At 39.8% G+C, this 127452-nt stretch overlaps 4 protein-coding genes across 34 annotated transcripts; 3 read left to right on the top strand and 1 right to left on the bottom strand.

Annotated features, from left to right (window-relative positions):
* Nucleotides 1-22641: 22641 nt before the first annotated feature.
* TRIM5 (tripartite motif containing 5) lies at nucleotides 22642-69337 on the bottom strand. 30 transcript variants are annotated; one of them, XM_063641196.1, is made up of 12 exons: nucleotides 67457-69337; nucleotides 66715-66851; nucleotides 61011-61099; nucleotides 54761-54852; nucleotides 51318-51607; nucleotides 50210-50690; nucleotides 49525-49620; nucleotides 48670-48900; nucleotides 40317-40339; nucleotides 38307-38407; nucleotides 37982-38008; nucleotides 35970-37715 (listed from the first exon to the last, which is right to left on the bottom strand). In XM_063641196.1, exons 6-12 carry the CDS (start codon nucleotides 50627-50629, stop codon nucleotides 37129-37131), a joined length of 1485 nt encoding a protein of 494 aa, XP_063497266.1. In that variant the 5' UTR covers nucleotides 50630-50690; nucleotides 51318-51607; nucleotides 54761-54852; nucleotides 61011-61099; nucleotides 66715-66851; nucleotides 67457-69337; the 3' UTR covers nucleotides 35970-37128. The 30 variants fall into 30 exon arrangements, with proteins under 30 accessions (XP_063497278.1, XP_055138659.1, XP_063497266.1 ...); XM_063641204.1 differs by lacking the exon at nucleotides 51318-51607; XM_063641199.1 differs by lacking the exon at nucleotides 54761-54852 and having other exon boundaries at nucleotides 67500-69337.
* On the top strand, nucleotides 66143-87213 carry TRIM22 (tripartite motif containing 22). 2 transcript variants are annotated; one of them, XM_055282665.2, is made up of 9 exons: nucleotides 66143-66260; nucleotides 66329-66455; nucleotides 72693-73181; nucleotides 73774-73869; nucleotides 74844-75074; nucleotides 82622-82644; nucleotides 84610-84710; nucleotides 85014-85040; nucleotides 85486-87213. In XM_055282665.2, the coding sequence occupies exons 3-9, from the start codon at nucleotides 72759-72761 to the stop codon at nucleotides 86079-86081; spliced, it is 1497 nt and encodes a 498-aa protein (XP_055138640.1). In that variant the 5' UTR covers nucleotides 66143-66260; nucleotides 66329-66455; nucleotides 72693-72758; the 3' UTR covers nucleotides 86082-87213. The 2 variants fall into 2 exon arrangements, with proteins under 2 accessions (XP_055138640.1, XP_063497259.1); XM_063641189.1 differs by lacking the exon at nucleotides 85014-85040 and having other exon boundaries at nucleotides 66186-66260.
* An 11433-nt stretch (nucleotides 87214-98646) lies between these two features.
* On the top strand, nucleotides 98647-99627 carry LOC129484519 (olfactory receptor 52H1-like). Its single transcript, XM_055282697.2, has one exon. The coding sequence runs from the start codon at nucleotides 98647-98649 to the stop codon at nucleotides 99586-99588; it is 942 nt and encodes a 313-aa protein (XP_055138672.1). The 3' UTR covers nucleotides 99589-99627.
* A 21910-nt stretch (nucleotides 99628-121537) lies between these two features.
* On the top strand, nucleotides 121538-122518 carry LOC129485275 (olfactory receptor 52K1-like). The gene has a single exon (XM_055284656.1). It carries the CDS (start codon nucleotides 121538-121540, stop codon nucleotides 122516-122518), a length of 981 nt encoding a protein of 326 aa, XP_055140631.1.
* The last annotated feature ends 4934 nt before the right edge of the window (nucleotides 122519-127452 follow it).

Raw genomic sequence — 127452 nt, 5'->3', positions numbered from 1 at the left:
TGATTATATTTGGCAAAAAAAATTTAAGTTAGTACAACAATAAAAAAGTGTGATAGGCTGGGCACCTTGGCTCATGCCGGTAATTCCAGCCAGCACTTTGGGATCCCAGCCAGCACTATGGGAGGCCGAGACGAGAGGATCACACGAGGTCAGGAGTTCAAGACCAGCCTGGCCAAAATTGCAAAGCCCTGTCTCTACTAAAAATACAAAAATTAGCTGGACATGGTGGCGAGCCCCTGTAATCCCAGCTACTTGGGAGGCTGAGGCATGAGAATTGCTTGAACCTGGGAGGCGGAGGTTGCAGTGAGCCAAGATTGCACCACTGCACTCCAGCCTGGGCAACAAGAGCAAAACTCTGTCTCAAAAAAAAAAAAAAGTGTGAAAAAAGTGGTTTGTTATATAGATCACCAAAAATTATGAAACATTGTCATACAATTCAATGCTAGGTCTTAAATCTCTGTAAAATGAATAGGTTAAAATTAACAATCTTACAATCAGGAAGAAGCAGAAAATTCTGTAGAACCACAATAATAAAATGATGTAAAAATTATAAAATTATATGTGTTCAAGTACATAGAATGAGAGTACTTTTGAAGGTCTAATGTTTTGGGTCAGTTCTACAATCAGGAAGAAAAAAAGACAGCCCTACCTTTCCTTCTTCAGAAGAGAGTGGGGACAGAGGACACTTGATGAGGGTCAAGTCTAGGAAAAGCTTCACTTTTGCTCATTGTATGTTGATTCTCTAGATACATTCCCACCTGTTATTTGCCCTGATGATGAGACTTTTACCCAGATGTGACAACTGCGCTCTTCATCAAATCTAGTCTTCCGGAAAAAAAAAAAAAAAAAAAAAAAAAAAATATATATATATATATATATATATATAACATGTATATTAATATGTGTATGTATAATATATGTGTAATTTATAATTATATAAATAATACATATATACATATGTATAATACATATAAATAGATTATATATGTATAATACATATAAATGTATACATTTTAATATACATGTATATTATATAAATATACACACACACACACACACACACACACACACACACACACACATATACATATCCCCAAATACACCAACCACCCTTATGTTTCTTCCCAGAATTCCAACCAGAGGCACAGCTTATCTGGAAATATCATCTTACCACAGTAGCACTGGATGTCTGTCCACTCTGAAATGATAAAAATTCATATTGACTATATGCAAAGGAGGCAGCACTGATGTCAATTTTTTTCTCCAGAACAGAGGAAGAGGAGGGGACTGTTAGGGCAATGAATTTGCGAATAATAGCATGAAACGGTCTCTTGGCTATTCTCCATCAAATATAACCACATCATCAGCACACAATGTCCATCCTCCCTTATCTCTTCCATCTGTGCCTAGAAAGTGCTCTCTTCCCTGTCTAGCACCTGCCACCACTAGACTACTGCAGATCTAGTTGTTCTAGCTCTTCTCCATCTTTACACACTTGAAGCATTCCTCTTAGATGAGAAGCTCAACACACTTCCCTTTATTCTTTGGGAAACGTTTTTAGCTTAAGTCAAATTCTTACCGCTAGGAATGAAAAAAAATTGACTCCCAAACCTCTGACTTTGTAACCCTTGGACACCACTGATTTCCTATCATTTCACCCCATTAATGTTCTTGAACTCTGTTCCCTGAGAAGGGAGAGGGCAGACTATTGACCCTAGAACCAGACAAAATGTACTCATGTCCACTTTCTCCCTTACTCTCTGTATGACCATGGGATGGTCTTAACCTCTCAGAAGCACAGTTTCTTCCTTCCAAAATGAAATACTTAATCTCTCCCTCTCTACCTTCTTGAGCTCATAGGACATGAAGAAATAATGGATTTTAAAACAAACAAACAAAAAAACTTTGGTGCCTTAACAAAACGATTTAATGTGTGGAAACATCATTGCTATGGATGTGGGTTACCAGAAAGATGGTTAGACAGTGAGGTTGCAGAACCTGGCTCCTGGGTGTTTGAGACATATCAGGAGAGGAATCCTGTCTGGAGAGGCCTAAGACCTTCAAAGCCTATTTCCACTAGAGAAGTGCTCAGATAATATCTGAGGTTCCACATTTTTTGAGGAAAATTACCAATACGTGGCAAAGGGGATTTTATGAATACCAAACTAATAGTGGTCTGAATTTTGTGTGTTTAGAAAAGCTCTATATTGTCAAGTAGGTGTACAATTTTAGACACAAAGATGTCACCTTTTCATACTCTTCTAAAGTATCTGACTGAGATGAATCAATTGTTTATACCAAGAAAAAAATTATTCCAGAAATGCATATCTTTTTTCAAATCTAAAGAACCACAAGGAAGGATCTGTTCTCTTCTATACCCACAAGAAAAATATAAATATATAGGAGTTGTCTCAATGAAAACTTTGGGGTGCTTGGCAGACAAAGAAGATGTAATTCTGTTATAGCAAATGAGACATCATTTTTTTGAGACAATGTCTCACTCTGTTACCCAAGCTGGAGTTCAGTGGTGCGATCTTGGCTCACTGCAACCTCCACCTCCTGGGTTCCAGCAATTCTCCTGCCTCAGCCTCCTGAGTAGCTAGGACTACAGGCACACGCCACCATGCCTGGCTAATTTTTGTATTTTTAGTAGAGAGGGGATTTCACTATGTTGGCCAGGCTGGTTTTGAACTCCTGACCTCGTGATCCACCCGCCTTGGCCTCCCAAAGTGCTAAGATTATAGGCATGAACCACCACGCCCAGCTGAGATACCTATTAAATACAAAACCAGAGCTAGGTGGAGGTAATGCAACGGTGATGTCACAGGGGTCTGATACTGCAACACCTTATCCCTAATACCACTATTGATCCACACACTCTGTGACTCTCCACCACCCAAATTTTATACCATAGAATGCGATTTATTCTCAATAGTTTTAGAACACCCAAACCCTGAATTGTGACCAGAAATTTACAATAATATTATATCTAAATTTCCTGTCCTGGGAGATGTTTTATTCTGATTGAACCCCGGGCAATTCTAATGGCTACACATCTTTTCTCACAACACAAAAGGACAATCTCTGTTCTCCCACACATACCACTTTATGATGCCATCCACATTCTAGGAAGAAGAAAGAAAACATAAATTAAGAAATAACAGCTTCGGGGCCGGGTGCGGTGGCTTACACCTATAATCCCAGCACTTTTGGAGGCCAAGGCAGGTGGATCACGAGGTCAGGAGATCGAGACCATCCTGGCTAACACGGTGAAACCCCATCTCTACTAAAAATACAAAAAATTAGCCGGGCGTGGTGGCGGGTGCCTGTAATCCCAGCTACTCGGTTGGCTGAGGCGGGAGAATGGCATGAACCTGGGAGGTGGAGGTTGCAGTGAGCCGAGATCGCGCCACTGCACTCCAGCCTGGGTGACAGAGCGAGATTCCGTCTCAAAAAAATAAATAAATTAAATAAAATAAATAACAGCTTCTCCTCACATACAAGGCTTCATCACATTTCCCCCAGTCCCTGAGGTGCTGAGAATGGAGATAGGCCCAGTGTGAAAGACAAAAAAAATAAGCATAAGACCCAGAGCAATCATTCCAGTAGAGTCATGTGAGGCTGTCAATTTCTCTAAAAAGTAGAAACAGCTTTCATCCTTGTGGAAGAGGGTTTTGGTATCTGCAGATGGGACGTGTTTATAAGGAAAAGAAGAGACCTACAATTATTTTTCTCCAAACATGTATGACTCCCCATGAAATGATTTAAAATGTTAAATAATTTGTGTTTCTTTGGTTTATTCAACAAATTTGCAAAATTATTTGTCAGATATTATGCCAGGATTCAAAGAATCAAAAATAAATAAAAAGTTGTCCTCAAGAAGTTTACATGGCTTTTGCTGAGAGTATAAGCAAACAAGTATACTAAACAAGTATAGGTGTTTATTTCTCAAGCCCCTCTCTTCATTTTAGATATAAACTGTAACTGACCTCATTCATTTCCTTAAGATCAACATATACATACCTGTACTTGATTTCTGACTCTCTATTTTTACTCAGTTTTCACTTAAATGCAGTTTAATATATTCAGTAGTGAAGGAGCCACAAGGACCAGCAATTCAGGATGTCTATTATGTAACACCAACCACACTGTTTTCTTATACCAGATTATCTAGAAAATGTTACCAATATCTATTCATAGTACACCCTCTTCCACTAACCATTCCATATTCTCTTCACTCTCAGCAAGCACCTCGAGTGATAGCGATTTTTACCTGATGGAGTGACCCAGACTTTCATTTCTGAAGGGGCTTGGCCATTCGTCATCTTGCCTGAGCTGAGTTGTTGTCTTTTTTTATTGACTTTAATCACAGGGCACAATAATACTAAGAGATACCCTAAGGGATCTCCAGACATACATTTTCTTAACCTACATTGGGGAGTAATTGTTCTAAGTGTCCTTGATAGTCAGGATTAATCATCCTAGCAAGCACAGTAATTCCTGCCTTTGCCTGTGGGTTCAGAGGCATGAGCACCCAAAGTGGCTGGGTGGCTGTCTTAACTTCTAGTTCAATGAAATCATTGTCATGTCTACCGGTGAAAGCATTCTTCCTTTTGGAACTAAGATGGCTAAGGCAGCAGAGCATAATGTTGCAGAAGTAGAAGGCAAAATTTGCTAGTGGAGCACTAGGAATAGTAGCGAGTGGTATCTCTCCCCTATCCACCTCTTGATTTATAGTCCCACGAATCCTAGTCATGGGAAAAATAACACCATATATTGGACACTGATTTAGAGGATATGTGGCCTCCTAAAGAACTTTGCTTCAATCCGGGAAGATATTGCCACTTAACTGGTGCTTTTAGTTTGTCTTCTAAGGGCTACTTTTCTATCAAGCCAGCTGCTCAGGATGATGGGGAGTTCAGTAAATTCCATAAACATGGGCCCTTTGCTACACTTTATTTCCTATGAAGTGAGTTCCTTGATTGGAATCAATGCTGTGTGGAATACCATGGTGGTAAATGAGGCATTCTGTAAGTCTGAGGATGGTAGTTCTTGGAGAAATGTTGTGTGTATGTAAGGCAAATCTGTATCCAGAGTAAATGTCTATTCCAGTGAGGAGAAAATGCTGACTTTTCCATGATGGAAGCAGTATGTAGTCAATGTGCAACTAGGTAGCTTTCCAATTCCCTCACCATCTATTCAAACCATTGGCCATTGCCCATGATTCAATATATAATCATACATCTGGCTATTTCTCTTTCTAAGCAATATGAACAATTGGTTGCACTACTTTTTAAAGTTCTGCCTATTGGGAGGGCTTTCCTTCACGGGGTACTTCAGGGATATCCCAGAAAAAAGTTTTAGTGCTGTAGCTGTCTCCTCCAGGTGATGCCTTCATATCATACAGAACCACCTGTAAACTGGATCTGAGTTTTTTCTTTCTTCATCAACTGATTGTAGATAACTTTCCATGAGGCCATAGCTGCAGGCTGGGTGAGAGTAGATAGTGTAGCAGAAGTGAAAACCATGCACATTTGAGCCACTTCTTTGTGTGACTTGTATTTTGTTTTAGGGCCTGCTTATGGCCAATCATGTAGATAACACTTCCATTTTTTGTTGGAGTGCTGCTGTGCACATCCAAATTTGTTGTTTGATGGATCAGTTAATACCTAGTTCATGATGGCCAGGTAGGGTCATATAGTAACTTCGTGGTCCATAGTTCAGTGTTCAGTCTCCACCAAGGCTCAATAGAAAGCCAAAAGCTGTTTCTTGAAAAAGATAGTAGGTATCTACAGAACATAGCACCTATAGGGTCCTGCCAAATACTCCAAAATCTTCCTTATCTGCCACTGACCTTTCAAGCACCATTGTATTGGCTTGATCATATGGTCCCAGTGGCAGAGCAGATTTAGCAACGCCTGTATCAACTGCAGAGCATTATCTTATTCCAGCTTCCACTCAAATCTTACTCTTTTCAAGTAACTTAGTAAATGGACTGGAGTGACACCTGAAAATGAGGAACATGTTGCCTCCAAAATCCAAAGAGGCTCACTAGGTCTTGTGCCTCCTTTTTGGTTGTAGGCATGGCCAGATGCAACAATTTCCTTTTCACTTTAAGAGGGATCTTTCCATACACCTCACACCACTGGATCCCTGGAAATTTCACCGAGAAGATCCCTGCAGGTTTTTAAAAATTTTATTTTAGGTTCAGGGGTACATGTGCAGATTTGTTATATAAGTAAACTGTGTGTTTTTGGGATTTGATGTACAGATTATTTCATCACCTGAGTAATAAGCATAGTACCCAGCAGGTAGTTTTTCAATTCTTACCCTCCTCCAAACCTCCACCCTCAAGTAGGCCCCGATGTCTGTTGTTCCCTTCTTTGTATCCATATCTACTCAATGTTTTGCTTCCACTTATAAGTAAGAACATCCAGCATTCCATGGTATATAGGTACCACATTTCCTTTATCTAGTCTATCATTGATGGCCATTTAGGTTGTTTCCATGTATTTGTTATTGTGAATGGTGCTGTGATGAATGTACATGTGCATGCGTCTTTATGGTAGAACGATTTACATTCCTTTGTGTATATACCCAGTAATGGGATTTTTGGGTCTAATGGTAATTATGCTTTGAGTACTTTGAGAAATTGCCAAACTGCTTTCCACAGTAGCTGAACTAATTTACATGCCCACCAGTAGTGTGTAAGCATTCTCTTTTCTCTGCAACCTCACCAGCATCTATTATTTGTTGACTTTTTAATAATAGCCACTTAGACTGGTGGGAGATGGTGTCTCATTATAGTTTTGATATTCATTTCTTTAATGACTAGTGATGTTGAGCATTTTTTCACTTGCTTGTTGGCCACGTGTATGTCTTTTTTTGAGAAGTGTCTGTTCATGTTCTGTGCCCACATTTTAATGGGGTTGTGTTTTCTGCTTGTAAATTTATTGAGGTTACTTATAGAACCTATATATTAACCATTTGTCAGGTGGATCATTTACAGATATTTTCTCCCATTTTGTAGGTTGTCTATTTTCTCTGTTTTTTTTTTTTCTTTTGCTGTGCAGAGGCTTTTTAGTTTAATTAGATCCCATTTGTCAACATCTGTTTTTGTTGCAATTACTTTTCGAGTCTTTGTCATGAAATGTTTGCCAGGGCCTGTGTCCAGAACGGCATTACCTAGGTAATCTTCCAGGGTTTTTATAAGTTTTAGGGTTTATATTTAATTCTTTAATCCATCTTGAGTTGACTTTTGTACATGATATAAGGAAGGGGTCCAATTTCAATCTTCTGCATATGGCAAGCTAGGTATCTCAGCCCGTTCATTGAATAGGGGGTCCTTTTTCCATTTCTTGCTTTTGTCAACTTGGTTTAAGATCAGATGGTTGCAGGCTTGTAGCATTATTTCTGGGCTCTGTATTCTGTTCCATCAGTCTATATGTCTGCTTTTAAACCAGTACCATGCTGTTTTGGTTACTGTAGCTTTGTAGTATGGTTTGAAGTCAGGTAATTGATGCCTCCAGCTTTGTTCTTTTTGCATTCTAATTCCTTGGCTATTTGGGTTCTTTTTTTTTATTTCATATGAATTTTAGAATAGTTTTTTTCTAGTCCTGTGAAGAATGTCCTTGGTAATTTGATAGGAATAGCACTGAATTTGTAAAGTGCTTTGGGTAGTATGGCCATTTTACTAATATTGATTCTTCCAATCCATGAGCATGGAATGTTTTTCTATTTGTTTATGTTAATCTCTGATTTTTTTTTTTTGAAGCAGAGTCTCACTCTGTCACCCAAGCTGGAGTGCAGTGGCATGATCTCAGCTCACTGCAAGCTCCAGCCTCCCGGCTTCATGCCATTCTCCTGCCTCAGCCTCCCAAGTAGCTGGGACTACAGGCGCCTGCCACCACACCTGGCTAATTTTTTGTATTTTTAGTAGAGACGAGATTTCACCGTGTTAGCCAGGATGATCTCGATCTCCTGACCTCATGATCCACCTGCCTCGGTCTCCCAAAGCGCTGGGATTACAGGTGTGAGCCACTGTGCCCGGGCATCTCTGATTTCTTTGAGCAGTGTTTTTAAATTCTCATTGTAGAGATCTTTCATCTCCCTGCGTAACTGTATTCCTAGGTATTTTCTTCTTTTTGTGGCTATTGTGAATGGGATTGCATTCCTGATTTGGCTTTCAGCTTGGATGTTGTTGGTGTATAGGAATGATTTTTGTACATTGATTTTGTATCCCGAGACTTTCTTTAGTTGTTTGTCAAATTAAAGAGCTTTGGACAGAGACTATGTGGTTTTCTAGATATGGAATTCTATCATCTGTGAAAAGAGATAAATCGATTGACTTCCTCTCTTCTATTTGGATGCCTTTTATTTCTTTCTCTTACCTGATTTGTCTGGCTAAGACTTCCAATACTATGTTGAACTTGAACAGGGACGGTGAGAAAGGGTATCCATGTCTTGTACCCATTTTCAAGAGAAATGCTTCCACTTTTTGCCCATTCAGGATGATGCTGGCTGTGGGTTTGTCATGACTGGCTTTTATTATTTTAAAGTGTGTTCCTTCAATGCCTAGCTTGTTGAGGGCATTTTACATGAAGGGATGTTGAATTTTATTAAAAGCCTTTTCTGCATCTATTGAGATTATTATGTGGATTTTATCTTTGGTTTTGTGTGGTGAATCACATTTATTGATTTGCATATATTGAACCAATCTTGCATCCAAGGGATAAAGCCTACTTGATCGTGGTGGATTAGCTTTTGGATGTGCTGCTGGATTCAGTTTGCAGTATTTTGTTGATGATTTTTGCATTTATATTCATCAGGGATATTGGCCTGAAGTTTTCGTGTGTGTGTGTGTGTGTGTGTGTGTGTGTGTGTGTCTGCCAGGTTCGAGTATCAGGATGATGTTTACCTCACAGAATGAGTTAGGGACGAGTCCTTCCTCAGTTTTTCACAATGATTGCAGTAGGAATGGTACGAGCTCTTCCTTATATATCTGGTAGAATTCTGCTGTGAATCCATCTTGTCCTGGGATTTTTCTGGTTTATAGGCCTTTTATTATTAATTCAATGTCAGAACTCATTGTTGGTCTGCTCAGGGATTCAATTTCATCCTGGTCCAATCTTGGGGGGTTGTGTGTTTCAATGAGTTTATCCATTTCTTCTGAGTTTTCTAGCTTGTGTGCATAGAAGTGTTCATATTAGTCCCTGAGTGTTTTTAAATTTTACTGTGATGGTCCGTGGTAATATCCCCTTTGTCATTTCTGATTGTATTTATTCAGATCTTCTCTTTTTTTTCCTTTATTATTCTAGCTAGTGGTTTATATATCTTACTAATTATTTCGAAAACCCAACTCCTGGATTTGTTGATCTTTTGTACAGTTTTTCACATCTCAATTTCCTTTAGTTCAGCTCTGATTTTGGTTATTTCTTGTCTTCTGCTACCTTTGGGGTAGGTGTGCTCTTGTTTCTCTAATTCCTCTAGTTGTGAGATTAGGCTATTAATTTGAGATCTTTCTAACTCTTCGATGTGGGCATTTAGTGCTATAAATGTCCCTTTTGACAATACCTTTGCTGTGTCCCAGAGATTCTGGTATGGTATATCATTGGTCTCATTAGTTTCAAAGAATTTCTTGATTTCTGCCTTAATTTCATTATTTACCCAAAAGTTACTCAGGAGCAGGTTGTCTAATTTTTATGTAATTATACAGTTTTGAGTAAATTTCTTAGTATTGGTTTCTATTTTTATTGTGCTGTAGTCTTAGAGTATGGTTGGTATGATTTCATTTTTTTAATTTGCTAAGGATTGTTTTATGTCTGATTATATGGTCAATTTTAGAGTATATGCCATGTGCAGATGAAAATAATGTATTTTCTATTGTCTTTGGGTGGAGTGTGCTGTAGATGCCTATTAGGTCCATTTGGTCACGTGTTGAGCTCAGGTCCTGGATATCTTTGCTAGTTTTCCATCTTGGTAATCTGTCTAATATGTCAGTGGGGTGTTGAAGTCTCCCACTATTATTGTATGGTTATCTAAGTCTCTTTGTAGGTCTCTAAGAATTTTCTTTATTAATCTGGGTGCCCCTGTGTTGTGTGGGTATATATTTAGGATAGTTAGGTTTTCTTGTTGAATTGAGCTTTTTACTATTATGTAATGCCCTTCTTTGTCTTTTTTGATATTTGTTCTTTAAAGTCTGTTTTGTCTGAAATTAGAATAGCAAGCCCTGCTTTCTTCTGGGCTTGTGTGTGTGTGTGTGTGTGTGTGTGTGTGTGTATTTTTGTTGTTGTTGTTTGTTTGCTTGCTTGGTAGATTTTTCTCTGTCCCTTTACTTTGAGCCTATAAGTATTGTTGTGTGGGAGATTGGTCTCTTGAAGACAGCATACCATTGGCTGTTGCTTCTTTATTCAACTTGTCACTTTGTGCCTTTTAATTGGACATTTAGCCCATTTACATTCAAGGTTAGCATTGCTACATTTGGATTTGATCCTTTCATCATGCTGTTAGCTGCTTATTATGCAGACTTTGTGTGGTTGCTTTATAGTGTCATTGGTCTGTGTACTGAAGTGTGTTTTTGTATTGGCTGGTAATAGTCTTTCCTTTCCATGTTTAGCACTCCCTTTAGGATCTCTTGTAAGACAGGTCTGGTGGTAATGAAATCACTTAGCATTTGCTTGTCTAAAAAAGATTGTATTTCTGCTTCACTTATGAAACTTAGTTTGACTGGATATGAAATTCTTAGTTGGAAATTCTTTTATTTATTTATAAATGCTGAATATAGGCCCCTATTCTATTCTGGCTTGTAGGGTTTCTGCTGATGGGTTAACTGTTACCCTTAACTGGATTCCTTTTGTAAGTGAACCTTCTCTCTAGCTGCCTTTAACTTTTCTTTCTTCTCAACCTTGGAAAATCTGATGACTATGTGTCTTGGAGATGGTCTTGTGTAGTATTCCACAGGAGTTCTCTGTATTTCGTTAATTCGAATGTTGGCCTGTCTAATGAGGTTGGGGAAGTTTTCATGAACAATACCTTGAAATATATTTTTTTCAACTTGCTTGCTTTCTCTCCCTATCTTTTGAGGATGCCAGTGAGTCAGATTTTTGTCTCTTTACATGATCCCATATTTTTCAGAGGTTTTTGTTCATTCTGTACTGTTTTTCTTTATTTTGTCTGCCTGAGTTATTTCAGAGAGTAGGTCTTCGAGCTCTGAGCTTCTTTCCTCAGCTTGGTTTACTCTGCTGTTAATACTTGCAATTGTATTCTCAAATTCTTGAAGTGAGTTTTTCACCTTTATCTGCTCAGTTTGGTTCTTTCCTAAAATGGCCATTTTATCTTTCATCTCCTGTGTCACTTTATTGCATTGCTTAGAATCCTTGGATTAGGTTTCATCTATCTCCTTAATGTCAATGATCTTCATTTCTATCCATAACCTATATCTGGCCTTGCCATCTGAAAGCAAACTGCTTATGGTGATCTTTACTATCAGATATGTGAAAATAAGCATTTGCCAGTTTAACAGTGCCTATCAAGTACCAGGGGATGTGTTAATTTGCTCAAGCAATCATAGCACATCTGGTATAAAAGCTGCAATTAAATCCATCACCTGGCTAAGCTTACAATATTCCCATTATTATCCAACATGCAATGGTCTTTTGCAGAGGACAAAAAGCCAAGTTAAATGGGGATATGATGGGAGTCACCACCTCTGGTTGCTCTAGGTCCTTGATTGTGGCACTAATATCTCTGCAATCTCTTCAGAAATATGGTATGGGTTTTTGCTTACTATTTTTCTAGGTAGAGGCAGTTCTAGTGGCTTCTACCTCTTCTACCACAATAGCTCTCACTCCATGGTTCAGAGAACTAATGTGAAAATTCTGCCACTTGCTGAATACATCTATTCCAATTTTGCATTCTGGGGACTGGGGACATTATCATAGAATGGGTTTGGGACTCACTGGACCCCTGGTTGAGGTGAAACTGTTCTAAAACTTTGTTGTTTACTTGACCACCATAAGTTCCTAGTCTGTTTGGTGGGCCACAGTGACATTTTGGGTCTCCTGGAATTAGTATCAGTTCAGAACCAGAGTCTAATAAACCCCAAAAGGTTTATTTAATTTTTTTTCCCAATGCACAGTGACTCTAGTGAAAATTCATTGTTCCCTTTGGGGAAGGCTGAGAGAAAGATTAACAGTGTAAATTTTTGGCAATGTAGTGGGGTTCTTCCTCAGGAGGACTGAAACTTTTCTTCATTAGGGAAGCTCTGAGTCTGGAAACTGGCTCAAATTTGGAAATTGATTGAGAGCCTATGATACTCCGTTTTTATAATTCAAGCTGAATTTTTGTTCAGATGACCTGGAACTCTTCTGCTTTTCCAGATGATGTAATAGATTTGGATGGTGTTCCCAAGTTGGTAGAGTTCCCCAATTATTCTGATTGCTGCTTTGACTTTACTGTCCATTACGGTTACCATGCCCAGCTTGCCTTAATGTTTAATTGCCACCATTTAACCCCTGAACCTCAGGATCCAATTACCTCTATTGCATCTAGTTTTCCCAGTTCAGTGTCAGGAAGTTTCCACTGTAATTTCTGACCTACAGTGAAGAGCAATCACAGAGCTGGGGCTCCCTTCACAGTAGTGGTAAAAGATGTGTCGTCTTAATCTACCCAGGGTATATGACCAGGTCTTGAATAATAAATCTACTCTAATATTCAATATCCCTAAGATTTTGAATTCTTTACAGTATACCAGCTTTTCAAGTTTCTTGGCAAATGGACTGGATTGGCATTTCATCTTTATTTAGTGGAGGACATCCTTTGGTCTATGTTTCAGCCAATCAGCCAAACTGTTTAAGTCCTTTTTAAACCCCTGAGCTGACATACTAAATCTGTTCTTTCAACCATTATCTCACAACCTTAATATCTGTTTCTATACATAATTCCCTAGATTTCTGTTTATGCAAGTTGGAAAAAGCATGTGATTATAATGGAGTGTAACATACCTCCTCACAGATCACACTTCGTACCTCACCTTTGGCACTTTCTGTGACTTGAGTCTAGTTACAGGTGTAAAAGCAAAGAGGAGTGTTGAGCATCGATTCTTAGGAGAATTGGCTGTGTCTTACAAGGCAACTACTTCAGGGAAGACCATTAGAGTTTCCTCAGGAAAAGCAAGCTTAATCTTCTGAGATGGGGGTGGGGGGGTGGAGCGGCTTCTTATACTGGCAAGGAAGACACCATAATTTAGGGGTTCAATGTTCCTAGCTTTAATAGGACCTTTTCATATGTCACCATTCTGAGTTGCATGTTCTTATTCCTTTCCAATCAGTGCCTTCATTTAAACAGCAGATACCCTGCAAGGTTGGAAATTCCATTTGTGTTGTAATTTAGCCACTCACAGAATAAGATTGTGGGTTTTGCTTTTAGCAGTCTCATCTACAGTAGATAAGGTTCTCTTCAAAGCAGATATAGTAATTTTTGCATCATTTATGTAGCCGCTGAACAGGCATTTGGAATCCCCGAGTGCTTCCTTTTATTTCTCCACATTGCCTAGTAACGTTAGGAAAAACCATCCAATGTCATTATACTTGCTAGTTTGACAAGATGTCCAAAGGTATAATATGTGGTTGCCTAGAATTTTGCCTCCTATAAATATTTGATTTAAAGTATCTAGTGGTGATATTTTGCATGTCTACTGCTACTTTATGCCAAGAACTATCAGTGCTTTCTTTACAGGGGAAAAAAAAAGAACATACTGAGGTATGACTGATATACAAAAACTTACATATATCCAACATATACAACCTGATGAGTTTGAACATAAGTACATACTTATGAAATCGTCACCACAACTAATGCCATAAACATATTTATCACCACCAAAAGTTTCTCTTTCTCTCTCCACCCCCCCTTCTCTCTCTTTACTTATAGGAACACTTTTATTTATTTTATTATTATTATTATTTTGAGACAGAGTTTCGCTCTTGTTGCCCAGGCTGGAGTGCAATGGCATGATCTCGGCTGACAGCAACCTCCACCTCCCGGGTTCAAGCAATTCTCCTGCCTCATCCTCTCGAGTAGCTGGGATTACAGGATATGCCACCATGCCTGGCTAATTTTGTATTTTTAGTAGAGATGCGGTTTCTTCATGTTGGTCAGGCTGGTCTTGAACTCCCAACCTCAGGTGATCCACCCGCCTAGGCCTCCCAAAGTGCTGGGATTACAGGTGTAAGCCACTGTGCCCGGCTTCTTATAGGAATACTTAACATAAGGTGTACCCTCTTAGCAAATTGTTAGGTATGCAATATAGTCAGTGCTCTCTTTAATACTGGAACTAGAATTATTAATGTCATTAAACCTAATCATATTTAAAAACAAATTTAAGAAACCCCTGAACCAATTCAGAAAACTCATTCTTAAGATTCGGGTTTATCTAGAGCCACTCTTGGTACCAAAATCTAAATTAGTCAGCATTCTCCAGAGAAACAGAGCCAATAGGGTGTGTGTGTGTGTGTGTGTGTGTGTGTGTGTGTGTGTGTGTGTGTGTGAGAGAGAGAGATTTATTTTAAGACATTGGCTCACACAATTGTGGAGGCTGGCAAAAAAAAAATTTTTAAAGTAAATCTGCAGTCAGCAGGCTGAAGATCATGGGAAGAATTGATGTTGCAGCTCAAGTTTAAAAGCACTCTGGAAGCAGAAATCTCTTTTTCAAAGGATCTATGTCTTTTTTCCCTTCAAGGCCTTCAGCTGATTGGATGAAGCCCAACTACAGTATGGAGAGTAATCTGCTTCACTCAAAGTCTACTGGTTTAAATGTTGATCTCATCTAAAAAAATCACTTTTACAGCAATATTTAGACATTCTGACCAAATATCTGAGCACAGTGGCCTAGTCAATTTGACACATAGAATTAACCATCACAGATGCTAAGTGTTTTCAGTTGTTTCTGAGAATATTGGAAACTTAATTAAAAAGCTCCTATTATTTTCATGTAATGGGGTAAAAACCCCTTCATAGTAGTTAAATGAATGCTAATTGTATTGCTCCTAAACATGCTATTATGCTGAGTAATCATCAAACTTATACTCTCTTAGAGTATTCTTATTGAATATGAGACATGAGCCCATTTTGGGTATTAAATATGTTGTAGGAAAGCTGAAGTAAACTGATGATGTGTTAAAAGTAGTGTCTGTTACTTAGGTGTTCTAAGAAGCCTCAAGTCTTCCTGTTTATCAAACAACTCGTTACATTGGTCTTATTTAGAACAAAAATATATTAGTTTTCTTCACTGACAGATAGAGTGGTGCTGCAGCTATGGGACTTGGAATGGAAAATTCTCAAGGCTATGTTGGTTTAATTGGCTCTAATAGCAGTTTCTTCCCTTCCCTGAGCCTGCCCCTTTTTCTGTGAGTCTCACTCTTAAATTACTACTAGTTAGGGTCACAAGTAGAGGCAAAGGGAGCAGCATGTGGTCTTCTAAAAAACCAGGCCAAATATTTCAGATTTGGGTAGTTATCCCAGCCCCTTCCTTTCTCCAAATTGTTGTCTCCTTTCACACATGGAACACTTGCTCTTTAATGCAATTTAAAAGGAAATAAAATATACTAAAATAAATTATTATAGAAAGATAATTTAACATAAATGTGATAATTTTACACAAATTTTAGTAAAAGCACAAGCAACTAATAAAATTATGAGTGAAATCTGGTTCATTAGTAATCAATGAAAAAAATTATTAAAGTTATACCATTCTATGCTAATACTCTTTAGAATCTCAATATAATAGATAATTTTGCGAATATAAAAATATCTCAGTATCAGGAAGAAGCTGAAAACTTTGTGGAACCATAACAATGAAAGGATGTAGAAAATAATAAAATTATTATTGCCTATAAATGCATAGGGCAATGATATATTTGACAACCCATCCTCTGGATTACTTATATAATCAGGGACAAATTAGAGAACATTTCTGACTGCTCCGCTTCAGGAGAGAGAGAAAAAAGAGGAGACTTGATGATCTCAAAGCCAGAGGGAAACCGCCTTTGCAAAATTATAACTGAGGAAATTATGACAGTGAAATAAATCAGACCTAACCGACTCTATGTTGCTTCTAACCCTTGTTCATACTGTCAGGCCTCTGAGCCCAAGCCAAGTCATCGCATCCCTTGTGACTTGCACGTATACGCCCAGCTGGCCTGAAGTAACTGAAGAATCACAAAAGAAGTGAATATGCCCTGCCCCACCTTAACTGATGATATTCCACCACAAAAGAAGTGTAAATGGCCAGTCCTTGCCTTAAGTGATGACATTACCTTGTGAAAGTCCTTTTCCTGGCTCATCCTGGCTCAAAAAGCACCCCCACTGAGCACCTTGCAACCCCCACTCCTGCCCTCCAGAGAACAAACCCCCTTTGACTGTAATTTTCCTACCCAAATCCTATAAAACGGCCCCACCCTTATCTCCCTTCGCTGACTCTCTTTTCCGACTCAGCCCACCTGCACCCAGGTGAAATAAACAGCCATGTTGCTCACACAAAGCCTGTTTGGTGCAAAGAAAAGATAAATATTTGAGGTGACGAATATGCTAATTACCCTGATTTTATCATTACACATTGTATACATGTATTAAAATATCACTGTATCTCTTGAATATTTAAAATTCTATTTGTCAAGTAAAAAGAAAAGAAAAAGTTAAAGAAATAAAAATGAACTGGCCGGGCGCGGTGGCTCACTCTTGTAATCCCAGCACGTTGGGAGGCCGAGGCAGGCGGATCATGAGGTCAAGAGATCGAGACCATCCTGGCTAACATCCTTTCTAAAGTTAGTTCACCTTACACCCAGGTATGTTTCATGCGCGTCTTTTCTTTGCATTAAGAACATTAAAAATCCTTTCTTTGTCTGGGTGCAGCGGCTCTTGCCTGTAATCCCAGCACTTTGGGAGGCCGAGGCAGGCGGATCACAAGGTCAGGAGTTTGAAAACAGCCTGGCCAATATGGTGACACCTCGTCTCTACTAAAAATACAAAAATTAGCCGGGCGTGGTGGTGGGCGCCTGTAGTCCCAGCTACTCGGGAGGCTGAGGCAGGAGAATTGGTTGAACCCAGGAGGCGGAGGCTGCAGTGAGCTGAGATCCTGCCACTGCACTTTAGACTGGGGGACAGAACAAGATTTCGTCTCAAAAAAAAAAAAAACCTTTTCTTCTAGCTTTTTGAAAACATGTAACAAATTATAGTTAACTGTATTCACCCTACAGGGATGCAGAACACCAGAACTCATTCCCCCTATCTATCTCCCCATCCTCCCCTCCCCCTACATTTCCTACCCTCTAATATCCACAATTCTACTCTCTACTTCTATAAGATCAGTATTTTTTTAACTTTCACATATGACTGAGAATATGTAATATTTATCTTTCAATGCCTGACTTATTTCACTTAACATAATATACCCCAGGCTCATCAATGTTGCCAGAAATGGAGACTGTGGCTGACAGGACACAGGACTAGATTGCAGCTCCCACTTGGATGGACCAAGCTGCATGTGGAGTCTCACGTCATGAACTTTTGCTCCAGAGCGACTGCAGGAATACATAAGGAAAGCCAAGAGAATTCATAGACCCTTTGAAGGAAGCGGATTGCTCCGCAAGACCCGGGAGACACCCCAAATACTGTGAGGCCCAAAGTGTGGAAGTGGGAAAGGGAGACTACGGAGAAGATTCTGACCTTACTTGGAGCTGAGGCAATTTAGAGAGCCACGCGAAATACCGGGGAAGAGGAAGCAGTGGGAAAAGCCCTGTGGGCTTGCTGGGCCCCCCAGTAAGCAATTTCTGCCTTGCCTCACAGGGGTCCTTTAGGAGGGCTGCCAGAGGCACTGGGAAAAGGCCACAGGGAGAAGGAAACCTCCAGCTGAACTTTGTATCAATTTGAAACCATTGAGAAATCTAGCCAGAACTCGGGGAAAGGCATGAATCTGGAGTGCAGACTCCACAGGAGGGGGAAGAACTAAAGCCGTACTTGCTTTTGCAGCAGCGTTGCCAGAAATGACAGGATTTTATACTCTTTTATGGCAAGAGTAATCAATTTTATATATATATATATATAACATTTTTAACCATTTATCTGTTGATGAACATTTAGATTGATTCTGTATCTTAGCTATTGCGACTTGTGCAGCAATAAACATGGTGGTCCAAGTAATATTTTAATATACTGATTTTTCTTTACATTGGAAAACTACCCAGTAGTGAGATTGTTGGATTATATAGTAGTTCTATTTTTAGTTTTTTGAGAAACATCCACACTGTTTTCTATAATGACTGTAATAATCTATATTCCCATCAACAGTGTGGTGTTTCCTTTCTTCCACATCCTCACCAGCATTTGTATTTTGATAATATCTAATCTAACTAGGGTGAGATAATATCTCATTGTGGTTTTTGACAGAGCAGAAGCATCACCATCTTGGACAAGACCCTCATTCTAGAGTTCACTTTAATAAAAAAACCACCTAAATCCAAAGGGCATCAGCCTAATAGCTAAGGTCAGCATAACCGTAAACAACAAATAACATCTCCAACCAGAAACATTCCAAACTCCTCCCCGACCAGAGACATGCTAGCCCTGAGATAAACCCCCACTCCGGCCAGGGAAGATGCTAGACCCAAGATAACCCCGCTCGGGGCCAGAAAGATGTCTGCCCCAAGATAACCTCCCCTCCTCCCAGGGAGATTCCAACCCGCCCCCCACCCCCATAAACTTCTCCACACACATAAACATTCCAAGCTTCTCATAAGCCCCCTCACCCTAAAACCAATACATGCCCTTAGTCTGTAAGAGAAAGCGCTCGTGACGGAAATTGGCCAAGAGCACCTCTCGGGTTTTACGTAAAGAAAACCTGTATTTAACCGCCAGCCATGTCTTGTGTTTCTTTCCTCTTTCTTCAACTCTTACAGTTTTAATCTGGCATCTGCCTGATGATTAGTGATGTTAAGCATTTTTCATATATTTGTTGGCCATTTGTATGTCTTTTTTTGAGAAATGCTTATTCGGATTCCTTGCAGATTATTATTTTTTTTTGCTGTAGAATTGTTTTAGTTTCTTTTCTATTTGAGATATTAGTTCCTTGTTGAATGCAGAATTGGTAAATATTCTCTCCCGTTCTACACATTATCTTCTCACTCTGTTGATTGTTTCTTTTCCCGTACAGAAGCTTTCTTTCTTTCTTTTTTTTTTTTTTTTTTTGAGATGGAGTCTCGCTCTCTCTCCCAGTCTGGAGTGCAGTGGTGTGATCTCGGCTCACTGCAAGCTCCGCCTCCTGGGTTCACGCCATTCTCCTGCCTCAGCCTCCCGAGTAGCTGGGACTACAGGCACCCGCCACCTCGCCCGGCTAATTTTTTGTATTTTTAGTAGAGACGGGGTTTCACTGTGTTAGCCAGGATGGTCTCGATCTCCTGACCTCGTGATCTGCCCGCCTCGGCCTCCCAAAGTGCTGGGATTACAGGCGTGAGCCACCGCGCCTGGCCCCTGTACAGAAGCTTTCTAATTTAATACAGTCTCCTATATATATTTTTTTATTTGTTTGTTTTTGTTTTGGGGGGGTTATGTTGCCTGTGCTTTTAAAGTCTCAGCCATAAAAGCTTTGCTTAGTCCAATGTCCTAAAATGTTTCCACTTATATTTTCTTCTAGTTGTTTTATAGTTTCAGGTCTTATGTTAAGTCTTTAATTCATTTTGGGTTTTTTTTTAATATAGTGACAGATATGGCTCTACTTTTATTCTTTTGCATGTGGATATTCAATTTTCCCAATACCATTTATTAAAGAGCATGTCCTTTTCCCAATGTATGTTATTAGTGCCTTTGAGGAAAATCAGTTGGCTGTAAATATGTGGATTTACTTCTCAGTTCTATATTTTGCTCCATTGGTAAATGTAGCTGATTTGATGCCAGTACCTTGCTGTTTTTGGTTACTCTAGCCTTGTATTATACTTTGAAGTCAGGCAGTATAATGCCTCCATCTTGTTCTTTTTGCTCAGTATTAACTTTGGCTATTCAGGGAATTTTGTGGCTCCAAACAAATTTTAAGATTGTTTTTTCTATTTATGCGGAAAATGTTATCAGTATTTTGATAGGGATTGCATTGAGTCTGTAGATTGCTGTGGGCAGTACGGTCATTTCAACAGTATTAATTGTTCCTATTCATGAGCATGTGATGTCATTCCATTTGTGTGTTCTTCAATTTATTTATTCATCAGTGTTTTGTAGTTTGCATCGTAGAGCTCTTTCACCTCTTTGATTAAATTTATTCCTAGATATTTTATTTATATTTTTGTAGCTATTGTTAATGAAATTGCTTTATTTCTTTTTCAGCTAGTTCACTAATAGTGTATAAAAATACTACTGATTTTTATACATTTATTTTGCATTCTGCAACCTTACTAAATTTACGTACCAGCGCTAAAAGTTTTGGATTGAAATTTTCATGATTTTCTGTACGTGAGATCATGTCATCTGCAAAGAGGAACAATTTGACTTCCACTTTCTTGATTTGAATTCCTTTTAATTCTTTCTCTTGCCAGTTTCTCTGGGTAGGACGACTTCCAGTACTATGTTGAATAAGACTAGTTAAGTGGACAATCTTGCCTTATTTTAGTTCTTAGATAAAAGGCTTTGAGTTTTTCTGTATTCAGTGTAATGTTAGCTGTGAGTTTCTTATACACAGCCTTTACTGTGTTGAGGTATGGTTAATCTATTTCTAATTTGTTGAGAGTACTTTTTTAAATCATTAATTGATGTTAATTTTATCAAGTGCTTTTTCTGCATCTAGTGAAATGATCATATGGTTTTTGTCTTTCATTAATTTGTGGTGATGTATCACATTTATTGATTTACTTATGTTGAGCCATCTTTGCATCCCTGAGGTAAATCCCAACTAATATTGTTGTTTTATCTTTTTGCTGTATCATTTGATTTGGTTGGCTAGTATTTTGTGGAGAATGTTTACATCCATGTTCATCAGATATATTGGCCTGTAGTTTCCTTTTGTTTTTTGTTTTGTCTTTATCTGATTTGGGTATCAGTGTAATTTTTGCCTTGTAGAATGAATCAGGAATTTCCTCTTGTTTTGTTTTTTTGTATTATTTAGGATGAATTGATGTTAGTTTTTCTTTAAAGTTTGGTAGAATTCATCAGGAAGGCCATACAGTGCTGAGCTATTCTTTATCAAAAGGCTTTTTATTATTGACTCAATCACATTTCTTGTTATTGGCCTGTTAAGGATTTATGTTTCTTCCATATTCAATCTTGATTTTTGTATGTGTCCAGGAATTTATCTGTATTCTTTAAATTTTCCAATTTGGTGGTTTATAGTTGCACAAAGTAGTAATGATCTTTTGTATTTCTGTAGTATCAGCTGTGATGTTTCTTTTTTCATTTCTAATTGTATTTATGTAAAGAGTCATTTCTTGTTTATTCTTGGTTAGTGTAGCTAGCCAAGATAAATCCCAACTGTTATTATTACATTATCTTCTTGATGTGTTGTTTGATTTGGTTTGCTAGTATTTTTTGTTTAGTGCAGTGTGAAATTTATCTTTTCAAGAACTTTTTATATCATCGATCCTTTCTATTTTTTGTCTATATTTTGTTTAGTTATGGCCTGATTTTTATTCTTTTTTCTCCTAATTTTGGGATTTTTTTTTTACTTTTATAATTCTTTGAGGAGCATCATTAGTCTTTTTATATAAAATAATCCTATGTTTCTGAGGTAAGCATTTATTGCTATAAATTTCTATCTTAGCACTGCTTTTGGTGTATCCCTAGTTCTCTGGGTGTTGTGTTTCCATTCTCGTTTGTTTCAAAAAGTGTTTTTATTTCTTCATTGACTCAGTGGGGGTTCAGGAGCCATGTTGTTTAATTTTATGTACTTGTACCCTTTCCAAAGTTCTATGGTTATTGATTTCTCATCTTATTCCACTGTGACCTGAAAAGATAGTTGATATTCTTTCAATTTAAAAAAATTTATTGAGACTTCTTTTGTGGGCTAATATGTGGTCTGTCTTGGAGAATGTTTCATGTACTGACGAGAACATGTGTATTCTCTGGCTGTTGGATGGAATGTTCTTTCGATATCTGTTAGTTCCATTTTTTCTATAGTGCAGATTAAGTAGAAAGTTTCTGTGTTAATTTTCTGTCTAGATAATTTATCTGATATTGAAGATGAGGTGTTGAAGTCCTCAACTACTACTATATTGGATTCTATCTCACTCTGTCACTCTAATAATAATTGCTTTATATATCTGGTGTTGGTCATATATATATATATATTTATAATTGTTATATCCTCTTGTTGAATCAATTCCTTTATCATTATATAATAAGCTTCTTTTTTATGTTTACTGATGTAAAGTCTTTTTTTGCTTGGTATAAGTACTCTTACAAGCTTTTGGTTTCCATTTGCATAAAATGTTTCTTTCCATCCCTTCACTTTATATTTATTTGTGTCTTTATGGGTGAATTGAATTTCTTGTAGGCAGCATATGATTGGGATTGTTTTCTTTTTTGGTCCATTCAGTCAATCTATATCTTTTGTTGTTGTTGTTGTTATTTAGTTTTTATTTCATAATCATAAACTTAACTCAACTCGCAATCCAGCTAGGCATGGAAAGGAACGAGGACAATATGGAACCCAACGGGAACTGCAGGGAGAGCACAAAGATTCTAGGATACTGCGAGCAAATAGGGTGGAGGGGTGCTCTCCTGAGCTACAGAAGGAATGGTCTGGTGGCTAAGATAAAACACAAGTCAAACTTATTAGAGTTGTCCACAGTCAGCAGTGGTGATCTTCTTGCTGGTCTTGCCATTCCTGGTCTTAAAGTGCTCTATGGCCTCCACAGTATTCATGCCTTCTTTTGCCTTGCCAAAGACCACATGCTTGCCATCCAACCACTCAGTCTTGGCAGTGCAGGTGAAAAACTGGGAACCATTTGTGTTGGGTCCAGCATTTGCCATGGACAAGATGCCAGGACCTGTATGCTTTAGGATGAAATTCTCATCATCAAATTTCTCCCCATAGATGGACTTGCCGCCAGTGCCATTATGGCGTGTGAAGTCACTACCCTGACACATAAACCCTGGAATAATTCTGTGAAAGCAGGAACCCTTATAACCAAATCCTTTCTCTCCAGTGCTCAGAGCACAGAATTTTTCTGCTGTCTTTGGAACCTTGTCTGCAAACAGCTCAAAGGAGACGTGGCCCAAGAGCTCACTGTTGACGGTGATGTCGAAGAACACAGTGGGGTTGACCATGGCTAATAATAGTACAGGGCTCCCGGCGGCGGCAGCGTCTGTAAAAAAGGCAATCTATATCTATTAATTAAGGAATTTAAACCATTTATCCTTAAGTGTTTTTGGTAGGAGAGGACTTACTCCTGCCATTTTTTAAATCGTTTTGTGATCAATTTGTATATTTTTTGTTTTCTTCCCTTTTTATTGCTCACTTTTATGGCTTTGTGGTTTTTGCAGTGATAATTTTTTATTCTTTTTGTTTCCTGATTTGTATCAGCACTACCAGCGAGTTTTATACTTTCTTTTATGACAGTAGACATTGTTCTGCTTCCACCTGTAGGACTCCTTAAGCACTTTTTTTTTTTTTGAGACAGAGTCTTACTCTGTCACCCAGGCTGGAGTGCAGTGGCAGGATCTCGGCTTACCGCAACTTCTGCCTCCTGGATTCAAGCAATTCTCGTGTCTCAGCCCCCTGAGTAGCTGGGATTACAGGTGCACGCCATAACGCCTGGCTAATTTTCGTATTTTTAGTAGAGAGAGGATTTCACCATTTTGGCCAGGCTGGTCTCGAACTCTTGGCCTCAGGTGATCTACTAGCCTCGGCCTCCCAAAGTGCTGGGATTACAGACGTGAGCCACCGGGCCCGGCCAAGCATTTCTGATAGTGCTGATTTAGTGGTAATAAATTCCCTCAGTTTTTGCTTATCCAGAAAAAATTTTATTTCTCTTTCATTTTTGAAGGATAGATTTGCTGGGTATAGTATGTTTTTTGTTACTGTTACAGTTTTTTTTAGTCCATTGAATATATAGTTTTTTTTTTTTTTTTTTTTTTTGGTCCATTGAATGTATCATCCCATTCTTGCCTGCCCTGTAATGTTTCTACAGAGAAATCTGTTGTTATTCTGATGAGGATTCCCTTATATGTGACTATAAACTTTTCTCTTGGTGTTTTTAGAATTCCCTCTTTGACTTTTGATAGTTTGAATCTAATGTGCCTTGAAGAAGACTTTTTGGGTTGAACATATGTGTTAGTCCTTGGGCTTCCTATATCTGGATGTCTATATCTGTTGCAAGACTTGGGAATTTTTCAGCAATTATTTCATTAAATAGATTTTCCTTGCTTTCTCTCATCTATCCTCCTTCTGGAATTTCCAAAATGGCAAACTGTTTTTTCTGTGTTTTTTTTTTCTTTCTTTCTTTTTTTTGAGATGGAGTCTTGCTGTGTCACCCAGGCTGGAGTGCAGTGGAGTGATCTCGACTCATTGCAACCTCTGCCTCCCGGATTCAAGCGATTCTCCTGCCTCAGCCTCCTGAGTGGCTGGGATTACAAGTGCGCACCACCATGCCCGAATAATTTTTGTATTTTTAGTAGAGATGGGGTTTTTACCATGTTGGTCAGGCTGGTCTCAAACTCCTGACATCGTGATCCACCTGCCTCGGCCTCCCAAAGTGCAGGGATTACAGGTGTGAGCCACTACGCCTGGCTGAAACTGTTTTATTTAATACAGTTCCATATGTCCTGTAGCCTTTCTTTATTTTTAGTATCTTTTTTGTTTTTGTCATGTGAGTAAATTACTGTAAAAGACCTGTGTCAATTCATAAATTATTTCTTCTGCTTGATTTAGTCTATTGTGAATGCTCTAGAGTGTATTCTTTTTTATTTCATTCCTTGAGTTCTTCAGTTCTAAGATTTCTGTTTGGCTGTTTTTATGGTGTCTGTCTCTTTGTTGAATTTCTCATTCAGATCATGAATTGTTTTCCTGATTTCTTTTTATTGCTTACCTGTATTGTCTTGCATCTCACTGAGTTTCCATAAAATCATTATTTTGAATAATTTTTCAGGCATTTCATAGATATTTTTTCCTTGAAACCTTTTATTGAAGAATCGTGTTCCTTTGGAGGTGTCATGTTTTCTTACATTTTTGTTTCTTTTGTTCTTACATTGATATCTACACATCTGGTTAATAGTCATTTCTTCCAGTTTTACAGATTAATTTTCATAGAAAAATACTTTTTTCTTCAGATAACTCTATAGTTTTGATTGAGTAGGGTGCTGAGCCTTTGACTGGATAGGCACAGTGGTATAGTGTTCATGTAATTTATTTGGCTGTATTCAACATCAGTAGAGCCTGCAAATTTCTCAATTGCTTAGGCTGTGGTTGTTAGTGGAGGCTATGGTAAGGCTTTGCTGGGGATGTCAGGCAGGATGTCCCTTGTGACCTTGGGTAGCACGTGTGAGTACCAGTGGTGGTGCCAGGGGCCAGGCATGCTAGTCTTCGAATACCTGGGCAGCATACATGGGAGCTGGTGGTGGCAGACAGGGGTGAGTGTGGGTTTGTACCAATGACTTTTGACTATTTCTAGTTTCAAACACTATGCGGCACAGGAAAAATGTGCTTAGGGTGTTGTGTTGTGTTATAGATAGATTAACCACATGCATTGAGGTAAGTATCCAGATAAACTTCAGGAACAAAATGGAGATGTGAAAAATTGTAGGTTAAAACTTGTCAGAAAGGATTACCTAAAGTTAATAATGCCACAAAAATAGCAGAATTTCATTATGTGCCACAGCATTTATGTTGACTGCAATATAAGAAATGGCCTTTTTCTGGCCGGGCACGGTAGCTCATGCCTGTAATCCCAGCACTTTGGAAGGCTGAGGCGGGTGGATCACCTGAGGTCAGGAGTTCAAGATCAGCCTGGCTAACATGGTGAAACCTGGTCTCAACTAAAAATACAAAAAAAATTATCTGGGCGTGGTGGCAGGAACCTGTAATCCAGCTACTTCGGGAGGCTGAGGCAGGAGAATCGCTTCAACCTGGGAGGTGGAGGTTGCAGTGAGCCGAGATCACACCATTGCACTCCAGCTTGGGCAACAAAAGCGAAACTCTGTCTAAAAAAAAAAAAAGAAATGGCCTTTTTTTGCCTTTAGGAAACGTACCATTGGTTGTAGAGCTGCGTGGGAACAATATTCAATGATAGTAGTATGTGATAAATAAAGAAAAAGACTTCTTGCCTCCCAGAATAATATTTATCTACAATTTAAATAATTATCATTTAATTTGAGAAACATGATGAATTTATTGTTTGTTAGAGCAAACTTCACTTAACCAAGAAACTGAAATTGTTATATGGATCATTATACCAATATGATTTTAAGTTCCTCCAAATAGAAATAAGTAGGTAAAAAGGATTTTATACGCTAGGATTAGTTTATTAGTCTATGGGTAACAAAAGATGCCAAAATATGTATTATTTCAGTAAGAAACATTCATTTCTTGGTCATCCTACATGAATAGCATTGATTAAGGTGTGAAGATTGCCATGCTCCTCAGCGTCAGTAAGGAACCAACGTTATGGAGGCTTCTTCAGTTTTTGGTGGCGTCATCTGTCATATGCAGTCAAAAAAAGAATAAGGTAGATAATAGGGCACAAAAGTATGTGCAGGACATATAAAATCATTCAGTGCTACATGTTAATTAATTGTGTAAAAATGAACAAACTTCCATTGGTCTATATATCTACAGAACAAAGGCCTCAGAAATAATGCCACACATCTACAACCATCTGATCTTTGACAAACCTGACAAAAGCAATGGAGAAAGGATTCTCTCTTTAATAAATGGTGTTGGGAAAACTGGCTAGCCATATGCAGAAAACTGAAACTGGACCCCTTCCTTACACCTTATACAAAAATTAACTCAAGATGGATTAAAGACTTAAACGTAAGACCTAAAACCATAAAAATCCTAGAAGAAAGCCTAGGCAATACCATTCAGGACATAGGCATGGGCAAAGACTTCATGACTAAAACACCAAAAGCAATGGCAACAAAAGCCAAAACTGACAAATGGGATCTAATTAAACAAAAGAGTTTCTGCACAGCAAAAGAAACTATCATCAGAGTGAACAGGCAACCTACAGAATGAGAACATTTTTGCAATCTATCCGTCTGACAAAAGGCTAATATCCAGAATCTACAAAAAACTTACACAAATTTACAAGAAAAAAACAAACAACCCCATCAAAAAGTGAGTGAAAGATATGAACAGACACTTTTTTTTTTTTTTTTTTTTGAGACAGAGTTTTGCTCTTGTTGCCCATGCTGGAGTGCAGTGGTGTGATCTTGGCTTATTGCAACCTCCACCTCCCAGGTTCAAGCAATTCTTCCTGCCTCAGCCTTCCAAGTAGCTGGGATTACAGGCATGCACCACCATGCCCGGCTAGTTTTGTATTTTTAGTAGAGATGGAGTTTCTCCATGTTGGTCAGGCTGGTCTCCAACTTCCAACCTCAGGTGATCCGCCCACCTCGGCCTCCCAAAGTACTGGGATTATAGGCGTGAGCCACCATGCCAGGCCATGAACAGGCACTTCTTAAAAGAAGACATTTATGCGGCCAACAAACATTTGAAAAAAAAGCTCATCATCACTGGTCACTAGAGAAATGCAAATCAAAACCACAATGAGATACCATCTCACTCCATTTAGAATGGCGATCATTAAAAAGTCAGGAAACAACAGATGCTGGAGAAGGTGTGGAGAAGTAGGAACACTTTTACACTGTAGGTGGGAGTATAAGTTGGTTTCACCATTGTGGAAGTCAGTGTGGCGATTCCTCAGGTATCTAGAACCAGAAATACCATTTGACCCAGTAATCCCATTACTGGGTATATACTCAAAGGATTAGAAATCATTCTACTACAAAGACACATGCACACATATGTTTATTGCAGCACTATTCACAATAGCAAAGATTTGGAACCAACCCAAATGCCTATCAATGATAGACTGGATAAAGAAAATGTGGCACATATACCTCATGGAATACTATGCAGCTACAAAAAAGGATGAGTTCATGTCCTTTGCAGGGACATGGATGAAGCTGGAAACCATCATTCTGAGCAAACTAACACAGGAACAGAAAACCAAACACTGCATGTTCTCACTTATAAGTGGGAGTTGAACAATGAGAACACATGGACACAGAGAGGGGAACATCACACACCAGGGCCTTCGATGGGTGGGGGACTAGGGAAGGGATAGCATTAGGATAAATACCTAATTTAGATGACAAGTTAATGGGTGCAGCAAACCACCATGGCACGTGTATACCTGTGTAACAAACCTGCACGTTCTACACATGTATCCCAGAACTTAAAGTGTATATATATATAATATTTATATATATAATGCATTTATATATTATATTATAATATATAAAATATTATAAAAATATAATATATAAATTATATTTTATAATTTTTATTTTATAATATAAGTAAATATATAAAATATAAATATATTATATTTTATAATTTATAATATAAAATATTATATAAATATCATATAAAATATTATGTAATATATATTATATATAAAATAAAATATAATATTTTTATTTATAACATATAATATATAATATAATATTTATATTATTATATACAATAAATATATATTATATAATATAAAAATATTATATTATGTATATTATATTATATTATATTATATTATAATATAATATTATAATATAATATAATATTATATTATATTATATTACATTATATTCCGGAATAGCTGGGACTACAGGCCTGCACCACCATGCTCGGCAAATTTTTGTATTTTTAGTAGAGATGGGGTTTCACCATGTTGGCCAGGCTGGTCTCTAACTCCTGACCTCAAGTGATCTGAGAGCTTCGGCCTCCCAAAGTGCTGGGATTACAGGCCTGAGCCACCATGTCTGGCAAAATCCTTTTATTTATAAAAATAAGTTTATTTTTCCCATTCAGAGTGACAGCTGCTAATTATACGAGAGGGGTGCAGGGAAGTGCTGAAAAGAGAAAGGCACAGTCCCTGACAAAGGTTCCACCCCGGGGCCTGGGCCCACAGACTTAGGCGAGGACAGGAATTTCTGGTTTTGTGCCCAAATGTTGCATTTTCCAAGATCACCCTGGCCTGCCATGCCTCCATCCTGTGCTTATAGCGGGAAGAGACACAAGCAACTGGATGTCAAGAGTGGCAAATTGGTAGAAGAACACACCAACAGGCACCAGCACATGCTGGAAGGCCAGCGACCGATGGAATGATGCAGAGATTGGTCAGGGCTGTCGTAGGAGAGCCTGGCTGCTGGGCCCCCCAACTCCAGGGAAATCCACCTTCCTACTCCATCTCCCTTCTGGCCTCTTCATCCACCTCGCTGAGAGCTACTACCACTCGATAAAAAACTTTGCCCTCATTCTCTAAGCCCACGTGTGATCCAATTTTTCTGATACATTAAGGCAAGAACCTGGGATACAGAAAGCCCTGTGTCCTTGCAATAAGGCAGAGGTTCTAAGCAGATAAACACAAGCCACCTGCAGGCAGCAAAGAGGAAACTCCTCCAATACTGTTATATTTTTCTAAGTGTCTATTACCCTGAATATTCTGACTGATTTTGTCACTTTCTAGTGACTTCAGGTTTACTTGATTTTCACATTTTGTCCAAGGTTTCTAATGTTGATCTATGGGTGAGGACATGCAGTTTTGTTAGAAAGAGTACAATGTGTGCATGTGTCTTTATAGTAGCATGATTTATAATCCTTTGGGCACATACCCAGTAATGGGATCGCTGGGTCAAATGTGGCACTATACACCATGGAATACTATGCAGCTACAAAAATGGATAAGTTCATGTCCTTTGCAGGGACATGGATGAAGCTGGAAACCATCATTCTCAGCAAACTATCACAAGGACAGAAAACCAAACACCGCATGTTCTCACTTGTAGGTGGGAACTGAACAATGAGAACACTTGGACACGGCAGGGAACATCACACACTGAGGCCTGTGGTAGGGTGGGGGTCTGGGGGAGGGATAGCATTAGGAGAAATAACTAATGTAAATGACGAATTAATGGGTGCACCAAACCAACACGGCACGGGTATACATAGGTAACAAACCTACACATTGTGCACATGTACCCTAGAACTTAAAGTATAAAAAAAAAAGAGTACAGTGTAACACACGTCCACGGGGCCCACAGGAGCTGTCAACACTCACCCCTAGAGGCTGCTGTGGGGTTGGAGCCCCACAACCTGCCCGTCTGTATTCTCCCCTAGAGGTTTGAGCAGCGGGGCACTGAAGCGAGCCATTCCCCGTCGCACGCCCTGCCAGGGGGACAAGGGAACTTTTCTCATTTCACTAATAACTCATTTTGTCAGCCCAAATTTGCAGAGCTTTGTAACTGAGTGTCTTCCCCATCAGATTGCATTTCAAGATGCTAGGTGCCAAGTTGTTCTGGGTCATTATTCTACATGCTTAGAGCTTAGGTATAAGATAACTTCAACTAATAATTATAGAATTGCATGGAAATTCTAAGTACTCAGGTAGAGCACTGTATATTCAAAGCTGTAGAATGTATAACTGTAATTCATATTCTTTTAATTCAAATATTCTTGCTGTAGTAAACTGCACTAAGAATAAAACTGTAGTGACCGAGTGCCTAGATGGTACAGACCATAGAACATACTGAAACATTACCATCCCCAGGGTTTATTGTTTTGTAAGCTCCTGTTCTGGATTCTGTGTAATTCTCTGAAGCCTTTTTTTTTTTTTTTTAGGTAGTTAATTTGATTGAAATTAAATTCTTAATTTTTCCCTGCTACATACAGCAGCTGAAATCTTTTTGTAGTTCCTATAGCCTATTTTGGGCTGCTTCACATCTGTCTCAAACATGTAGAGACTTGATCAGAGTTTATACAATTTGGTATTTATTCCTCTATATCTCTTCTTTACAGGTACTCTACCATCATTTTCTAGTTGCTATGGCAGGCACAAATCATTCTTCTTTTTTTTTTTTGAAACTTAGTCTCGCTCTGTCGCCCAGGCTGAAGTGCAGTGGCGAGATCTCGGCTCACTGCAACCTCCGCCTCCTGGGTTCAAGTGATTCTCCCGCCTCAGCCTTCTGAGTAGCTCGGACTACAGGTGCCTGCCACCACGCCCAGGTAATTTTTGTGTTTTTAGTAGAGACAGGGTTTCACCATATTGGCCTGGCTGGTCTTGAAATCCTGACCTTGTGATCTGCCCACCTCAGCCTCCCAAAGTGCTGGGATTACGAGTGTAAGCCACTGCATCCGGCTCATTCTTGTTTTTCAAAGCAACAAGTATGTATATTGTTAACTGAGTTTTTAGTGTTCTACCCAGTAACAATTGAGGTCTGCCTTTAAGTGAAAAGCCACAGAACAGGAAACTCCCCCAATACTGTTGTCTTTTTCTAAGTGTCTATTACCCTGAATATTCTGATTGCTTGTCACTTTCTAGTGCCTTCAGGTTTACTTGATTTTTACATTTTGTCCAAGGTTTCTAATGTTGGATCTGTGGGTGAGGGCATGCAGTTTTATTAGAATATATACCTTCATTAATGGAAATAGAACCTCAGTTTTGCTCACTCTAGACAATCTTTAACTATATGTTAAATTGCTCGATTTTATGCTTTCTTTCTCTACCAAACTGCTGGATTTTTTTTTCAGTGTGGTTGTAACGTTTTACACTGCCACATAATTCAGAAAGAAAATAATGGTGGTGTTGGAGTATGGTGGTTAATACAAAGATATTATTAAGATGAGATATATGTTTAGGCATATTATGAGATTTAATTTATGTATCTTATTGATACTGAAGAGGATCAAGGAGCGCAGAACATAATTGTTGCCATGTGACAAGTATAGCATCAAGTAGAAGTATTGGTTGCAATGTCCAAAGGAAAAAACCAAAAAGATCTCTTTTCCAAAGAACTCTCCTCTGCCCGATGCTTATTCCATCCCATCCCTCCAACACATCCTATAAACGTTCTTTTACTTTTCTCTCCCTTTGAATCTTAGAATTGGCTCTTCATCAGGGCACCTTCTCTTTAGCCCCTGAGAACTCTCATTCTGCTTCTTTGTATTATCTTTGTCCTCCCACTGGTTTCTGCTTAAGGCCTGCTCCCATTCTTTACTTAGTGTCCTGTAGAACAGTCTTCAAGCAATCCCTGTTTTTTACAACCTCTTTTCTCTGTGCTTCTCCCCAGATTGTACCAAAATTCTAGCCAGATATGCCTAATTAATGGCCCAGCATAGACCTGAGGTCTCAGAATATTAGACGACATAATTGTTACTCAGAGGTTCAGAAGTGATGGTGAGAGGTGACAGCGTGCTGGCAGTCCTCACGGCCCTAGCTCGCTCTCAGCGCCTCCTCTGCCTGGGCTCCCACTTCAGCAGCACCTGAGGAGCCCTTCAGCCCACCACTGCACTGTGGGAGCCCCTTTCTGGGCTGGCCAAGGCTCCCTCAGCTTGCAGGGAGGTGTGGAGGGAGAGGCGTGAGCAGGAACCGGGGCTGCGCGCGGCGCTTGCGTGCCAGCTAGAGTTCTGGGTGGGCGTGGGCTTGGCGGGCCCCGCACTCACACAGAGCAGCCGGCCAGCCCTGCCGGCCCCGGGCAATGAGGGGCTTAGCACCCAGGCCAGCAGCTGCAGAGGGTGTACTGGGTCCCCCAGCAGTGCCAGCCCACCGGCGCTGCGCTCAATTTCTCACTGGGCCTTAGTTGCCTTCCTGCGGGGCAGGGCTCGGGACCTGCAGCCCGCCATGCCTGAGCCTCCCACCCCCTCCGTGGGCTCCTGCGCAGCCCAAGCCTCCCCGACGAGCGCCACCCCCTGCTCCACGGTGCCCAGTCCCATCGACGACCCAAGGGCTGAGGAGTGCGAGCACACGGCGCGGGACTGGCGGGCAGCTCCACCTGCAGCCCCAGTGCAGGATCCACTGGGTGAAGCCAGCTGGGCTCCTGAGTCTGGTGGAGATGTGGAGAACCTTTATGTCTAGCTCAGGGATTGTAAATACACCAATCAGCACCCTGTGTCTAGCTCAGGCGCTGTGAATGCACCAATCGACACTCTGTATCTAGCTACTCTGGTGGGGCCTTGGAGAACCTTTATGTCTAGCTAAGGGATTGTAAATACACCAGTCGGCACTCTGTATCTAGCTCAAGGTTTGTAAACACACCAATCAGCACCCTGTGTCTAGCTCAGGGTTTGTGAATGCACCAGTCGACACTCTGTATCTAGCTACTCTGGTGGGGCCTTGGAGAACCTTTGTGTCCACACTCTGTATCTAGTTAATCTAGTGGGGACATGGAGAACCTTTGTGTCTAGCTCAGGGATCCTAAACGCACCAGTCAGCGCCCTGTCAAAACAGACCACTCGGCTCTACCAATCAGCAGGACGTGGGTGGGGCCAGATAAGAGAATAAAAGCAGGCTGCCGGAGCCAGCAGTGGCAACCGCTTGGGTCCCCTTCCACACCGTGGAAACTTTGTTCTTTCGCTCTTTGCAATGAGTCTTGCTACTGCTCACTTTGGTTCAATGCTGCTTTAAGAGCTGTAACACTCACCGCAAAGGTCTGCAGCTTCACTCCTGAAGCCAGCGAGACCACGAGCCCACCGGGAGGAACGAACAACTCCAGACGCTCTGCCTTAAGAGCTGTAACACTCACCATGAAGGTCTGCAGCTTCACTCCTGAAGCCAGCGAGACAACGAGCCCACTGGGAGGAACAAACAACTCCAGACGCTCTGCCTTAAGAGCTGTAACACTCACTGCGAAGGTCTGCAGCTTCACTCCTGAAGCCAGCGAGACAACGAGCCCACGGGGAGGAACGAACAACTCCAGACCCGCTGCCTTAAGAGCTGTAACACTCACTGCGAGGGTCCGCGGCTTCATTCTTGAAGTCAGTGAGACCAAGAACCCACCAATTCCGGACACAATGGGGAGGGAACATCCTAGAACTGATATGTAGGCAGAGAGAAAATCCACAGTTGATGCCCATTAGCCTTTTTGAGCACAGGTTGCCTTCTTCAGCCTTTTACTGAGAAGACGGAGTATAGCTCAGAGCAATTCGTAAGCTTCATATTCTTTTCAGCTGAGAGATTCATTACTAGGGCCAGGAGCATCTGTTTAAAAAAATCCTTTAGTATGCAGATCTTTTCTGTTGTATTGTATATACAAATTCAGGTCTTTATTGTTGTGTAACTGGGTACTTCATCCTGAGCTGTGGGACTTGGCTTTCCAGGAACTGAAAAGGCATTAATGTCCCTGGAGAGTCACTTGTCAATAATTCAAGCTAGTCCAGACTGTTCCCAGTGAGTGAAAGCCTCAATCTTCATAGCATTGGGTGACAGGAAAGCAGAGGTAAAAGGGAAAATTTATAGCATCAACCTCCTTGGTTTCCCTGGATGGTGCTGAGGTAGAGGTGTGTACACACACATACACAGTTACTGAAAATATTCCCCTTGGAATCCCTTCGCTGACTAAAGTTACCACAGAGATAGAGAACTTAAAATTTCTGTTACCAAGCAGGGTCAAGAACAGAGACTATTTGATGAAGCAGCCCATTAAACAAACAACTTCAGCTCAAAACTTGGGGAAAGAGTTGGAAATAGAAATGCCAATAGACATAGGGATCCTACCATGCCCTTCATAAACATCCGCTGCAAAAATAATTCTCACTGAACAAGGAGAACAAGTATTTTTTTGTCATTTATGAAAATTGCCATGCCTTTGTTACCTTAATGAAAAGAGTGAGGCTAACCTGGGCTCACAATTCACTTAGCGATACCATTGTTGAGAAATGCCACATGTACTTCTGACTTTATCTGCATCACTGTGCAAAATACATTTTTACTACTTGGCGAACAGGAAAAATTTACAGTGAAATTAGAGTACTCAGAAATACTTAAAACAACTTAAGACTAGGCAGCTATGAAATTAAAAACAAATTTTTTTCCCATTTATAAACACTTATTTTAAAACTTTCTACAAGAAAAATCTGTTTTTAATTTAGTTATATTTCTTAAAACGAAGGGAGAAAGATAATTTTGAAAATAAACTATTACATATTGTCAAAAATTATTGCTTTCAGTCACAGTGAGAGGGAACCAAAAATTAATAGACACCATAATGAGGCCGGGCATGGTGGCTCACACCTATAATCCTGGCACTTTGGGAGGTAAAGTGGGCAGATCACTTGAGCCAGGGGTTCGGGACCAGCCTGGGCAACATAGTGAAACCCCGTCTCTACCAAAAATACAAAAAATAACCTGGGCGTGGTGGTGCGTGCCTATAGTCCCAGCTACTCAGGAGACTGAGATGGGAGGATGAACTCTGGAGGTGGAGGTTGCAGTGAGCCGAGATCGTGCCATTGCACTCCAGCTTGGGTGACAGAGACAAACCCTGTCTCCAAACAAACAAAAAACCTAACGCCATAATAGATTACCACTTACGTGCTAGAAATGAGTGAAGTTATTTAAAAAACTCTTTAACTTTTAAAAAACTACATCAGCTAATTTTATTATAATTTTTTATAATTAATAAACTGATTCCCACATAATTCAGTTTGTTTGATAAAGACTAATATGTAGCAACACTAGAATTACAATAAAATCCTAAATATATGTGTGTATTATATATAGAAGGCAGAATTGAAGTCATTTGTAGTATCTGAGATCTAAAAAATGAGAATTTAGTAAATCCAATCCTAGTTTCCCTGAAGGCACAACCTGTTCCATGAGACATTAACAGAGTTTATGTTTTTCAGTAATTTGTGAACAAACACTTATTAGATCGAGACACTTAGATAGATGCTTCATACTTCGGGAATTTATTTTCTCACAATGATCCAAAGTATTAGACGAAGGTTTTTTGTTTTATTTTGCTTTTAATTGACAAATAATAAATGTACATATTTATGTGGTACAGTGTGATGTTTTGATACATGTATACGTTGTGTAATAACCAAACCAGGATAATTAGCATATCCATCACCTCAAATATGTGTCATTTCTTTGTGTTGAGAACTTTCAAAATCCTGTCTTCTAGCTACTTCAAAATATATGCAATAGGTTATTGTTAACTCTAGTCACCCTACTATGCAATAAAACATTAGCACTTATTTAATGTGAAGTTTTTAATACAAAAATTATTTTAAGAAAATAAGCACAGGCTGGGCACGGTGGCTCATGCCTGTAATCCCAGCACTTTGGGAGGCCGAGGCAGGTGGATCACCTGAGGTCAGGAGTTCTAGAGGAGCCTAACCAACATGGGGAAACCCCGTCTCTACTAAAAATACAAATTTAGCCGGGGGTGGTGGTGGGCGCCTGTAATCCCAGCTACTTGGAAGGCTGAGGCAGGAGAATTGCTTGAATCTGAGAGGTGGAGGTTGCAGTGAGCCGAGATCGTGCCATTGCACTCCAGCCTGGGGAACAAGAGCAAAACTCCATCTCAAAAATAAAATAAAATAAAATAAGCACAGCCATTTAAGTATGTTATTCACAGTTACACTGCTAGTATATGGAGAGACAGGAGTTGAACTCAGATCCTCTAGATACAAAACCTCTACACTTAAGAGTATACCATTTATGATATTTTCTCTTTAACTCACAAGGGCATCGAGGGTAAACTGACACAGGGCTAAGGACTCATTCATTGGTGAGCAACTATCACATGATGATATAGAAAGGCTGTTGAAAAACTTCATCTTCTTAGTGTCAGAGGCAATTGGGTGATAAATATTTGGCGGAAGTAATACCTAAATAGTGGTCTCATTTTATGAGGTATAGGTCAGTTTTCCTTAGGAGTATGGAAAATGATGAAAAAAATTGCTATCAAATGTCAATAAAATATTGGGGAGAATATGGCACAAGGCAATTACATTTTACTGATGAGTGAAGGATGTTCAAATAGAAAGAAGGGAGACAGCAAGGAAAAGATGGTTAAAATGATGCAAATGAGTTCAGGTGTATGAGATGCACCTGGACAAGAGGTGCTGTACAGAAGGGGCTGAGTGTGTAAGAAGGTTCAAGAGCTTGGTGAGCACAGAGTCATGGGGACTGTACATTTTCTAGGATTTAAATATGGAAATACAGGCTGAGAAAAAGAACAGTGAGAAAACTTATAGATGAGAAATCCATGGTCTGTGATATTGAAGAATGAGACAGTGCAAGCCTCATAGTCTAGGAAAACTCCAACACGATCAGGACAAATATTCACAGAGAGGGGCACAATGAAAGGAGCAGAAGGAGTATGGATGGAACCATCCTGGAAAGCATTACATTTAACTCCTTCCTCTAACCCTATAACCCAGTAGCCATATTTAGGTTGATAATTTTCATTTTGTTCAATATTATACATTGCATCAGGTTGCAAGCCAGCACATACCCCCAGGATCCAAGCACTTTTCTTGGACACGTCTACCTCCCAGTAATGTTTCCCTGATGTGATACTTTGAGAGCCCAGGATGCCAGTACAATAATTGAAATTCACAAATGTCTGAGATATTGTCCCTTGTGCCTCAAATATTATCTGTGGTTCCGGAGAGCTCACTTGTCTCATATCTTCAGAAATGACAGCATATGAAATGTTGTTTGGAGCCACTGTCACATCAACTGTAGAAAAATTAACAGGTCAGCTAAGGAATATAATGTAACTTTATTTGTGATATGAGAGAAATCTTGATAAAGACTTGAGAGAAAACTGGGAGGAACCTTGTTTAGAAGTTATAAGGAGGGGTAAGTTATGTGTGTTGGAAGGAGAATCATAAATCTTAAAACGTGAGACCTAATAGAGAACATAAAATCTAAAAGATAAAGGTAATAATAATGATAAGCTGATAAGCCGCTGGGTGGCTTATGATAATGTGACTTCTCCTTACCCCAGTAGCGTCGGACATCTCTCAGCTCTGAAATGATAAAAATGCACAATATTGAATACAAACAAAGGAGTCAGCACTGAAATTCATTTTCTCTCCAGATTAGGGAAAGAGTAGGTATGCCCTATGGTAGGGCAGTAAATTGCTGAATGACGAGATGAAACAGCCACCTAGCCATTTCCCATTAAATACAATCCCATCAGCAGCAGACAATATCCATCCTCCCCTATCCCCTCTATCCATATTTGGAAACTGCACCCTCTTCCCTATTTAGCACCCTGACACCACTTGAATTCCGTAAGCCTGTTGTTGATCTAGCTCTCCTCACCTCTCAACACTTCTAGCATTACTTTCAGATCAGCAGCTCGAAACACTCTCCTTCGATTTTTTGGAAAAGTTTCTGGCTTCTTCAAGGTCACGTTCTTCATCCTAAGAATTAAAAAAAAAAAAAAAAATACTTCCAAACCTTTGACCTTGTGTCCCTGGAACACCCCTGACTTCCTATCATTTCAGCCCATTGATGCACTTGAACTCTCTTCTTGGGGATCCTGAGAAGGGAGAGTGCAAACTCTTGACCCTGGAGGCAAACAAAATGTTCTCATGTTTGCCTTCCCACTCACTTTCTGTGAGAATGTGGGAAGATCTCAACCTCTCAGAAGCACAGTTTCTTCCTTCTAAAATGAAATAATTAACCTCTCCCTGTCTACATTCTTTTTTTTTTTTTTTTTTTTTGAGACGGAGTCTCGCTCTGTCGCCCAGGCTGGAGTGCAGTGGCGCAGTCTCGGCTCACTGCAAGCTCCGCCTCCCAGGTTCACGCCATTCTCCTGCCTCAGCGTCTCCGAGTAGCTGGGACTACAGGCGCCCGCCACCACGCCCGGCTAATTTTTTGTATTTTTAGTAGAGACGGGGTTTCACTGTGGTCTCAATCTCCTGACCTCGTGATCTGCCCGCCTTGGCCTCCCAAAGTGCTGGGATTACAAGCGTGAGCCACCACGCCCGGCCGCCTGTCTACATTCTTAAACTCATAGGACATAAAAAAAAAAAAAAGGATTTTAAAACAAAACAAAACTTTGGTGCCTTACAAAAGAAACCCTAACATTTAATGGGTGGAAACCATCGCTATGTATGTGGAGTTCCCAGGGAGATGATTAGAAAGTGAGGTTGCAGAACCTGGCTCCTGGGTGTTTGAGACATATCAAGAGAGGAATCCTGTTTGGAGAGGCCTAAGACCTTCAAAGCTATTCCCAGCAGGGAGGTACTCAGATAACATCTAAGGTTTCAGATTTCTGGGAAAAATTACAAACACTTGGCAAATGAGAAATTATGTGCACTAAACTATTACTGGCCTGAATTTCATGTGGTTAGAAAGAACTTGATACCACCACGTAGGTGTGCGAGGTGTGTGATTTTAGACACAAGAATAGCACCTTTTTATGCTCCTCTAAAGAACGCAACTGAGGTGGATCAATTCTTTGTACCATGACCACATATAATCCAGAATATTATTTTGAAATATTATTCCGGAAATAAACATTTGATTTTGGAAATCTAAATATAAATGAAGAGGAACTGGTCTTTTTCCAGGAGGAAAATATAAACATGTGGGAATTGTCCCAATGGACAATTCGGGGTATATGAGAGAAAAAGAAAATATGGCCCATCCAAAATAAATCAAGTACCTATTAAATACAGAAACAGAACTAGATGTAGGTAATAAAATGGTGATGGCACAGGGGTCCGACACTGCAACACCTTATCCCTGAAACCACTACTGACCCACACTCTGAGTCTCCACCACCCAAATTTTCTACCATAGAATCTGGTCTATTCCTTTTTTTTTTTTTAATTTTATTTAATTTTATTGATTTTTCTAAGACAGAGTCTCACTTTGTCGCCCAGACTGGAGTGCAGCGGCACGGTCTCAGCTCACTGCAACCTCTGCCTCCCAGATTCAAGCAATTCTCATGCCTCAGCCTCCTGAATAGCTGGGATTACAGGCATGTGCCACCACGCCCCCCCTAATTTTTGTATTTTTTTTGATAGAGACAGGGTTTTGCCATGTTGGCCAGGCTGGTCTCAAACTCCTCATCTTCCTGACTCAGCGTCCCAAAGTGCTGGGATTATAGGCTTGAGCCACCACACCTGGCCAAATCTGGTCTATTCTTAATAGTTATAGAACATTCGAATGCTGATTTATGACCAGAAATTTATGATAAAACAATACAGAAATTTTTCTGCCCTGGGAGATGTTTTATTCTAATTAAACCCAGGACAATTCTAATGGCTATAAATCTCTCCTCACTGCACAAAAGGACCATCTCTGTCCTCCCACACATACCTTTTTATGACGCCATCCACACCCTAGGAAAAAGAGAGAAAACATCAATTAAGAAAGAAAGAGTCTCTCTTCACTTATAAAGCTTCATCACATTTCCCCCAGTTCTTAATGTGCTGAGAATGGAGATGGTGACAGTGTGAAAGACAAAAAAGCAAAGATAAGGCCGGGTGTGGTGGCTCAAGCCTGTAATCCCAGCACTTTGGGAGGCCGAGGCGGGCGGATCACAAGGTCAGGGGATCGAGACCATCTTGGCTAACATGGTGAAACCCCGTCTCTACTAAAAATATAAAAACTTAGCCGGGCGTGGTGGTGGGCGCCTGTAGTCCCAGCTACTCAGAGAGGCTGAGGCAGGAGAATAGCATGAACCCAGGAGGCAGAGCTTGCAGTGAGCCGAGATCATGCCACTGCACTCCAGCCTGGGTGACAGAGCAAGACTCCGTCTCAAAAAAAAAAAAAAAAAAAAAAAAGCAAAGATAAGACTCAAGAGGCAATCATCCCAGAAGACTCATGTGAGATTTCCAGGTTCCCTTAAAAGTAGAAATAGCTTTCATCCTTGTGGAAGAGGCTTCTGGTTTCTGCAGATGGGACATGTTTAGAAGGAAAAGAAGTGACTGACAATTTGTTTTTCTCCAAACGTATATGGCTCTCCATGAAATGATTTAAATAATTAGTGCTTCTTTGATTTATTAAACAGATGTACAGCCTAGGCAACATAGCATGACCCCATCTCTAGAAAAAAAAAAAAAAAAATTAGCCAAGCATGGTGGCATGAGCCTGTAGTTCCAACTACTTGGGAAGCTGAGGTGGGAGAATTTGAGCCCAGAAGTTTGACTGAGGCTGCATTGAGCTAGGATCACACTACTGCACTCCAGTCTGGGTTGCAGAGTAAGACCCCATTTCTAAACAAAAACAAAATCACAAAAATAAGCAACAAAACATATATATAAACTTATTCTCCAGGCATTATGTCACATTTTGAAGAATCAAATATGAATGAATAATAGTGCTCAAGATGTTTACGTGGCTTTTGCTGAGGGTATAAGCAAACAAGTGTACTAAACAAGTATAGATATTTTTCTTTTTTTTTTAAGAAGGAGTCTCATTTTGTTGCCCAGGCTGGAGTGCAGTGGCGTGATCTCGGGTCACTGCCACCTCCGCCTCCCGGGTTCAAGCCATTCTCCTGCCTCAACCTCCTGAGTAGCTGGGATTACTGGCGCCCACCACAATGCCCAGCTATTTTTTGTATTTTTAGTAGAAATGGGGTTTCACCATGTTGGTCAGGCTGGTCTTGAACTCCTGACCTCAAGTTATCCACCTGCCTCGGCCTCCCAAAGTGCTGAGATTACAGGCATGAGCCACGACACCCGGCCTATGTACTTAAGGTTGCTCTCTTTTCATTTTAGACATTAACTGTAACTGACTTCACTCACTTCCTTAAGTTTGACACACATATGTGCAACTGATTTCCAATTCTCTACTTTTACCCAAGTTTGTCACTTAAATGCAGTTTAATGTATTCAGTAGTGAAGGAGCAACAAGGACCAACAACTAAGAATTTTTATTATGTAACACCAACCATACTGTCTTCTCTCTTATACCACATTGTCCATAATATTACTAATATCTACTCAGTCGTTGTCCTAAAAACATTTACTCTGAACTCTAGTCTCTAACAGGACAGTTTGGTCTACGTTCTTTTTTTTTTTTTTTTGATACGGGGTTTCACTCGTTTCCCAGGCTGGAGTGCAGTGGTGCAATCTCGGCTCACTGCAACCTCCACCTCCGGGGTTCAAGCAATTCTCCTGCCTCAGCCTCCCGAGTAGCTGGGATTACAGGTGTGTGCCACCACGCCCGGCTAATTTTTGTATTTTTAGTAGAGACAGGGTTTCTCCATGTTGGTCGGTCTGGTCTCGAACTCCCAACCTCAGGCGATCCTCCTGCCTCAGACTCCCAAAGTGCTGGGATCACAGGCATGAGCCATTGCACCCGGCTAGTTTACATTCTTAATGGTTTTAGGTAATCTACTCTTCTTTATCACCACAAATATTGTTTTGTTTTAGCAGATATGTACCAATGCAATGTCTTTGGTCTCCTTTATGCCAGACATAATTTTTCCACATAGTTTTTTTTCAAGAACAAAGCCAATAGCTGGATCTACACATACAATCAAATAGTTTTGCTTTTTGTATTAATACTTTTATGTTGTATGTAACATAAACCAAATAAAACTGGAGTAAGTAGTGAAAAAGATTTTGGAAAGGGTAATTACAACTTCAGTCACAGCTGAATTTTGAAACTCAAACCTTGTCATCAAGATCTGGTCTATGGGCCAGGCACAGTGACTCCTGCCTGTGATCTCAGCACTTTGGGAGGCTAAGGTGAGCAGATCACTTGAGGTCAGGAGTTCAAGACCAGCCTGGCCAATCTGGTGAAATTCCGTCTCTTCAAAACATACGCATGCCTATAATCCCAGCTACTCAGGAGGCTGAGGCACAAGAATTGTTTGAACCCAGGAGGCGGAGGTTGCAGTTATCTGAGATCACGCCACTGCACTCCAGCCTGGGCAACAGAGTGAGACTTCATCTGAAAACAAAAAACAAAAATGTGATCAATGTCCCTCTCCAAATTCTACCTATTCCTCTACATTGAGTTTATTCTCTGTACACGAAGGAAATGTAACTCTCCTGATATAAACCCCAGTAGAAAGGAGCTTCTAAGTTTTAACATAAAAAACTTTTATGCTTGCATGGCATTTGTCTGTGTTGGATCAGATGCCCATCTTTTTTTTTTTTTTTTTTTTGAGATGGAGTCTCGCTCTGTCACCCAGGCTGGGGTGCAGTGGCGCAATCTCGGCTCACTGCAAGCTCTGCCTCCTGGGTTCACGCCATTCTCCTGTTTCAGCCTCCCGAGTAGCTGGGACTACAGGCTCCCGCCACCATGCCCAGCTAATTTTTTTTTTTTTTTTTGTATTTTTAGTAGAGATGGTGTTTCATCGTGTTAGCCAGGATGGTCTCAATCTCCTGACCTCGTGATCCACCCGCCTCGGCCTCCCAAAGTGCTAGGATTACAGGCATGAGCCACTGCGCCCAGCCCAGATGCCCATCTTAAAAGCACTACTGCACTGTGGCTGGAAACAACAGGAATTACATATATTAACTTAACTAGGAGTAAGTTATATGCAACCCTGGCCATGCTAAAGACACACAGGTATGGAAAGGATAGGTGTAACAACATGTCAGTGAGTAAATTGTGGCAGATTTTTAAACAGCCTTAACTTTGAATTAATTTGGGCAATCTCACTTACCCAAGCATAGATTCACCAGGAGACGACAGAAGGCACAGTACCTTGAGGGGATTGAACATAACTTCTATTCGAGATTAGAGGCAAACCAAAGATACATGGACACACATGGCAAAGCTAGGATGCCACACTTAAAAATTATATTTTAGCTTTCTTTAAACACAGCAGAGACATTAGCAACCACGGGGAAGTAACTAAATGAAGATACAGAAACAGTTCTTGCTGGGTAGAGACTAGAGGATGGGAATTCTCAGAAACAACAAAGTAACAAAAATGTATGTTTTGGCCAGCTGCAGTGGCTCATTCCTGTAATCCCAGGACTTTGGGAGGCTGAGGCAAGTGGATTGAGACCAGCCTAGGCAACATGGTGAAATCCCATCTCTACAAAAAATACAAAAATTAGGTGAGCATGGTAGTGCAGAGCTGTAGTCCCAGCTACTCTGGGGGCTGAGGTGAGGGGATTGCTTGAGTTCAGGATGTCGAGGCTATAGTGAGTCAAGATCGCACCATTACATACTAGCATGGGCGACAGAGTGAGACTCCATCTAAAATATATATATATATATATGTTATTTACAAAAGAAATGTGTACACATACAAAGAAAACAAGATAGAATACCACAGCTCAGGGGGATTAAAACACACACACACACACACACAAAACCCCCAAAACAATAAATAGAAAATATCCTCAAGTGACCCCAGATGTTGGAGCTAGAAGATAAAGACTTCAAAGCAACTATTGCAAATAGGTTAAAAAACTAAGGAGAACTATGCTTAAAGAATTGAAGTATAAAAACAATGACTCAAAAAATAGATATGCTCGAGAGATAGAAATGATAAGGAAATAAAAATTCTGAAAATTTTAAGTAAAATAACAATAATGAAATATTCGCTAAAAGTGCTCCACAGCACACAAAAAGATCATTGAACCTGAAAAGCTGAATCAATAAAAATTTTCTAATTTAAAGAACAGAGGGAAAAAAGACTTAAGAAATAAAAAGAGCATGTCAGATGTCACAATGTAGCAATGTACATGTAATAGGTCTTCCAGAAGGAAAGAAGAGAGGAAAAGGTGTTTAAAACCTGTTTTAAGACCTATTACATGTATGTTGCTACATTTTCAAGTAGAAAAAAATAATTGGGGAAAAATTGTTTACATTCTATAAAAATTAATATTTCATCTATGTTAATATATAAATCTATGTTCAATGAACCCTAAGTTAAATAACTAATATGAGACCCACATATCATAGAAAAACTTCCAAAGGCTATAATCAAAGCAAAGAAAAAATTAAAGCAGCAAGAGAAAAATTAATCATTATATAAGGAATGCTTTCAACATGATTAATAGCTGACTTCTCATCTGAAATAGTAGATGAGAGAAAAGACTAGACTGACTTATTGAAAGCACTAAAAGAAACTGTCAACTCCAAACGCCACATAAAGCAAAAATTTTCTTCAAATATGAAGAAAAAAATATTCTCAGATGAAGACTGAGAGAATTTGTTGCTGGAAGATGGAGAAAAAATGTTTTTTCCTTTCTCTTTTTGAGACAGAGTCTGACTCTCTTGCCCAGGCTGGAGTGCAGTGGTGCCATCTCGACTCACTGTAACCTCTGCCTCCCAGGTTCAAGCGATTCTCCTGCCTCAGTTTCTCAAGTAGGTGGGATTACAGGCACGTGCCACCATGCCCAGCTAATTTTTATGAGATATATGACAAAATGATAACCAAAGATGAAGAAAATGAAGCGATATTGAAGGGAATTTTCTGTATTTTACTGGAATTAAGTTACTATTAATCAGAAGGTGGCTGTGATAGGACAAGATGCATACTGTAATCATTAGAGCAAGCACTAGGAAGAGTACTAATGTCATACAGCTGGAAAAGAGAAAAACTAAAAATCTACATTGGAAAATATTTATTTAACACAGAAGAAGCCAGTTAAGGATGCAGAAAATAACAACATCAAAAAAGACAGGAGAAATATAGAAAACAAATAGCAAAATGGTAAATTTAAGTGAAACCCTATCAATAATTGCATTAAATGTTATAATGAAAACCCAAATGAAAAGTCAGAGACTGTCAGACAGACTGGGTAAAGAAGAAGATGCAGTTATCACTACCTATAGGAGAGCATATATTAGATTCAAAGCATAAATAAACCCAAAGTAGAAATAAAAATATATATACTATGCAAGCAGTAACCATAAGACAACTCAAGTAGATATATTAATATTAGACCAAAGATACTTTAAGGCAAGAAATGCTATGTGAGAATAACAGGAATATTTCATAATGATAAAAAGGTTCAATATGTCAAGAAGAAATAACAATATTAGTGTATCTTCACCTAACAACAGAGCTTCAAAATACTGAAAACAATATATAAAGAATTAAGAAAAGGAAAACAGACAACTCAATAACAACTGGTGAAGATTTCAATAATTTACTCTCAGTAATTAATAGAAAAGCTAGAATAAAAACCATAAAGGATATAGAAGACAACACTATCAGTTAGCTTGACCTAATGGACATCTTTAGATTATTTCACCAAATGAATGCAGAATACATATTCTTTTCAAATGCATATAAAATATTTTCCTGCTCATGTAGTGTTCCATACCATAAGACAAGTTTCAATACATTAACAAATGATAAAACAAGTTATCAGATTACCAAGGAATGGGATTTGAAATCCACAGCAGAAGAAACATTTAAAAAATTCTTAAATGCTTTAAAATTAAACACTACTTTTCTGAATAACCCAAGAGTAAACCAAAAAACCACAAAGAAAATTACAAAATACATTGAGCCGAATGAAAACTCAAAAATTAAAATGTATGAAATACAGTTAAAGCAATTCATTTATTAAACACTGTATCAGAAAAAAAGAAGATTTTACAGTATCTAAGATTTCACCTTAAGAAATTAGAAAAGGAACAACAAAAAACTCAATGAAAAAGATGAAATAATAAAGATCAGGGCAGAAACGATACAGAAAGGTTAAAAAAAGATAAAATCAATGTAGCAAAAAGCCTTTTTAACTTCGTAAAAGTTGACAAAATTGACCAAATATAACTAAAAGGACAAAAAAAGAGAGAGAAAACAAATCACCAAAATCAGGAATAAAAGAGGAGACATAAGTGTGTGTGCTGTAGATAGAAATGAAAGGAATTGCAGATGGATGTCAGCAAAATAGTATCATAGGAGTCTCTAGCAGTTGTCTCCCCCAAAAAACAATTTAAACAACCATCCAAGAACTAAAACACCTCAACAGAACTAAGAAATAGGGTGGGAGCTTACAGCATCTGGGTATAGCACGGAAAGAAGAAAAAGACTCATGGAAGAATGTAGGAAGGACAGTTTTACATTTTCCCTTTCACCCTCTTACAACTCCAGGCAGCATAGCATGTGAGAGGTACCCTCCACAAGGAGGAAGAGGGGAAAATGAGCACCAAACGTTACCTCAGACCCTAACACTGGGCTCAACCTAGTAAAACTCAGCCTGGCAGGTCTGAAGGCACCAGACTCCAGACCGGTATCTATGGATAAGCCTCCAGGCCGTATCTCACAGCCTAGGCTTTAGATCTGTGCAGTGGACTCAGTCTACGGGCCATCTAAATGCCAGGTTGCCCTCAGTGGTAGGACCATTCTCAGTTGTGTTGGAACAACTGGATAGCCATATGCAGAAGACTATCTCACACCATGGAGGACTTTAAGTAAAGCAAGTCAGGAACAGAAAGACGAACACTGTATAATATCACTTAGTATGTAGATGTAAAAAATTGTTGAGCTCCAGGCTGGGCGCGGTGGCTCACGCTTGTAATCCCAGCACTTTGGGAGGCCGAGGCGGGCGGATCACGAGGTCAGGAGATCGAGACCATGGTGAAACCCCGTCTCTACTAAAAATACAAAAAATTAGCCGGGCGTGGTGGCGGGCGCCTGTAGTCCCAGCTACTCAGAGAGGCTGAGGCAGGAGAATGGCGTGAACTCGGGAGGCGGAGCTTGCAGTGAGCCGGGATTGCGCCACTGCACTCCAGCCTGGGCGACAGAGCGAGACTCCATCTCAAAAAAAAAAAAAAAAAAAATTGTTGAGCTCATAAAAGTAGAGAGTGGAAGAGGGGGTTCCAGGAGCTGGGGTGCAGGGAGAGTTGAGGCCGATATTGGTAAAAGGATACCAACTTCAGAATGAAAAGATGACTATCTTTAAGAGATCTATTGCACAATGTGGCAATTATAGTTAACAATGTATTGTATTCTTGAAAATTGGGATGAGGGCAGTTTTTTTTTTTTTGAGATGGAGTCTCGCACTGTTGCCCAGGCTGGAGTGCAGTGGCGCAATCTTGGCTCACTGCAAGCTCCGCCTCCTGGGTTCACACTATTCTCCTGCCTCAGCCTCCCAAGTAGCTGGGATTACAGGCGCCCACCACCACGCCAGGCTAATTTTTTGTATTTTTAGTAGAGACGGGGTTTCACCGTGTTAGCCAGGATTGTCTCAATCTCTTGACCTCATGATCGGCCTGCCTGGGCCTCCCAAAATGCTGGGATTACAGGCGTGAGCCACCATACCCGGCCTTTACTAGTGAATTCTATTGGGCATATAAAGAAGAAATGATAGCAGTTATTTAATTTTTTTCAGAAAATTAAAAAAGAGGAAAAAGTCTCAATTAATTCCATGAAGGAAAAAAATAAAAAGCATCTTGTATTTTGACGTGTATTTGTTTGCCAGTGGCTAAGCTGAGCAATGAAAAGCTGCACTGATAAGTCTCAACACTAGAATACAGAGCACAGGAACCTATCAAACATGACTAGAGCTAATTGATCATCTCTACTATGCCAAATTTTTCTACTGCTCTGGATAAATTAATAAAAATGGGATTATCTCTTGCTACTTCTACATTCAATTATTCCTATAACTTCAGCAATTGATTCAGAAAAGTGGTCCTGCAGAGAACATTGTTAATATTAGAAAGAGCACAGCAACACAGAAAAGGAAATAGCCTTCACTTTTCTTTAATCTCAGTGCTCAGGCTTCTTTCCACTTTTTACCTGAAGCAGCTCCATCACTGACCCCTGCAGCCGATGCTCCAGATCTGAGATGAGCTCTCTCACGGACTGGGTCTGCTGCACCATCTCAATTTCAGACCTCATAAGCCTTTTCAGAACGTCTTTCTCCTCCTTCTCCAGGTTTTGCAGCTCATTGCTCTCCACCCAGTCCAGGATGTGTCTCAGTTGCTCAAAATCTGCCAAGATGTTGGTTTTGTCATACTGTATTTGAGTCTTCAGAGATAAGAAAAGAGAAAGGGGCACTTAGTCTACCAGGCAGAGGCTGTTAGCCAGAAAAAGAGCTGTTTCTTTTGGAGAGTTCTCACAAGGAGGGGACATAGTAGCAGGAGAGTAGGTCTTAGGAAAGCTGATTTGTCCTATTTCTTTTCCTTCATGACATTTTAAAACAATGACCTTGAGGTTCATCCTGCATCAAAATGGGTTACCTGGATGTAGCTTACCTTTCACACAGCTATGCAGGACACTCTTTCCTGCCTGTATTACTTCTCAGCCCAAGTTCAAACTCCCTGCCAAAAGTTGAACACTGAGGACAGGATCATGAGCCATTGCCAAATGTCTTCTCCAAGTAGTCACGGACTCAAAAAGTAGCACAAAAATAGAATGCAGGATTCACTAGCTATCCTCACCAGAGAGATCCTTCAAGTAAATAGCTCCCTACTGTGTTCAATGTGACATATTCACTCCCCACCCACCACACCCCATCAGGGAAAGGATGAAGAGGACTAATCAAATGACTTCTGGACTTATCAAGTGTCAGGGAATAAAGAGGAAGAAAGCTCCTTCCCATGGTCCTGCCCAGATTTCTAGCTAACTCCTTCGGGAACCACATCCTCTTGCCTTCCAGGAAGCTTTCTCTTCTCTGATGTCAGCTTCCAACTCTTCAGCTTCCTGCTGCTTCTGCCTCAGCATCTGCAGAGCTGCCTGGAGCTTCATCTGTGAGAAAGGAATCACACCATAGTCAAGCTATGAGGTTTCCCAGCACCTAGATAGAGTATAAACATGAAATAAATCAGGTTGATCTCAGAAGAAACAAATTTGCAGAAACTGTGAGAATGGCAATGAGAATCCATGACTTGGAAGAAAACTTACATTGGTGAATGTGCTCCCTACATCTCAGGTAATAGACCTCCCCACCTCCTCACCATGAGTAAACTGATTCTTTTTGTCCTAGAAGAAAAAACCGATCCTGCAGCAAGGAAAGAACTTACATCTCAACCCACTCATTACTCTCCTGCTGAAAGGGGTAATCAGAGCTTTTCTTGGACACCAAATCTCTACCCATCTAACCCAAGGTACAAAATATTTACTCCTGGCCAGGAATATATACTCTAGGATTATTCTCCTGTAATTGGGTGAAATGCAAAAAAATGTCCTTAAAGCCTCAGAAGTTAAGCATAGCATGAAAAAAATAATCCCAGGCCTCAGGTCTATCATGACAAGGCAATTAATGTCAAAGGCAAAGTGAAAATTTTCCATCTGGTCCCATTTTCTGCCCTCTCTTCCCTCCATCCCAGTCTCTTACTTGGTACTCCTGGGCAACCTCCTCCGTGAGGAATGTGTGGTGACCACGGTGCTCCTGAGACCGCTCACAAAGCCAGCAAATGACCTTCCTGTCCTCCTGACAGAAGAGTAGAAGTTTCTCTCCGTGGCGTGCACAGTGATCAACCTTCTGCCCCTCCTCTGGGCTCAACTTGACCTCCCTGAGCTTCTCCACTATGTTGGCTACATGCCGATTAGGCCGTATGTTCTTATGCTGGTAACTGATCCGGCACACAGGGCAGCTTCTCTCTCCTTCGTCTGGCATGGACGTTTTGTGGTTTGCAGTGAGGCATGCTTGGCAGAAGCTGTGGCCGCAGTCCAGACTCAGGGGTTGTGTCAGGAGTTCCAGGCAGATGGGGCAGGTCACCTTCTCCTTTACATTAACCAGGATTCCAGAAGCCATAGTAGCTACTCCACTGCTCCTGCCTGTCCTGGCTGCTGAGGTTCCTCTTGTTCACAGATCCCTGCATGATTGGGAAGGTTAAAATGGGACTAAGTAAGAAAGGTAGAAATAGAAAGGATATTTATTGTGCATAATTAGAAAATGGGCAGGATGAAAATAATTAAAGACAAAAAAAACGGGGAGAAATAAGAAAAGGTGTTTGGTTACCTGGTAATAAGGGCTTTTCATAATCACCTTAAATACTTTACTCCCAGTTCATGTCATATGACAAATTCTGTTCTTATCTGTGCATTGGTTATCATTTTTCTTTACTTTCAATGAATAGAAAACAGACTGAGGTCTTTTCTACCAAGATCTTTGTGTGACCCATCATCTCTCCTGGCTTTTCTTTCCCATGCCAAAACACATCCTCGATATTAAAATCACCAAACCATTTATGCCTCAGGGCTTTCACATTTGCTCTTCTCTCAGCATGAAGTGTTTCTCTGATGTTAGTATGATTTTATTAAATTCTCTCCTTACATGTTATATTATCAAAAATACCTGCTCTGACTACCTTATGTGCAGTGTAACAAATCTCACCACTCACTGTACATTTGCAATGATTGCTCTTATTATCAGCAGAGTGAATGACTGTTTCATCAAATGTATAAATAGACATAGTAAGTGATTTACAAAATTTATTTACCTTCAATATGGTGACCTGAGATGACCCCGTATTCAGGGTCCTCTTTCACTGGCCTCTTTGCTACTCTTTTGGTTAATCAATGACAAATGGAGATAATGGCATATATCCAATTAATACTCAGAGCAACTGGGGTGTGGAAGTAGAGGAATCCACAACAGCTGGGAGGTTCTGGGGAGTCTCATCCTGAAAGTTTGCCGAGGACATTTATTGGAGCCTGAAGGTACAGACATGGTGTAGAGAGTGATGATAGAGAAATACTCAGTGGATCACACATGTTGGAGACTTGAAAACTAGAAACACAGAGGAAACGGATATCAGTCTTGACAGAGAAGTCTCAAAATATTAGGTGAGATGATTTTGTTCCCGGACCAAACGGAGGGTCGGCTGCTTCTTCTCACGGCCCAATAACGAGATGCAGATTTACTGGGAAAAAAGGGAGTTTTTATTTCTGCGTACAGGGAGAAAGCCTGGAAAATATCGCCAGATCAACTCAAAATTACAAAGTTTTCCAGAGCTTATATACCTTCTAAGCTATATGTCTACATATAGGTGTGCATTCATCTAAAAACATAAGTGGTTAACTTCTAATCTATAACTAAGGTCTGAGTTTTAAAGACCTTCCTCTGGCGCCTCAGTAAATCTACGTAATCTAGATGGGTCCAGGTGCTGGGGTAATTACCCTTACCTTGTCTCTCCTGCTAAATCATTAAGGTTTGGGGAGTTCCTTCAGACCCCCATAAAACTTGTTTAATCCTAAACAGGTCCTAATCGATTCCTTTGTTATCTTGACATGCTTCAAGGCCCAGGAAAGGCCTGGGCAAAACTCTCGGTGGGCTTCGGTTACATTCCAGCCTTTGTATAAGGGCACTGGCTCTATCAGCTTTTAATATTTTTTTTTCTTTTTTTTTGAGATGGAGTCTCGCTCTGTTGCCCAGGCTGGAGTGCAATGGTGCAATCTCGGCTCACTGCAACCTCCGCCTCCCAGGTTCAAGTGACTCCTCTGCCTCAGTCTCCCGAGCAGCTGAGACCACAGGCACGCACCACCACACCTGGCTAATTTTTGTGTTTTTTTTGGTAGAGATGGGGTTTCACCATATTGGCCAGGCTGGTCTCGAACTCCTGACCTTGTGATCCACCTGCCTCGGCCTCCCAAAGTGCTGGGATTACAGGCATGAGCCTGGCTTCAGCTTTTAATATTTAACTTAACCAGCTGGGTGTGGTGGCTCATGCTTATAATCCTAGCACTTTGGGAGGCCAAGGCAGGCAGATCACCCGAGGCAGGGAGTTCAAGACCAGCCTGGCCAACATGGTGAAATTCTGTCTCTACTAAAAATACAAAAATTAGCTGGGCTTGATGACAGGTGCCTGTAATCCCAGCTACTTGGGTGGCTGAGGCAGGAGAATCGCTTCAACCTGGGAGGTGGGGGTTGCAATGAGCCGAGATCACATCACTACATTCCAGCCTGGGCAACAGAGCAAGGCTCTGTCTGAAAAAAAAATAAAAAATATAAAAAAAAAGTAACTAACAGTTAGTGCTGAAACAGTTGTCATGGAGGCCTGCGTTAGTGAAACTTGGCCTGCCACAATTTGACAAATTATTGTTGAAGACTGATTATATGCTAGCAACGGGACCAAAATCAAGACAAAGATCAACATGGTGTTTAATCTACTATAAACTTGGCGTTCACCTAAAAACTTAGAGTAAACTAAATGATCAGCCATATATATACGAAATAGCAGATGTGATGAATACTACTAGACAGGTAAGTGCTCTCGGGAAGTCAAATAATGAAGCAAACCAAGGGTTATCCAAGAATTACTAATTGAAAACATAAAGGTTTAACTGAAGCGTGATATGAGAAAATGCAGTATGAGAATAGGGCACATGTATCAGTAGAAGAAGTTACATACATGAATAACTTGTTCATGGAAGATGCAACATCTAAGCGTTTTAAGTTGCCAGTTTCCTATTGTGCACAGACCTATTATGGTGCCTACTGTGCACAGACTTGTTAGACTTTTAGTATTACAGGGACCAGAAAATGTGACACATCCCAAATGACATAACATCAGGGAATTCTTTCTTAAGAGAGGAAAAATTAGGCTGGGCACAGTGGCTCACACCTGTAATCCCACCATTTTGGGAGGCTGAGGCGGGCAGATCACCTGAGGTCGGGAGTTCAAGACCAGCCTGACCAACACAGAGAAACCCCGCCTCTACTATAAATACAAAATTAGCCAGGCGTGGTGGCACATGCCTGTAATCCCAGCTACTGGGGAGGCTGAGGCAGGAGAATCGCTTGAACCCGGGAGGCGGAGGTTGCGTGAGCTGAGATTGCACCATTGCACTCCAGCCTGGGCAACAAGAGTGAAACTCCGTCTCTAAAGAAAAAACAAGGGCGAGGAAAAATTATTAGTGTCAACCGTCCATTAAAGTTATCATTCTCAATCAGCAGAAGAAAGTGAGGACACAATTAACGTTGAGCATGGGTTGCGAAAGGTTAGACAGATCTAGTGTGCAAGTGGGAAGATCAGTTAGGATATAGGAGAGAGCTGTTGACAGCTTGCAGGACAAGGTGATGGAGGAAATGGAGAGCAAATGAGAGTGAGAGAGAAATCGAGATAAAAGGAACAGTACTGAGAACTAGACTACACATGTGGGACCAAGGGTTAATATCAGGCTTGAGCTCTTTTCTCCTGTAAAGATGATACTGGCTTATCCTTCTAGTATTCTTTTCTTCTAGGAAATTTATTGGGTTACAATAGAGTGAAATGTCAGCTGTCTTGCTAGCCTACATGAGGCTGTTATTGATAATAATATATTCTGTAATAGAAATATATAGTAAGAGTACAATAATATATTGAGAGTAAATATATTCTGATATATAAAGCACATTTGGACTAGGAAGGCTGTATATAGATCTTAAATTCCAGTTGGTAGGAACAGACCTCATTTTCCACCACAAAACCAGATATGTCCCTTTTGAGTCCCTGAGAACTGTTCTCATGAGCTTTCACAAGATAATCAGTCCTTTGGGGTACTAGCCTTATCTAACCTACAGCAGTTTCACACACATCCAGCCAGTTTCATCTCTTAAAAAACTCAGATGATAGAGATAATACCTCCTGTACTACCCTAGGGACTCTCACTGAGAACTCATCTGAGGAAGCTGTGCCACATGGTTCTTCTGTCCTGCATACCCTGGCTGAACTACACGAACCTGGCTAGTTTAGGGCTGTTATGTCCCACAAGGGAAATGGCAAACCAGATTGGAAACTGCTGCTGGTGTTCAGTCAGGGAAGTATCACAGAGTGGTGGCTCAGAGATGTTGACTGATAGACCTGGGTTCAGTAACGACCCTGTGGCCTCAATCTAGGATCAAGGGCTGTCAGGAGTTCCAAGTAAATGGAGCTGTAAAGCTAAAAACAAAGTAAGAGAAGACCTTAATAGATACTGATGTGTTGCTGGCTGTCAAGGGTTCATGGTAAAACAAAGATCTTCACTGTGAGACAGCTGATGAGTCTTTCCCTTGCTCTGAAAAAGGAAAAGAAATGTTATAAAGGCTATATGGAGATAAATTCAGACCTACACTCCTCCCATCATCTGTGAAGGCCATAAAGAACAAGGCTGAATGAAGGTGGGATGGAGGCGCAATCCATCCAGTGGTACAGATACTGAAAATGGGCCAAGGGCATATAGTGTTATGCTTCAGGGACGTTGGCCTGTATCAGGCTCTGATAAATAGCAAGATCAAAGGTTTAAATCATATGATAATGTCTAGCCTTGTTTATGACTCAAGTTGTGATCCAAACATGAGAGTGAGGACTCCATTTATCTTTTATTCCATTAAAAATTGCACTAGCACTGAGATGCATCAAGAGCCTACGGGAGGGAGGAACGGAGACTGCCTTCTGCCATGCGGCTGTGAGAATTATGTTTCATGTGAGATTACAAGGATCCAATGTCAAAGTAACTGATGCCATAACAGACATAGAAAGAGGAATATGCAGACGAACCAGAATTTCCACACATGCGGCTAACCCCACCACTACCTCAGCAGTGACCCGAGGGCCGCACAGCAGTCAGGGAGGTTGAGACGGGAACACGATTATCTGCCTGGTATCTCTCAGGTCAGCTACCTGCCATACACGTCAGGTGATTGCACCTTACACATGGACCTTTTCCTGACATCTGAGATCATGAGAATGCAAACCCAACATGTCCTAGAGGTGACAGCTAAAGACAAGCAACAAAGACATTATAAGACAATAATAAGTTTTTGTAAAATCCAAGCAATATGCATTATAGACAGAATTTTCTTCTCCTGTGACCGGGGTAAAACTTTCTCTAAGCATAATATAGCTGCAAATTACTGATGTTATATGGGTAGGCATCACCTTTCATACATAGGTGGGGAAAATGAAATTGTACTGAGATTCATTTGCTAAGCAATATCATCTAATACTGTTACAGGAGTTATTAAGAAATTGTTTTAGGCATATAGAGAGGGAAAGGGGTGCTTGGGAAGTTTTCATTTGTTTTAAAGCAGCTCCAGAAACATTTCTTGTCTAGCAGAAAAGCCCCGGCTCTTAGAGCTGGGCCAGCAAGCTTTAATATGCAAATACTGGCCATTAGAAACTGGGTCCAACCCAAACATGGTGATTCCCACCATCTTCTTCCTTGCCCCAACATGTGCCTGGCAATATGGCTGCCACCAGATATCCCCGCATGTGTAAAACATTGTGGTGCCCTGTATTTGCATACTGAAAGGCTAGGGTGAGAGGGCTAGTTTTTTCACGAGCCACGTGAATGACATACCTGGTCAAACCAATCCCCTGAGCCCTATGCAAATCAGACACCACCTCCTCCAGCCTCCTCCTATAAGCAGCCACTTTTCCACTGCACATGAGGTTTTTCTCTTTGTCAGATCCCCCCTTCCCCTGTCTCTCTATGGGGGAGCTGTTTTTTCTTTCTTTCTTCCTTCCTTCCTTCCTTCCATTCCTTCCTTCCTTCTTGCCTATTAAACTTTTCGCTCCTTAAAACCACTCCACGTGTGTCCGTGTCATTAATCCTATTGGCGCAAGACCAAAAACCTGGTGTTCCTACAGTCAGAGCCGTATCCATAGTACTGTGTAGGAAACACAGAAACTCAGCATAGCCTATACACTCAGTAAACAAGCAACACAGAATACTTCTGGGATCAAATTTGTGAGGGTTTTTCCCAAAATAGAAGGAAGCTTTCTTTCAGCCACAAACACCAACGGGGTGTCTTCTAATTCCATTCTGACATTATACCTGGAGATAGCATCAGATTTCACAGGCTGAAGGCTTGGTCCCACAGACTGCCCCCCCAACTTCTGATGCCAATTGCAAGCCTCAGGTTGTTTTACCTGTGCTTCTGACTAACTGGCTATAAATCAGGGTTCTCCTCTTTATATATACTGGTTTATTATGAAGGACATCACAAAGTATACAGATGGATGCATAGGCTGACGCATGAGAGAAGGGGCATGGAGCTTCCCTGCCCTCAGCAAGCACACTAGGCTTCAGAAACCGCCAAGTGTTCCGCTCTTTGGAACCTCATTGAACCCTGTCCTTTTAGGTTTTCATGGAGGCATCATTACATTAATATAATTGATTAAATCACTGGCTACCAGTACGACTTAACCTTTAGCCTCTCTCTTCTCCCCAGAGGTTGGTGGGTGGAGCTGAAAGTCCCAACCCTCATTTCCTGCGTTAGTCTTTCTGGAGAGGACCCCCATTTCCAGAAGCTACTAGGGGCTGCCAGCCATCAACTGATTAATTATCATACAAAAAGACACTTACCACTTTGCAGATTCAAGAATTTTAGGAGATGTATGCTAGGAAACAGTGATGAAAACCAAATGTATTTCACAATACCACAACCATTTAATGGTATACTCCCCATCATACCAGCAAAATAAAAAAAAAAAGGAGATTATTGAATTAATTCTAAAAATCTTGAAATACATAGTGTGAAAGGAAAATAACAATCTGGGGCCCCAAACTCACTATGTCAAAGGGAATACTAAAGCTTGGGAATTGGGCCACGCAAAACTGCCTTCCATAATATTTTGTTCCTAAATAGATAGCTGCAAAGATAGAAGGCCACATACCTCCCAGGTGGCTTCCCTCACAATTTGCTCACAAGGAAATTTCTTGTGGGCCCCAAGGTCTTTACTCTGAAACAGATCTGTTGAATTTCACCCTGACAATGTCAATTAGCAAGCTTATCTTCACTAGTATGGGACAAAGACAGAGGATAAATCATCCCTCAGCTCACCTGAGACAAATGGATGTTTGACTGTTTCTGCTACTCTGTTTATCTTGTGTAAAAATGCAGATTCACTGAGTGGGAGACAGTGCATAACTGATTACTCCTCCAAGCCCTCCTTTAACATGTAAATTATGGATTCAGCCATCGCTAGCTAAAGCCTCAAAAGAATGTAACCTTTTGCTTCTTTTATCGACTCTCCTCCATTTTTTTCTTTTCTCTTTAAATACTGAACTCCTCAAACCCTCTTTGGAAAAAGCATGAATCACAGATGATGTTCCTGTGATTTTGTGTTCCGTTTTCCTAGGCATGTCCTCAACCCTGGCAAAATAAACATCCAAATTGATTGAGGCCCCCCTCCATTTGTTTATTTGGTTTACAACGCCATGAGAAAGATACTCTGTATGAGTTCAGAAGATGGGTGCCAAGCACTGATTTATCACCAGAAGCAGGGACAAGAAATATGAAGCACAGGTGAAATCTCCAAAAATCAACCTTGAGGCAGTAAGATTTGGTCAGATGAAGGGAAGTTGGGTTGAGAAAAGAGTTTTGCCTGGAGACTTCCATATAAGCTTGAACTAGCTTAAGTGCAGCAGCTATACCTTCCATGGGAAGGACATTTGGGATTGAATACAGAGGCTCCCCATGAGAGAGACTCCCTCTCTCACGTGTCTCAGGATCCTGTTATCACACCACTTCTGACATCTGATATCATTATCAACCAAGTGTCGATGAAAAGAGTCAAACTCTGTAAAATATTTTAAAGAGATTTATTCTGTGCCAAATATGAGTGACGATGCCCTATGACAGAGCCCTCAGGAGATCCTAAGAACATGTGTCCAAGGTTGTTGGGGCGTAGCTGGGTTTCATATATTTTAAGGAGACAAGAGACTTCAATCAAATACATTTAAGAAAGACTCTGGTTGACGATTGTCTTTATCTAAAGACCTGGGATCAAAAGAAAGGAAATGTTTAGGTTCAGATAAGCAACTGTGGAGACCAAAGTTCCTATTGTGCAGATGCAGCCTTCGGGTAGCAGGCTTCAGAGAGAATAGATTGAAATGTTTCTTACCAGACTTAGAATCTATGTTGAAGTTCATGCTGGAGAATGAGTCATGTCTGACCCCCACTTCCTGTCATGGCCTGAATCAGTCTTTCAGGTTACATTTTAAGAGCAGCCTGGCTGAGGAGAAAGTCCATTCAGGTGGCTGAGGGCCACAGAATTTTATTTTTGGTTTACACAAGTACTCATTTTGTTTATTAAAAGTTAGAAAAGGTGCCGCCTCTGGGTATTCTTTCCACATGCTTCTCCTGCTCTTCATATCTCACGACTAAGCTCTGCTTTTGGGGGACAGATACGGCCCAAGGAGAGGGAGGAGCAAGGTTAATGATTTTTAAGAAAATCCAGTAGTTCCCTGAGTCTGGACTTGGTGCCCTAGTAGAGGCAAACAGATGCTGTCACCAGGGAAGCCCTGATGAAATAACTGGGAAAGTTATTTTTCTTAACGTTTTTATTTATTCCCTTTATTTATAGACAAAGTTGCTTAAAGAAGCCAGACTGCCCAGCATGGTCCAGATCTTGACCCCTGACCAGATCCAAGGGGGAAGTTAGACCTCCAAACCAGCGTATAAACTGGAACTGACAATCCCTAATTGCCTTTAGATCATTAACATATCACTAGAGTGTTAAATTACCCCACCTCGACACCAAACAAGAAAATCTCCACCATTTTGTGTGCCTGGGTTGTATTGAGAGGTGACAGCGTGCTGGCAGCCCTTGCAGCCCTCACTCGCTCTGGGCGCCTCCTCTGCCTGGGCTCCCACTTTGGCGGCACTTGAGGAGCCCTTCAGCCCACCGCTGCACTGTGGGAACCCCTTTCTGGGCTGGCCGAGGCCGGAGTTGGCTCCCTCAGCTTGCAGGGAGGTGTGGAGGGAGAGGCGAGAGCGGGAACCGGAGCTGCGCGCAGCGCTTGCGGGCCAGCTGGAGTTCTGGGTGGGCCTGGGCTTGGTGGGCCTCGCACTCGGAGTGGCCGGCCAACCCCCGGGCAGTGAGGGGCTTAGCACCTGGGCCAGCAGCTGTTGTGCTCAATTACTCGCCAGGCCTTAGCTGCCTCCCGTTGGGGCAGGGGTCGGGACCTGCAGCCGGCCATGCCTGAGCCTCCCCCCTTCCATGGGCTCCTGTACCGCCCCAGCCTCCCAGACGAGCGCCGCCCCCTGCTCCAGGGTGCCCAGTCCCATTGACCACCCAAGGGCTGAGGAGTGCAGGCACATGGCGCGAGACTGGCAGGCAGCTCCACCTGCGGCCCTGGTGCAGGATCCACTGGGTGAAGCCAGTGGGGCTCCTGAGTCTGGGGGGGACTTGCAGAACCTTTATGTCTAGCTAAGGGATTGTAAATGCACCAATCAGCACCCTGTGTCTAGCTCAGGGTTTGGGAACGTGCCAATCGACAATCTGTATCTAGCTACTCTGGTGGGGACTTGGAGAACCTTTAAGTCTAGCTAAGGAATTGTAAATACAACAATCGAGCTAGATGTCTGTATCTAGCTCAAGGTTTGTAAACACACCAATCAGCACCCTGTGTCTAGCTCAGGGTTTGTGAATGCAACAATCGACACTCTGTTTCTAGCTAGTCTGGTGGGGAGGTGGAGAATCTTTGTGTCTACACTCTGTATCTAGCTAATCTAGTGGGGACATGGAGAACTTTTGTGTCTAGCTCAGGGATTATAAATGCACCAATCAGCGCCCTGTCAAAACAGACCACTCGGCTCTCTGTAAAATGGACCAATCAGCAGGATGTGGGTGGGGCCAGATAAGAGAATAAAAGTAGGCTGCCGGAGCCAGCAGTGGCAACCTGCTCCAGTCCCCTTTCGCACTGTGGAAGCTTTGTTCTTTTGCTCTTTGTAATAAATCTTGCTACTGCTCACTCTTTGGGTGCACACTGCCTTTATGAGCTGTAACACTCACTGTGAAGGTCTGCAGCTTCACTCCTGAGCCAGCCAGACCGTGAACCCACCAGAAAGAAGAAACTCTGAACACATCCGAACATCAGAAGGAACAAACTCCGGACACGCCACCTTCAAGAACTGTAACACCGCAAGGGTCCGCGGCTTCATTCTTGAAGTCAGTGAGACCAAGAATCCACCAATTCCGGACACAGTATGAAGACATGTGTTTATAAACAGAAGTGGCACAACGGGAGTTCCACCCTGTAGGCTAACACTCCTTTCTCTCCCCATACACAGTTCTTTTAAAGCCAATGCTTTCCACTGTTTTGGGGGAGGGGGCTTTAGAGAAGGAGCTCTCTTATTCTCCATTCCTAGCAAGAAATAAAACCTGCTTGCCTTTTTTCCCATTATCTTTGTAACCAATATGAACTAGGGAAAGAAATCCGTTTACCAGTGACAATGACAGGACTACAGAGCTGGACAGCTGTCACACCATCAAGGCTGATGTCACAGAGACCGGCCAAGGTGATGAGAACTGACCTGTAGATTTACGCAGAAACACTACATTAGTACACTAATAGGCATTAAATCATTAGGATTCCAAGGCCCCTGTCTTTGCCCTTGTTAGGAGAAGATACTGAAAGAGAGAATTCTGGCTCTCTACAGCAAACTTCAATTAAAAATTATAGAATAGGGAGGGGATGGGGAGAGAGTCAGCATGGAAAAATAACCAGCCTTCCAGGAAACAAAGCCCTTCACTTTAAAGCTCTCCCTTCTTTCAAATCTGCCTGCCCGCCAGGGGGCTCTGTTCCCCTCAGTCAGCTCTGGCAGCAGGAAGTCTGTGAACTGTGTCTTTTCCCCATCCCCGCACAGCTTTTCAGATAAGTTAAACTCACCAAGGTAAATTCAGTTTTCTCCCAAAGACTTCCTACTTCTGCCCTCCACAAAATCACTCAATACACCTTCAGACACCAGTGCAGAAGCAGTGATTCTGGGGAGAAGAGTGAAGGCAGGCCAGGGAAGACATGGTTAGGATTCACTCACAAATCCACGGGCCTGATCTGCACACAGGAATTTTCCTAGAGGAACTGCGGGAAATTCTTGCTCACACCCAGGGCAGGAAAGTGAAAGAGAAACTATGGGCCAATGGCATTTCTCCACGTAGGGCCTGGTGAGTCCCGCCCTCTGAATGAATCAGCCGGCTGTGTAGCTGTGCTGTTCACAGGAGGAGCCATGGGAACTAGAGGCATTCCCACTCAATCTCCCTTTTCTCTTGAGTCTCAGGATCTTGTTATCATGCCACTTCTTCTGACATAGTTTCAGATTAACCCAGCCAAGTATTAAAAATTAGAAAAGGTGCCCTTTTTCGAAATTCTTCCAGTGTGCTCCTCTTGCTCCTGATCTCACAAGCTGAGTTCTGCTTCTGGGTGACAGATATGGCCCAAAGAGAAGGAAGAACAAAGTTAATGATTTTTAGAGAATTGCAGTAGATTTCTGGTCTGGACTTAAAAATCTTATAGGACCTATGAACAGAAAAGGAGCTGCAGGTAGGAGAGATGTCATATTATTGAGACTCTGAAACCCAGAGAGGACAGGATGCTAGAAATTTTTCTGGAGAGGGCCAGGCGCGGTGGCTCATGCCTGTAATCCCAGCACTTTGGGAGGCCGAGGCGGGTGGATCATGACGTCAGGAGATTGAGACCATCCTGGCTAACACGGTGAAAACCCATCTCTACTAAAATAAAATAAAATAAAAAATTAGCCGGGCGTGGTGGCGGGCACCTGTGGTCCCAGCTATTCGGGAGGCTGAGGCAGCAAAATGGCGTGAACCCTGGAGGCGGAGCTTGCAGTGAGCAGAGATCGCGCCACTGCACTTCAGCCTGGGCGACAGAGCGAGACTCCGTCTCAAAAAAAGAAAAAGAAAAAGAAATTTATCTGGAGAGCGATAAAGAAATACCACGTTATTGGCCGGGCGCGGTGGCTCACGCTTGTAATCCCAGCACTTTGGGAGGCCGAGGTGGGTGGATCACGAGGTCAGGAGATGGAGACCACAGTGAAACCCCGTCTCTACTAAAAATACAAAAAATTAGCCGGGCGTGGTGGCGGGTGCCTGTAGCCCCAGCTAGTAGGAGAGGCTGAGGCAGGAGACTGGCGTGCACCCGGGAGGTGGAGCTTGCAGTGAGCCGAGATCGCGCCACTGCACTCCAGCCTGGGTGACAGAGCGAGACTCCGTCTCAAAAAAAAAAGAAATACCACATTATTACAGTGATAGAAGTTCAACTATTAACTTTCAAAGAACTCTCCAACTTCCTGCTGTTGTCTTTTCCAAAGTATCTATTGCATCCCTGAGCAGGGCCAGGCCTTCCTCTCTCTTCTCTTCTGGTTACTATGCAAAACTTGTCCAAAAGGCTGAACTGTGGTCCATGTACCATAGCCTCCCTTCTAAGCTTTCCCTTACTGGGACATCTCAGGAAGTCCACACTGGAACTAGAATCACTGGTAGAGAGGAGTATTTAGTTTGAAAATGAAAATGCCTAAGGAGAAGGCAATGGGGAGCACTGCAGTGGGCAGCCTGTTATCACTTAATCCCGTCATCAGTAACCCCATACCCCCTCCACACTATACCCCCGCAGCTTTAAGTTTCATGAAATCAGGTAGGGGGCTTTTGCATTTCGTTCTTTATTGTCTCAGATTTACTAGAATATGGCGTATATAAGGAGTAATATTTAAATAGATATGAAGATATATAGCTATTAATCTAATTTTAATTGAATTGAATATCTTGATGTCACATTTCTGTTCTATTCTTGCTGTAAAGATAACTGCTGTGTCACATAGTTTAATTTAAATATTCTTCTGGCATTAGCAATAATTGTGTGGCAGTAATAATTATAGTAATAATTATAATTAGTATTATTAATAATTGCAATCAATTAATCACAATTAATTATTATAATTAATATTACTAATTATTAACTAGTAATAATTATGTGGTATTAGTAATTATTACATAATGATTACAGTTGCAGTGGCTCACCCCTGTAATCCTAGCACTTTGGGAGGCCAAGGCGGGTGGATCGCTTGAGGTCAGGAGTTTGAGACCAGCCTGACCAACATGGTGAAACCTCATCTCTACGAAAAATACAAAAATTAGCCAGGTGTAATGGCAGACGCCTGTTATCCCAGCTACTCAGGAGGCTGAGGAAGGAGAATTGCGTGAACCCGGGAGGTGGAGGTTGAAGTGAGCCGAGATCGTGCCACTACACTCCAGCCTGGGCAATAGAGTGAGACTCTGTCTCAGAAAAAAAAAAAAAAAAAGAGGTAATAATTATGTAAAATTTTTAACGAATTTTAAACGATTTTTAAAAATATCCTCTCTGTTTTCTTCCTAAGTATTATTCAGACTCTAACCATATTTACTCTTATTTTGCTCCTTTTCTTGAAGAGAAAAAATGTTAAATATCCATGGACCCAAAGGTGGAGATATTTCATTTGATTCCTCTTCAAGCAGGAAAGCAGGATACATAAGGTTTACAGAGAAAACACAGAGATCCAACAATAATTTATTTTTTCTACAATTTAGAACATAGGTTAGAATATGGAGCCTGCCAACATGCTCAACTCTGGTGACAAATTGTGTGTGGTGCATTCAGGTTTTCTATTGGCCCAGGTTTTCTGGTATCTTGTCAGGACCTAATATTCCTACTGCTTTCTCTCAGCTGCAATTAATACTTCATGAGCTAAATCAGACTAGGATGAAAGGTCACTTCAGATGTTCAAAGGCAGAGGAGAATAAAAGGATGGCTATGAGATCTATGGAAGTGCTGAGAAGGGAAGAAATAATAGAGAGAGAACAGGTCTCTGGATAAATGAGTTCATTCACTTTGTCCATTGTGGTTGACACTCGGACTCCACTCTGTGCACTCCAAAAAAACCACATTCACTCACTGAGCCCTGACTCCCCTGCAAATGTCAACAAGATATTCTATTCAAACATGGAATATACCTAAAATTACATCTCTTGCTTATTTATCTGCAAGAAGAAATAAGAAAATTTCATGCCTGTCTTAGTCAAGGTTCATCATAGCAATAGAACCACTAAACTATGAATTTATTTGGAAAGAGACTTGAGAAATGTCTCAGGTGATTTTGGAGACTTGCAAATCCAAAGTCTGCAGGGTGGGCCAAGAGGCTGTGGATCCAAGAAGGAGTCAATGTTATAGCTCAAGCCTGAAGTTTGCCTGCTGGTAATATTCCCTCTTCTCGGGGAGAAGTCAGTTTTTTCTTCTATTCAGGCTTTCAACTGATTGAATAAGGTCCTCATAGATATAAGTGAGTAGGAAAGAATTTATAGCCAGGATTATCTTATTATTCTGTGAGCAACAAATGATACCAAAATATCTATTATTTAAATAATAAACATAGATTTCTCAGTCATCCTACATGTGTATGATTGATTAAAGTATGAAGATGGCCATGCTCCATAGTGTCAGCCAGGGATACATGTTATGGAAGCTCCATGAGTTGCCTTTTTTTCCTTTGTGTGTGTGTGTGTGTGTGTGTGTGTGTGTTGTGTGGTGTTTTTTTTTGTAGAGACAGGGTCTTACTATGTCACCCAGGCTGGAGTGCTATGGTGCAATGACACAATCTTGGCTCAATGCAACCTCCACCTCCTGGGCTCAAGCCATCCTCCCATCTCAGTTTCCCGAGTAGCTGGGACTACAGGTGCACATCACCACACCCAGCTATTTTTTTTTTTTTTTAATTTTTCTTAGAGATGGGATTTCATCATGTTGCCCAGGCTGGTGTTGAAGTCCTGGGCTCAAGTGATCCACCCATCTGGGCCTCCCAGAGTGCTGGGATTACAAGCATGAGACACGACAGGCCTCCATCAGTTTTTGATGGCATTATCTGGCACATGCAGTTAAATAAGAATACGGTAGGCAACAGGACACAGAAGTATGTGCATGACATGTAACATGTTTCAGTACTACTTTTTAATTGATTGTGTAAAAATGACCAAACTTTTCTTAGAGAAGCAGGGAAAAGTGGAAAAATTATGAAGGCATGAGAGTAACTCAATGAGTGATTATAATTAAACAGCATCATCTATTAACTTCCATGTTCTCACCTGCCTCAGTGGCTGGGTATCGTGACACTGACACAGTTTTACCTCTATTATTCTCTGGAATCCATCCTCATCTGGTCTGTCTGGATTAGGAGCACAAAGTGATAATTAATTGATGGACTCTTAAGATTTAATGACATTTTGAGAACATTTTTTCAATGGGCTCACACTAAAGATCCTTTTATTGATAAAAAATAATTTTATTTTTACCATTCACAATGTCAGCTGCTAATACTCATCTTGTCAGCCCAAATTTGTAGAACTTTATAACTGAGTATCTTCCTCATCAGACTGCATTTCAAGAAGCTAGGTCCCAAGTCTCTGGATCTTTATTTTCCTTGCTTAGGTCTTAAATATAAGATAAATTCGACTAATAATTATAGGACTGCATTGGAATTCTAAGTATTCAGGCAAGCTGTAGAACGTATAACTGTAATTCACATTCTTTTTATTCAAATATTCTTGTTTGAGTAAACCACACTAAGAATAAGGAAGTAGTGACTGAGTGCCTTGCCAGTACAGCAGATGCTAGAACATACTGCAGCATTACTATTCCCCAGGGTTTATTGTTATGTAAGTTCTTGTTCAGCTTCCTTTGTTTTCTTTCACTTCTGAGAACTTAACTTTCGTTTCTCACTCAGCTCCTGTGGGGAAACTCATTTGTGGAGACCAGCCCTCTGGCTTGGTGAGTGAATCTGTTCTACACCGACTCCTGCCCTGCCCTCACTGTTCTCCCCTGATACAAGACTCCTCTGCTTTGGACTGAAGGTGAGTGGAGCAATTTGTGGGAACATAGAATGGGAGGCTTTGAGAAGAATAGATTGACTGTGTCTGGGTGAGTTTAATTTGTAGTACTGAAGCTGCTCTGCATAAACAAAAAGAGGCAGCTTGTGAACTGTCTTTTGAGATGGCAGAGGAAGAAAGGATTGAGTCTGGGAGAGGGGTAACCTTTAAAGAAGAGAGGTTTGCAAAAGCAAAAAGCCTTGTTTGTTTCCTAGAGGGATCATTCATTTCTTCAATCTAGTACCTCCATCACCTTCCTTGTTGGAAATAAAGCTCAGAATCTTAAGGGAGACGAGCACTCAAACAAAGGATTTCTCAGCAAAGCAATTTTACTTCTGCGCAGAGGGGTGCTTCTCCTTGGCCGGTCACCACGAGAGCACACTAGAACAAAGGAGGAAGAAAGTTTTTATTCCTGACGCAAATCCAACCCCTGTGCCCTTTCCCCATTGGCTGGAGTCGGCCACACAATCTAAACTAGACCCAGTTGGCTAAACATTTTAACTTTCTTTAGATAAGGTGGGCACGTGAGGGAGAGAGGGGAGATGGGGAAGGGGTGTCTGCGAGGAGCTAGAGAACTAATCTTCTTCCAAAATAAGGAAAGGAATGTGAGTTGGTACTGATAACGCCTGGTACTGTGGCATGTCTGGGCATGTAGCAAAAGCAGAAAGGAAAGAAAAGAGAAGAAAAGTGAAGTGGTGGGGGGGCACCATGAATTAAAGAATAAAGGATTGATCAGGCTATTTGAAGAGAAACCTTATTGTATCCCACATTCCTATTCTGTCATTTTGATTTTTCCATTTTGCCAACGCAGATCAGAATATTCTTTTATTCAGAGGCAGCAAATTCCTTCCTCCTTTCTCCCGAAAAAGCCTGTGCAATGAAGCTTTGTTTTCACTTTTCATAAAGCAACCTCATGATGAGGTTCAGCAGGGATGAGAGCCCTTATCCGGATCTGGGTATGAGGTGAAGGAGTCTTAGGTACTCACTCTTCAGAAGTAAGGCCCTTTTGAAGCGTATCCTTTTACTTGCCTTCTGGTAACTCTCTGGATGCTGTCCATAGCTTTCCTGATAAATTAGCAAATTAGCAGCCCTCTGGTTAGTCCGACGAGAGAGGCCGCAGGACGGGCAGACTGCTGCTCATCTCTGCGGCTCCACTTTGGTCTCTTGTCTCTGAAGGTCCAGTCACAGGGAACTTGTTCTTCTGAGTGCCCACAGCTTACTCTTCCTTTGTAGCAGGACGAGCCGCAGAAAAATCTCCTCAGACACTGAGTTAAAGAAGGAAGGGGGTTTATTCGGCCGGGGGCATAGGCAGACTCCTGTCTCAAGAGCTGAGCTCCTCGAGTGAGCAATTCCTGTCCCTTTTAAGGGCTCACAACTCTAAGGGGATCCACGTGAGAGGGTCGTGATCGATTGAGCAAGCAGGGGGTACGTGACTGGGGGCTGCATGCACCGGTCATTAGATCGGAACAAAACAGGATAGGGATTTTCACAGTGCTTTTCTATACAATGTCTGGAATCTACAGATAACATAACTGATTAGGTCAGGGTGGATCTTTAACTACCAGGCCCAGGGTGTGGCACCGGGCTGTCTGCTTGTGGATTTCATTTCTGCTTTTTAGTTTTTACTTTTTCTTTCTTTGGAGGCAGAAATTGGGCATAAGACGATATGAGGGGTGGCCTCCTCCCTTAACTTCTGTAGTACCCAATGAACCTCTGGTATCCACTCCTGCTTTAGAAGTTGCTATTATTCTAGGTACACCTTTTCATCATGAGTTACCTCAACTCCCTACTCAATTTTCCCTTGCACAGAATTAAGGCAAGGAGTTGGTAATTTCTCCTGAGTCTTATCTTGATCTTATCTCGATCTTATCTCTGCCTATGTCACCCATATTCTGATGTGTCCTTTTCTTTGTTTCACTTTTCAGAGGTCCAGGTAACTGTCTCCTTATGTGTCTGTATCGTACATCTTGTCAAGGTCCGTATCTAGTACTTATTAATTGTCAAGTCTAGTACAGGACCCAATAAATAAAACTGTACTTTTAATTTTTGAAAAATATTTTTGACTAAATTCACAAAACAAAAGCATACAGGTATAGTAAAAAACAAAAACAAAAAAACTATCTATTCGATATATAATCAACATTGAATACCAGTAAGAGATTATACTCTGGACTAGGAAAAAGGAGGTAAACACGCAGTCAAAAAAAGGAAGTAAACCAGCAGTTTTAATGTAGCAAAAAGGTAGCAGTTACTACAGGATAAATGTAAAACCAATAAAACAAAAGCAACAAACTAAAAGGGATGCAATAGGATATGGTATCTGTAGTGCTCTTGTCAAGGGCTTTGCAACTTTAAATAGATTTCAGATTAGGTCTCACTGTGAGAAAATGACTGAGCAGTCTTCAATAAAATGATGGATTTAAGAACTGATGAACTAACTGTGAGAGAAAGAGATGAGACTGGGGTAGCTTTATGAAATTTGTCCTCTGTTATAAAATGACTTATCTGAAACATATTGACCAGAGAGTTAGAACTCTTGGAAAAAGGGTCATTAATGTGGGGAAAGCTAAACCCTGGACATTTTAATGGGTCATTGAAAAAGGAACTCTGAGTTTAGACAAATAAGAAGTGGTAACAATGTTTCTGAGTTCTCCAGGTTTCTGCATGCCAAGAACAGTAGTTCCTGACCCAAGGAACAGGGGAAATTTAAAAGATGTTGGCTAGGCCAGGTACCTGGTAGCTTGTGCCAATGCCTAGCCCCAAATCCCAGCACTTTGGGAAGCCAAGACTGGAGGATTGCTTGAGCTCAGGAGTTTGAGACCAGCCTGGGCAACGCAGTGAGACCTTGTCTCAAAAAAAAAAAAAAAAAAAAAGATATTGGTGGCTAAACCCCTTATAGTTTTTCTCCTTATTGTGTAGCCACTGTAATTTAATTTAATCTCTTTTTTTTTTTTTTTTTTTTTGACGGAGTCTTGCTCTGTCGCCAGGCTGGAGTGCAGTGGTGTGATCTCAGCTCACTGCAACCTCCGCCTCCTGGGTTGAAGTGATTCTCCTGCCTCAGCCTCCCGAGTAGCGAGGACTACAGGCAACTGCCGTCACACCTGGCTAATGTTTGTATTTCTTTTTTTTTTTTTTTTAGTAGATACGAGATCTCACCATATTGGCCAGGCTGGCCTCAAACTCCTGACCTTAGGTAATCCGCCCGCCTTGGCCTCCCAAAGTGCTGGGATTACAGGCTTGAGCCACAGCGCCTGGCCATCTTTTTTTTTTTTATCTAAATTGTACAGATAAAGAAAGCTTCTGTGCAGGTAATCAGAGTATTCTGAAATAAGGAAGCTATGGACCTAGTTAGCCTTCACTGTGTCATAAAAACTCCTACATTCGCACCACCTTCAAAGGGGAGCATGCATTTTGTTTATGTGTCTGTCTGTCTACCTGTCTTAGGTCGGAAGGCTTTCAATGGGGCTACATTTCTTCAATGTTAGAATAAAGAATGAATAGGCTGGGCGCGGTGGCTCACGCCAGTAATCCCAGCACTTTGGGAGGCCGAGGCGGGCGGATCATGAGGTCAGGAGATCCAGACCATCCTGGCTAACACAGTGAAACCCCGTCTCTACTAAAAAGATACAAAAAAATCAGCCTGGCCTGGTGGCGGGCACCTGTAGTCCCAGCTACTCGGGAGGCTGAGGCAGGAGAATGGCGTGAACCCGGGAGGCGGAGCTTGCAAGGGAGCCGAGATCGCACCACTGCACTCCAGCCTGGGTGACAGAGTGAGACTCCGTCTCAAAAAAAAAAAAAAAAAAAAAAAAGAATAAATCAAGAAAAATAAGCAATTATATTAGTTTTCTAGAGCTGTCATAGAAAAAGTACCAAAAGTGGTTGGCTTAAATAGCAGAAATATATTGCCTTACAATTCTGGAGGCTAGTTATCCAAGATAAAATGTGTTGGCAGGGCTGGTTCCTTCTGAAGGCTGTGAAGGAGGCATCTGCTCCATGCCTCTCTTCTAGCTTCTAATAGTTTCCTGGAAACCTTTAGCATTCCTTAGCTTATAGGTGCATCACCCCGATCTCTGCTTTCTTCTTCACCCTGGCATATTCCTTGTGTGTAAATGTCCCTTTTTGATAAGGACACAGTCATGTTGGATAAGGGTCTACCCTAATGAGCACATGGTAACTAAATAGTATTTAAATATACTAGTTTCAAATAAGAGCACATTCACACATTAGGATTTCAACATCATTTGGGGAGAAACAGGACAGACTTTATCTCTCTGTTACATATTCCCAATATACTTGGCCTCCTTTATGGATTGAGACTTTTTTCCCATGACCAACAGATGTTTCTTTGAAATGTATATTCATTGAGTCTATGTCATGTGTGTGATCCTATAACTATTTTAGCCTCTTTTCCTCTTCCCTAAAGATATACATCTTTAGGTTCCTATCACCATCCTTGCCGTATGTCCAGGCCAAGGTGAAATTTCAACATTTAAAACCACAGCATGCCCCAGAACTACATAGCTGGTCTGGATCTCTCCATTTCTATACTCCCCAGAGCACTGGGTATCAGTATAGCTCTTGTAGCCTTTACCTTTGTTGTCTGTTTAAATCTGCTGTAGTGGAGAGAATTCTGAAGGAGGAACTTGGGGACAATACATTCACTCTTACTCTACCTATTAGACTAGAATGAGTGATCTTTGTAAGTCACTTGATTCTACTGACACACCTGAAGAAAGGGAGTATTTTTATTTCTCAAGGGTTTTGTATGAAGAATAAAGACGTCAAAATGATTTCTAAATTGTAACTGCTTACAAAATTGTTCATGATGAAATTATTTTCCTATTATGGTGGTGGTGGTGGTGGTGGTGGTGTGTGGGTGTGTGTGTATGTCTTTTGGGACGGAGTGTGAGGTCATGGGAGGACTTGCTATGGGTAGATGTGTTAGGATGTAAACACTTCTTCACTGGAAACCATAATTGTGGTCCCAAAGCTCAGCTATTGGGAAACTGCTAATTGATGGTAAGAAAAGATGAGAATCTGATTAAAAGGTCTAATCATCTATGGAGGGATAAGGAAGTTGTGGCTTTATATATTCGTTAAACATTTTATTCTTGTTTGTGATTCACTCTTCTAGGTATAGAGGATATATCAGTGAACAAAAAATGTCCCAGTCTGTGAATGGATTACTTTTCAGGAGGAAGAAGTAGACATTTAAAGAACAATCTTATATATTACATAGTAAAAATAAGAAGCTAAATGTGCAGTGAGTGATAGTACTGGTGGTTTTGCTATAAGTAAATTATAGTATGTCCTAAGAAGAGGACATCTAAGAGGAGATTGAATTAAATGTAAGAGTGAATCTTGCTAACATCAGGGGGAGGATCATTTTACACAGAGAGAGGAGCAAGTGCAAAAGGCTTGAGGAGCCATAGATTTGACAGTTTAATTGAGGAGGTAATTTTTACATGGGGGAGAAAAGGCAGAGGAGATAAACCTTAACAGTATTAAGTAAAATAATTCAGACACCAAAGACATATATTATGATTCTATTTTTATCAATTGATTAAAAACCCAAAGGATATTATTAGTGGTTGCCTGGAGCTTGGGATCAGAATAGGAGTGATGGCATTAGGGTTTTTTTTTTTCAGGTGATAAAAATAATTTTAAATTGGGTTACAGTAATCGTTATATAGTTCCACAAATTTACTAGAAATTATCGCATGATACACTTAAAAATGACAGTTTGATGCTATGTAAATACAATTCAATAGCTTAAAAATATGCAAATATTCGTGAATCATGCAAATATTGGGGATACAATCATGCCATTCAGAGAGAAAAGCCTGTGTGCAAGCCCAGGGGCAGGGTGTGTTTAGTGCATTTCACATGGAAAATGTGTTTTGGGTTGGGGAGCAACGGGCAGGACAAATGATGGGTTACAGGAAGCTCTTGGTAGAAGAGCCTCAGTTTGTCCTCTCCAGTAGAAGAGAAAATAACAATAATTGCCTTGATGGGGTGAAATTTGTCCTGAGACAAAAATTAAGAATAAAGTGTTTGAAATTACTACAAAGTCCATTTTATTCTGTCATTGGTTTATTCTTCATGCCTTTCTTTTCTCCTTTCTCTGTTAAATATTAATGTTTTGTCCTGTTCTAAATCTCTGTAAAAGCAGTATTCTTTCTATTCCTGCTTTTCTTACCCTGTCCCCTTCAACATTCTCAGCACTGCAGGAGTTTGTGACCAAGAACTTCAAGAGTCAAGACGGAAGGAAACCAAGGGAGCAGTGCAATGGATTTCTCAGTAAAGGTAGACATAGAGAAGGAGGTGACCTGCCCCATCTGCCTGGAGCTCCTGACAGAACCTCTGAGCCTAGATTGTGGCCACAGCTTCTGCCAAGCCTGCATCACTGCAAAGATCAAGGAGTCAGTGATCATCTCAAGAGGGGAAAGCAGCTGTCCTGTGTGTCAGACCAGATTCCAGCCTGGGAACCTCCGACCTAATCGGCATCTGGCCAACATAGTTGAGAGAGTCAAGGAGGTCAAGATGAGCCCACAGGAGGGGCAGAAGAGAGATGTCTGTGAGCACCATGGAAAAAAACTCCAGATCTTCTGTAAGGAGGATGGAAAAGTCATTTGCTGGGTTTGTGAACTGTCTCAGGAACACCAAGGTCACCAAACATTCCGCATAAACGAGGTGGTCAAGGAATGTCAGGTAGGCTCCAAGATAGAGGAAAAGAGAGCAGAGAGCAGAAGATGGTACCTGATGTGAAATCTCCACTTTTTTCTCCTGCTTTATTCCCCTTGTCACCATAGAACTGAGAGTCCTGTGATCTCTTTCCATACTCTTTGCTTAGTTTCTGAAGCCCGAAGGACACTGCTGCACATTGTTTTTATTTTAAAAAGAGTACAAATTTTTAGCAAGGAAAAGTTGAATGAATGGAGAATTGCTTTGTAAGATAAGCTTTCATTGTCCCTCCGAGAAGAATAGTGTTTTTGGGAACATGTCTGGTTAGATGTGGGAAGAGTGGCAATGAAAGGAAGTCTTTCCTTACTGCAGGGTCTGCTTTTTCTCTAGGAAAAGAATCAGGCTACTCTTGATAAGAGGATGGTGACTTCCATCATCCAGGAATAAAGAATATGTTCATCTCCTCAGGTTTTCCCCCGTGCCATAGGTTCTAATCACCAGCCTCACTGTTTCTGTAAACTAGTTCCTTCTGAGAGCCATCCGATTTCTTCCTTGCTATCCTCTATTCAGGTGCTGAGAAAGCTCATAACTTTACTCTGGTATAATTTCTTTCTTACAGGAAAAGCTGCAGGCAGCCCTGCAGAAGCTGATAAAGGAGGATCAAGAAGCTGAGAAGCTGGAAGATGACATCAGACAAGAGAGAACCACCTGGAAGGCAGGAGGAGACACCTCCTAAGGGATAATTAGACAGGAATCTGGGCAGGACACTGGGCTCTATCACAAGGAGACCCCTTCCTCTTTGCTGTGCTAGAATTAACAAGTATAGAAGTCATTTGATTAGGTCTCATGTAATTCCTTCCCCGTTGGAGTTTAGGGGCTGGAGAGTAGACATATCATAAATCAACACTATATTTGGAAGTGAAGGCATGGAGGGAAATATCTGTGAAAATGCTTGCTGTGAATCCTGTGTTCCATTTGTGTCATCAGGTTTGAGGCTCCAATCCTTCCAGTAAACACCCTGAGGAAAGACCCAGGATTCCCTGTTTAGGGGGTTTGAGTAGGGGGATTTTTTTGTTTCTTTGTTTGTTTGTTTTTTGAGACAGAGTCTCTCTCTGTCATCCAGGCTGGAGTGTAGTGGCGTGATCTCAGCTCACTGCAACCTTGGCCTCCCTGGTTCAAGCGATTCTCCTGCCTCAGCCTCCCGAGTAGCTGGGACTACAGGCATGTGCCACGATGCCCGGCTAATTTTTTGTATTTTTAGTAGAGATAGGGTTTCATCATGTTAGCCAGGATGGTCTCAATCTCCTGACCTTGTGATCCACCCACCTCAGCCTCCCAAAGTGCTGGGATTACAGGCATGAGCCACTGTGCCCGGCCAGGTAGAGGGATTTAAGACACAGAAAGGCAAAGTTGTTAAGGACAGGTGTCTACAATCCAAGCCTCACCCAGGCATCACATTTTGTCTCAGATTAGGCCTCAATAAAACAGACTTGAGTGTATTGCTTTGGGAGGAGCTCAGGTTAAAAAGTAGAAAAACATGGCTTCACCAGAAATCGTGTATTGGCTTTTGCCTCCTGTTCCTTTTGAGAACTCCCTGAGGAAAGCAATTCTTATCCTGGCTCCTAGGCTCATACAAAGCAGGCCTTCAACCAGCCAGACTGACTGCCTCTTTCTCTTTTCATTCCCAAGAATCATATCCAGATCGAGAGACAGAAGATTCTGAAAGGGTTCAATGAAATGAGAGTCATCTTGGACAGTGAGGAGCAGAGAGAGCTGCAAAAGCTGGAGGAAGGTGAGGTGAATGTGCTGGATAACCTGGCAGCAGCTACAGACCAGCTGGTCCAGCAGAGGCAAGATGCCAGCAAGCTCATCACAGATCTCCAGCGGAGGTTGAGGGGATCGTCAGTAGAGATGCTACAGGTAAGACTTGGGATGGAACACCTACATAAGAGATTAGGGGAGAAACACAGAGGCTGATTTTCCTTCCCTTCCTAGTCTCTTGGCTTTCTTCTGTGTGGTGACATTAAATGGTTCCTTTGGCCCGGCAGTGCCCCTTTTATGCCCATCATTTCAGGGGTCACAGAGATCATTAAGTGTATGAATGGCAAGGGAAATTCCCATTATTATTTACTTACGAGAGGCAGTGTAAAAATTTGAGCTTGGAGAGACGATTCTTTGTGCCATGAGCAAATCAGTTTTAGAACCTTCCCACCACATCAAAAACATTTCTCATGCCTGTTTGTAGTCAATATCTGTTTCTACCTCCACCTCCTGGCAACCAATCTGTTTTCTGTCTGTATGGAATTGGCTTCTCTGGACCTTTCAATATGAACTGAATTATAAAACATGTAGTCTTTTGATTCTGGCATCTTTAACTTAGCATAATATTTTGAGGTTTATTTATATTGCAGTATGTGTCAGCATTTTGCTCTTGTTGCTAATACTATTCCATTATCTGAATATATCATATTGCGTTTATGTGTTCACCAGTTGGTGGCTCTATGAATATTTTCCAGTTAGGGACTATTATGAATAATGCTACAGTAAACATTCACTTACATGTCCTCATACAAACATGTTTTCATTGATCTTGAGTAGATTTTAAGAGTGTTGTATGTTAAGTTTATGTATAATTTTTAAGTTGTCATACTATTTTCCAAAGTTGTTGCTCATTTTATATGAGTAACCATATAAAAGCTTATAAAAAGCAATATAAAAAGTTTCTAGGTTCTTCACATCCTTGTTAGTACTTGATTATTTCCTTCTTTTTTTTGTTTTAGTTACAGCCTTTCTGCTGGGAATGTAATGGTATCTCAGTGTAGTTTTAATTTGCTTTTTCCTAATAACTAACACTGCTGAAAAGCTTATTATTTCCACATGTAGATTCTGTACCTTTTTTAAGAGTTTTTTCTATTTTTTATTTTTGGTGCTATTGTAATTTTTTTTTTTATTTCAAATTTCAATTCTTCATTGCTGGCATATAGAAAAGAAATTGACTTTAGTATTTTAATCTTGTATATTGCAACCTTGCTATAATTACTTATCAGTCATAGAAGAGTTTTTTTTAATGTCAATTCTTTGGCATTTTCTACATAGACAATCATGTCATCAGAGAATAAAGTTAATTGTTTCATACTCTGCAGTTTGTATAGTTTTCTTTTCTGTTACTTATTTTTTTTTTTTTTTGGAGATGGAGTCTTGCTCTGTTACCCAGGCTGGAGTGTAGTGGCATGATCTCACCTCACTGCAACCTTCGCCTCTCGGGTTCAAATAATTCCCCTGCCTCAGCCTCCCGAGTAGCTGGGACTAGCGCATGCTGCCACACCTGGCTAAATTTTTTTTGTATTTTTAGTAAAGACAGGGATTCACTGTGTTGCCCAGGCTAGTCTCGAACTCTTGAGCTCAGGCAATCTGCCCGCCTTGGCCTCCCAAAGTGCTAGGATTACAGGCGTGAGCCACCGCGCCCGGCCAGCAGTTTGTATAGTTTTCATTTGTCTTTGATTGTTTTATTACACTAGCTAGGACTTCTAGTACAATGTTCAGTAGGGATGGTGAGGGTGATATCCTTATATCGTTTCCTTTTTTCTGACCTTAGGCGGAAAGTACTCAGTCTCTCACTCTGAAGTATGATGTTAGCTATAGGAGTCTTTTTTTTCTTTAGATTTGTAATGAAGTTGAGAAACTTCTTTTTTTCTTTTTTTTGAGACGCAGTCTCGTTCTGTCACCTGGGCTGGAGTGCAGTGGCACGATCTCGGCTCACTGCAAACTGCCTCCTGGGTTCAAGCGATTCTCCTGCCTCAGCTGGGACTACAGGCCGCCCACCACCACATCCGGCTAATTTTTGTATTTTTAGTAGAGACAGGGTTTCGCTATGTTGGGCAGGCTGGTTTCGAACTCCTGACCTCAGATGCGTCCGGCCAAGAAACTTCCTCTTTATTCCTAGTTTGCTGAGAGTTTTTATCATGAATGGTGTGAATTTTGTCAAATAGCTTTTCTGCCTCAGTTGATATAATCATATGATTTTTCTTCTTTATTGATATGGTACATTACATTAATCAATTTTCAAAGATTGAACCAGCTTGCATACCTTGAATAAATCTCACTTGCTTGTGGTGCACAATTTATATATATATTTTGTTGGATTTGTTTTACTAATGTACTGTTGAGAATTTTTGCATCTGTGTTCATGAGAGATACTGGTTTCTGGTTTTCCTTTCTCATAATGTCTTTACTTGGCTCTGGATTAGGGTAATGCTGACCTCATAGAATGTGTTACAAAGTAGTCCATCTCCTTTCATTTTCTGAAACAAATTTGGGGAGAATTTTGATAATTTCCTTCTCCAACTTTTGGTAGAATTCATCAGTTTACCAATAAAATCCACTAAGCCTGTTTTTAAAGTGTTGCTTAATATTTTGGAGTATTACAGCTATCTGTTACTGATTACTAGTTAAATTCTATTGTTGTATAAGAAAACATTTTGTATGAGTTCAATTGTTTACATTTGTTAAAGTGTATTTTGTGGTATACAGTGTGTTATAGCTTGGTTAATTTTCCATGTGAGCTTGAGAAGAACAGATATTTGCCTTTAGATGGAATATTCTATGAATGTCATTTAAATCAGTTGCTATATAGTGTGCTGTTCAGGTACAACTATAGTGGTAATCATTTCCTGTGGCTGCTGTAGGAAATTGTCACAAACTTTGTAACTTAAAACCACATACAAAAAAATTGCCTCATAGTTCTGAAAGCCCAGAGTCCAAAATCAGTGTACCAGCAACCACCAGAAGCTAATAGGGAAGCATGGAACAGATTACAGTAGGGACCAACATTACCAATATCCTGATTTTGAACCCAGCCTCAAGAACTGTGAGATAATAAATCTCAGTTGTTTAAAAACCATACGGTTTGTGCTACTTTGTTACAGCAACCCCAGAAAATTAAAACCCCTACCATTTTTGACTGTTTTCTGTTCACTGTATTTGTTCTCTGCTTTTTTTTTCCCTTCCTCTCTTTTTCTGCCCTCTTTTAACTATTTTGTATTATTCAATTGATTATTTTATATTATTCAATTTTCTTTCCTCTCTTAGCTTATTAGTTATATATTACTACTGTATAGTAATTACATAGTAATACATATATTACTATGTATATATAATATACATAACAAATATAGCTATATTAGTTATATATAATATACATAACTAATATGCCTAAAGGTATATATATAAATATAAAACAAACATACATATATATTTGAAATTTTTTTATATTTGAAATATTAAAATATTTTAAAAATATAAACATTTTATAAATATATAAAAATATATTTTAAAAATATAAATAACACTATACATATATATATAAAGGCTTAGTGGTTGCCCTGGAGTTTGCAATACGCATTTACAACTAATCTAAGTGTACTTACAAATAACACTATACCCCTTCACATGTAGTGTAGGTACCTTAGAGCAGAGTATCCTCAATCTCAAGTAACATTGCTGTCATTCATTTCACTTATCCATAAGCTGTAATCACCAACTACATTGTTGATATTACTTTAAACCATTATCTCATATATTAGTTGAGAATCAGAAAAATAAAATACTTTATTTTACCTTTATTTCTTTTTCAGTGCTCTTTCTCTCTTTGTGAAGATCTGAATTTCAGACATATACTCTTCTTCCCCCTGAATAATGTCTTTTAACATTTATGGCAAAGTATTTCCTTCATTATTGCAGGACAAAATTTCTGAATATAAAATTCTTGAGTCATGGGTGTTATTCTTTCAAAACTTTAATATTTATTCCACATGCTAAACTTTTACTAGTTTTAGTAGTTGTGTGTTTGTGTGTGTGTATATTCTTTGAGATCATTTACATACTGAATCATGCTGTCTGTAAATAAATATAGTTAATTTTAAAACTGCAACTTTTATTTTAGATACGGGGAGTATATGTGCAGGTTTGTTACATGGGAATATTGTGTGATGCTGAGGTTTGGGATACAGACCCCATCACCCAGGTAATGAGCATAGTACCGAATCAGTAGTTTTTCAACCCGCACCCTTCCTCCCTCCCCTAGTGTAGTCTGCAGTGTCTATTATTTCCATATTTATGTCCATGTGTGCTCAATAGTTAGCTTCCACTTATAAGTGAGAACATGCAGTGCTTGATTTTCAGTTCCTGTATTAATTTGCTTAGGATTATGGCCTCCAGCTGCATCCATGTTGTTGCAAAGGACATGATTTTATTCTTTTTTTTCTTTTTTTTTGAGACGGAGTCTCACTCTGTCGCCCAAGCTGGAGTGCAGTGGCGCGATCTTGGCTCACTGCAAGCTCTGCCTCCCGGGTTCAGGCCATTCTCCTGCCACAGCCTCCCGAGTAGCTGGGACTACAGGCGCCTGCCACCATGCCCGGATAGTTTTTTGTATTTTTAGTAGAGACGGGGGTTTCACCGTGTTAGCCAGGATGTTCTTGATCTCCTGACCTCATGATCCGCCCACCTCGGCCTCCCAAAGTGGTGGGACTACAGGCATGAGCCACCGCGCCCGGAAATTTTATTTTTTTTTTTTATGGCTATGTAGTATTCCATGTGTATATGTACCACATTTTGTTTATCCAGTTTACCATTGATGGATACCTGGGTTGATTCCATGTCTTTGCTACAAGCAAAAAAACAAAGAACCCCATTAAAATGGGCAAAAGTCATGAACAGACATTTATCCAGAGAAGACATATAGGCGGCCAATAAACATATGAAAAAATGCTCATCATTGCTAATAACCAGAGAAATGCAAATCAAAACCACAACAAGACACCATCTCACAACAATCAGAATGGCTATTATTATAAAGTCAAAAATTAACAGATGCTAGTGAGGCTACAGAGTAATGGGAACATGTACTCTGTTGGTAGAAATGTAAATTATTTCAGCCATTGTAGAAAGCAGTCTGGAGATTTCTAAAAGAACTTAAAACAGAGCTACTGTTAGACCCAGCAATCCTACTACTGGGTATATACACAAAGGAAAATAAATCATTCTACCAAACCAAATATAGTTTTACTTCTCTTTCATGCTAGATGTCTTTTTCTTTTTATTTTTACTCTTTTCTTCTATATCTTTCTTTTTTGTTTTTTTTAATCTTTATTGCACTTGATAAAACTTCCAGTACAATGTTGACTGTAGTGGTGAAACCACACATGCTAGTCTTTTTCTTGATTTTAGGAGGAAGTAATTCAGACTTTCACTATTAATTATGTTATTAGCTGTATATTACTTATACATGTTTCTTATCAGTTTTGAGGATGTTCTCCTTTATTATCAGTTTGTTGAGAGGTTTTATCTGAATGGATGTTGATTTTCTTGTTGAATTTTAGAAGTCATTTATAGATTCTGGATATTAATACCTTATCAGACATATAATTTGTAAATATGCTTTCCCATTCTGTGGATTGCCTTTTCACTCTCTTCATAGTGTTCTTCGTAATTTAAGAGTGATTTTTTTAAAGTTTAATTTTGGTAAAGTTCTGTTTATTTTTTCTCACATTGCCTTTACTTTTTATATCATAGCCAACAAATCACTACCAAATCAAATGTCATGCAATTTTCCCCTCTTCTTCTAATAGTGTTATATCTTTAGATCTTTGATTTATTTTTAGTTATAGTGGCTATATGGTATAAGTTATCTATTTTTAATGTTATTGTAGCCATTGTATTATATTGTGCCATTTTTTGCAAACAGTTTGGTAATAAGGGTGAAGAGGTGGCAGAGAGCTGAGCAATGTGCCATTTTTTGCAAACAGTTTGGTAATAAGGGTGAAGAAGTGGCAGACAGCTGAGGAATGGACCATAGAGGACAATATTTGTTTGTCTGTCCAACCTTTATTCCTTGTGATTGTTTCTTTATAATAACTTTTGAGGAACCATCCCTACCCTGTCTCATTCCCTGTAGTTGGTTAAAGTAGACAAAATTAGTAGCATTAGGCATGTATATGTTACTCAGTTCTGGCAAATCATTATATCCAATTCTTCTATTTTTACCAACTTTACAGTAATTATTTTAAGATATATACTTGACTCAATTGGGGTCGATGGTTTGCATGCCTTAGAATTTTACTGTCATGAGTAAAAAGAACAGTTGTCTTTTCTGATGGGTATCATATCAGGGATAATAATTTAAACCAGGAGAGTCAAGCTGATGCCATAATTAATCTGAAAATAAGTCAATATAATAGGTATAAAATATAATTTTTAGAAGAAAAACCAGATTCTGATGGCAAGATTTTAGTTTAAAGATCTAGCTATGAGTAAAATTATACTTGACCCCTTGAATTTGTTTTTTTAAAATTTAAACCAGTTTTAGTTGGTTTTGTCAGATATTATAACAACAAAAAAGCTAATACAGGCAGTGAAACTATTTCTGAGGGTGTGAAGTCAACTGGAGGTCAATTCTTTGTTGGTATAAAGGGGGTCAGAGCAGACAGCGGGAGACCAAATATACTGGCACATACTTGTTCAAAAAAATAAAGGAAATAATGATTATGGTGAGAAAGAAAAGATAGCTAAAAACAGTTAAAAATGTAAACTAGTGTAGGTTAATAAAATGTTGGAATTCAGGATAAAATTTTATAGTTTCAAAGATGATGACTAAGTGGATAGTGACGCTATTCGGGACAGTGGGGTGTAAATAGTTGGGAAATAGTAAGTTACATTTAAGACCTACTCAGTTACTTGTTACTGTGGCTTGTTTCATACTGGAAAATGGATGAGATCACCTACGGTGGAGTTTAGTCAGCATATAGAGTGAGTACCTGGAGGCCAGACAAACTTTTACTTGAAATGCTTGCTTGCTTTTGCTCATGGCAGCAGTACACTTCTTAAGGACTTTTATTATTAATTTTCATCATTAAATCCCTAAAGCCTGAAAAAATATCTGGCAAACATATTTCGCCGTTTCGTGTCTGTTGATGTATAAAATAAAAACACAATGAATTAATGAGGTTATCTCATTACAAATATATAAAAATATTAGAGCTCCTCCCTCTTTTTAAAATATATTCCTTCTTGAGATACTTGAAGCATCTTCCTAACACCCTCGTCTTAGTCCTCTGTAGTGGTCAGTCTGAATCTTATCTCCACACTTTGTCCCCAGTCTGTGACCATCTATTTATTCCCACCATATCCAGGGGTAGTAAGAGTGTGGGGAGGAAGGTGGATAAAACTTTGTAAGATAGGAGGGCCTATCACTCTTTTGAGCATTGCTAGACAAAATACAGGATGCTCAGTTAAAGTTTAATTTCAGATAAAAGAATCGTAATATTTTTAGTATAAGAGTATCTTAAATATTGCAAGGGTCATATATATAACAAAAAATGTACTGTTTATCCCAAATTCTAATTGAACTAGTCACTTTTATGTTCTAAATCTGGCAACCCTATCTTGACTCATGTTTTCTATCTTTTCCCCAGGATGTGATTGACGTCATGAAAAGGTATATGTGGAAGAGGGATGTGTCCTTATTTTTCTGAAAAGAGAATTATAGTCCTGAGAGATATCTTCCTTCAATCAGAACAACTTAAAAAATCGCAAGGCTGGGAAATTTGTGTATTAAATTGTCCCAAATTGCTAATCACAGATTAAAGTTTTCAATTGTAAGAAATTTTGGTGTTGGGAGATCACAGAGTTAGGGTCAATGGAGGCCTTAGGAATGAGAGTTTGCAGTATCAGAACCCCATGACTTCACTCACTTTATTCCAACCTCTGTCTCTGTTGCTTCCATATTGCATAGATGTCTGTCTTATTGCAGTGAGGGTCTGCCCTTTTTATATGCCAGACTCCAAATTTTCCAGAGACAGTGCCTTTATGTTTGTTTTCCTCCCTGAGAATAAAATATACAATAACTTTCTAGGTGGTGCTTTTTAGATTTCTAGAAAAATAGGTTCAAGTCTTGAGGAATAGTGGCTTTGGTCCTGGTGCTAATATAACCTTTTCTTGCTCACGTACTTTACTGTCTTGTAGGAAAAAATAATATTCTTGTGTCTAAAGTTGCCCACCTACTTGGCAGCATCAAAGTTTTTTTAAACACATGAAAATCAGACCACTATTAATTAATTTAGTCATCGTAATTTGTCTTTCCCCAAAGAACTTGAAACCTCATACGTTATTCTCTAGGTCTCATATTGGGATAACAGATTTTGGAAACCCTTTAGCTCTTCAGTATAGGATCCCACTTTGATGTCTCTCAACAACTCAGTAGACAGATTCTATGGCCTCCTTAATGACCACCTGTCTAGGAACCCACATCTCTGGCCTCTTCCTGGTGGACCCACTGAGATGGCAATGACTTTTCTAAATATTAAATAAGTTTTTTAGAGGCACTGAATATCTTTTAAAAGCATTATTGGCTGGGTGCAGTGGCTCACGCCTATAATCCTAGCACTTTGGGAGGCCGAGGCAGGCGGATCACTTGAGGTCAGAAGTTCAAAACCAGCGTGGCCAACATGATGAAACCCTGTCTCTACTAAAAGTACAAAAAAATTAGCCGGATGTGGTGGCAGGCACCTGTAATCCCAGCTACTCGGGAGGCTGAGGCAGGAGAATGGCTTGAACCTGGGAGGCAGAGGTTGCAGTGAGCGGAGGTCACACCAATACACTCCAGCCTGGATGACAGAGTGAGACTCCTTCTCAAAACAAAAACAAACAAACAAACAAACAAAAGCATTATTATGTTATCTAATTTTATATTCATTTTTAAGAGGTCTAGCCTGGGCGACAGAGCGAGACTCCATCTGAAAAAAAAAAAAAAAGCATTATTATTATTATTTATTTATTTATTTATTTATTTTTGAGACAGAGTCTTGCCCTGTCGCCCAGGCTGGAGTGCAGTGGCGCGATCTCGGCTCACTGCAAGCTCCGCCTCCCGGGTTCACGCCATCCTCCTGCCTCAGCCTCTCCGAGTAGCTGGGACTACAGGCGCCCGCCACCACGCCCGGCTAATTTTTTGTATTTTCAGTAGAGACAGCATTTCACTGTGGTCTCAATCTCCTGACCTCGTGATCCACCCGCCTTGGCCTCCCAAAGTGCTGGGATTACAAGCATGAGCCACCGCGCCCAGCCAAAAAAAAGCATTATTATTTTATCTAATTTTATATTCATTTTTAAGAGGTAGAAAGCATGGGGTTAATTATTGCATTTTAAAAGTAAGAGAGTGAGCATCGTTGAAGTGAAGACCTTCCCAAGATTACACAGAGGAGAAGACCTTCCCAAGATTACACACAGACAGGTAGACATGAGCACATTTCTCTGAGCTCCAGTGTCAGGCGTCTCCCCTCTGCTGTCCTCAGGGAAGAGGGTCCAAGTGCATCAGTAAGTATGGTGAAAGGTGAAAGAGACAGTGATCTTGGATGGAGAGAAATAGGGCAAAGGTGTAAAGGTTATCAATTTTTGTTATCACTAGGAGTGAAAGCTGGACATTGAAGAAGCCAAAATCTGTTTCCAAGAAACTAAAGAGTGTATTCCGAGTACCAGATCTGAGTGGGATGCTGCAAGTTCTTAAAGGTAAGGGGATTCAGGGGAAGGCTGTGAGTGTGGATTTCTTAGTATCAGGGCTCAATAGGGAAGCGGGTGGTTTTTTTAGGTTAGGATATAGGAGAGGAGGTGGGCCAGAGAAGGAGGAAAATCCTGTGCTGTAGATGTGGTCCTATCTTAGGGGGAATGGCCAGGTGTCTGATTCATCCTCTCATTCACCAGTGCATAGAATCCCAGTATTCCCCCTTTCCTTTCCCTACTCTGGAGAAGAGACAAGTGTCAGTACTTACTCATTTGCTTCTAACAACATCACTGAAACTTTTGTCGTTTCAGAGCTGACAGATGTCCAGTACTACTGGGGTAAGATGATATGTATGGGGTCTTCAAATCACTTCCTTTCAGAATTGTGGTTACCATTAGATCTCATAATCTGAGTCTCATGTGTTCCTCCCCAAACATGCTTACACCATGTAGTTTTTTTTTTTTTTAAGACAGATTTTTGCTATTGTTGCCCAGGCTGGAGTGCAATGGCGCGGTCTTGGCTCACTGCAACCTCTGCCTCCCGGGTTCAAATGATTCTGCTGCCTCAGCCTCCCAAGTAGCTGGGATTACAGGCATGTGCCACCACGCCTGGCTAATTTTTGTATTCTTACACCCTGTAGTTCTTAAGTGTCCTACTAACCTCTGACTATCAACACAAGTTCCATTTGATATCGACACAAGTTTCATTTTCAATATGTCTCTTCTCAATGCCATAAGACACACCTATCCCGTATCCTTCACTTGACTGTAATTTTTTCTACAGTGGATGTGATGCTGAATCCAGTCAGTGCCACTTCGAATGTTGCTGTTTCTGCGGATCAGAGACAAGTGAAAACTGTACGCACCTGCACGTTTAAGAATTCAAATCCATGTGATTTTTCTGCTTTTGGTGTCTTCGGCTGCCAATATTTCTCTTCAGGGAAATATTACTGGGAAGTAGATGTGTCTGGAAAGATTGCTTGGATCCTGGGTGTACACAGTAAAATAAGTAGTCTGAATAAAAGGAAGAGCTCTGGGTTTGCTTTTGATCCAAGTGTAAATTATTCAAAAGTTTACTCCAAATACAGACCTCAATATGGCTACTGGGTTATAGGATTACAGAATACATGTGAATATAATGCTTTTGAGGACTCCTCCTCTTCTGATCCCAAGGTTTTGACTCTCTTTATGGCTGTGCCTCCCTGTCGTATTGGAGTTTTCCTAGACTATGAGGCAGGCATTGTCTCATTTTTCAATGTCACAAACCATGGAGCACTCATCTACAAGTTCTCTGGATGTCGCTTTTCTCAACCTGCTTATCCGTATTTCAATCCTTGGAACTGCCTAGTCCCCATGACTGTGTGCCCACCGAGCTCCTGAGCATTCTCATTCCCTTACCCACTTCTGCATAGTAGCCCTTGTGCTGAGACAGATTCTGCACCTGAGTTCATCTCTACTGAGACCATCTCTTCCTTTCTTTCCCCTTCTTTTACTTAGAATGTCTTTGTATTCATTTGCTAGGGCTTCCATAACAAAGCATCATGGACTGCTGATTTCAACTGTAATTGTATCGCCGTACTGTGGGCTGGAAATCCCAAATCTAGATTCCAGCAGAGTTGGTTCTTTCTGAGGTCTGCAAGGAAGGGCTCTGTTTCATGCCTCTCTCCTTGGCTTGTAGACGGCATCTTCTCCCTATGACTCTTCACATTGTCTTTATGTACATCTCTGTGCCCAAGTTTTCCCTTTTTATTAAGACACCAGTCATACTGGCTCAGGGCCCACCGCTAATGCCTTAATGAAATCATTTTAACATTATGTTCTCTACAAAGACCTTATTTCCAAATAAGGTAATATTCGAAGGTATTGGGAATAAAAACTCCAACATATAAATTTGAGGAAGTCACGAGTTCACTCATAACAATCTTACCCTTTCTTGCAAGAGATGCTTGTACATTATTATTCCTAATATCTTGGTTTCACTAGTAGTAAACATTATTATTATTTTTTTATTTGCAAGGGAAACATATCTAATCCCTCCTATAGAAAGAACAGTATTGCTGTAATTCCTTTGCAATCTCTTTTCTTCCTCATTTCCTCTGCCCCTTAAAAGATTGAAGAAAGAGAAACTTGTCAACTCATATCCACCTTATCTAGCAAAGTACTTAAGAATCTGTCACTTATAATGTATCCTTCAGAATGTGTTGGTTTACCAGTGACACCCCATATTCATCACAAAATTAAAGCAAGAAGTCCATAGTAATTTATTTGCTAATAGTGGATTTTTAATGCTCACAGTTTCTGAGGTAAAATTTTATCTTTTCACTTACAAGCTCTATGATCTTAAATAATTTACTTAATGTATTTTGGTGTATTTTCCTCAAATTAATATTGGCATTCAAGACTGTATCTAATTCCTCTGATCACTTTGAGAAACAAGCTTTTATTAAATGTAAGGCAATTTTCTATGGATTTTAAATATAAAAATAAATATTGTTCTGATTATTACTGAAAAGATGTCAGCCATTTCAATGTCTTGGGAAACAATTTTTTGTTTTTGTTTTGTTTTCTTTTTGCTTCAATAAAACAATAGTTGGCTCTACTGAAATCTCATTCTTCAGTTTCCAAAATCTTGCTGCACAAAATATGAGTTTCCATATGTCCAGTAAAGAAGGTCACGTCTAGGCTCAGCTGTCCTTGATAAGAGACGACCTTATGATGTTCAGATCTTTTTCTCGTAATGAAACACTTGAGTCTACCATTGCATTTACCATCCTAGGTACTTTTCTTTTCTTTTTTTTTTTTTTTTGAGACGGAGTCTCGCTCTGTCACCCAGGCTAGAGCGCAGTGGCGCAATCTCGGCTCACTGCAAGCTCCGCTCCCGGGTTCACGCCATTCTCCTGCCTCAGCCTCCCGAGTAGCTGGGACTACAGGCGCCCGCCACCACGCCTGGCTAATTTTTTGTATTTTTTAGTAGAGACGGGGTTTCACCATGTTAGCCAGGATGGCCTCGATCTCCTGACCTCGTGATCTGCCCGCCTCGGCCTCCCAAAGCGCTGGGATTACAAGCGTGAGCCACTGCGCCCGGCCTCTCTTTTTTTTTTTTTTTTTTTAAGTCTTTTTGCAAACACAGGATGAGTAGTAGAACTACCTAGGATAGCAAAGACGCAAAACTTTCTTAAAGAAATATATTGTATTAGTCGGGGGTCTCCAGAGAAACAGAACAATAAGAGATATATATTTATTGTGAGGAATTGGCTTACTTGATTATAGAGGCTAAGACTTCCCATTATCTGCCATTTGGAAACCAGAGACCCAAAAGCTGGTGATATAAGTCAGTGTGGCTCTGAAGCCCTAAGAACCAGGGAGCTGATGGTATAAATGCCAGTACAAAGGCAGAAAAAGATGAGGTGACATGTCTCATCTCAAGCACTGAGGCAGGAAAAGAAGCAAATATCTTCTTCCTCAACCCTTTCTCCTACTCAGATCCTTTATGGATTGGATGATGTCCAGCAACTTGGGGGAGGGCAAGCTTTGGAGAGGTAGACATTACTGAGTCCAGCTATTCAGGTGCTAATCTTTTTCAGAAACACCCTTACAAATACAACCAGAAGTACCCTTACAAATACCACCAGAAATAATGTTTAATCCGGGCACTCTATGACCAGTCAAATTAGCATGTAAAATTAACCATCATGTATGCATTATAAATTAGGGCAGGTTATGCCACTGTACAGAATTCACATCAAGATTTGTAGGACTTTGAAGAAAGGAATAGTGTGAAAGTGCCTGGCTTGAGATTGATATAGACGTGTATACACACTCATTCATATATCTATACATATAGGTATATATACATATAATAATATGTATAAATATAGATACACACATGAACATTATCCAAGATAATCTGTACAAATATCATAAAAAGGAGATTTTTTTTTTTTTTCTGAGATGGAGTTTTGCTGTTGTTGCCCAGGCTGGAGTGCAATGGGACGATCTCAGCTCATTACAATGGCACAATCTCGGCTTACTGCAACCTCTGCCTCCTCGGTTCAAGCGATTTTCCTGCCTCAGCCTCCCAAGTAGCTGGGATTACAGGCACGTGCCACCATGCCCGGCTAATTTTTTTTGTATTTTTAGTAGAGATGGGGCTTCGCCATGTTGGACAGGCTGGTCTCGAACTCCTGACCTCAGATGATCTGCCTGCTTTGGCCTCCCAAAGTGCTGGGATTACAGGCGTGAGCTATCGTGCCTGGCCAAAGAGAAATTTATATAAAAGGGTTGAAGGAGTCGATAAACTGTTAGAGTTTTCCTGATTGTCCCAAAGATATTGAGTAGAAGAGGCAGGATTAATACCAGGCCTGTGTTACTAAGCACCTGTGCTCACTCTTCTGCACCACACCACCATGGAGAAGGCAGCAGCCGATTTCCCAGGAGATGGGGACAGAAGGGAGAGCCCAGGAAATTCTGATCTGCAGGAGTTTTAAGAAAAACTTTAGGTGCCATCAAATGTAAATTGATATTCTGAATACATATAGCCATAAATGAGGAAGAAGGACATGGAAGCACTTTATGACAAGTATGCTATTGAAGATGACATGCAGAAAATGTTCCCTCCTCTTGGTGTAGAGGATGAACATTACAATTGAATGGTTACAAACTTGCATTCTGAAAACAGGTGGAATTTTACATAATGATGACATAGCCACCTAGTGGCCCTTATAATACCTACCTGGCAGTGATATTATGAGAATTAAATAATAGTATATTTGTAATAACTTCTGCTATTTCACGGAACATATGCACTGACACAGAGTGGTATATGTTATTTTTTTTCTTGGATTCTTTTCTCTGACTTGATAAAAATAATTTTAAGAATGCATATTAATTTAGTTTTGAAATAATTAACTGTTTTAAGAAATATAATAATCTGAGTAAAGGATCACAGTCCTTAACATTTTTCAATTCAATTATAAATAAATATTATATTAATGTATTTTATCCATGCAGGTAAAAGTTGCATTAGCTTTCTTTGCTACATAAAAATAGGCTATTGCAAATGTAGTAGCAAGATAAATGTAAGATAACATTTGTTACCTTACAGTATCTGTGGATCAGAAGTCTGGACCCAGCTTAGATGGGTTTTCTCCTTCACGATCTCTCCATAATGAACTCACAGTGCCAGCTGGGATGAGTTTTCATGTGGAGGTCAGAGTAGGGAAGGATCTATTTCCAAGGTAACTTAGGTTATTAGTAGAATTCAGTTCCTTGCTCGTGTAGGACCTAGGCCCTCTGATCCTGAAGACTGCCTGAAGTGTCTTGCTACATGAACCTCTCAGTAGGTACTTCACACTATGGTTGTTGCCTCTTCAAGGCCAACAGGAGAAGGAGACTATTTTAGTGAGAAGGTCTTACATAATATAAGACAACCATGGTAGTAACATCCCATCACTTTTGCCACATATCTTTGTTTATAAGGAATTCAGAAATTCTACCTACTGTAAAAAGGAAGAAATTTTATAAAGGCATGAGTATAAAGAGGTGGAAATTAGTGGGTGTCTGTTCCTTACAGAGGGGTTTGGAGAAAGCTAGTGAAACAGTTCTCTAGCCACTGCTTAGGGCCCTCTGTCAATGGGAATGGGCAGTGGGCTTCTGCAAGCCACGTAACTCTACTCAGGTCTCTGGCCCTGATAAATACCCTGTAGTGCAGCAAGTTGTTGCAACTTCAAAGGAAAGAAAAGGGGTATAGAGCTCCTTGAGATCACTTTGCCCAGCAGCCCTAAAGAGACCTTAGAGACTTACTTAAATGCCCTCCAGAAGTAATCTTGCTATAGTTAGTCAGCAAGACTAGCACAGTATAGGGTGACTTATTACAGACCTCATTCTTTAGAGTGCCCTGACAGCGGCTGCTGCCTTGATAACAGCACACAAGCAGCAGCAGCAACTGCATCCTTCTGGGCAGTGCCAGAAACCCTGTGGGACGCCTGAGCTGAGCTCAAATCAGCCATCCCTGCATGGTTCCCAGAAGTTCTGGCCATAAAACAGCCATCTACCTGGGCCACTGCTCCACTCAGCTCTCCAATCTCTCCCTCCACCCCAGAAAACATGTCTAAATCTTTATAGACAGCCTCTGTGCCTCATCTAGGGTGCTTTTCCCCTGCCTCTCTCAGTGGGTCTGGGGGTGAGTTAGAGGGCCCTGTTTTGCCCAGATTTCTTAGCTTGCAGAGATAAACAAAACTGGGCCTTAAGGTGATGTTCCTCTGTTCCTAGGAGGGACCAGAGGCTCTATGCCAAGGTTAACATTCAATAAACAGATAAAAGAAAATTGTACTTCTTGGACGTTTTAGATACTGGTGCACAGTTGACTATGACCCGTGAGATCCCTAACACTAAGATGAGGGAAAAATAGATAATGCTTGCTGGTTTGGAGTCTGAGGCAACCACCACTGTTAAAAAAAAATTATGATACTTACTGAAGATGTACAGTAAGAAAGACTTTATTTAAAGAGTAGAAGAGATTGGACTCAACTCTAAATACAGTAAGTTCCCACCTAACATCACTGATAGGTTTTTGGAAATGGTGACGTTAAGTGAAACAACATACAATAGGTCCTCAATGTCATTTTGTTCAACTACGTTTTGTTCTAACATTGATGAAAAAAGGAAAATTTGTTTTCTTAGATGTCATTTCACTTAAACTCGCAGTTTCCAAGAACCTATAAACAACATTAAGTGAGGGCTTACTGCACAATAAACAAAGGTGCAGGGTAGGGGATCAGTGGATAAAAAACTACTAAGAGGTTGGGTAATTTTTTGCTAAAGTGACCTAACAGAGTTTCTGCTGAAGGCAGGCCAGAGTGGTAAGATATCAAGGATGCTCAGACCAAGGGTGAGGAATTTTTGATAAACCGACTCAATAAGATTTTTCATAAAACTGGATGATGCAGAGAAGAACACAAAAGTTCAAAAGTCAGGGCCCAGTTCAGAAAAGATTTCAGAGGAGCCTGACTGGAGTATGGTTAAGAAGAGTATATTTGTCACCACTCAGATTTGCCCAAGCTTGATTATGGGTGGATATCTTCAGGCACCTGTAGCCTTTACTGCTGTGGCTCCTGCTGCTGAATGTATTATCGTTACTGGCAAATTGTCTATTTGCACCTCTGCTAGTCTTAACCCCCAAGCCACAGTGGGAATTGCCACTGTTAGGTACATCATTTTAGTAGGGCATGTTGTAAGACTGTAAACCTACCTGACTATAGCCAGGTATAGCCTGAGCTATAGCTAACGACGTGATCATTTTAGTAGGTCTTGTGCTGGAATATAAAACGAGCCCCTCAGTGGATATTTGGATAAAGCAAATTTGGATAAAATCAGTTCTCTTCCTAATAAATGTTGTTACCCATGTGGATGCTCACTAGAGAGATCTCTACACTTGACAAAAAAACAAAACAAAACAAAATAAAACAAACAAAAAAAACAAAACATCATCAACCAGCAGACCAAGCTTGTCAACCAAACATGGAGAGTAAACTAAGTTTTTCTCCACTCCAGAATTAAAAAGCAAAAACTATATGATCATTTAAATAAATGCAGAAAAATATTTCAATAAAGTCTAACATTCCTTCATGATAAAAACCTTGAACAGATTTGGCATCAAAGAAACACCTCAAAATAATAAGGGCCACCTACGGAAACCCCACAGTCAACATTATACTGAATGGGCAGAAGTTGGAAGCATTTCCTTTGAAAACAGGAACAAGACAAAGATAGCTATTTCAGGACTCCTACTTAACGTTGATACTGGAAGTCCTAGCCAAAGAAGTCAGACAAGATAAAGAAATAAAATGAATTCAAATAGGAAAAGAAGTCAAATTATCTCTCTTCACTGATGATGTGATTCCATACTTAGAAACCCTTAAGACTTGGCCAAAAGGCTACTAGAACTGACAAATAATTTTAGCAAGATTTCAGGATACAAAACCAATGTACAAAAATCGATAGCATTTCTATACGACAAGAATATCCAGGTTGAGAATCACATTAAGAACACAATCCCGTTTACAATAGCCACAAAGAAAATAAAATACCTAGGAATACAGCTAGGCAAAGAGGTGAAAGATCTCTACAAGGAGAGCTACAAAACATTGCTGAAAGAAATCAGCAGATTTCACGAGATGACACAAATAAATGGAAAAACATTCCATGCTCATGGATTGGAAGAATAATGTCATTAAAATTGCCATACTTCCTGAAGAAATTTACAGATTCAACGCTATTCCCATCAAACTACCAACATCTTTCTTCACAGAATAGCCAAAGCAATTCTAAGCAAAAATAATAAAGCTGGAGGCGTCACGTAATCTGACTTCAACTATAAGGCTGCAGTAACCAAAACAGCATGGTACTGGCACAAAAATGGACACATAGATCAATGGAACCAAATAGAAAACTCAGAAATAAAGCCACACACCAACAACCATCTGATCTTCAACAAAGGCTGACAAAAAAAAAAAAAAGCAATGAGCAAGTACTCCTTATTCAGTAATGTGCTGGGATAACTGGCTGGCCATGTGCAGGAGAATGAAACTGGACACTTAACTTTTATCATATAAAAATTAATTCAAGATGGATTAAAGGCTGGGTGCCATGACTCTTGCTTATAATCCCAGCACTTTGGGAGGCTGAGGCAGGAGGATTGCTTAAGCCCAGGAGTTTCAGACCAGCCTGGGCAACATAAGGAGACCCCATCTCTACAAAAAATTTAAAAATTAGTCAGAGTTGGTATCATGAACCTGTAGTCCAAGATACTCAGGAGGCTGAGGTAGGAGGATCACTCAAACCTGGGAGATTGAGGCTGCAGAGAGCTGTAATTGCACCACTGCGCTCTAGCCTGAGTGACAGAGAAAGACCCTGTCTCAAAAACAGAGGGGATAAAGATTTAAATGTAAGACCTCAAACTATAAATATCCTAGAAGAAAACTAAGGAAATACCTTTGTTGACATCAGCCTTGGCAAAAAATTTTTGGCTAAGTCCCACAAAACAATTGTAACAAAACGAAAATTGAAAAGTGGGACCTACAGAGCTTCCACACAGCAAAAGAAACTGTCAGTGCAGTAAGCAGGCAACCTACAGAATGGGAGAAAAATATTTGCAAACTATGCATCTGAGAAAGGTCTAGTATCCAGAATCCATAATAAATTTAAACAAATCAACAAGCAAAAAACAAATAACCAAAATAAAAATGGGCAAAAGACATGCACAGACACTCCTCAAAAGAATACATACAAGCAGCCAACAAACTATGTGAAAAAATGCTCAATATCACTAATTATCAGAGAAATGTATATCAAAACTATGAGATACCACCTCATAGTCATCTGAATGGCTATTCTTAAACAGTCCAAAAGAAAAGAAAAAAAAACCCAACAGATCTGGCAAGGCTGAAGAGAAAGGAGAACATTTGTATGCTGTTGGTGGGAATGTACATTAGTTCAGCCACTGTGGAAAGCAGCTTGGAGATTTCTCAAAGAACTTAAAACAGAGCTACCATTGGACCCAGCAATCCCATTACTGTGTATACACTCAAAAGGAAAATAGATCATTATACCAAGAAGACACATGCATTCAAATGTTCATTGCTGTGCTATTTATAATAGCAGACATGGAATCAACCTAGGTGCCTATCAATGGTGGATTAAAGAAAATATGGAATGCTATGCCGCCATAAGAAACGATGATATCATGTCCTTTGCAGCAACATGAACTAGGTGCTATAATACTAAGCAAATTAATGCAAGAACAGAAAACTAAATGCTGCATGTTCTTCCTTATAAGTGGGAGGCAAGCATTGAGCACACATTGACATAAATATGGAAACAATAGACACTGTGGACTACTAGAGGGGGCAGTGAGCGGGGGAGATAATGAGCTGAAAAACTACCTATTGGGTACTATACTCCCACCTGGGTGCAATATACCAAGTAGCAAACCTGCATATGTGCCCCCTGTATCTGAAATAAATATTTAATTTAAAAAATTAGGGTAATAAGTGTGGAAAATATATTTTACAAATGATGAAACTATGCAGAATAATGTCCAGTAGAAATTCTCATCCCAAACCCCAGAACCTGTGATTATGTTGGGTTACATGGCAAAAGAGAATCATCAGATGAAATTTAGATGAAAGTAATTGATAAACATTAAAATAATGGATAAACCAGAGATTATCCTGGTTTATTGGATAGCTCAGATACAATCATAAGAGTTCTTAAAAGCAGAAGAGGCCTGTAATCCCAGCTACTCTGGAGGATGAGGCAGTAGAATGGTTTAAACCCTGGAGGTGAAGGTTGCAGGGAGCCGAGATCGCACCACTGCACTCCAGCCTGGGTGACAGAGCAAGACTCCATCACAAAAAAAACAAAACAAAACAAAACAAAACCAAACCAGCAGAAGAGGAAGTGAGAATGAGGAAGTCAGAGGAAAATATGACTTAAAATATGGCAGAAATATAGAAGTAACATTGCTGGCTTTGAAGAGGAAAGAAAGGAGCTTCTAGAGGCTGGAAAAAGCAAGGAATCAAATTTTCTTCTAGTGTTTTCCAAAAGACATGCCGTTTTCCATACACCCTGCTTTTAGTCCAATGAGGCTCATGCCAGACCCTGAACTACAAAACTATAGTTCATAACACATTTGTGTCCTTTTAAGCTGTGAAGTTTGTGGTAATTTTTTATAGTGAGTTTAGGACACTGATATATTCTGCTTCTAAAAAAGGGAGGTATTTGTATGTTTTAAGAACATATGAACATTTTAATCCATTATTGAGGAAATCAAAAAAGGCTCTATTAATGAGAAGATATATGATATTTAAAATATTTATAGTATGAATATACAGTATTATAAACATATCAAATATTTCAATATTGACAAAAAGATTTAATGCAATCTAAAAGCTAGTGTGTGTGTGTGTGTGTGTGCGCATGTGTGTGTGTGTGTGTGTTGCCAATTAAGAACTGCTTATGAAACTTTCTTGGCAATGCTAAGTGACAAGAATGGCTAATAAATAAATAAAAATAAATAATTGGAGGGTTTACCTTCCAAAATTAAGTATACAGAAAATCTCAATTGTATTTGTATAGTATTGGTGCAAGTTTATACAAATACACTAATTAAGGAATACTGAACATACAGAAAACTTCTTATGCTTTTGAGAATTCTATCTGCACTGACTGAGTTTGATTTGTCTTAGGCTGAATCCCCTAGGAATCTGATATCCACAGGCTACTACTAAACCCCAAGGTACATTCCATCTCAAGGGAAAATAGTTAATACCGTTAGTCCTATCCCTTGTGTGGGAATAGAAAATAGAGGGGCTCTGATAACCTATCATCTTCTGGGAACATGAGAAAATGCATAAATGTTTTCATTTTACCCCTTAGTAGAATTTTCATCAGCCTAAAGCTTTTACTTGCATCCTTCTAAATAGATACTTCCTACTAACCCTGTGAACCAGAAGAGAAGAGAGCCTGGTAAGTAGAAAACTGCAGTCAATTAGCAAGAAGAAAAACCCTACACTGGCTCTTTGATTTTATCAAATAACAGAGCCTTTACTTTAATCAATGTTCAAACAGAGGTTGTGTCCTGGAGGACATGGCCCTGGGAGAAATAGGTTTTTATGACACCAGTGATTCTATAATAAGGAGATAAATAATGGTCAGAGAATATTGATTTCACGTGTAGAGCAGCTAATGTGACCAGTGGTGCAAAAGGGAACTCAGAAGAAAAGAGGGACTGGGTGTTGTGGTGCATCCCTTTAATCCCAGCATTTTGGGAGGTCGAGGTGGGTGGATCGCCCCATCTCAGGAGTTTGAGACCAGCCTGGGCAACAGGGTGAGAACCTGTCTCTAAAAAAATACAATTTTCTAGGCATAGTGATACATATCTGTAGCCCCAGCTACTCGGGAGGCTGAGATGGGAGGATCGCTTGAGCCTGGGAGGGAGCGACTGCAGTAAGCTGAAAGAGCTCCTTGGGTAGAAGAAACGAGATCAGAGTAGGATTTGACTGAACCAACAAACATTAGTTTGGATGTTTTCTTTTGGCTTTCCTTCGTAGTTTCAATAATTAGTTGTTAATTTTTCTCACCTTTAAATGTATTCCCTGTAACACTGGTGAAATGTGCTTCCTGTCTGGAGGCAATGAATCAGTGCTCCAAGAAGCTGAACTTCAAATTAGCACAAATTATAGAGACGTTTTGTTTTTTTCATAGTTTGTTTTAGTCTACTACTTTTTAGACCACAAGAGATCATGTGACCACCAATTTAGGGAGGACTTCATTATGACTCTGCTGCTATATGTTCTTCCCATAAGCTGCATGCCAGTAGGAGATCAGCCTGAATCAGACCTGGAGATGTAACTTGGAACAGACTTTCATTCAGAGGATTGCCTTTGGGCAGTGACAGCTAGTCACGTGTCTCCCAGGAAAATATAATACACCCACTTCAGCTAATTAATGACTGTCAGTGAAAAAATTAAGGGAGGGAAGCTCACCTATGTAAAGCTTTGACTAGGAACTTGGTAGATGTCACTAAATCCTACTTGGCTTGATCCGCTCTTCCTTATGATGAAGGCTACAGATCCTCACCAAACATCATAATACAGAGCTGGTGTGATAGCGCACAAAATCCAGTCTTTCCTTAAAAGCTTTTTGAAGGACTTTGTAAATTTGTTGGGGAAGGTAAGACCCAAACCATGGCTCATGCCCCTGGGTGCCTCTCTAATGTTGCGGTTCCCGGTATCATGCCCCTGATTCTCTTTCCTTTTCGAAAGTACCCTATAAAATGGTCCCACTAGCAAAGTTAAAACTCAAAGGGTGTTTCCAATACAAAAGCTACCTTCAAGAGTGGGCTCTGTTTAGTACAAAGCTGGAGATTCTCACAGATGGGGTCCAAGCACTGGCAGGCCAGAACTGAAAACACTGGGGTAAAACTTCATTTATTATTCTTTATTTCCTCTTTAGAAGGTATGAATCTGCTCTGCTAGACTTTGCCTAGGACTAATTGCTCTTGGTGTTTTCTGTTATGAAGGCATTGTCAGACTCATGGAGAGGTAAAGTTGTTTCCTTTACTAACATCAGAGATCCTCCAGAGTTTAGGACATTGACTTTCAAGTCATAAATTATGCTCTGAACTCACTGCTCTCTGCTTGAGTCAGAGTAATGTTGTTCCCTTGTCCCTGTGTGTTTTCTGATACATACATTTTCTCAAATTAACATCCCAGTAAACATACGCTCTGAACCATATTTCAATCCCTATGAAACGAAACTCTACCAAAACACACAGCGTGGGAGTCTGCCTTTTCTTTTTTCTTCCCTTTCTATTGTTTTTTCTTTTGCTTTATCCACATTCTTCAGTTTATCAGACCCATTGTCTGAAATATATTTGCTCTGTAAAAGTCAGTTGCTCCCCTTTTCTCATAGCTTATTGTCATCCAGCTTGATATTTTTAATATTTTTATGATTCCTCTCTCCCTTCCCTGTCTCCCTACTCCTTCTCCTTATACTTGTTTTTTTCTGTCTTTAAAACCTGAGTCTATCCTTAATAATCTGTATTGAAAAAGAAAAATGGTTAATTATGTTTAATCATGAAATTCCTGACCTACAAAAATAAAACCATTTCATAGATTTATTAGTAAATATCTAAGGAAATGAGGTGGGTCTGATGCCAAAGAGAAGGGGCAAATGAAGGGTCTGAGGCCAAGAGAAGGGTCAGTTTTATAGGTGTCAGCTCTTCCTGGGACAGGAGGTGCTTCAGTGTGGTTATACTGGATGTGACAGTTGCAGCCCCCAACAATGTTCAACACTGGGGTGGAACTGTAGGTTTCGCAGCCCATTCTGACAGTTGGTTTATCCTCAGGGCTCAAGAACCAGTGGATCCCAGACTGAAGAGACCATGTATAACTTGAGTTGTTATAACCCCAGTTCCTTTATCCTTGTTGGAATACCCGGCCTGGAGAAGTTCCACATGTGGATTGGGATTCCCTTTTGTGTCATCTATGTTGTTGCTGTTGTGGGCAATTGCATCCTTCTCTACCTCATTGAAGTTGAGCACAGCCTTCATGAGTCCATGTTTTTTTTCCTCTCTCTGCTGGCCACCACAGACCTCATCTTATCCACTGCCACAGTGCCCAAACTGCTCAGTAACTTCTGGCTTGGCTCCCAAGAAATAACCTTTTCTGGTTGTCTAACTCAGATGTTCTTCCTCCACTTCAGCTTTGTGGTGGACTCAGCCATCCTGCTGGCCATGGCATTTGATCGCTATGTGGCCATCTGCTTCCCCTTGAGATACACCACCATCCTGACTCCACAAGTGATCATCAAGCTTATGCTGAGCATTGTTGTGAGAAGCTTCTCCATCATCCTGCCAGATGTTTTTCTGCTAAAACGGTTACCCTTTTGCAGGACACCTATCATCCCACACACCTACTGTGAGCACATAGGTGTCGCTCGGCTTTCGTCTGCAGACATCTCCATCAACATCTGGTATGGGTTTGCGGTACCTCTTATGACTGTCATCTCAGATGTGATCTTTATTGCTGTTTCCTATGCCTTCATCCTTTGTGCTGTGTTCCAACTCTCATCCCAGGGTGCCCGCCAAAAAGCCCTCAGCACCTGTGGCTCCCATGTCTGTGTCATCCTCATGTTTTACACCCCTGCCTTCTTCTCCATCCTTGCTCATCGCTTTGGGCACAGTGTCCCTCGAAACGTGCTTATCCTGTTTGCCAACTTCTATGTGGCCATCCCTCCTGCGCTAAATCCTATTGTTTATGGAGTGAAGACAAAGCAGATCCAGGACAAATTTATTCTCCTCTTCTCTTTGAAGAACTCACAATGAGTGGACACTGAAGGAGAAATGTATGTAAAATTGATCTGGTGAAATTTTATGTGACATAGGATGACATAAAGATAAAGCGGTAACTCTTATTAATTTGAAATTTCAGCGTTCCACCTATGTGCAAAGTATAGGCAAGAGGGAGAGGGGAGAAAGAAAAATCTTATAAACGTCTAGAAAATAGAGGACTTTCTTGGTTTAGTTTTTTCACCACTTGTGTGAAGAAGCTGATGATGAATACAGAAGAGCACTAAAACTAAAGCTTATATCTTTCCTAATGCTAATCTTAATATATCTGAAGGATACATATTTCCTAACATGGAAATTCACCCCCGTGTTTCTCAGCTTATGAATTAAAGGTAAAGCCTCTTGCCTTCCCTTGTTAAGTAGTTATCAATCCTCTCTACTATAATTCTCAAGCGTACGGCTTCACACTTCTTCAGTCCAGATTCTATACATTATTAATGCCTCCTTCTGTGCCCTTTACTTTTTCCCCTTATCCATCTCTTATTACATACAGTTGCTTATATTTTGTACCTACTTTAATTGTATGTTCCAAGAAAATTCCAAACTTGGGTTTTCATAACCCTAGACCTGTATTTTGTAAGTATTTATATATTTAATTAAGAAAATAATTATGAGAGGGTAATATTAGTTAATTTGGTTTACAGATGAGGAAACCAAAACATAAAGATTCCAGAAAGGTAATCAATAGATCTAGGATCTAAACCCAGGTTTGAATGATTCCAGACTCTAAACTCCTTAGCCACTAACTTCCTGGGTATCTACTCACAAAAATGGTTTACAAGCTCCTTAAAGTTAATTTCTCCAAAATTTACCTAGAAACTTGCTATCTTCCTCTCTCTCTCAAAAAAAAAAAAAAAAAAAACACCAAAAACCAAAAACCAAAAACAAAACAAAACCCTCTTTCTTTTCTGTCTTCGTTTATGGTAAATGGCACTATCAAAAACAGAAATTTCCAAGCAAGAAATCTATCATTTATTCTTTATTTCTCCTAAATTACTCTCAAAGAAAATTAAGTCAACATTAAGTTTAATATTTGAGTTTGAGGTACTTATAAGTTATTCCAGTGGATACATTCATAACACTTTTACCTTTATTATGGCTGTTGAGCGTGACTGCGCTCTAATCTATTATCTGTCTCTCTGAAAGTATTCCAAAATCTTTTTGAAGGGGTTCCAGTCTTGCTCCATCCAATCCACTCTCTCTATAAAAGCCAGAGTGATCATTTTACAATTCACATATGATTATGACACTTTGTACCTTGAAACTCTTCAGTGGTTCTATTGTCCTCAGGGTCGTGCATAAGTACTGTCCTTCCTTAGGGTCATTGCAGGGAATGCAAGAATGAATGAAAAGAGCAACCTCCTGTAAAACTAACAGCTTTGCACTTCATTTACATTTATTTATATTTTATTTATGTTTATTTACACTTTATTTGCACTCCCCTGACTCTTAGAATAAATAATTCCAGAAGTGATGTTTTTCTTTTATGTTGTCATACTCAGTGTCCTGTTTTTTTTTGTTTTATTTTACATAAAATAAAACTTGGTGTGGGTGGAGTGTGTGTTGGGTGGAGTTGGGTAGGATCCATTCAAGCTCCTGTTAGGAAACTATCCCAAGATAACACCACCTATTTCTTAAGACCTCCACTGCAAAAGAAGACATACATTGAATCAAGATGAACATATTAAATTACTTGAGAGGAAGACGTGAAGAGTAAAATGGGCATTCTGAGATAAGATCCTGTGTGTATGTGAGTGTGTGGTATGTGTGTGTGTGTCTGGTATATGTTGATATTTTGTTTGCTTTTGCAATGCCTTGTAGCCAGAATAGACACATGCAGAGGCTGCTTTATTTATGCCACTATTAAAAATTGATATATTTATTTGCTTATATATCTATCCACAGCTATATTATTGATGCAGAATTTTTCTCAGCCACTTTTGCCAGCCAGAGACCTCTGGCTGGTGATGCCCCTGCCCAGGCCTTGCTCAGGCCAAGGTTTGCCACAGAAGATGCCCCATATATTCAGCCTGCTGGGCCATTCCCGGCCTGCACTCTGGTGCAAATCCCGCAGTGGCTGTGACTGCGTACTCAGCCCCTGGCAGGAGAGGGTGGGTGAGCAAGAAAGTGTGGGGTCTGGCCAGCTGTTCTGAGTGCCAGCACAGTAGCAGGCTCTGTGCAGGGCTTGCAGCCAGAGCAGGGACCAGGAGTGTCACAAGCCACTCTTGCGGTGGACTCTGGCATCCAGACAAAGGGAATGCGGTGGTGCCCAGGCAGGGGTGCCCATGACCCTGAAGCCTCAGAGGGGATGTTATAGTGTGCTAATTAGCTCTTTTAGTCCTGTTATCTGCAGCCTGATGGATGGCAGCCCATTAACAGCTCTGTCAGCCCCTTCCCTTGCCTTGTTCCAGCCCATGGCTCTGGGTCTGGTTTGGCCCTGCTGCTGCTTCCTGTTGCATGGGGTGGCTGCCCTCTGCCAGCAGAGGGCAGAGGGCCACAGTTGTTACAGCCTTCAGTATACGTGCATTCAGTGGGTCCCAAGTTCTTGTCCCATGTCCAAGAAGAATGAGATCACACTGACAATCAATGGGTGAGGAGGGTGGAGAAGAATTTTATTGAGCAACAAAATAGCTCTCAGCAGAGCAGGGACGTAAGGGTGGTCTCCCACCAGAAGTCACATGGTTTCTCTCTCTGTGTGGCTGGATCTGAAGCTTTTATGGGCTCAGAATGGGCAGTGCATGCTGGTTGGTTTGTGAGTATGCAGAAAAGGTTCAAACAAAAGCACCACTCAAAGGTGGGCACAACGGTGTAAAAACCAATTAGGGAAGGGTAGGTATATGTAAAACAGGTGAAGGGTGAGGGTTGATCAGAGGAAAGTGCGCCATGTGGGAAGAGAGGTTCTCAATCCAGTCCGTGGATTTACCCTGGATTTTTAGCTTGGCTTTCAGGCTTTAAGCTGTCTTTGGTTTGAAGGGGGGGTTTCACCAGGGACCTGTCCCTGTCTGCCTGGGATTTGTCTGCCTCCTGCTGCCATCATTATGAGCTCCTTGAAGGCAGAAACTTAGTCTTAAGCACCTTCTTACACTCTGTCCAGTGAAAATACCTGTCAAACCATGTGTTCTCAATATGTTTCATACATATTCAGACTTCATCAGAAATATATTCCTGCAAGCGGTCATCCCTAACTTTTTCTTTCTTCCTTCTCTAACCAGCTTAGATTCCAGAATGCATTGAGTCATTGTCTTGCTTATGTCCTAAACTCACCTGTCTCTTCTACACACTCAGTTGAAAAAGTATTCCTAGAATCTTGATGAAGTTAGTTCTATATTTTGGAGAAGTTGGCAAAAGTGACCACACAGGGCAAAGTGTTACTACTGCAAGTGAATTACGATAGTACAGCTGTCATACTTGCCTAATTTCAGCTTCTCAAATAAACCGAATGTTTCCTTGCTTCTTCTCTTTACTATTCTTTGCTTGAGAACTCGTGTTTAGGCTTCAGTTAAAATTCCTTCCTCAGATATTCCTTCTTTAATCCTGCACACTAGATTAGTATCACTTGCTTATGTTTTCATGACACAAGGTAGTTTTTATTTTAGGATTATTCACAACTTGAATAAGGTGATAACTTATATTCTTAGTTTTTAATGTTTATCCTTTCCATTAGGTCATTGAAGACCAGTTTAGTGTCTGCCTTGTATCACTGTTTTCTCATCACCTATAAAGTTTTTAGCACATGTAAGTGCTCAACAAATACTTGCTGAATAAATGGATTGAAACAAATGAGTCTTAATTAATTCACGAAATCTCTATTTTCCGTGGTAAGAATCTGCCTGAATTTGTAACTCAGCCTAATCAGAAAGATAATTCTGAAGAGTCAATGAGAAAGGTTTATTTTCTTCATAGAAAGTTGGTAATCATTATTCCACTTATTCCTTGGACCTTGTCTATAAGCATTTCCAAGTAAATTTCTTTATCACAGATGTGGAAACTAGTTTTCAAAACAGTTAAGTATTTTGCTACAGCACAAATGAAGGGATAAGGAAAACAAGGAAAAAATTCTAGATTTTTTGCCACTCGACTTTGAAATTAGATTCCTTGTTGGACTTATGGGAGGCTGTGTTTAGAGTTTTCCTAAGTACTTATGTTGGATATCTATGATTTTTAGACCTGCATGTAATTTGTGTTAGAGATTTACCCCACACCAATAGACTACTAATCTGTACTTTAAATAATGGATTAAAAACAAAGTTGACGATGATTCAGCAGTGAAGAAAGAGAATTACTAAGCAACTCTGGCCATTGAGGAAAGTATCAGAAAAGGGAGGCCTCTGAACACCTGGGGGAAATGGCAGCCTCAGTGAGAAATATTTTCAAGGTTTTGTCATCTAAGGTTAGAGGGGGATTCATTTTAATTCAACAGGCATTTATTAATTACCTACTATGAAGTAATCTCTGCCAAGGATTCAGAAAATAAAACAGTTCCTGCACAAGAAGTTTTAGGAGCTCTAGGCTAAGTCCAGGGACATGACAAACCTAACTCTTGCAAAGTTTCTTTATCAAGTTGCTGATCGAGCTAGATAAACACCTTGCTGAGATTCAGTATGCTACTGTTGCGGCTCAGAACATGATAACCCAAAGTATGGTACCTTGGCACCCTAAGTGCTTTGAACTGAAGGAGATCGAGATTGGAAGGGCCTCCCAAGCAAGAAGTCTTCTCTCACTTTCTCCCACCCTCTTTTCTCCTTCTCTCTTTCTGCCTCAAAGCAGGTCATAGAAACTAGACTTACTTGCTTATTCCCCAGGGCAGGTCATAGAAACTAGATCTCCTCTCCCTCAAAGCAAGCCATAAAACCTAGAGAAGTCACTCTCTGATGTACCTCCACTGAAAGTAGTCTATAGACCCGTATTCCAGAGGGTCTTGCCCTACAACTGGAGTGAAGGAGGGAAAGGGCTTCTCTACACAGAGAAGCCAAGAAGAACCTGAACAAATAGGTCTTCCTAAGTTCTCCTTAGTTTGTTACCATTAGATCATACCGTTTTAGTCCAATCACATTTCTACACAGCCCTCCATCCTTCTTTGAACTTAAGCATTGAAAAAACTCCTGGGTTTTGGGGTTTTTATATTTGATGTCTCTTGTGTCATGCAAAACTTTGATTAAATAAATTTATTATACTTTTGTTAATCTGTCTTTTGTCATAGTGGTGTTGGCCACGGACCTTGGAATAGATGAGGAAAGGATATAACATCTTTTCACCCTTACACTATCTTCTTAGATTCAAAAATTCCCAACTCACCACTAATAAGAGCAGAAGTGTAGATTTTTAAGATGAGAAAGTGTTAATTTGGTTGAATCCTTGCTCATATCCTAGACTAACTTGGGGCCTTGGGACCTATAGATCCCCTGGCTCAGAGGCCCTCTGACCTAACCTGTCTCTAATCCCTGGAGAACATGAGGGGTGTACTTTTGCATGCCACTCCTGCAGGCTCTGTGTTTGTTCTTCCCTACCATGAGCATGATCCTATGTCTGTCCCTTTTGTTCTGTGTCTGTCCTTCCTGAGCCTGGGACTGCTTCTCCTGTCCTTTGGTCTGTATATTGCCAGCTGTGCTTCCACACACCCTACTTTTTATCCTGCTTTTTGCAAAAAACAGTTCCAGCACCAAGACCTCCAAGGTATCATCAGTTGGTGGAGAATAGCAAGGAACTATTTGGGAGCGAAGCTAGTGGGGAGTAGAGCAGATGAGAAATAGATCTGGTGAAGAGGACAGAAGGAGTTGGGAAAAGGGTGGGCTCCAGAAAACAAGAAAGGCCAAGATTATAACTTTGAATATAGTTTTAGATCTTACAGTTATTGTAAGAGACTAGAGTAAGAGAGAAATGTCTACTTGGAGCTTACTTCTGAGCCTCCCCCTCTGCTCTCAAAATGTTTTCAAGTTGGCAGGGTGCAGTGGCTCACGCCTGTAATCCCAGCATTTTGGGAGGCCGAGGTGGGCTGATCATGAGGTCAGGAGTTCAAGACCAGCCTGGCCAAGATGGTGAAACCTCTGTCTCTACTAAAAATACAAAAAAATTTGCCAGGCATGGTGGTGGGCACCTGTAATCCCAGCTACTCGGGAGGCTGAGGCAGAGAATTGCTTGAACCCAGGAGGCGGAGGTTGCTGTGAGCCAAGATCACGCCACTGCACTCTAGCCTGGGTGACAGAGCAAGACTCCATCTCAAAAAATTATAATAATAATAAAAGAAAAAAGTTATAATTGTTTAATAATAGATATAATCGTCCCATATAAGCACCATTTAGAGGGAGGTAGTCTCTGAGAAGTTTTTCTTTTTGTTTCATATATAGGTCTATTTAGGTTTTCTGATTATTCATAAATTATATTTGTTATTTTTAAGTTTCCTTAATATCACTAATTTTAATTCAATTGTTAAAACATTAAAATTGCTTTGTAAAATACCATCATTGTTAGAAAATACATTTTTTATTATTAGAAATTCTATTTTTGTCTGTTTCAGAATTTTAGTCATCATGTTTATGTAATTTACTTGTTACATTAGAGATTCAATTGCACTAATTACACTTGACACTTTTTTTTTAAAAACAATTGATTTCCATTTTTGGATATTTAGTATATTTATATTATTTATTATTAAATCAATAATGTGATTAAGATTAAAATTTTGCATCTTATGCAGCTTCTATTACTTTTGGAAGTTATGCCGTTTAGTGTGATCATTCAGGCTTTTTTTCAGTCTATATTTACAGTTTTTCCTTTCTACCTAACTTAGCATTTGTTGCGTACTTATTTACCTAAACATATTTCTTAAAAATCTTATCCTCATACAGCTTTCAGATAGATACTCTTTTTTAATACAATGTGAAAGTTTTCTTGTGATTTGATTTACATTTTTTTATTCATGAGGAATTTTATGGTATTTAGCATAAACTATGGCTCTAGCTACATTTTTTTCTATAAACAATAATAAATTATTTCTATGCTATTTGTAGAATAATCCAGTACTTTTAAATTTTTACAATTTAATTTTGATTCTTTCAATTACTATAATATGATAGAAATTACAGCCAATTTTGGAGCTATATATTTTGCTCTTTGGGTATATTTATTCTTTTTTTCACACTTTACCTTCTTTAATGAACATGTGGCTTTCATTTCTTTCTCTGATAGGGTGCTATAACCTTTAATCATCTTCTAGCGTTTCTTACTAAATTTTCACATGGACTCATTTTTTTTGGTTCTCTATATTGAATCTGCTATTATAATCTAATGCTTCTTATTCACTTTTTTAGAGTAATGACATTTTTGTTATATATATTTAAGACGTACGACGTAATTGTTTTCTCATATTTTTAGTTGGCACAATAATTGTATAATACTGTTTATGAGTACAGAATAATAATATTCTGATACAATGTATAATGATGTAATCCAAGTGATTAGAGTATCTAGAACCTTAAATATTAAAAATTCGCTCGTGTAAGAAACATTCAAAATCCTCTCTTCTAGCTTTTTGAACTGTACAATAAATTATTATGAATATATTCACCCTACAGTGATGTAGAACTCTAGAATTTATTCCTTTTATCTAGCTGTAATTTTGTAACTGTTAACCAATCTCTCCTTATCTTCCCTTTCCTCTATCTACCCTTCCCAGTTTCTGATAACCATAATTCTACTCTCTGCTTCTGTGAGCTCTTTTTACTTAGCTGCCACATGTGGATGAGAACATGCAGTATTTACCTTTTTATGCCTGACTTATTTTACTTAACATAGTAATGCTCAGGTTCACCCATGTTGCCATGAATGACAAGATTTTATTTTTTATGGTTGAATGGTATTTCATTGTATGTACATGTACCATTTTAAAAATCTATTTGTTCTTAGGCATTTAGGTTGATTACATATCTTGGCTATTATGGATAGTGCTGCAAAAAACATGAGGGTGCAAATGTCTCTTCGATATACTGATTTCCTTTCCTTTGAATAAATACCCAGTAGTGAGATTACTCAATCATATGATAGTTCTATTTTTAGGTTTTTGAGAACCCTCCAGTTTTCCACAATGGCTATATTAATTTACAGTCTTACCAACATTTTCATCAGCATTTGTTATTTTTGATTTTTTGATTGTAACCATTCGAGCTAGGGTAAGATGATACCTCATTATAGTTTTGATTTGCATATCCCTTATGATTAGTGATGTTGAGGATTTTTTCATATACTTGGCTTTTTTTTTTTTTTTTTTTTTTTTAGACAGAGTCTCACTTTGTCACCCAAGCTGGAGTGCAGTGATGCGTTCTTGGTTCACTGCAACTGCCGCCTCCTGGGTTCAAGCGATTCTCCTGCTTCAGCCTCGCGAGTAGCTGGAACTACAGGTGCCTACCACCACACTCAGCTAATTTTTAATAGAGACGAGTTTCTGCATGTTGGCCAGGCTGGTCTCAAACTCCTTACCTCAAGTGATCTGCCCACCTCGGCCTCCCAAAGTGCTGGCATTACAGGCATGAGCCACTGTATCAGGCCATATTGTTTTTTTGAAAGAAAAAAGTACAATTATTTTATTTGCACTTGATATGACCTTATGTTCAGAATATTGTAAGAAATTTACTAAAAGTTATTAGGAATAATAAATAAGTTCAGTACAGTAACAGGATACAAAATCAATGTAAAAATCAATTGCTTTTCTGAACACAAAAAATAAATAATAAAAATTAGCCTTAAAAATTCTAGTTACAATATCACCAAAAGCAAAATACTTAAGAATAACCTCAACAAAAGTAACAACTTGAACACTGAAAATTCCAACATGGCTAGTGATAGAAACACCCAGATATCATCCCTGAGACTCCTTTCTTTGACTTTGACAACTTGGCATTCCTAGGGGAAAAAAGGAATTGCATTCTAGGCCTTTATATGATTAGAGGTGGGCTTTAAAAAAAATCTCAACCTTTTCTTTGTTCTTCAGACCATAATAAAGACCATCCGATTTGTGTGTATGCCTCAGATTGCAATTCTTTCTTCTCAAATAAAATGTTACATTTCGAGATCTATCTCTAGTTTCAGTTTTGACTTTGGTGTATGTGGTGTCAGAAGTAGGATCCAAATGGGTGTGGTGGCTCACACCTGTAATCCCAGCCATTTGGGAGGCTGAGGAGGATGGATTGCTTGAGGACAGGAGTTTCAAGCCTAGCCTGGGCAACATAGAGAGACACTTTCTATGTAAAATTTTTTTTAAAAAGTTAGCTGGGTGTAATGGGACATACCTGCTGTTCTAGCTACTCACTGAGGTGGAAGGATCACTTGAGGCCAGGAGTTTGAGGTTACAGTGAGCTATGAGTATTCCACTGTACTCTAGCCTAAGTTACAGAGTGAGACCCTGTCTCAAAACAAAAACAAAAACAAAAAAACCAAAAAAGTGGAGATTCAAAGCTGATTCAACTCAGGGAGAAACACCAGTGCCTGGAACTGTGGCATGACATACACATATTGGGCTCCATAGGCTGCCTCTTCTACCCACAAAGAGTCTTGGACAGAACTCTCAGATTTGGTTGAAGTTATGTTTTATTTGGCATTTGTTTGGGGAGGGGTCTTGCCCCCTTTTGTTTGAAGAGAGATCTTTCCCCCACCTGTTTAGAAAATCACTTACTGGGGACTTGTTGATTATTTGTATATCTTCTTTTGAGAAATATTTATTCAGATCTTTTGCTCATTTATAAATATTATTTTACCATTAAGTTGTTTATTATTTTACCATTAAGTTGTTACCATTAAGTTGTTTTATTATTTTACCATTAAGTTGTTTGTATATATTGTTTCTTGTCAGATGAATAATTTGCAAATAAATTATCCCGTTTTACAGTTTGTTTCTTCCCTCTATTTTTGCTGTGCAGAAGCTTTTTAGTTTAATCAAGTCCCATCTGTCTATGTTTCTTTTTGATACCTGTGCCTTTGTATTTTAACCCTTAAATTATTTGCCTAGACCAATATCCTGGAGCACTTCCCCTATGTTTTCATCTAGTAGTTTATGGTCTCAGGTCTTACATTTAAGTCTTTAATCTATTTTCAGTAGATTTATATATGTGGTGAAAAATAGGGGTCAAGTTTTATTCTGCATGTGGATATCCAGTTTTCCCAGTATCATTTATTGAAGAGGTGTTCTTTCCCCAGTGTATGTTCTGGTACCTTTGTCACAAATCAGTTGGCTGTAAATATATGGATTTACTTCTGAGTTTTCTGTTTTGTTCAGTTTATGTGTGTCTTTACAGCTGAGGTAAAATTCTTGTAGGCAGCATAGAGTTGAGTCTTTTTGTTGTTGTTCATTCACCCAGTCATATCTGGGGAGATCCAGTGTAACTTCCCACTTCAGGACAATGCAGTCACATAGAGTGTAGACAGCCCTCTATTCTGGGCTCTCCTGTAGCTAGGATTGCAGACATCTGCGATGGTGTTGTGATCTGCTGGGAATCTTTCACTTACCTTTTCCCTGCAATGGTTAGTCCCTCTTGTCTCTGAGCCTATCCTGGCTGGCTGCTTCCCTTTCCTTTCCTTTTTAAGCTGCCATCTTGAGTTCTGTGTCTCAGGGGTCTTTGTCCCTTTCTTGCTGATTTACAGTGTTCTCCCTTTGATGCTCTCTTCAATGTATGGTTATCTATTTTCGATTTTTTCGTCTTTCTTTGTGAGGGAGCCAGTGCTGGGCATGTCTAGTCAGCCATCTTTTTTTTTTTTTTTTTTTTGAGAGACGGAGTCTCGCTCTGTCGCCCAGGCTGGAGTCCAGTGGCGCAATCTCGGCTCACTGCAAGCTCCGCCTCCCGGGTTCACACCATTCTCCTGCCTCAGCCTCTCCGAGTAGCTGGGACTACAGGCGCCCGCCACCACGCCTGGCTAATTTTTTGTATTTTTAGTAGAGGCGGGGTTTCATCGTGGTCTCGATCTCCTGACCTCGTGATCCGCCCCCCCTCGGCCTCCCAAAGTGCTAGGTTTACAAGCGTGAGCCACCACCCCCGGCCAGTCAGCCATCTTGATACATATTTATTCTTGAGTCAACAACAAGCTATGTTATTTATATTTTTAATTAATTTTATGCATTTATACATTTAATAAATATATTTAAATTAATTATGCCATTTATCTTCAACACATAAAAGGGATGATCTTCTTTAATATCACTAAAAGTATTTTCTTACATATTTTAACTTTTATTTAAATATATATGTGTATGTATATATATATTCTAAAATTGTGTTACCAGTTAAATTTAAATACTAGGTGGATTTTGATTAATGTTGCATTACATATATAATGTAATAAAATGACATATCGGTAATTATTACCATTTTAACAAATGCTTATTTTTATTTTTGGTAATTTGTAATGTTTTTATTAATTTAATTTTTCCATTTCAACTTTTTTGTTTTGCTTTGTTTTAAAATTTAATTTAATTTAATTTTAAGTTCCGGGATACATGTGAAGAATGTGCAGGTTTGTTACACAGGTAAATGTGTGCCATGGTGGTTTGCTGCATAATATTCCATGGTGTGTATGTACCACATTTTCTTTATGCAGTCTATCATTGATGGGCATTTGGGCTAATTTCATGTCTTTGCTATTGTGAATAGTGCTGCAATGAACATATGAGGGCATGTATCTTTATAATAGAATGATTTATCCCAGTAACAGGATTGCTAGGTCAAATGATATTTCTGGTTCTAGGTCTTTGAGGAATTGCTGCACAGTCTCCCACAATGGTTGAACTAATTTACATTCCCAACAGCAATGTAAAAGCATTCCTATTTCTCCACCGCCTCTCCAGCATCTGTTGTTTCTTGACGTTTTAATAATCACTATTCTGACTAGCATGAGATGGTATCTCATTGAGGTTTTGATTTGCATTTCTCCAATGATCAGTGATGTTGAACTTTTTTTTCATTTGTTTGTTGGTTGTATAAATGTCTTCTTTTGAGAAGTGTCTGTTCATGTCCTTTGTCCACTTTTTAATGGAGTTGTTTTATTTATTTTTTGTAAATTTGTTTAAGTTCCTTGTAGATTCTGAATATTAGACCTTCGTCCCATGGATAGATTGCAAAATTTTTCTCCCATTCTGTAGGCTGTCTGTTCACTCTGATGATAGTTTCTTTTGCTGTGCAGAAGCTCTTTAGTTTAATTAGATCTCATTTGTCAATTTTTGCTTTGGTTGCAATTGCTTTTGACGTTTTTGTCATGAAATCTTTGCCTGTGCCTATGTCCTGCATGGTATTGCCTAGATTTTCTTCTAGGGTTTTTATAGTTTTAGGTTTTACATTTCAATCTTTAAGCCATTTTGAGTTAATTTTTGTATAAAGCATAAGGAAGTGGTCCACTTTCAATTTTCTGCATATGGCTAGCCAGTTTTCCCAGCACCATTTATTAAATACAGAATTCTTTCCCCATTGCTTGTTTTTGTCAGGTTTGTTGAAGATCAGATGGTTGTAGATGTGTGGTCTCATTTCTGAGATCTCTATTCTGTTCCATTGGTCTGTGTCTGTTTTTGTACCAGTATCATGCTGTTTTTGTTACTGCAGCCTTGTAGTATAGTTTCAAGTCGGGTAGTGTGATGCCTCTAGCTTTGTTCTTTTTGCTTAAGATTGCCTTAACTATATGGGCTCTTTTCTGGTTTTATATGAATTTTAAAGTAATTTTTTTCTGATTCTGTGAAGAAAGTCAATGAAATCTGTGAAGAATGTCAAAGCTTTTTAAACAAAAGCTTATTTTTTAAACAAATAAATTACATATATATGAAGTTAAATGTTAAATTATATACTGTATATATTAAAGTTACAAAAGATTTAAACTCTCCCTATAAATGTCATCCTTAGAATAGTTGATGCATATTTTTCTAGGCCTTTAAATGCAAATAAAAACACAAATAACAAATCAACACTAATAACAAATACTAGCACTGTGCTAATTTGTCTCTTTTTATTTAACAAATATATTTTGGCATCTTTTGATTTCTATACACATAGGTTTACCTCATTCTTTTAAAAGGCTAAGTAAGTATTTTATTATGTGAATATACTGTAAATTTTAAAATCATTCCCCTATTTAAATTTAAATGGATGCCAACTTTTCAATTTTTATTCTCCACATTATAATTTTACTCAAATTTTCTATTTCAAATATTGCAGCAATGGCTATTTATATACCTTTTCTATTTGCATAACTATCTTTGGAAGCATTTCTGCATTTGGAACTTCTGTGACAATGGATATATTCATTTTATATTTTGATACCAGCATGATACTGGTACAAAAACAGACACAGACCAATGGAACAGAATAGAGATCTCAGAAATGAGACCACACATCTACAACCATCTGATCTTCAACAAACCTGACAAAAACAAGCAATGGGGAAATATCTAATATTGCCAAATTAGACTTTAAGAATATTTTATAGTATGCCCTTCTAAAATAGTTATAACAGTTCTTATTTTCTCAGACACTTCACAGAATTGGAGAGTTGATAGTATGTAGGATAGAATTGGGTATTATCAATGAGATCATCAATCTTTAAACATATTTGCTAATCTGGTAAATAATATACTTTATTCATGTTTTATATAGAATTTAATTATTTAAGATATTTAGAATATTCTACATATGTACTAAAGATTAGAATTTATTTTTATATAAATTTATTTTATATAAATGTTTATATGGTTGTTTGTATTCATTGCCAATTTTTCTACTTGACTCAAGGGCTTCACCTAAGTGATTTGTAAGAATACTTTAAATAAATATTAATGGATTCATACATTTTTATTTGAATTAGTTTTTAATTATGGCAGTTTTAAAATGGGATTTATTGTCTCCTATTTAATTATTATCTCTCTGTAACAGTTTATCCTTCCAATTTCCATTTTGACCTTCTTTTTTCCCCAAATACATCCATGTGTGTTTGTGATAGGAGACATGGGACATGGGATAGCTTACGTACAATTTTGTGATACTGAATAGAATATCTTAGATCTGGTATGCTAAACCTTAATTGAGGCTTCTCTATGCATTGACCTCTTCTGTAACTGAATCTATTGGTAATGAAATGGACCTTATCTAGACTTTAGCACAGACAAAATCCACTGCTGCTGACTAACTTTGCCATTTTGTTCTATCTGGAAGTGACAGGCTTTCCACTTTCTGTTTCTCTTAATTTGGGATACATCCTATATCACATCTTTCCTTCTCCAGGAGAAATAATCGTATACTTCTGAGGTCAGCTTTAATAGCAGGCAAACCACAAAAAGTACATCAGAAAATATTTTTAAAATATCCTTTTCATTATATGTATATCATTTTGTTTCCTTTATCAACTTTTAATTGCTCAGGCAAAATGAATGCATTCAAATTAGAAAAAATATGCAGAGGTCTTGATGAGAATTGGTGGGATGTAGGATAGAGCAGTCATTGTAGGAGTAGCAATAAGTGGATGTAACGTGAATATTTACTGATTGAACACTTATAATACAATAATTATTTAGAAGATAAGAATGATGATTATGTGTGAGAAAGATTTGGTTTCGGTAGCTTCAAGGTTTCTAGATTGAGAAATTGTGTTGTACTGCCGTTTGTTGAGTTGAAAACCATTGTAGGAGAAATGGGTCTGGGGCAATAGAAAGACAAATGGGATAGTATGGAACATACTGACTTGGATGCACCTGTAGGATTTCTAAGTAAAGATTACAAGCATAAAATAACTAATTTTTAAACTGAGAAGAGAGGAATATTTTTTTAAATTACGCACTTTATAATCTTCAACATAGGGGCCACAGGTAAAACCATGATATTTGTGGAAATCTTCCAGGTACAGTTTGTCCACCAAGAAAGCAGCAGGCATGGATGCATGGATAGAGCACTGCGAAATTCCAACACTTGAAGGACAGATAGAAAAAAAAGAGTGAATACTGAGGCTAGAGGGAAAGAGTCATCTATCATGTCATGAAATAGAAGAGTTTTGGAAGAAAGATTCAACTGCTTCCATGAAGTCTCAAAAAATGAATCATTAAGCAAATTAAGCAGGGATAAGAATGCTGTTGCACAATACTGCCAGGAAAGTGGGCTTCCCCTGCTGGTATATGCCTTCTTTGTTGGATAAGAGGAGGGTTCTACCTTCTTTTCATGAGACAAATCTAACATAGCAAATTATTGGGGGCTGTCTTTTCTTGAAAATTTCTCCAACCTAGGAATGTCTGAAGGGGCGGATTAAACCACCTGAACCTTACATTTTATAGAGGAATGTTGTCCATTTCCTCTTTATGTTGGTGAGCTTTCCTGTAAGAGTAATGGCAACCCAGGCAGACGTTTTAGTGGTTGGGGGAGAAGCAAGGAAGAAAGAGACAGCGTTGTCTACTTAGGTTTTAGAAACTGAGCCTGCTTTTGTTAAACCCCTTGTGATCCTCTATAGTTGTTTTTTCGGTTCCCCAGAACAGGAGATTTCACAACGAATTTTGCTTCAAATCTCTGACTAGTATAGTGTTTTTTCTGCCTTATGTTTTTTCTATGCATATGTTTTCTTAGAAAACTTGCTGGGTTGCTGAGAGGTAGGCAAGACTGGTTTAAATTATATGACTTGTATTTCTGTGAAATATTGCAATAGAATTTTTATTATGGCTTAAAATTATAACTGAAAATTTGACACATTTTTATTGTAAAGAGAAGAGAAGAGGGATAATTTGTCATTTCCTAGAGCTGAAAGTGTGGGGATAATATTGGAGAAGGATCCTTCCTATCAGAGGCAGATCTTTGTAGATCACTGTAACAATCAGCCATAAAATTTTTATTTTCAGTTCATGAGACACATCTAATCGATGACCATAATGGCGACATTCAACTTGAGCCGTTTCAATCCAGGCCCATTCATCCTACTGGGGATCCCAGGGCTGGAGCAGTTTCACACCTGGATCGGGTGTCCCTTCTTCATTACCTACTCCTCCGCCTCTGCCTTTCTCCTCCCTCTTCTTTCTCTGCCTCTTCTTTCTTCTTCTCTTCCTTCTTCCTCCTTTTCATCTCCCTCCCTCCTGCTCCTCCACTGCTGCTGCTTCTTTTCCTCCTCCTCCTCCTTCTTCTTTTCTCCTTCTTCTTCTTGTCTTTCTCCTCCTCCTCTTCCTCCTTTCTTCTCTTTCTTCTCCTTTTCCTTATTGTTCTTTCTCAGTAGCCTTTAACTCACATGTAAAATGTCTAGCTTCCCTAAAGCTGCCATAATGTCATATTCAGAGGGAGAGAGGTGAATGAGGATTCCCAGGTATACCAGGCCTTAGCTATTTGAATTCTTCCAGGCACTAGACTCTGTAATGAGTCAATGTTCAGATGACTCAAGCCCTCAGCCTTTGAGCTGCCCTGGCTGATGCCAAACAGATCTAACCTTGAAGCTGCCCTAGTCAGCAACGTAGGAAAAAAAAACTCAGCAATTTTAGACTGCTAAGTTCTGCCTAAAATTTCAATTTGTGAACAAAATAAACATTGTTTTAGGCTACTAAGCTTTGGAATGATTTATTATGCAACAATAAATAACTAAACCAATGTCTAGCACAGTTTTCCTTATTACTAATAATTATGTAGTGAAACAAAGAGAATGTTTTTCAATTCAGTGATTATAGTTACCTGGAGTTAGCTAAATGGCAAGTTCTGAGGAAACAACACCCCCCAGCAGAGTACCTTTACTTCAGATACCACCTACAAATCTGGGGCTTCCTGCACCACCATTACTTCAGACCTACTGACTACAAATTTTGGGGCCATCATGGCCATCTTCAGATTCAATAGCTTGCTAGAACAATTTCACAAATCTCAGGAAAGAGATGTAATTGCAGTATTATAATAAAAAGATTCAAATTAAAATTGTCAAAGAAAAGAGAAGCATAGAGCAGAGTCCAGAAGGAGTTCAAATGTGGAGCTTCAGTTATCTTTTCCCTGTGGAGTCATAGATGAGCACTGTGTTACTTTCCTTTCACACTGCTGATAAAGACATACCCAAGACTGGGTAATTTAAAAGGAAAAAGAGGTTTGATGCACTCACAGTTCCACATGGCTGGGGAGGCCTCACAATCTTGGTGGAAGGTAAAAGGCATGTCTCACATGGCAGTAGACAAAAGAAGAGAAGTTGTGCAGGGAAACTCCCCTTCATAAAACCATCAGATCTCATGAGACTTAGTCACTATCACAAGAATAGCATGGGAAAAGCCCACCCCCATGATTTAATTACCTCCCACCGGGTTCCTCCCACAATACATGGGAACCGTGGGAGCTACAGTTCAAGATAAGATTTGGGTGAGGATGTAGCCAAACCATATCAAGTGCCATCTGTTCCTCTTGGTCACGATGTGTTACTATATGCACCGAGTATTGGTAACCAGAAATGCTCACTCGAGTCTTTGGTGTCAGAGACTTTACAGGGGCTCAATCCCATACAGCTAACATGACTGACTTTTAATATCTGGTCCCTCCAGAAGGCTGGGCTAACATTTATAGTCTACAGTTCCTTTTCGGTTGGAACTAATATGACATGGCCAAAAAGACCACATCCCATTGCTAGACTATCTGGTGGCCAAAGCCCCAAGCAAAAGCAAAGTCATTTTTATCAGGCAGCATGACAGGCCAGGGGGCTTGGAGATCACCTCCCAGTAGCAGAAGGCAAGGGTCAAATGTTTCTTTGGGGAAACTTAATTTTTCAGTACATAATAACAATTCTAAAATGTTTGATTTATTTGGTCATTTACATTGTTTCTATTTTTTTTTATGTAAAGAGGGAAAGAAATAATTTTCTTTAAGAAATGGACAGACATTGTATACCTTCTCTTACCACTGCTATTCAATAAGGTATTGAAAGTTTAAAGTGACATAATAACACATTAAAAAGGAATGGGGTTTTAAGAGTCACAAAGGAGAAAGAAAGTTTCCTTGCTAACAAATGCCATGAGTTTTCTACAGGGAAAACCCATCAGACTCTAAAGATAGATTTTTGTAATTAATTATCTTTTAAGAAATTTGCTGAATTTGAGGTAAATCATCAAAAACACAATTAACTAATTACACTGTTATATAAAGTAGCCATTAGAACGATATACTTTAAAAGTTATAACTGATTATAGTGACAAAATATATAAGGTACTTACAATGAACATAAACAAAATGTACATGGAACCTATGTCAAAACAGGAAAGCAACTGAAATATATTTTTTAAAGATCTATTAAATGAATGCAAATATATATTAAATATGTATTTAATATGTACTGCAAATTTGGATCAACTACTTTTGAGATCAAATTACTAATATTTAGGAAAATTAGACATATGCATAATCTTCAACCCAGGAATTTCATTCCTAAATGTATGCTGTAGAAACATGCTCTACAAGTAAACAAGAATTTAATAACATTATAATTAATTGTAAATAACCTAAAAATTCTTCAAAATGAATAAACTAAACATGGTATCTTCATTTAAATAAATGAATGAATTAAACATAGTGCCTTAACTCAATAAAATATCATACCTCCCATATAGTTGTAATAAATACACTGTATAGAAGCAATAAGTACTTACCCAGAACCACATGCATCAACATGAATGTATCTCACATAACGTTGAACAAAACTTAACATGCAGAAAAATGACATGACATAACATCATTTAAATACAGAAATTATTCTTTAAAATACTATGCATTATTTTAGGATTTATATATGTAGTAAAAGTGTAAATAAGTACAAAATGTTGTGGGAATGATGATGCAATTCATTTCTAAAGGATTAAAAAACCACATATGCCACTTGGGTGAGCTGTACAGAAGGTTTTCCTGCTGTTTTCTGGTAATATTCTGTACCTTAATCTACATTATGTATACCTGGATGTATGCTATATTATTATTTATAACTTTTGTGTGTTCAAAATATGTTAGAAGAGAGGTAAATTTGGCATTGGTAGACAGGAAAATATCGTAAGTGATGTAAGAAGGCTCCAAACAAAATGAATTATTGACATTCATCTGGACTTTCTCTGAATTTATACATTCATTTAAGGAGCAGATATAGCTTTTGCCACTTAGTTATGTTTTTGGTTTTTATATATAAAAGAAAAGAAAAATGAGTAGGAGCTCATGAAATAGGTAGGATACACTTTTTGATTATTTTTATATGAATTTATGTATTTGCTTATTTATTACGTGGTCACTTATTTGACACTATATGTGTACTATGCACCAAACATATTAGTGACAAGCATACAGGATTTGGGGATATGGTCTATTATCCCAGATTGGTATAATTATACAAATGGTGAGGTTAAAAATTTTGGATGGAGAGGTAAGAGCCCGCTGGACAATAGCGAAGGGCCTCTGATAGAACACTGGGGGGATATTTTGCAAGAAAACTTTCTTTAACAAGTCATATTCAGAGATTTGATAGGACCATTAATACAGAAGTGAGAGAACAACGCTTTTGACTCTTTGGTTGTTGCCACCTATTAGTCTTTCATTAGGACCACAACAGGGCAGCGAGGAAAGAAATAATAGAAGACAGAATTTCTGAATGGATTAGAGCCAAGGCTTTCTGCAGGTGACAGCTGCAGACTGTGGATATGTACCTCTAAGCAAGGGTACCTGTGTTTGTGTATTAGCAGATTTTTCTATTGATGTACTAATTGTCCCAGGCCATTTAATTTGCCACTCACTTTTCACTGCCATTACTTCCCTCTTACTGACACCTGGCTCTGAACAAAGTCTCTCTACAGAACTTATCTGTAGGCAGAATTACACTACCTCAGGATTTAGAATCTGGCTCTCTGTGTGTGGGCTTTGCAAGATTTTGTGACTGTTTTATTTTGTGCATTTTGCAGTGGTCTTGGCAAAGTACTTTTTGACAGAAATTAATAACTTCCTCTGAAGCAATGAAATCTAGCTCTCTCTGAAGTCAGAAATTGGAGAGATGCTGGGGCTCAGAGGCCATGAGGATGGGGTGCAATGGATTGCCAAAGATGCCTTGAGGAATGTCTAGGGCAAAATCATAGGCCTGGGACAAAGGTTAGAGACTAAAAACCAGAAAAAGTCCAGAGATAGATAGAATTTGAGGCTGCTAACACTATTTTGCCAGGGTATCCATCAACAGAAGTTTTACCTCTGATGCCTTAATCGGCATAATTACTCCAGCCACAGAGTAAGCATCTCCTTGGCTCCCACACCTACACATGCTTGGGAATGAGGGCCTTTAGAATGCCCAAACTGCTAGTCCCCAGTCTAGTGCCAGATTCAACTTTGTTTTAAAAATAAATTTTATTGTGTATACTTAAGGTATACAACATGATGTTATAACATATCTATATCTGTAGTATATATATGTTCCACTGTAGTGGAACAAATTAACATGTTCATCATCTCACATAGTTACCCACTTTTCCCCATGTAGCAAAAGCAGCTACAATCTACTCATTCAACAAAAATCCTGATACGATATACTGTTATTAACCATAGTGCCCATGTTGTACTTTAGGTGTTCTGACTTGTTCATTCTGCATGTTTGCTATTTTGTATCTTTTGACCAGTATCTCTGTTTCCTCTCTGTGGCCCCGACCCTGGTAATCTTTTTATTCTCTATATGTTTGACCCCCCTTTTTCCAAATTTCACATGTAAGTGAGATCATGTGGTATTTGTCTCTCTGTGACGGGCTTATTTAATTTAGTATCATCTCCTCTGGGTCCATTTATGTTACGTCAAATGGCAGGATATCCTCCTTTTTTAAGCCTGAATAATATGCTCATTGTACATATGCTCCACAGTTTACTTATTTATCCATCCATCCATTGATTCAGTTTTAACTTCACCCTCTGTCTCTTCAAACTCCTCCAAGATTGGCAAAGACTGGAACATTTCCTGAATTCCTAAGATTAATTACCCTCATCTCTTGGGAGCTCAGGCAACCTCCAGGGTCAGTTTTACACATAATAATAGTTGTGCCTTGTGTGTTGGGAGATGGAAGGTTGGGGTTGGCAGAAGTAAGCAAAGAGCTAATGCCGGGCACCCTGAGGGACTTTACTTAGGTTACTTAAAAGACCACACCATGGATTCTGGGTGCCCAGAAGTGAAGTATGGAGAGATGCAGGGCCAAGGGTGTGCTCTCCAAGAGTCATATGGGTGTTTAAGATATACCTACATACATATGTACACACTCACACATGCACATTCTCAGAAGGTGTCTTGGACCAGCTGCCTATCCTCTCACTGCCTCTCTTTCAGGTAAGTGTTCTAGATGAGGGTGGGCTTTATGTTCATATTCTGGTGAGCTTCAGCTGTCCAACACCCCGTTGCCTACTTCATTCTTAATCATCATTGCACCATTCTCATCAGTAAGGTTCCCACTCCCTCATATCCTGTATCTGCTGAAAATGTGTATTCTTTCATTTTTGAATGCATAATTCTATTATAGCTTTTAAGTTATCTTAATTAAAAAAATCTGTTGTGTTGAATACATTTCATCTTTTGGTTTCCGAAAGGGGTATATTGCATTTTGTCAGCTTCTCTTTGTATGCCATGCATTTTTGCTGTACATACCTCAAGTTCTGTTCTTTAAGTTGCTACATGTCTATTTCTTAATATATTAAAGTTTATTTAATAAGATATTTTATTAATAAATAATGAATCATTTTGTCCTTAATAAAAACATTTAGCATAAAATATATCCTCTTGGATATGAATGCAGTTATACTTCATTATTGCTACTGTACTATTACAACTATACCCTATGATACATAACATCATGATTTCAGATCATTTTTGTGTATAACATTTCAATCTTTGTTTTCCATGTTGAAGCTCTTTTTTTAAATTGAAGCTCATGTAGCCTCTTTATTGTTCTCTGCAGGTACTTCAGCAGGGTGCCACCATGACTGCTTGCAATGCCTCACAGGGCCACCCTTCTTTCTTCATTCTCCAAGGCATTCCTGGCATGGAGGACAAACACAGATGGATATCTATCCCCTTCTCCTCCATGTATTTCATTACGGTGCTTGGGAACTGCACCATCCTCCTCGCCATCTCCACAGAGCGCTCCCTGCACAAACCCATGTTCCTGCTCCTCTGTCTGTTGGCCCTCACAGACCTGGGCATGTCTACAACCACCGTTCCCAAGGTGCTGTGCATTTTCTGGTTTGGCCAGAGTGAGATCAGCTATGAAGGATGCCTGGTTCAGCTGTTCTTCATCCACTCCATCTCTGCCATGCAGTCAGCTGTCCTGATGACCATGGCCTTTGACCGCTATGTGGCCATCTGCAAGCCCTTGCACTATGCCACCATCCTTTCCAATAGTCGCACTGGACTCATTGGCTTAGTGAGTTTGGTGAGAGCTATCCTCTTTATTCTCCCCATGCCCATCCTCCTTCAGCAAATGCCCTATCATGCCAATCGTGTCATCCCCACCACCTACTGTGAGCACATGGCTGTGGTGAAGAAGGTTTGTGTAGATACTACAGTCCACAGGATATATGGCCTGGTGGTGGCCTTGTTGGTTGCTGGGCGCGATCTCTCAGCTATTGCTTCATCTTATGTGCTAATCATCCAGGCTATAATGTGTCTCTCTTCTAAGGAAGCCCACCACAAAGCAGTCAACACCTGCACCACACACATCTGTGTCATGCTTATTTCTTATACTCCCTCACTTTTCTCTTTTCTAGCTCACCGCTTTGGCCGAGGCATTCCACCCCAGGTCCACATCATTCTTGGCAACCTTTACTTCCTTATACCTCCAATGCTCAATCCTATAATTTATGGAGTGAAAACTAAGGAGTTCCGGGACAAAGTGACCAAATATGGTTGCTGGAAAAAAGAGCCCACAACCACTGCCTGTGGTCAGAAACTTGTCTGGTAATCCAGCAGCTGTGAGTATGAGGAAAGAATGTTAAGTAGATGCAATTCCTGGGGGAATCAGCTAGTGGTAGAAATATGTTATGTTGGCAGATTTAGCTGCCAAGATGTTTATCCTTGGTCAGAGAAGCTAAAGGACAGGACACCTTCTTGATCTCAGTAATTCCAAAGCAAGGAAATTATCCCCACTGTAAAATGAAAATAATGACATCTGCTTTCTGTACTTGACAGAGGGGTTGGACAAATTCCACGTTATAATGTCTGTAAAAGCATTTTGAACAACACATGCTGAACACATGTAAGATGAGGTAGAATGTTTCCATATGGAGAGAACATATGAGCACCCAATACCTTGCCCAACATCAAATCAATGAGTTGTAGAATGCTACTTACTTTGCAAGATAAGGCTAAGTTGTGTGTGTAGGAGTGTGTGTGTGTATTTGTGTGTTCAAGGGGAAGGTGAAATGGAGAAGATTGCTTAGGAGAAGTCAAAAAGGACAATGAATGTTCAAAACTGAGTTTAGTCACTATGTTGCCCTTACTGCAGAAGACTTACACTTGAGCAACAGAACTTGTTGCTTCCTTATAAGCCTAGGGAATATGTACAGAAAACATAATCTGAAATTCCCAGAGAAATTTCAAAGGAAAAGGAGAAAATGGGAAACTCTTACTCTTAAAAGGTGGATATGCATTCTAACAAATTTTGTATTTGTAACAATTCCTAGAGTCAACTGTTCTGCTTGTCTCAACTAATTCCAGCATATGACAAGAATTTCTAGCAAAGAGAAAATTCTGAGAATGTTCTGTGAAGGGTCATAGTTATACGAGTCAGTTTTATATTGGAAATCTCGGTTACAGAATTCTGCCAGGCCATTTCTCTGAAAATCCAGGAAGAAATCATGAACAAGCACTTGAGGTGGTATGCAGAGTTCAGATTGTGTGCCAAGATATGTGAATACATTAAGTTCAGGAGATATTGTTTATCGCTTCCAGACATTGATTTGGGACATAGTGGTAAATATTTTAAGACACATGAAGTTTGTAGCCTGAAATATTTTAGGGTTTTTCATCATATTGTACAGCTAATATATAAAGGCAGGGCCAGGCGCGGTGGCTCATGCCTGTAATCCCAGCACTTTGGGAGGCCCAGGCAGGCAGATCACGAGGTCAGGAGATTGAGACCATCCTGGCTAACATGGTGAAACCCTGTCTCTACTAAAAATTAAAAAAAATTAGCTGGGCATGGTGGCGGGCGCCTGTAGTCCCAGCTACTCTGGAGGCTGAGGCAGAAGAATGGTGTGAACCTGGGGGTTGGAGCTTGCAGTGAGCCAAGATCGCGCCGCTGCACTCCAGCCTGGGTGACAGAGCGACACTCTGTCTCAAAAAATATATATATATATATATGTGTATATATACATATATATGAATATATATACATATGTGTGTATATATACATATGTATATATATGTATAAAGGCAGAATTCAGTGAAAAAGATACCTACTTTAAAAGCCAAATGACCACTATTTAAATGAGACTCTTAAAATGGCAGGAAAATAAATGAAACTTCTCCAGAATGTTGTTCTAGTTATACTAATAATTAAGGCTTGAAGTAAACAAAAAATTTAATAACATAGGTTGAGAAAGGTGGGATATTTCAGAGCTTGAAACAAACAGTCCAAACTTTAGGAGAAAAATAAAAGAGAGAGAACTAACTAGAAAGTGCCTTTTCTATAAATGAAGGCCAGAGATCAAGGAAAATTTGCAGGAGCATTAATGGCTGAAGAACAGAGTACTGCTTGTCTGAAATAAGTACTAAGTACATATTTAAGCCACCACAAACTTACAAAGAAAAAAGTCATCAGCAAAATGTTGTGGTTAACAATTTAAAACAGCCTGAGGAATCATTAGTCTGACGTTGTGGCAGCATACAACTTCCTTTTTGCTAAAATCTGAGTGAATTTGTTTGTTTGTTTCATCTGGTTGAAATAGGATTGTGGGACAAGAGCAGAGAGTTCAAGTGCTATATGATATTATGATCTCTCATATATTTATTTTTTTCTTTCATTTTTTGATATTTTAAATAAAAATATGACGTCTTTTTTTTTTCCTGAAATTATGAGCAAAAGATTTATTTACACCTGAGCACAGTATATATTGAGAGAATTATGCCACAAAAGTTGGCAGCAACAGCTGATTCTGGGGAAACTGAGGAACTGAAAAAATCAGAGAAAACACAGGGAGAACAGCCTGATTGGGTCTGCTCTTTCTTGCTTGAGTTCTTTTCTTTCCACAAAAGTTTTGTTAATCTATTTTGTTAATAGTCAATGTATCTTGACTTTTTACTGCAGGATGAATTTGATTCTTCTCTTTTTGGCTTGCTGGAAATGTGACAGATGACACTAATATTAACTGACTATTTTTCTTTTTGTGTCTGACATGGTTTGAATCTGTGTCCCTGCCCAAATCTTACATTGAAATGTAATCCCCAGTGTTGGAGGTGGAGACTGGTGGGAGGCGATTGAATCATGGGGGTGGATTTCCCCCATGGTACTGTCCTGGTGATAGTGACTGAGTGCTCCGGAGACCTAGTTGTTTAAAAGTGTGTGGCCCCTCGCCTCTCCCTCTCTTCCTCCTGCTCTGGCCATGTGAAGTGCCTGCTTCCCCTTCACCTTTCACCAGGATTTTAAGTTTCCTGAGGCCTCCCCAGAATCTGAGCAGATGCTACCATGTTTCCTGCACAGCCTGGATAATCATGAGCAAATTATATCTCTTTTCTTTATAACTTACCCGGTCTTAGCTATTTCTTTATAACAATGTCAGGGTAGACAAATACAGTGTCTATAGAATTGTTTCTAGCTATGGAAAAGCTGGAAAAATGTTCATGTGTTCTGGTCTCTTGGTCAAGATTAAATCACTTTGTAAGTGTCTGTTAGGTATTTAGAAGTTGAATTAATGCGCAGTCCACTTCTCTATCACTGTCTCCATTATATTTGGACAACTTGGGCCTTGAAATGGTCACAAGGCTCCAGATAGAAATATTATAAATAATTATATGAGTAATTATATATAATTACATATTAGTGAGAGGAGGGGCCAGCTGGGCTTCCTGGGTCGAGTAGGGGCTCAGAAAGCTGTGAAACTCACTCATTTCCTGCACCAGGACTTACTTCGTTCCTGGGTGAATAATATTGAAGATATATGCTTAAAACATTCCTAACACCAGGATTTGTGCATGTGTTTTCCTCCTCAAGAAAGCTATAAACGGCGAAAATGTTGCTGTAAGCTTTCCTGGGTCCTCTCTCCCTCTCTCCCTTCCCCCTCCCCCAAAACTAAAAGGAACATTAACTGCCAGTTTTTCTGTGACCAGGGACCTTATCTATACTCCCAATTCCAATTCCTTGTGAACATAATTTGTAAGGTCCTGTAAGATCCTGTCTCCTTTGCCATGCTGCCGCAAGGTCATAAAGTAGATAAAACCTAAGTTGCAATTCTTTCCTCAAAATCTAAGACATGTCACAAAATAATTTACTGCCTTTGTTTCTCGCTCTGGTAACATCTTCCCGCCACACGGATTTCCGGCCTTAAAGAGTTTAAAAGACAATTGTATAATCTAACCCTGGCTACCCGTTCGGGACCCCTTCCACGCTGTGGAAACTTTGTACTTTCCCTCTGCTCAATAAAGCCTACAACTTTTTCTCTCTCTCGGTCCGTGTCTCTATCACTTGCCACGGTCAGCTGCAACACCAGTTCTTTGGTGTGGCTAGGCAAGAACCTTAAACGTTACATTAGTAATTATATAAATAAATAACTTCTAGTAAGTTATTAGGGAGGTATCACCTTTAACCAGAAATGAAGGCCTAAGGGCAGATTTTTCAGCATGGGAGAATCTAAGCCTGGTTCCCCAGAAGGAAAACCTAAGGCAAAAGTTTGCATATTGGCTGCTTATTCGGAAATATGATCACAGAGAGGGGAGTGCAAAACAAGCAGAGTGAATTAGGGAAGGAGGAAAAGCCAGTGCAAGGATTTCTTATCTAGTCGTTCACTGCTAGTGGAGGCAGGTTTCCAACCTTGGGATGACCGTCTGAAGAGCCGTATAAAACACATTTCAGAGGCTCAGTGTGGTGGCTCATGCCTGTAATCTCAGCACTTTGGGAGGTTGAAGCAGGCAGATTGCTTGAGGTCAGGAGGCCGAGACCAGCCTGGCCAACATGGCGAAACCCCATCTCTACTAAAAATACAGAAATTAGCCAGGTGTGATGGTGCACACCTGTAGTCCCAGCTACTCAGGAGGCTGAGGAACGAGAATCACTTACCCCAGGAGGCGGACGTTGCAGTGAGCCAAGATCGTGCCACTGCACTCCAGCCTTGCAGTGAGCCAAGATCGTGCCACTGCACTCCAGCCTTGGTGATAGAGCGAGACTTTGTCTCAACAACAACAACAACGTATTTCAGAAATGTTTTTCCAGGTACTGAAATAATTTTATCTGCTAGCTTATGTGGGACTCAGGGGCTCCTTGACAGGTGTTAACTCCTTCATACTTCCGGGCTGTGTATGCATCAGCGCAGAGCTTGTTGCTGGAGGTGTTCCATCCAGTAGAGTTAGGAAAACCCCATGGCAAGAAGCTGTAGGTGCTAGGCATGACCTGAGGTTGATTCTGCGATTATATCTGCGTGGAAATGGTCACAGCAGCAGTGGCTGAATAAGAAATATTGTCAAAGGGACTATGAAATGGTATGTAATAATTGTCTAATGCAACAATCTATGTGTTGGAATTCTTATAGTACACTATGGGCTTTCTTTGTGATTAATAGGGGGTTCACATCTGGAGCCCACTTCACTGAATTATTTGTTTAATTTTTCAGCTATGAAAACCAAAATCATCAAAGTCTTCTTTATTTATTAAGAGAATTTAATCCCACAAACAATCACAGCCAA

The sequence above is a fragment of the Symphalangus syndactylus genome, chromosome 6 (assembly GCF_028878055.3).
Source record: "Symphalangus syndactylus isolate Jambi chromosome 6, NHGRI_mSymSyn1-v2.1_pri, whole genome shotgun sequence".
Lineage (NCBI taxonomy): Eukaryota > Metazoa > Chordata > Mammalia > Primates > Hylobatidae > Symphalangus > Symphalangus syndactylus.
This window is presented reverse-complemented; position numbering and strand designations above follow the sequence as displayed.

Bases quoted from the DNA above. Each gene is read 5' to 3' on its own strand.
- TRIM5 (XM_063641196.1), bottom strand. From the start codon at position 50,629: ATGGCTTCTGGAATCCTGGTTAATGTAAAGGAGAAGGTGACCTGCCCC. The intron at 49,621-50,209 runs GTAAGAGACTGG...CCTTTCTCACAG, and splicing joins AGGTTGCCCAGGAGTACCAA to ATGAAGCTCCAGGCAGCTCT. The intron at 38,009-38,306 runs GTGAGGAGAGCT...TTATCATTTCAG, and splicing joins AATGCTAGAAGTGTTGAGAG to AGCTGAGAGATGTCCGACGC.
- TRIM22 (XM_055282665.2), top strand. From the start codon at position 72,759: ATGGATTTCTCAGTAAAGGTAGACATAGAGAAGGAGGTGACCTGCCCC. The intron at 75,075-82,621 runs GTAAGACTTGGG...TCTTTTCCCCAG, and splicing joins CGTCAGTAGAGATGCTACAG to GATGTGATTGACGTCATGAA. The intron at 82,645-84,609 runs GTATATGTGGAA...TGTTATCACTAG, and splicing joins GTGATTGACGTCATGAAAAG to GAGTGAAAGCTGGACATTGA.
- LOC129484519 (XM_055282697.2), top strand. From the start codon at position 98,647: ATGTATAACTTGAGTTGTTATAACCCCAGTTCCTTTATCCTTGTTGGA.
- LOC129485275 (XM_055284656.1), top strand. From the start codon at position 121,538: ATGACTGCTTGCAATGCCTCACAGGGCCACCCTTCTTTCTTCATTCTC.